General features: G+C 38.8%; 2 protein-coding genes across 8 annotated transcripts; both read right to left on the bottom strand.

The window, feature by feature from the left end:
* Positions 1-13,433: 13,433 nt before the first annotated feature.
* On the bottom strand, positions 13,434-94,029 carry LOC136380480 (zinc finger protein 569). Its single transcript, XM_066348269.1, has 5 exons — positions 93,896-94,029; positions 69,582-69,639; positions 44,087-44,213; positions 43,678-43,773; positions 13,434-23,290 (listed from the first exon to the last, which is right to left on the bottom strand). Exons 2-5 carry the CDS (start codon positions 69,594-69,596, stop codon positions 21,471-21,473), a joined length of 2,058 nt encoding a protein of 685 aa, XP_066204366.1. The 5' UTR covers positions 69,597-69,639; positions 93,896-94,029; the 3' UTR covers positions 13,434-21,470.
* Positions 94,030-105,261: 11,232 nt separating this feature from the next.
* On the bottom strand, positions 105,262-138,600 carry LOC136380489 (zinc finger protein 383). Of its 7 annotated transcripts, none has more exons than XM_066348324.1 (6): positions 138,327-138,600; positions 137,611-137,638; positions 120,213-120,266; positions 111,091-111,217; positions 110,689-110,784; positions 105,262-107,486 (listed from the first exon to the last, which is right to left on the bottom strand). In XM_066348324.1, exons 3-6 carry the CDS (start codon positions 120,219-120,221, stop codon positions 106,294-106,296), a joined length of 1,425 nt encoding a protein of 474 aa, XP_066204421.1. In that variant the 5' UTR covers positions 120,222-120,266; positions 137,611-137,638; positions 138,327-138,600; the 3' UTR covers positions 105,262-106,293. The 7 variants fall into 7 exon arrangements, with proteins under 7 accessions (XP_066204421.1, XP_066204416.1, XP_066204417.1 ...); XM_066348319.1 differs by having other exon boundaries at positions 137,523-137,638; XM_066348320.1 differs by having other exon boundaries at positions 137,523-137,638; positions 138,286-138,334.
* Between the last annotated feature and the right edge of the window lie 5,579 nt (positions 138,601-144,179).

Here is a 144,179-nt window from a genome sequence, read left to right on the forward strand (position 1 = left end):
TGATTTACGAATATTGTACCAGCCTTGCCTCCCCAGAATAAATCCCACTTGATCATGGTGTATGATTTTTTCCATATATTGTTGTAATCCAGTTACATTTAAGGTTATTATTAATATGTACTTATTTATTGCTATTTTATTCTTTAAACCTATAATCCACTTTCTCTTTATTTATTTTTCCTTTCATCTTATTATAAGGCGTCATTTAACATTTCTTGAAATACTGGTTTGGTGGTAATGAACTCTTTTAGCCTTTTTTTTTCAGGAAAACTATTTCTCCTTCCATTTTAAATGATAGCTTTGCTGGATAGAGTAGATTTGGTTGTAGGTTCTTGTTTTGTGCCACTTTGAAAATTTCTTGCTCATCTCTTCTGGCCTGGGTGTTTCTGTTGAGAATCTGATGTCAGCCTAATGGGGGCTTCATTGTAGGTAATTAATTGCTTTTCTCTTGATGGTTTGAGGATTCTTTTTTTTTGTCTCTTGTCTTTAGCATTTTATTTTTTATTTTTACATATTAGTGTGAGAGAGGAAGGGAGAGAGATAAGAAGCATCAACTCATACTTGTGGCACTTTAGTTGATCATTAATTGCTTCTCATATGTGCCTTGATTACAGGGTGGGGGCCTCTAGCCAGGTTAGTGGCCCCTTACTCAAGCCAGTGATCATGTCGATGAACCCATGCAAAAGCTGATGAGCCTGCACTCAAGCCAGATGAGCCTGCACTCAAGCTGGTGACCTCAGGGTTTTTGACCTGGGACCTATGTCCCAGGTCGACTCTCCATCCACTGTGCCACCATCAGTCAGGCTGGCATTTTAATTATGATGTGTCTTCGTGTGGGCCTTTCTGGGTTCATTTTTAATGGGACTCTGTTTCTTGAACTTGTGTGACTTTTTCCTTCATCAACTTAGGGAAGTTTTCAGCTAGGATGTCCTGAAACAATTTCTCTATCCCTTGTTTGTTCTCTTTTCTTTCAGAAACCCCTGTGAGGTGGATGTTTCACTTCATGTTGTCTTCGGGGTCGATTAGAGTTTCCTCAGCCTTGAACCTCTTTTCTTTTTGCTGCTCTGCTTCTGTGTTTATGTTTATCTTGTACTCTAAATCACTGATTCAAGTCTCTACTTTATTCAACCTGCTGTTGATTCCTTCTAGTGCAGTTTCTGTTCCAGATGTTGTATTTGCCATTTCTGACTGGTTCTTTTTTATTTTTATGGTTTCAATGTCCTTTTCTTGAAATCTTTTTTTTTTAATTTTTTTATTTTTTTAGAGAGAGACAGAGAGAGAGAGTCAGAGAGAGGGATAGATAGGAATGAAGAGAGATGAGAAGCATCAATCATTAGTTTTTTGTTGTGACACTTTAGTTGTTCATTGATTGCTTTCTCATATGTGCCTTGACCGTGGGGCTACAGCAGACTGAGTAACCCCTTGCTCAAGCCAGCGACCTTGGGTCTAAGCTGGTGAGCCTTGCTCAAACCAGATGAGCTCACGCTCAAGCTGGCAACCTTGGGGTCTCGAACCTGGGTCCTCGGCATCCCAGTCTGACACTCTATCCACTGCACCACCACCTGGTCAGGCTCAATGTCCTTTTAATGCTTATTATCTCTTAGTTTAAGTTCTAATTTTGATCATTCATTCTTACTCTAGGATCCTTGAGCATCTTAGGAACCATTATTTTAAACTCTGTGTTTCGTAGTTTGGTTACTTCCAGTTTATTTCCTTCTTTTTCTGGGGATTTCTCTTGTTGATTCATTTGGGTCAAACTTCTTTGTCTGCTCATTTTTTCTGTGTATTAGGTAGCTCTGTTCTGACTCTTGAATTTGTTGTGATGTTTTTATGAAGAAGGCGAGTCCAGTGATACTAACCTTCAAGCAACTTGAACTTTTTGAGCCAGGAATGTTTCTTGAATATTTACCCTCCCATGGTACATGCATCTTGGATGCTGTTGGTCCTTTTGTGTGTGGAGTTAACCCTTTAGGCTGGCTGGATTTAAGGGTCAACCTTGATTACATTTATTAGATGCTGTGTAGTGTCTGTCCTCTGTGGTGTAGTTATTATCAGCAGGGTCTGGTGCCAGCTGAACTTCTCCTTTGGGTGTGCCACTTGTGTGGCCAGTTGAGTCAAGCTTTGATATGGTCTGCAACTCACTACTGGTTGTGTTAGTTCTGGGTCCTTTTTGGTGGGGTTCAGATATAGGTTGATATCAGATGCTGTTTGTAACCCACCATGGGCTCCCTGTCAGGAGATACCACTCTGTTTACTGTTTGTGTCTGCAATTTCTGTGCCTGCATGTGTGTGGGAAGAGCCAACCTGTGTATAAGGACTGACTTTGTCCAGCTTAGGGCTGACAGCAGCTTTATATAAGGGTTCAAGTTCTATAAGATTTGCCTCAGCTGCTCCACCTCCTTTTAAAGCTGCCTGGTATTTGCACAGAGTCTTCTGTACAAAGGCTGTAGAGTGGTCTCAGACTGACCTTACCCCACCAGGTCTCCTACAAGGTGCAAGTTAGGTGGTTTGGGGCAACTGAGGTTGGGACTTTCTACTTGGTCAGCTATTGCTGGATACTCCAACTCTATTTCTCCCCAGAGAGGTGAGCAGCAGATTCAGGTTGGGTAGGGTTGACTGTCCCCTCTGTCAAAGTTCTTTTACCTAAGGAGCCCCTGGTCATAGGGAGGAAGATTGAGAGAGTCTTTCACTGGGGCTGATTGTGACCCTTCCTCCAATGGTGGCTAAGCCCCTTATCCAGTCTCAACAATAAGGCTCCAAGTAACACACTTTCATTGTCTGAGATCTCAGCCTCTCTCCCTTCCTCCTGTGGAACTTAGCTTAGTGGGCAGGGTATCCAGGACTTTAGCCAGCTGTGAGGCTCTATCTCATTTGATTCAAATGAGCTGCTGTCCAGGTGCTGACCCCAGAAAGCAAAATTTGCCTCAGTTGGGTTTGATGCCTGACAAGCTCTCCCTTTGGATATGCTGCTAGTAATGCTCATTTGGGTTTTTATCTGATGTTGTCTGTAGCTGGCCACTAAATATGTTGATTCTGGGTCTTTTGGGAGGGAACCCCGAGCAGACCAATGTAAAACACTGCCACTGACGGGCCCTCAGCAGCCTTTTTGGAGCTATAAGCAATCCAGAGTTTGTGGCTGCCTCTGCTGGGCTTAGGTGCACATGGAAGGTCTAAGCTGCACACCTAGGCTGGCTTTTACCAGCCCTGGGCCTGGGGCAAGTCAGGAAAAGGCCCAAGGTTTCTAGATCCACCTCCTGTTGCCTCTCTGCTGGCTGCTTGGAGCTAAGCAGGAATTGGGAAAGGTGGTGAGTATACTGGTTCCCACTCTGGCACCCCAGTATCAGTCTGTGCTGAGTTTTTTCACTGACCTCAGTAGCAAACTTTTTTATAAAAACTATCCACTTTGCCCTGGCCAGTTGGCTCAGCGGTAGAGTGTCGGCCTGGCGTGCGGGGGACCGGGGTTCGATTCCCGGCCAGGGCACATAGGAGAAGCGCCCATTTGCTTCTCCACCCCCTCCCTCCTTCCTCTCTGTTTCTCTCTTCCCCTCCCGCAGCCAAGGCTCCATTGGAGCAAAGATGGCCCGGGTACTGGGGATGGCTCCTTGGCCTCTGCCCCAGGCGCTAGAGTGGCTCTGGTTGCGGCAGAGCGACGCCCCGGAGGGGCAGAGCATCGCCTCCTGGTGGGCAGAGCGTCGCCCCTGGTGGGCGTGCCGGGTGGATCCCGGTCGGGCACATGCGGGAGTCTGTCTGACTGTCTCTCCCCGTTTCCAGCTTCAGAAAAATACAAAAAAAAAAAAAAACTGTCCACTTTTGCAGTGCTGGTCAACCTGGTCCCTACCGCCCACTAGTGGGCATTCCAGCTTTCATGGTGGGCGGTAGCAGAGCAACCAAATGGCACCACGATTGGCCCACCATGAAAGCTGGAATGCCCACTAGTGGGCGGTAGGGACCAGGTTGACCAGCACAGCAAAAGTGGGCGGTTTTTATAAAAAGTTTGACGACCCCTGGTAGACATAAGGAATTCAGTGGGTATGGTTTTTGAAACCAAGAGTTTTGGTCTGCCCTCAGTCTGGACAGTTTCTACTGAGTCTTCCCTAGGGCAGAAGCACCAGTCATATTCTCAAGAATGTGAAGAAAAAAGCTCTGGCTTCAATGCCAGACAACTAAGTCAGTGTCACCCCCTGAGTCACATGATATCAATAGATGCAAATTTTTTTTTTTTTTTATAAAATCCAGCACCCATTTATGATAAAAACTCTCAGCTAAGTGGAAATACAGGGAACATACCTCAACATATTAAAGGCCACATATGACAAACCCACACCCAACATAATACTCAATGGACAAAAATTAAAAGCAATCCCCTTAGTATCAGGAACTTAAAAGGGGTGTCCCCTTTCACCACTCTTATTCAACATAGTACCGGAAGTCCTAGCCACAGCAATCAGAAAAGACATCCAAGTTGAAGAGGAAGAAGTAGAAGTGCCATCATTTGCTAACATGATGAAATGCATAGAGAACCCTAAGGTCTCTATTGAAAAACTACTAAACCTGATAAAAAAAATTAACAAAGTGTCAGGATATAAAATTACTATTCATAAATCAGTGACATTTTTATACACCAATAATGAATAGTCAGAAAGAGAAATTAAGGAAGCAATCCTATTTACTGTTGAAACAACAATAAAAATAATGTACCTCAGAATAAATTTAACCAAGGTGGTAAAAGTCTTGTACTCAAAAAATTATAAGACATTGAAAAAATAAATTAAGGAAGATAAAAACAAGTGAAAGGGGGTGTGAAGATAAGGTACGAGGGAGTAGGGAGGATGGAGGTGGAAAGAGACTTTGTATGGGGCATTGAGGGCATGATGCAGTGTGTAGAGGGAGTCACACTGAGTGGGACAGTTGAAACCATATTAACACAGTAAATTAAAAAATTAAAATTAGGCCCTGGCCGGTTGGCTCAGTGGTAGAGCGTTGGCCTGGCATGCAGAAGTCCCAGGTTCGATTCCCGGCCAGGGCACACAGGAGTAGCGCCCATCTGCTTCTCCACCCCTCCCCCTTCTCCTTCCTCTCTGTCTCTCTCTTCCCCTCCCACAGCCGAGGCTCCATTGGAGCAAAGATGGCCCAGGCACTGGGGACGGCTCCTTGGCCTCTGCCCCAGGTGCTAGAGTGGCTCTGGTCACAACAGAGCAATGCCCCGGAGGGGCAGAGCATCACCCCCTGGTGGGCAGAGCGTTGCCCCTAGTGGGCGTGCCGGGTGGATCCCGGTCGGGCGCATGCGGGAGTCTGTCTGACTGTCTCTCCCCATTTCCAGCTTCGGAAAAATACAAAAAAAAAAAAAAAAAAATTAAAATTAAAAAAATATAAAAAAATATCCTTAGCTATATATGCAAGGTTGTCACTAGTAAGTTCTACTTTCCTTGGGACCCTAGAAGATAGTTCAGCCAAGTTCTTTGTTACTTTTTAACAAGTATCATTTTTTTTCAGTTCCCAATAATATATTCATTATTTCCATGTGTGAGATGACCAGAATTATCTTTTTAACATCCAAATTTCTACCAACAGTCCCTTTAATGAAATCAAGGCTTTTTCTAACATGAATCAAAAAACTTTTCCAGACTTTACCCATTCATCACTTAATTCCAAAACTACTTCCACATTTTGGGGGTTTTATTTATTTATTTATTTTACAAAGCACTCTTATTTCACAATACTAAAATCTGTCCATAACAATTACTTTCCTGTTTAAATCTATTTTTGTTTTCCATTATCCATTGGATAATGCCTGGATTTCTCTGTATGATACACCAAAGGCTTCATTATCTCACTTCTGATTACTAAGCTTATCACTCCAAACTCTGTATGATTTTCTTGCAGTCTGCGTAATTCCTATTTATTGTGCCATTGCTATACAACTGCACATGATGTTCCCTTTACCTGTTATGAATATCTGTTACTTTATTCTCAGTTCACATGGGGTTTATTTAATCTGTTTATATTTACTCAGGGTGTGGGAAAATGGCTGGGAGATTAAACTGCAGCCTTGAGACAAGTCTTTCATGTGGACTTCGGGACGCCAAGTCCTGCGGGGGCAGAACACTGCTCTGGCAAGCACTACTATGATTGTTTATAAGAAGAAGCTGGTCCCTATAGCCATTTTCCCACATGCCTGGGGGGCACCAGTTGGTCTTCTTTCTCTGCACCTGAATCCACTGTAAACTAATTTGACCTGGGCTCTGCTAATTTGCTTGATGAGCAAAGACACCAATAAATACAATGAGGCTGCAGAAATCTGGGCTCTCAGTTCTAGAGGCCGGGAGTCTGCTGTACCCATCTTTTCTGTATGTTGTGTCTTGTGTGTTTTTCTTAAGTCCTGCAGTGCCTTCCTTTCATGTACACCCATGGCTGAGCTGGTCTCAGCAAGTGGTGTCCAAACAGGGACCTGCTGAACAGGGACCTGATTGGAAGAAGGATCGCCAGAGCAATAAAGGAAATAACGGCTGGACCCTAAGGGGAAACAGAGGCCTCAGTTCAGTCCATTACAGGTAAGTGGTAAGGACATCCTTGGGAAAATACAGGTAACAATGGGGAACGAGGACAGTGTTATGGAATGCCGTTCCTATATCTGCCTCTTAAAATAATTGTTGAAGGCTGGCGGGGCTAAAGCCAGTGAAGTGAAACTTTTAGAAAGCCTAAAATAAAAGGCCATAGACAAGGAATAGAGTATCCATTGCATCTTCTCTAGTGGCTACTGTTCACAAAAGCCTCCTCTCTAAACCCCAAGCAGTGCCTTTAAAATGGACAACAGATAAGCCTGTTTGGATTAAACAGTGACCATTAACTAAAGAAAAATTGAAGGCTCTTCAAGAATTAATATTAGAGCAATTAGAAAAAGGACATATAGAGGAATCATTTAGCCCGTAGAATTCTCCAGTGTTTACGATTAAGAAGAAATCAGGAAAGTGGAGGTTTTTGACAGATTTACATGCAGTAAATGCAGTAATTCAACCTACGGGAGCTTTACAACCAGGGTTACCAAATCCATCTTTAATACCTAAGGAATGGCCATTAGTAGTGATTGATTTAAAAGATTGTTTTTTCACTATACCTTTGGCACAGGAAGATCAAGAAAAATTTGCCTTTTCTGTACCTTCTCTTAATGCAGGGGTCGGGGATCTATGGCTCACAAGCCAGATGTGGCTCTTTTGATGGCTGCATCTGGCTCGCAGACAAATCTTGAATAAAAAAAAATGTTAAAAATATAAAACATTCTCATGTATTACAATCCATTCATTTCCTACTGCTCATGTTCATGGTTGCGGGTGGCTGGAGCCAATCACAGCTGTCCTCCGGGACAATACCAAATTTTTATTGGATAATGCATAATGTACACAGGTCGTTGTATGGCTCTCACGGAATTACATTTTAAAATATGTGGCGTTCATGGCTCTCTCATCCAAAAAGGTTCCTGACCTCTGCCTTAATGCTAAAGAGCCAATGAAAAGATTTCAGTGGAAGGTATTGCGACAAGGCAGGCTTAACAGCCCTACTATTTGTTGAAACTTTGTAGCTAAAGCCCTGGAACCTATTCGGTCACAATTTCCTCAGGGCTACATCATGATATTCTTGTAGCAGCAAGAAACCAAGAAGAATTAAGTCTATGCTGCTTGAGAGAAACAGGTGCAAATGGTTGGTTTATAAATGGCACCTGAAAAGATTCAACAGACTCCCAGTCTCTTATTTAGGCACTATCGTAGACTGCACTACAATACAACCCCAAAAAGTACAAATACACAGATAGCATTAAGACCTTAAATGATTTAAGGAAATTATTAGAAGATATTAATTGGCTTCACTCAAAAATGGAAATTATAAAGAAGAAATTCTCTTCTTTCTCTTTTGCATGGAGACCCTAGTGTGATTGAAACAGCTTTGTTAAAACTTTCTTTACCACAACCTCTTATTAATCATTTTTCTCAATTACAGCAAACTGACAATGCCACTTCCTTTTCTATATCACTCATTCATTCACTTACTAATCTTCTAGGACCCTTAGCTGCATGCAGTGCTACAGCTGCCCATCCCTACACTTTGGACTCCATCCATTGAAAAAATGCATTGGGAAGATTGTCGAGGGCCTAATAGTATTTTGCTACTTACTGGTTCCTATTAAACTGTGATGAACTGGTCCCCTAAGGGGTATGCACTTCGAGACTGTAGCAAGGAGAATGAGACTTGCAATTCCCGTGAAGCTTTACAATGGAGTGTGTCTAATTACAACCATACTACTATTCTGATGGTCTGCAATCTCTTAATCCTATTTCTTGGATAAAACAGTGGGTACTGGATTATTGGGAGGTCTCCTTGGGATATGTATTATTTTAATACGTTTTTCTTTAGTCCTCAGATGTTCGTAACAAACTCTCCGACAATTGGTGCAGAAGGAGGCTTGTAAAAACTGCTTATGTGGCTATACAAAAATAAAAAGAGGAATATGTGGGAAAATGGCTGAGAGATTGAACTGCAGCCTGGAAACAAGTCATCCGTGTGGACTTTGGGACTCCAAGTCCTGCGGGGGCAGAACGCTGCTCCGGCAAGCACTATGATTGTTTATAGGAAGCAGCTGATCCCTATAGCCATTTTCCCACATGCCTTGGGGGGCACCGGTTGGTCATCTTTCTCTGCACCTGAATCCACTGTAAACTAATTTGACCCGGGCTCTGCTAATTTGCTTGATGAGCAAAGAGACTAATAAATATGATGAGGCTGCAGAGATATGGGCTCTCAATCCTAGAGGCTGGGAGTCCTCTGTGCTCATCTTTTCTGTATGTTGTGTCTTGTGTGTTTTTCTTAAGTCCAGCAGCGCCTTCCTTTTGTGCACACCCACAGCTGAGCTAGTCTCTGCACAGGGAGATTCATGTCTTATCAAAAGCTAGGTCTGGTACTTCTGGTCTCTCAAAGCCTTATGTTGTATTTAAAACACTTGGCCCTGGCCAGTTGGCTCAGTGGTAGAGCATCGGCCTGGAGTGCGGAAGTCCCGGGCTTGATTCCCGGCCGGGGCACACAGGAGAGGCACCCATCTGCTTCTCCACCCCTCCCCCTCTCCTTCCTCTCTGTCTCTCTCTTCCCCTCCCGCAGCCGAGGCTCCATTGGAGCAAAGATGGCCCGGGCGCTGGGGATGGCTCCTTGGCCTCTGCCCCAGGCGCTAAGAGTGGCTCTGGTCACGGCAGAGCGACGCCCTGGATGGGCAGAGCATCGCCCCCTGGTGAGCGTGCCAGGTGGATCCCGGTCGGGCGCATGTGGGAGTCTGTCTGACTGCCTCCCCGTTTCCTTCAGAAAAATACAAAAAAAAAAAAAAATAAATAATAAAACACTTATTACAATGACTTTTTTACATTTAAAATCATTTCTTTGAAACTATACATGCTGTTTGTAACATATTAAAAACTACACAGATGTAGTTTTTATTAGAACTCAGGTGCACACAATTCTATTTTCTCCCCATTTCTAATCTCTCCAAACTCACTGTTCCTTAAGTTTGTCACAAAAATGCAAATGTCCTTGTTCTTTGTTGCTTTTATTTAATTTACATAAACAATATTGCACAACAGACATTTTGTAACTTCTTTCAGCACAAACTATGTCTAGTTCTTTTATTTGAATTGCTCTAATATTTTACTTCATTTTATTTACCCATTGCCTGAGTGATGAATATTAAATTGTCTTTAATACAAGTGTCAAACACGAGCCCTCTAACAACAGAAAAACTAGATTAGGATAAAAAAAATTTGTACATATATCATGGAAATGTGATATTATCTCTGGGTTCTGTACACAACAATGGAGTTGTGATATAATAGGTTTATACTTCATTTGACTGAGAACTGCTACACCACTTTTCAGAATAATTGTATATTCCTGTCAGGAGTGTGTAATAGTTTCTCTTTCTCCACACCATTGCTAACACTTGGCATTATCCAACTTTATAACTTTTCACAATCAGATATGTGTCTTGTTTACATTTTATGTATTAAACTATTAAAAAGTTTGAACATTGTTTCTTCAATTTGTTTAACTATCTCGTTTTTTCATTGTGTAAAATGACATCATATCCTTTTTTTAATTGAAAGTATTTACATTTTTCTTTTTGATTGGTATGGTTTAGTTGTATATTCTAGATCAGTGGTAGTCAACCTGGTCCCTACCTCCCACTAGTGGGCGTTCCAGCTTTCATGGTGGGCAGTAGCGGAGCAACCAAAGTATAAATAAAAAGATAGATTTAACTATAGTAAGTTGTTTTATAAAGATTTATTCTGCCAAACTTAGCAAAAATCTGACATAAAGTCCTTGGTAAGTAATTATTATTATATACTTTAACTTGCTGTAACTCTGCTTTATAAATTTTATAAAGTAAAGTTTTTACTTCCCTACTTTATAAATCACCATTACTGTGGAACTTGGTGGGCGGTTAGAAAATTTTACTACTAACAGAGATACAAAAGTGGGCGGTAGGTATAAAAGGTTGACTACCCCTGTTCTAGCTGATAGTCCAGTTAATACACTGCTCACAAAAATTAGGGGATATTTCAAAATGAATATGAAGTGATAAATCCCCTAACTTTTGTGAGCAGTATATTATGTATTAGTTCTAAATGTTGCAAATATCTCACAATGTCATTTTTTCCCTCATACCTTTGGGTTCCTTTGCTTATTAAACTACTTTTGGTAAAGTAAAAACCAATCTTTAAAATTATTTTTTTTACCTATAATTTGTGCTTTCTTGAATCTTGTTTTAAGGTCTCCCCAAGTCAGGTCAAAAAATATTCTGCAAGATTTTTTTCTTGTTAGCATTATCTTTCACAGGTTTCGACTCCACCTGGAATCCCTATTTGTATATGGCATAAGGTAGTAAACTTCTTTTATTTTTCTCATGTAATGGGCTAGTTTTCTAATATTATATTCTAATAGGTTTCCATAGTCTCACTGATAAAGTGTGTGTCTGTATGTTTTGCTATTCTGATACACTGGTATATGTAAAACTTAGCAACTATTAACTTATTAAAAAGAATCTACATGCCTGACCAGGCAGTGGCTCAGTGAGTAGAGCATCAGACTGGGATGAAGAGGACCCAGGTTTGAAATCCCAAGGTTGTCGGCCTGAGCATGGGCTCACCAGCTTGAGCGCAAGGTCGCTGGCTTGAGCGTGGGATCACAGACATGACCCCATGGTCGCTGGCTTAAGCCCAAAGATCACTGGCTTGACCCCAAGGTTGCTGGCTTAAGCAAGGGATCACTCGCTCTGCTGTAGCCCCCAGTCAAAGCACATATGAGAAAGCAAACAATGCACAACTAAGGTGCCACAACAAAGAATTGTTGCTTCTCATCTCTCTCCCTTCCTGTCTGTCCCTATTTGTCCCTCACCCTATCTCTCTCTCTGTCACACATACACACAGGGACACACGCACACAGTCCACTCAAATGTAACAAAAAATGATTTGACTTTGGGTGATTGGTATACAACATAATCAACAGTTATAATGCTATAAAAATGTTTACCTGAAACCTATGTACACTTATTGATCAATGTCACCATGTTAAATTCAATATTCTAAATAAAAGGTATCTTTTAAAAGTCCACACAAAATTGCCCTCACTTTAGACACCAACTGCAAATTTGAAGGGTTGTCAAAGCTACTTTTTTTTTTTAAACTTGATTTAGAAAATTAACCTTAATAGAGTGACACTGATCAGTAAGAGTACATAAGTTTTAGGTGAACATTACTCTAGCACAGGAGTCCCCAAACTACGGCCCGCAGGCCACATGTGGCCCCTTGAGGCCATTTATCCGGCCCCCGTCGCACTTCTGGAAGGGCACCTCTTTCATTGGTGGTCAGTGAGAGGAGCATAGTTCCCATTGAAATATTGGTCAGTTTGTTGATTTAAATTTACTTGTTCTTTATTTTAAATATTGTATTTGTTCCCATTTTGTTTTTTTACTTTAAAATATGTGCAGTGTGCATAGGAATTTGTTCATAGTTTTTTTTATAGTCCAGCCCTCCAACGGTCTGAGGGACAGTGAACTGGCCCCCTGTGTAAAAAGTTTGGGGACCCCTGCTCTAGCATTTGAACTGGTGATTATGTTGTATACCCATCACCCAAAGTTAAATCATTTTCTGTCACCTTATATTGGTCTTTCTTTACACACTTCCCCTACCCCCTACCCTTTTTCCATTCCCCCATGTCCTCTTCCCCCGGGTAACCACTTCACTTTTATCTATGTCCATAAGTCTCAGGGGGTATTTGTTTGTTTGTTTGTTTGTTTTAAGTCTTAGTTTTATATCCAACCTATGTGTGAAATCATGCAGTTCTTAGCTTTCTCTGATTTACTTATTTCATTCAGTATAATGTTCTCAGGGTCCATCCATGTTGTCATAAATGTCACTATGTCATCATTCCTTATGGCTGAGTAGTATTCCATCTTGTTTGTAGAGAACTTATGAATTTGACCCCAAGGGCAAAGGGAAAAAAGGTATAATTTCAATCTTTCTTAATTTGTTAATGTTAGTTTTGTGGCCCAACATATGGTCTATCGTTGCGAATGTTCCATGCAGACTGGAGAAGAATGTATAATCTGACATTTTGGCATGAAATATCCTATAAAGGTCTATTATGTCCACTTGGTCCAGAGTGTCATTTAAGGCCAATATTTCTGTATTGATTTTCTGTCTCAATGATCTAAAGCCATCAATGATGTGTTGAAATCTCCAAGTATGGGTGTGTTTTTGTCTGCTCCTAATTTTAGATCAGGTAGCAGATGCATATAGTATATATTAAGATGTGTTATGTCTTCTTGATACAATGTTCCATTTATCATTATGAAATGACCATCTTTGTCTCTGGTTACCTTTGTTGTCTTGAAGTCAGCATTGTCAGATATGAATTTGGCTACACCTGCTTTCCTTTGAATTTTATTTTATTGGAGAATCGTTTTCCAACCTTTCACTCTGAATCTACTTTTATCCTTGCAGCTTAGATGTGTCTCATGCAGGCAGCATATGGTTGGGTTTTGCTTTTTTTTTTTTTTTTTTTTGTATTTTTCCGAAGCTGGAAACAGGGAGGCAGTCAGACAGACTCTCGCATGCGCCCAACCGGGATCCACCCGGCATGCCCACCAGGGGGCGATGCTCTGCCCATCTTGGGGCGTCGCTCTGCCGCAATCAGAGCCATTCTAGCGCCTCAGGCAGAGGCCATAGAGCCATCCTCAGCGCCCAGGCAAACTTTGCTCCAGTGGAGCCTTGGCTATGGGAGGGGAAGAGAGAGACAGAGAGGAAGGAGAGGGGGAGGGGTGGAGAAGCAGATGGGCGCTTCTCCTGTGTGCCCTGGCTGGGAATTGAACCTGGGACTCCTGCATGCCAGGCCGACGCTCTACCACTGAGCCAACCAGCCAGGGCCAGGTTTTGCTTTTTGATCCAATCTGTTCTTCTGTGCCTCTTTATTGGTTAGTTCAGTCCATATACATTTAAGGTAATTATTGACATTGAGGATTTCCTATAGCCATTTTATGTTTTCTTTTCTGGTAGTTCTGTCTTGTTTGGTTTTTCTCTTTTGTGTTTCTGTCAGTTGCTTTTGTTTGGTGGTATTTCATACTTCTTTGTTTTTTTTCAAGTTTTTAGCTGTTTGTTTCAGTAGTGTCTTTTTTGTGTGTGGGTGGGTGGTTACCATTAAGTTATTAAGAGAAAAATGTTCATATGTACAAGTCCTTTGTCTTATGAGGGCTTCTGTGCTATACTCTTTGCTACTGCAGATCTTGATCCTCTCCCCTTTTATGCTATTGTTGTCACAGATTATCCTTGCTCTTACTATGATCTTGTTGGAGCTTTTACTTTTAATTTTGATTTGTTTTGTTCTTTGTGTCTGATTGAAGAACCCCCTTGAGTATTTCCTGCAGTGAGGTTTTCTGGTGATAAATTCCCACAGCCTCTATATTTCTGTAAGAGTTCTTATTTCTCCTTTATATTTGAAAGACAACTATGATGGATATAATATTCGTGGCTGGTAATTCCTCTCCTTCAGTACTTTGTTTGGGTCCATTTTCTCTGGCTTGTGGAGTTTCTACTGAGAAGTCTCATGATAACCTAATAAACTTTCCTTTATATGTTATGTTCTTCTTTCCCTAGTTGCCTTTTTAAATGATTTTGACAATTTTATTATAATGTGCCTTGGAGTAGGTCTGTTTGGTTTGCAGTAACTCAGCATTCTGTTTTCTTCTTGGATTCAAGGCTCTAATTCTTTCCATAGTCTTGGAAAATTCTTATCAATTATTTGTTTGAATAGGCTCTCAATTCCCTTTTCCCTCTCTTCTGAAATACCTATTATTCTTATATTGCGCTTTCTGATGGAGTCAGACAATTCTTGTAGAGTTCTTTAATTTGTGAGTCTCTCTCCTTTTTTCTGGGTAGCATCTCTTGTTGCCTGTCTTTGATGTCACTGATTTTTTTCCTCTATCTGACTTGTTCTATTAATTAAACTTACTACCTCAGTCGTCAATTCATGTATTGAGTTTTTCATCTGTTTTTAGTTTGTTTCATTGGTGAGGTATTCGTTTTGTTCAGTAATTTGTTTTCTGAGCTCATTAAGTTGCCTATTGGTGTCTTCTTGCATCTTGTTGAGTATTTTCAGGACTTCAATTTTGAATCCTCTATCATTTAACTCTAACGTTTCCATTTTATTGAGATATTTACTGGAGATTTTTCATTCTTTCTGAACTATATCTCTGTGTTGCGTAGCCATGGTATTCTTCCTTGATGGAATTTGAGAGTGGTATTGTTAAGAACCCTAACAAGAAAACAACTAAAGAAATCAAAAATTAAAATAAAAAATTAAATTAAAATATTAAAAATTAAAATTATGACAAGAAAAACCATGGAAAAAAAGATCAAAAGCAAACAAGAAAATGAAAAAACCACCCACAAAAGATAAGAATAAAAAATATAAAAATTAAAGAAAATGAAATTCAAAAGGGAAAAAGAGAAAGAATACGAAGAAGGAAAAAAGAAAAAATAAAATTTGGTTTGAGAGGTTTCTTCCAGTAGGTGTAGCTATATTACAAGTTTTAGCTCTGTGAAGTTCATGGGCTGTCTTCCGCTGAGATGTTGCTATAGCAATGATGTAGGTGGGGCTGCAGTTGTGTTAGTGGGTGAGGAATGTTTTGAGGACTTTATGACTTCTGCCTTATTGCTTTGGCTTTCTGGCTTCAACTCTCTGGCTTTATAGCTCTAGCAATGGCAATCTCAGGCCTCCAGGTTCTCCTTCCCATGTCTGAACAGATCTGGACACTGGATGTGGAGCACCTCTGTTCTTTAGGGGAGAGATTGGCTCTGGAAAGCTAGTTGTGGGGTTTGTCTTGCCACTCTCCCTATCGCAAGGTGAGGAAGGTAGGATCTGGGAGGCCACACTTTAGCTTTCTCTCTCTGCTCAGTGAGGGCTGCAGGCAGACCATGGGAACACTAGCTGTGACCCTTTGCTCTGGCCACTTTAGTGTATCTCCCCTTCTGCCCCTCTGTCTCACTGCTCTTCCCAAAAGAAGGAGACCCAGTCACTTCAGGTTTCTTTTGCCATATCCCTCAAAATTCAAAGAGCCCAAGCTTCCCTCCTCCCCATAGTCCATTAGAGAGAGAGAAAAAAAAGTCACTCCAGGTTTGTCTCCTCTCCTCTCCAAACCCCACCATGAATGTGTTTTATCTTCAGCTCCCTTTTCACCCCATCCCATCTTTAGTTCATTCGGTGCATGGATCTTTCAGGTGCTCCTAAGAGCCCAGCTTGGGTTTCTTCACTGCATTATAAGTTGTTCAGTTTGTTGAAATTTCAAGGGGAGAGATCAGGAGTATCTCTCATGTCACCATTACTCTGATGTAATCCGATTTTATATTTTTAATAAACTGCAGGTTCAACTAAGCTCCTCTTTGCTCTTTGTTGAATAAACTTTGAGTAAAGGAAATTTTAAATTGATCAACAATTTTTAAAAATCAAAAAGCTTTAGAGTATATCATGTTTAAGAGCATTTTATTGCCATTTAAAGAAATTTTAAAAACTAACCAAAATGTACAAGGCCAAAAGAATAATTCCTATAATTGTTTCTACTGAAAAACTTCAACGGTATAAAGAACTCTCATCTCATGCCCTGGCCAGATAGCTCAGTTGGTTAGAGCATCAACCTGGAGTGCAGGAGTTGCTGGTTCGATCCCTGGTCAGGACACATTACAGGAATAGATGTTCCCGTCTGTCTCTCTCTCCTACTCTCTCCTTTCCTTTCTCTAAAAAAAAATCAATTAAAACAAAACAACCTCTCATCTCAGGCCAAATGGTACTTAAAAGATACAGACCCTGTAGGTCAGTCCCTAAACCCAGTTTCCCTAAATTCAGTCATTTATACAAGTACATTAATTTCAGAGCTTCCTCTTTATATTGTATTTAATAGTACTATACACAGACTCAACTTCTTATAAAATTAAGTTTAAATGCCAGTTAAGTTCTATTTTAAATACAACTTAACTTTATATAAAAAATAAAAAGGTATAAAGGGGAGGTATAAAGGGGAGGATGTAAGGGTAGAGGGATGGGAGAAAAAGATAAAGGGAATTAAGAGGTACAAACTTCCAGTTATAAAATAAGTCATAGAAATATAATATACATCATAGGACATATAGTCAATATTATAATTTAGATTCATTGTGATCATTTCTTAAATTATATACATATATATACATATACATCTACATATATATATATCATATATATATTGAATCACTATGAGCTATGTGCCTGGGTTTCAACTTTTAACAAATCTGGTCCCTGCTCACAAAAACATAATCCAGCCTGAAGTGGCAGGCATATATCAGAATCACTTGAGGACTGGTTAAAACTCATTGCTGGAACCCACCACCACTTTCTGATCTGATAAGTAGGTTTGAGGTGGGACCAAGAACTTGCATTTCCAATAAGTTCCCAAGGAGCGCCAATAAGCTGGTCCAGCATTCCACTTTGAAAACCATTGCTCCAGAGGATACAGAAAGTGTCTGTGTTTTGCTGTGGACTGTTTGTGCCCCTCCCACAATACTTATGTTGAAATCTTAACCCCGTGTGATAGTATTAGAAGGATAGGGTCTTTGGCAGGTAATTAGGTTATGAGGATGGGAAACATGTTAGTGTCTCTGCTCTACACCTTTGTGATGATAAAAACTACAAGAGGGCCATCTATAAACCTGGAAAAGGGCTTTTACAGAAATTTATAATGTTGGCATTCTGAGCTTGGATTTCCAGCCTCCAGAACTGTGAGAAACAAATGTTTTTTGTGGAATGGCTAAAGGAAGTTCTTTAAGCAAAAGAGAAATGATAAACATGGGATATCAGAAATGAAGAACAACAAAGAGTAAAAAATATGGGCACATTTGAGATACCATCTCCTGCTGAGTTTCCTAAATTATGTTAGATGGTTTAAGCAAAAATGGCACTGGTATTTGTAGTTCATAAGGTACACAGAGAAATTATTTAAAACCATTATATAATGAAGTGGGGGAAATTAAAGGACATCAGTGTTTAAAAAAGGATTTGAACTGATTAAATGTTGACAAAAGTAGACTGTGATTAAGTTATGTATGTATAAGACCTCGAGCAACTACTAAAAAATCTGTACAAAGAGATATACTTAAGAACTCGATAAAAAAATCAAAGTAGAATTTAAAAAAATTCTCAAGTAACCAAGAGTAAAAACTAAAAAGTAAAACAGGAAAAGCAGGAAACACATGAAACAACCAATAAAATGGCGGACAAATGTTTATAGCAGTTTTATTTGTAATAATCCCAAGTTGAAAACCTAAATGTCATTCAATAGCTGAATAAAGAAACCATGGTATATTATCCATACCATAGGAAATTACTCAGAAAATACCACCCCACCCCCAGAGGAACAAATTATTGTGCCTGAAAAACTGAAATTGATCTCAAGGGAATATCTTGAGTGTAAAAAGCCAACTTCAAAATCTTGTATAGTGTATGATTCCATTTATAGAACTTTTTTTTTTTTAACTGAATAGAGGGGTGATAGACTCTTGCACGTGCTCTGGCCAGGATCCACCTGGCAACCCCCTTCAGGGGCCGATGTTCTGTCCATCTGGGGCCAGTGCTTGCAACTGAGCTATTTCTGGTGCCTGAGGTGGAAGCTCCATGGAGCTATCCTCAGTACCCAGGGCCGACACACTCAAATTAATCTACCATGGCTGTGGCAGGGGAAGAGAGAGCTAGAGAGAAGGGAAAGGGGAGGGGAGGAGAAGCAGATAGTTGCTTCTCTTGTGTGCCTGACCAGGAATCAAACCTGAGACATCCACATGCTGGATCAACACTCAACCATTGAAGCAATCAGCCAGGGCCATTTATAGAACACTCTTGATATGACAAAATTATAGAGAATGTCAGTTGTCACCAGGGAATAGAAGAAAGGATGAATGTGACTACAAAGTAGGATAGAACAAGGGATCTTCGTGGTTTTGGAATTTCTATATTTTGGTGGGGGGAGAGAGAAAGTGGAGTGAAGGGAGAGCAGAATGCATCAACTCATTGTAGTTGCTTCTCTTATGCTTCTTGACTGATCAAGACTGGGGTTTTGAACAGATGACCTCAGCATTCCAGGTCAACGCTATATCCACTGTGCCACTACAGGTCAGCCTGGAAGTTCTATATCTTGATTGTAGTGGTAGTTACACAAATTTACTTAGAAGATAAAATTATATAGAACTACACAGACACACATAAGTGCATGTAAAACTAGTGAAATATGATAAGGTCTGTGGGCAAAACCCATGTCAAATTTGATACTGCACTATAGTTATGCAAGATGTTACCATTAGGGAAAACGGGAGGTAGGGTATACCAACTAAATGGTACTATAGGTTATTATTTAAATTCCTACAAATTTATACTTATTTCTAAATAGAAACATTTTTAAAAGTCTCAATAGAAAAAGAAATATGAATGGGCTATTCACAAAAAAAAATTTGAGTAGCAAAAATATAAAACAGCTGTGGTATTGACCTTTGACATCCACTGGGTCCTTACCTGACATATAAAATCACCAGCATCTGCATCCTCATTTAAGGATTTAGAAACTAAAGAAAACTTTGTTGAGATACACTGAAATTGCTTCTGCTCTGATATGGGTAACTATCCTTGGGCTTGACGTGTTAGAACATTAACCACATTTTATAGTATGCATGGATGGTTGCTTCTTCTCAATCTGAAACAAAGCCAAATGCATTCCCCTCCCCCAAATGGAGTCAGTTATCGCAAATATTGAGTATTTCTTTTGCTGTTTTACTACTTCTAACTAGCAAAGAAATAGTGTCTAAAAAAATTAAAGAAATCTGGCCTCAAACAAATACTATATACTGCTGATTTTCATTATCCTAATTAACACTATGAGGACACAGTAAGCAAAGCATTATTTTAATTCAGCTTTGGTTTGTGTATTAGCAAAGAGAATTTGCTATAAATGTTAGTATCTGATGAAAAATAATCTATTCAAAAATTGTTTCTATAGGTCAGGTTTCCTGCACCAACTTGATTCTTTGTTGGAAAAATAAGTAATAAAGAAAGGCAAGAAAGAACCCAAAAAGTGCAACACAATTTTGACAACCAAATGTGTTACCACTATCATATTTGCTTTCACTCTTTAAAAAACAGTATAAGTAAATATACTCACTCCAAATCTTTTCCACTTCCTAAAAGTGGAATCCATGGTAATATATGGATCCATGGTCAATATACAATACTATTCTTTGCAGTATTTTATTAAATTTATACAAAATTATATTTACTGTTTTATATTTACTATATTATACTGTTTTATTATATACTTTGCTTTTTATTAAGATTATATATTGTGATCTATCCACGTAACAATGCCAAACTTGTATTCTCTAAATACTGTATTATCAGAGAAATAAATACTGTATTATCACATCAATCTGTCTCTCTACTAGTGATAATTTATGCCATGTCCTATTTATAACAAACCATGATACAGGGAACATATTTGCACATGTGTGGGTACCTCAATACACCAAAATAGAATTAATTGTACCATACTGACTTTTTTTAGAAATCCTGTTATTCTAAAGGAATATATGCTATTTTCACCATATAGCTTTAGAATTTTGCTTTTCATATTCTTAAACTACTTGGATTTTATTTTCACATATGGTATAAAGGAGAGAACTAATTTTTTTTTTTTTTTACACAGAGAGGGTCAGAGAGAAGGATAGCTAGGGACAGACAGGAACAGAGAGAGATGAGAAGCATCAATCATTGGTTTTTCGTTGTGGCACTTTAGTTGTTCACTGATTGCTTTCTCATATGTGCCTTGACTATGGGGCTACAGCAGACCGAGTAACCCCTTGCTCAAGCCAGCAACCTTGGGTCCAAGCTGGTGAGCTTTGCTCAAACCAGATGAGCTCGCGCTCAAGCTGGCAACCTCAGGGTCTCGAACCTGGGTCCTCCGCATCCCAGTCTGACACTCTATCCACTGCGCCACTGCCTGGTCAGGCAGAACTAATATTTCTTAATATGAACCTTCCACTTATTAAATAAGCCACCCTTTCCAATGATTTCCATAGTACTATCATACACAAATCCACATATTTGTTCCCTCCAATCCTTAATTTGTTTCCACTTATTTACTCATCAAGAACATATTGTTTAAATGACACCATTTTAAATAAAGTATATGAGATCTAGTAAACTGTATTCTTTTATTTTGTTTTTCCACATTTTTTTCAGCTATTTGTAGTCCTTTACATTCCAATATAAAACTTTGAATCAGTTTGTAAAATTCTTGAAGTATAACTAGTAATTTTGAGTGGAACACTTTTTAAGTACTTTAGAGATTTGTGAAAAAATATTTTTTTTACAATGCCAAGTCTTTTCAGTGTTATTTTTCTAAATTTCAAGGTGTTCTTTTATGCTCTTCAAAATGTTTTATATAATTATAAAACATAATTATGTGTGTTGTTGTAATTCATTGTTATATCTATTCTTATATATTTTATGCTTATACATTTTCTAATTATTTCTCATACAAAAGGTTATCTTAATAGTTTCTCTTTTAATCCACTCTTTTCTTGATAATACTCAAACATCATGTAGATAAGTTGATAGAAGATATCTTGTTTCAGATTCTAATGAGAATGATGAATAGATGTCTGCTACACGTTCTTGATGATCAGATTTTCATTATACAATTTGGAACCTTGGTAAGTATTCTCATGTTTCACAAATGTTTGACTTCAAACAAAACCTTCAAAAGGTTTTCCCATATTCATAGTTTTCTGTTCTAGAATTGATTATATTTATATAATATGCAAGGAGTTGCTAATCCTTCTGAGAGTTTTTTTCATATTCATGGAGTTTTATTTTTAATGAGTATGGATTCTCTGATGTCTAACAAGATGTGACTTTTGGCTGAAAGACTTACTACACTCATTACAATGATACGGCTTCTCACCTGTATGTTTTCTCATATGAAGTGTAAGAGATGAGATCTGAGAGAAGGCTTTTCCACATTTACTGCAGTCAAAGGGTTTCTCACCTGTATGACCTCGTATATGTATAGTAAGAGATGAGCTTTGGGAGAAGGCTTTTCCACATTTATTACATTCATAGGGTTTTTCTCCTGTATGGCCTCTCATGTGTACAATGAGAGAAGTTCGTTGAGAGAAAGCTTTTCCACATTCATTACATACATAGGGTTTCTCACCTGTATGACTTCTCATATGTAAATTAAGCAATGAACACTGAGAGAAAGATTTCCCACATTTATCACATTCATAAGGCTTTTCCCCTGTGTGACTTCTCAGATGAAGAGTAAGAGATGCAATTTGAGAGAATGCTTTACCACATTTATTACAGTCATAAGGTTTCTCTCCAGTGTGAACTTTCTGATGTGTAATAAAGTTTTGCTTTTGGCTGAAGGCTTTACCGCATTCATTACATTTATATGGTTTCTCTCCAGAATGAATTTTTTCATGCGCAATAAGATTTGATTTTTGGCTAAAGGCTTTGCCACATTCCTTACATATATAAGGTTTTTCTCCAGTGTGAATTCTCTGGTGTCTAACAAGATTTGACATCTGAATAAATGCTTTCCCACATTCGTTACATTCATAAGGTTTCTCTCTAGTATGAATCTTCTGGTGTGTAATGAAGTTTTTCTTGTGGCTGAAAGCTTTTCTACATTCCTTACATTCATAGGGTTTCTCACCAGTATGACTTCTCACATGTACAGTCAGAGCTGAACTTTGAGAGAAAGATTTTCCACATTCCTTACATTCATAGGGTTTCTCACCTGTATGAATTCTCACATGTATAATAAGCATTGAAAACTGAGAGAAAGCTTTTCCACATTTATCACATTTATAAGGTTTTTCTCCTGTATGACTTCTCATATGAAGAGCAAGGGATGCAATTCGAGGGAAGGCTTTACCACATTCAGTACAAGCATAAGGTTTATCCCCAGTATGAACTTTCTGGTGTGTGATGAGGCTTTGCTTCTGGCTGAATGTTTTTCTACACTCATCACATTCATAAGGTTTCTTGCCAGTATGAATTGTTTCATGATCAATGAGATTTGATTTCTGGCTAAAGGACTTCCCACATTCTTTACATGCATGAGGTCTCTCTCCAGTATGAATTTTTTGATGTCTAATGAGATTTGACACTTTAATGAAAATTTTCCCACATTCATTACATTCATAAGATTGTTCCCTACTGTGAATTTTATAATGTTTTAGGAGTTTTTCCTTATGGCTGAAGGTTTCTCTACATTTTTCACATTCATAGGGTTTTTCTCCAGTATGAATTTGCAGGTGTCTGATGAGATCCAAGGTTTGACTAAATCCTTTTCCACAATGGTTACACTTAAAGGGGGTTACTACAAGATGTGATAAGCTATTGCTAGATGATTTTAAAGGTTCATTATATTCACAGTATTCCTTTTTTATAAGGATTCTCTCATTATTATGACAGTCAAAAGTATGTTCTAAACACTCTCCAAATAAGTTATAGTCATTGAGGTTATAGCTAGAAGGAAAAAAGTCTGAGTTGGAAGAAAATGCATAAGAAATTTTCTTATGATATTCACCGATGCTTTCTCCATTCAATGTTTTTACAAACTTATCTTCAAGTGCCAAAAGTCTCTCCTGTATATTCTGCTGGTCATCAATTCTCCATATTTCTCCTAAAACAGATTGCAAATAAATATTACTTGTAAATTGTCCTAATATTAAGATTTTAAAAAATATGCCATTATATGATTGATCCTTGGCTAAAGGCCTTGTGGCCTACCAGTAAGCAAATTCCAGTTACATATACCTCCTACTTCCTAAACTTTAGAAAATTTAAGGTAAATAGGAGTACAGGCAGACATTTATTAATACAAACAGCCCTGATAGATTTTAAATAGGATCTGAAAAAAATGGATCAACTGTTGGGTAAATAAAAGAGAATAAAAACTTATGAATAAAGATGAAATAATGATAAAGAAAGAAAGACAAAGTCTTTTATGGTTTAGTAACCATAAAACTATTTTGCAGGACTTTATTGAAACACATTCTTACAAACTGTTTGACATTAATAATTTTTGAAAAATGAAATAAGATATAGAAAACTTATTAAACCAAGTGCCAAAAGTCTCTCCTGTATATTCTGCTGGTCATCAATTCTCCATATTTCTTTGTAGAAACAAAGTAAACAGGAAAACATGAAAAGAAATGCCCTAAAAAGAAAAAAATATAAAAAAGACCCAGAGAGACTCACATGGAATTTTAAGAAACATTCATGCTGTGTAAAATGTTACCAAAAAAAAGAGGAATTTCCATTGTGTGTGTGTGTGTGTGTAAAATAAACAATAATATCAAAACCTGACAAAGATGACAACCAAAAAATCAAATTATACACACATTTCAATTATAAATCTATCTAAAAATTCTAAATAAAATGTCAAAATAACCCCAAAGAAAAATAAAGGAACCCAGAAGCACATTAAATATACCATACCTGAGCAGATTTTTTACCAGGAATATATAAGTATGTTTCAATATTAGAAAAATTTATTTACTATAAGTAAACAGGTCAAAGTGAAAAATCAAGTAATCATTTCAAAGATATTAGAGACAATAAAACTTAGCAGTTATTTTCCATTAAAAAAAAAAAAAACTTTATATGAGTGATGTCAGACAAATGGCAGTGTGAGAGATACTCCTGATCACTTTCCTTGAAATTTCAACAAATTCCAACAAATTGACAACTATAATGCAGAGAACGAACCCCAGCTAGGCTCGCAGCAGTGTCTGAAAGATCCACGCACCAAAGGGACTAAAGGTAAGGTGGGTTTGAAAGGAGGGGCAGAAAATAAAATGTGCATTCGTGGTGGACTCTGGAAAGGAGAGAAGCCAGAGGACTGAATTTTTCTCTTTCCTTCCTGATCTGAGGGGAAAAGGCACTTTTAGCATAGGTTTTGTTTTGGAGCCGGGAGAAGTGGAGAGACTGAGGGGCAGAGGGGAAGGAGCTGAATTAAGGCCAAGTACAACCAAGAACAAGAAGATGGCCTGGGATCCTGTGGTCTGCCCGCATTGCTGGGTGCACACACACAGCCTGCAGCACTGCCTCAATCTGCTGTGCTTAGCCTGCGGAGTTCAGCCAATGCAGAGCTGGGGTGCGCTCAATCTACGTGAGCTTAGCCACAGAGTTCAGCCAGTGCAGTGCTCAATCTGTGAGTGCTCAGCCCACAGAGTTTGGCCAGCATGGTGCTGAGGCACACTCAATCTGTGTATGCTTAGCCCATGGAATGCAGTGTACATGGCATTTAGGCAAGACTGGCTTGCAGAGTACAGCCCCTGCTCTACTCATGGTCTGCACTTTGGGCAGTATCAGAGAGAGAACCAAGGTGCAGCACCCCAACCTCACAGGTCCCGCCTTGCTCCCCTTGCAGGACAAAGAGTGGCTGTGGCAGCTCACCTACAGCTGACGCTCTGGGACCCCAGAGACAGAGGTGCCCCATGTTTGATCCCCTGGTCTGTTGGGACGTGGAGAGGAGTATCCGGACACCTAAGACAGCCATTGCTAGAGCCATAAAACTGCAAAGTCATAAAGCTGAAACTATAAAGCCCTGACAACAAGCCCTACCCACCAACAGGACAGTAGCCCTGCCTATATCATAACAGCAATGCCTAAGCAGGGCTTTGCCCAAGAATCTCACAGAGCTAAAACTTATAGTCCAGCAACACCCACTGGAAAAATAAAAAAGTAACCTCTCAAAACTAAAAAAAAAGTTTTTTCTTTTCCTTTTCTTTTTCCCATTTAAATTTCATTATCCTTAATTTTTTATTTTTTAGTCTACATTTTTATGTTTTATTTTTGATACTTTTTCTTTTTTACTCCTTTTCCTCTTTTATCCTTTTCTTCTCATTTGAACTTTATTTTTCTTCAAATTATATTTTTACTCTTATTTTTTGTGGTGTCTTATTTTTTATTTCATTTTTTTCTTTATTTTCATTTTTTCTGTTCTTGCTCTTTGTTCTTTGTAGATTTTTCTACTTATTATTTTTATAACTTTCATTTTTTCACTGTATTTTTTCAATTCTTATTTTTCACTTTTTAGTTGTCTCTTATTACTTACTAACAAAATCACTCTTAAATTCCATGAAGGAAGAAAAAATCAAATATGAATACATAAGACAGAGATGTAGTTCAGAGAGATGATGGAAAACCTTCAGAAAAAGATCTCAATTACATGGAAATCTTGGAGTTAAATGACAGAGAATTGAAAATTAAAGTTCTGAAAACACTCAATGAGATACAAGAAAACACTGACAAGCAAATTAGTAAGCTCAAAAAAAAAGAATTAATGAAGCCCTGGCCGGTTGGTTCAGCGGTAGAGTGTCGGCCCGGCATGTGGTACTCCCGGGTTCAATTCCCAGCCAGAGCACACAGGAGAAGCGCCCATCTGCTTCTCCACCCTTCTTCCGCTCCTTTCTATCTCTCTCTTTCCCTCCTGCAGCCAAAGCTTCATTGGAGCAAAGTTGGCCCAGGTGCTGAGGATGGCTCCATGGCCTCCTCCTCAGACGCTAGAATGGCTGATTGCAGTAGAGCAACACCCCAGAGGGGCTGAGCATCACCTCCTGGTGGGCATGCCGGGTGGATCCCGGTAGGGCGATGCGGGAGTCTGTCTGTCTGCTTCCCCTGCCCTGCTTCACACTTCGGAAAAATACCAAAAAAAAATTAATAAACAAAATGAGTACTTCACCAAGAAGACTGAAACTATAAAAAAGAACCAAAGAAAAATGAACTCAATACATGAACTGAAAAATAAGGTAGGAAGCTTAGCCAATAGACTAGGCCAGATAAAGGAGAGAATTAGTGATATCAGACAGGCAACTAGAGATACTACAAAGAGAAGAGAGAAGCTCATGAATTAAAAAAAAAAAAAAAAGACAGCCCTACAAGAATTGTCTGTCTCCATCAGAAAGAGCAATATAAAAATAATGGGTATATCAGAAGGAGAAGAGTGAGAAAAGGGAATGGAGAGCCTATTATAACAAATAATTGATGAGAATTTCCCAATCCTGTGGAGTTAGACTCTCAAATCCAAGAAATAGAGCACCAAGATACCTCAACCCAAACAGACCCACTCCTAAGCAATCATAATAAAATTGTCACAAATAAATGACAAAGAAAGAATCTTCACAGCAGCCAGGGGAAAAAAAATATATAACATCGAGGAAGGCCCATTAGGTTATCATCAGATTTCTCAACAGATACACTACAAGCCAGAAGAAAGTAAACCCAAACATTTAAAGTACTGAAAGAGAGAATTACCAGCCAAGAGTACTATATCCATCAAAGCAATCCTTCAAATATGAAGGAGAAATAAAAACGTTTACAGACATAGAGAAATTGAGGTAATTTATCATCAGAAAATCCCTACTGCAAGAAATACTCAAGGGGGTTATATGAACAGATACAAAGAACAAGATGAATCTAAATTACAAGTAAAAGCTCCAACAAGGTTACAATAAAAACAGAGATATTTTGTGACAACTATGACATAAAAGTGGAGAAGATAAAGATCCTCAGTAGCAAAGGAGGAGGGAGTGCAGAAGCACTCATAAGACGAAGAGCCCTTATACATATGACAAATTTTCTCTTAATAACCTAATGGTAACCACCCACAAAAATGCCACAACTGAAACACATAAATTAAAAAAAAAAAAAAAAAGCAGGGAAATGAAGTATATAATACTCCCACACAAAAACAACTAGCATAGCCTGACCGGGCGGTAGCGCAGTGGATAGAGCGTCAGACTGGGATGCAGAGGACCGAGGTTCAAGACCCCGAGGTCGCCAGCTTGAGCGTGGGCTCATCTGAGATCCCTAAGCATCCTTACAATCATTATTTTGAACTCCACATCTGGAAGTTTGATTATTTCCATATCACTCAGTTCATCTTTTGAAGGTGTCTCTTGTGGTTTCATTTGGATTGTACTTCTTTGTCTTCTCATTGTCTGTTTTGGGGTTTTTTATTTGTAGAGTTGGTTGAGTCTAGGCTTGGTGTTGTCTGCCTCCAGTTTTCAGTTATTTCTAGGTCTTCTTGGGTTGGTATCAGCTGTTATTTGTAATCCACTTTCGGATTTGGGCAGCTTTGAAGTCTTGATTTGTTTGTTTTCTTAACAGGTGATAGTCTTTTTACTGATCTCAGCAGGGGGCTTCCTTGAAACTGTATCCAGGAATGCGGTGGGTGTAACCTGAGACTCTGAAGGCCTCTTTAGCCAGCTAATCTCACTGGGGGCAGGGTGTTTTCTCAGCTTCAGTAGGGGGAGATGTATCTCAGATCTCCATGGAGTTACTGCCCCTCCTCCCCACTTCTTGTTTTCAGCTGTGTCTTGTTGCGCTGATTGGAGCTGGTTAGATGTCCGGAGATCTCTGATCTGGAAGCAATTCAGCTCTGTTTTGTGAAAGGTTCAGTCCTTCCCCCAGCTATGGCCACCTCCAGCACGGATGAGTCAGCTTTTTTAGTTCATCTCCTGCATTCCTAGTCCCTCATAGTCTGTCCCTCTCCCTGTCCTTTCTACTTGGGAGATAAGCTGGTCTTTTCAACACACCTTGCTCTCTGGTCACCAGGCAAGTGGCTGTGACCAGTAGTTTCTGCCCTTTTCCCTTTTGTGAGATCCCCTCTGGGCTCTCAGCCTCACTCCCCCTCTCTGTTCCTGTAAGCAGGGGAGATTCAAGCGCTCCCTACCAGGTTTCTTGTGGCTTCTTCTTTGCTCCTTGGTTTTTGAGAGCTGTTCTTGTAGTTCAGAGTTGGTTTTCCATGCTGATTTTTCCTAAATTGATTTGTATTCCAGTTTGGTGATGAGAGCTGGGTGTCTGTGCGTCTGCCTACTCCACTGCCATCTTTTCAGTCCGAGCGCGGGCTCATCTGGTTTGAGCAAAGCTCACCAGCTTGGACCCAAGGTCCCTGGCTTGAGCAAGGGGTTACTCAGTCTGCGGCAGCCCCACGGTCAAAGCACATATGAGAAAGCTCTCAATGAACAACTAAGGTGTTGCAACGAAAAACTAATGATTGAAGCTTCTCATCTCTCTCTGTTCCTGTCTGTCTGTCCCTATCTATCCCTCTATCTTGATTCTCTATCACTATAAAAAAACCAAACAACTAGCATAAATACAAAAAAGGAGAACCAAAAGAAACACAAAGCTATGAGAAAACAAAACATAAAATGGCTATAGAAAATCCTCAAGTGTCAATAATTACTGTAAATCTCAATGACCTGAACTCATCAATAAAGAGGAACAGAGTAGCAAATTAAAAAGCAAAACCCAACAGTATGCTGCCTTCAAAAGAAACATCTAAGTTACTAGAACAATAGTAGATTTGACGTGAAAGGTTGGAAAATGATTATCCAAGAAAACGATACCTAGACAAAAGCAACTACAGCAATGCTAATATCTGACAATGTTGACTTCGAAACAACAAAGGTAACAAGACAAAAAGATGGACATTTTATAATGATAAATGGGACACTCTATCAAGAAGATATTACACTTCTTAACATACTGCAACAATGTAGGGAGAAGCAAAATATATCTACTCAATCAGTGGTCAGCAAATATCAACAGTACAATGATTGAAATTTCTTTAGAGAGCCAAAATTTTAAACTTAAACTATATAGGAAGGTATATTCCTTTATCAAGATAGCACCCGCACATGGTATTTTGTGGAAAAGCCACACTCAAGAGGCCAAAGAGCCGCATGTGGCTCGCGAGCCACAGTTTGCTGACCAGGGTAAACTGATCTAAAAATAGATACAGACAAAAACAAAATCATACTTGAAGAAATCAACACACTAGTGAATGGGGCTTTAGATAGATCATCCAAACAGAAAATCAATAAAGAAATTGGCCTTAATCAACACAGGGAAAAAATGAACATAATAGATATTTATAGGACATTACACCCCAAAACACTAGATTATACATTCTTCTCCACTGTGCATGGAATATTCTCAAGGATAGATCATATGTGGGGTCACAAAACTAACATCAACAAATTCAGGAAGATTGAAACTACACCTAGCATATTTTCTGACCATAAGGCTTTGAAATAAGAATTCAGCTGCAAAAAGAAAGTAAAGAAATTCACAAAAATGTGGTAATTAAGCAGCATACTTCTAAAAAATGAATGGGTCAAAGAAATAAAAACAGAGACCAAAAGATATATATAAACAAAAATGACAACACAACATATAAAAATTTCTGAGATGCAGCAAAAGCATAAATAAGAGGAAAGTTTATATCATTAAAGGCTTATATCAAAAAAACAAGAGAAATCCCAAGTAAATAACCTAACATTACATCTTAAGGAATTAAAAAAAAAGGAACAAATGCAACCCAAAGTCAGCAGAAGGAAGGAAATAGTAAAAATTAGAAGAACTAAATACAATAGAGAACAAAAAATATATAGAAAAAATAAATACAACAAAGAGCTGGTTCTTTGAGAAGATCAATAAAATCAACAAACCACTGGCTAAACCCAGTAAGGAAAAAAGAGGAAAGACTCATATAACAAAATCCAAAATGAAAAAGGAGAAAATACAGACATCATAGATATACAAAGGATCAAACTAGCATATTATGAAAGATTATGTCACCAAATTAAAAAACCTAAAGAAAAATTTAAAATTCCTAGCACTATACAATCTTCCTAGACTGAGTCAAAAAAAGTAAAAAACCTAAAAAGACCTATGAGAAGAAAGAAAATAGAAACAACTATCAAAAACCTCCCAAAAAACAAAAGTCCAGGACTAGATGGCTATACAAGTGAATTCTAACAAACATTCAAAGAAGATTTGGTACCTATTCTTCTCAAAGTCTTCCAAAAAACAGAAAAAGCAATATTCACACTCACTAACACATCTTATGAGACCAACATAACCGTGATACCAAAACCTGGCAAGGACAACGCAAAAAAAGAAAACTACAGACCAATATCTCTAATGAATATCTCTAATGAATAGATGCAATATCTCTAATGAATAGATGGAAAAACCAAATACAACAATACATTAAAAAAAATAATACATCATGATCAAATGGGATTTATTCCAGAAGCACAAGGATGGTTCAAAATATAAACCATCAACATAATACACCACATCAAGAAAACAAAGAACAAAAATCGTATGATCCTATCAACAGATGCAGAAAAGGCATTCCATACAATACAACATCCCTTTATGTTGAAAACACGCAATAACATTGAAATGGAAGGAAAGTACCTCAACATAATAAAGGCCATATATGACAAACCATCAGCCAATAGCATAGTAAATGGTGAAAAAAATGAGAACTTTTCCTCTAAAATTAGGAAGAAGACAAGGCTGCCCACTTTCTCTACTTTTATTCAACCATTGTTCTGGAAGTATTAACCCAAGTGATCAGGCAAGAGAATGAAACAAAAGACATCCATATCAGGAAAGAAGTAAAGATACCACTTTTTGCAGATGGCATGATCTTGTATATAGAAAACCCCTATGACTCCACCAAAAAAACTATTAGAAACAATAAATCAATACAGTATAGTCTTAGGATACAAAATCAATAAAAATCTAATGCCTTCCTATATGCCAGTGTTGAAATTTCAGAATATAAACTAAAAAAAAAAAACACAATTTCTTTTACAATTGCAACAAAAAAAGTTAAATACCTAAGAACAAACCTAACAAATGATGTGAAGGACCTATATACTGAAAACTACAAAACATTATTGAAAGAAATTAAAAAAGACACAATGAAATGGAAAAATACTCCATGTTCATGGATTGGAAGAATCAACATAGTTAAAATGGACATCTTACCTAAGGCAATATACAAATATAATACAATTTTCACCAAAATCCCAATGTCATTTAAAAAAAAATAGAACAAAAAATCACCAGGTTTGTATGGAACCATAAAAAACCTCGACTAGCCAAAGCAATCCTGAGGAAAAAGAATAAAGCTGGAGGTATCAAACTACCTGACTTCAAATTATACTATAGAGCAATGATAATCAAAATAGCATGGTATTGGCAGAAAAACATACATACAAATCAATGGGACAGAATCAAGAGTCCAGAAATAAATCCAAATATATGTGGAGAAATAATCTTCTACAAAGGAGCCAAAAACACATAATGAAGAAAAGAAAGCCTCTTTGATACATGATGCTGGATAAATTGGAAAGCTACATGCAAAAGAATGAAACTTGACTACAGTTTGGCCCTATGCACAAATATTAATTCAAAATGGATCAAAGACCTAAGTATAAGATCTGAAACAATAAATTACATAGAATAAAACATAGGTGCTAAACCCATAGACCTTGGCCATAGAGAACAATTTATAAATTTGACCCCAAAGGCAAGGGAAGTAAAGGCACAAATAAATGAATGGGACTATATCAAACTTAAAAGCTTCTGCACAGCAAAAGAAACTGATAACAAGACAAAAAGGCAACCAACTAAATGAGAGGTGACAGTTGCAAACAATAGCTCTGATAAACAGTTAATATCCAAAAGAACTCACAAAGCTCAGCAACAAACAAGCAAACAATCCAATTAAAAAATGGGGAGAGGATCTGAACAATTCTCCCAAGAAAACATACAAATGGCCAACAGATATATGAAAAGATGCTCATCTTCACTAGCTATTTGAGAAATGCAAATCAAAACTAAAATGGGATACCACCTCACAAATGTTAAATTGGCTATTATCAACAAGACAAGTAATAACAAGTGTTGGAGAAATAGGTGGGAATGCAAATTAGTACAACTATTATAGAAGAAAGTTTGGTGCTTCCTCAAAAAATTAAGAATAGAACTACCATATGACCCAGCAATCCTTCTACTGGGTATATACCCCCAAAACTCAAATACATTGGTGTATAAAGACACATGCACCCCCATGTTCATTGTAGCATTATTCACAGTGGTCAAGACATGAAAACAATCAAAGTTTCCTTTGACAGAAGACTGGATAAAGAATTGTGGTACATATATACAATGGAATACTACTCAGCCATAATAAATGATGGCATAGTGACATTTACAGCAATGTGGATGGACCTTAAGAACATTGAACTAAGTGAAATAAATAAATCTGGAAAAGCTAAGAAGTCTACATGATTTCTCATGTAAGTGGTATATAAAACTGAAAGTCATGGACATAGATAAAAGTGAAGTGGTTACCAAAGAGAGGGGTGGGCACTGGTGTGGGTCAGGAGAATAAAAAGGGACAAGTATGCAGTGACAGAGAGTGATTTGAGATTGGCTGATGGGTACACAACACAATCAACAGTTCAAATTCTATAGAGATGTTTACCTGAAACCTATGAACTCTTATTGATGAATGTACCCCATTAAATTCAATGTTTTAAATAAGAAAAAGTGATAAAAAGCAATGACTTACAACCAAGATTACTCTATCCAGCAAAACTATCATATAGAATCAAAGTATGTATAAAGAGCTTCTCAGACAAAAATCAAAAACAAAAACAAAAAATACAGGAGTTCGCACTGGCCGGTTGGCTCAGCGGTAGAGCGTCGGCCTAGCGTGTGGAGGACCCGGGTTCGATTCCCGGCCAGGGCACACAGGAGAAGCGCCCATTTGCTTCTCCACCCTTCCGCTGTGCTTTCCTCTCTGTCTCTCTCTTCCCCTCCCGCAGCCAAGGCTCCATTGGAGCAAAGATGGCCCGGGTGCTGGGGATGGCTCTGTGGCCTCTGCCTCAGGCGCTAGAGTGGCTCTGGTCACAACATGGCGATACCCAGGATGGGCAGAGCATCGCCCCATGGTGGGCGTGCCGGGTGGATCCCGGTTGGGCGCATGCGGGAGTCTGTCTGACTGTCTCTCCCTGTTTCCAGCTTCAGAAAAATGAAAAAAAATTAAAAAAATAAAAAATAAAATACAGGAGTTCATCACCACCAAACCAGTATTACATGAAATGCTAAAGGTTCTTCTTTAAGATGGAGAAGATAAAAAAATATATGAACATTAAAATGGTAATAAATACACATCTCTCAGCAATTGAATCTAAAAAAGTAATGAACAAGCAGAACAGATACAGACTCAGATACAGAGAACATTTTGACAGTTGTCAGATGGTAGGGGATTAGGAGCATGGGTGGAAAAGGTGAAGTAAGTACAGATTTGTATTAACAGAATAGTCACAGGGATATAAAGTACTACATAGGGAATATAGTCAACAATATTTTAATAACTGTGTAATGGTGTCAGATGGGTTCAAGATTTAGTGGGATGATTACCTGGTAAGATATATAATGTCTAATCATTGGGGTGTAGACCTGAAGTTAATATAATATTGTATGTCAAATATAATTGAAAAATTAAAAGTGATTTTTAAAATAAAGTAAAATACAAAAAATCTTTGTATCAATTTAATATTAACAGTACATACATAGATGTGTGTTATGTTTTTCCTATATCTTTGTGTTTAAAATAGTTTCAAATATTTTTAAATAAAAATGAAAACAAAAAAAAATCCCCAAGACATTTCTAAAAATACAAAATACCACTACTGAAAAAAAATCTTAATAAGTAGATAAGTTAAAAAGGTAAATATAGGCCCTGGCCGGTTGGCTCAGTGGTAGAGCGTCGGCCTGGCGTGCAGAAGTCCCGGGTTCGATTCCCAGCCAGGGCACACAGGGGAAGCACCCATCTGCTTCTCCACCCCTCCCCCTCTCCTTCCTCTCTGTCTCTCTCTTCCCCTCCCGCAGCGAGGCTCCATTGGAGCAAAGATGGCCCAGGCGCTGGGGATGGCTCCTTGGCCTCTGCCCCAGGCGCTGGAGTGGCTCTGGTCACAACAGAGCGACGCCCTGGAGGGGCAGAGCATCGCCCCCTGGTGGGCAGAGCGTCGCCCTCTGGTGGGCGTGCCGGGTGGATCCCGGTCGGGCGCATGCGGGAGTCTGTCTGACTGTCTCTCCCCATTTCCAGCTTCAGAAAAATACCAAAAAAAAAAAAGGTAAATATAAACAGTTGGAGAGAGAATCAGTAAACTGAAAGATATATCCAAACAACTGAGAAGGCAAGACAGACAGGGAAGTAGAAAATAGTAGTAGACAAAAAAATATATATGGAGAAAAAAAGAAAAGGTCTAGAATCTATCTAATAGGAGTCCCAAAGTAGAGTGTAGAGAGAATGAAGGAGAGCCAATATTTGATAATGCTGGCTAAGAAATCTGCAGAATTAATAGAAAACATAAATAAGAAGAAAACACTATCAGTAATTTTATAATAAACAGATTTGAAAATACAGATGAAATAAATGGTTAAATATAACATATCACCCTGGGACATCAATATGTTATAAGCTTTTATAGATACAGAGGAAACAAATATTTACAGAAATTATGTTGTTCAACTCTTAAAATTAATTTGAAAATCAGGATTAAATGGATAATTTTCTAGAAAAATATAATCTATTATCAAAAATGCCAAGAGATACAAGAGACAGAAAAACAAAACCCCATCTTATAGTTAAGCTACAGTGGAAAAAGCTGTCAAAGAACCTTCCCTCAATGATCCACAAGGTCCAAAGAGAGTTCAACAGGTAAGATAAACCAATGCTTAAAGCAGGGGTTGGGAACCTATGGCTCATAAGCCAGATGTGGCTCTTTTGATGGCTGCATCTGGCTCACAGACAAATCTTTAATTAAAAAAATAATAACATTAAAAATAAAAAACATTCTCATGTATTACAATCCATTCATTTCCTACTGTTCATGTTCATGGTTGCGGGTGGCTGGGGCCAATCACAGCTGTCCTCCGGGACAACACCAAATTTTTATTAGATAATGCGTAACATACACGGGTCATTGTATGGCTCTCACGGAATTACATTTTAAAATATGTGGCGTTCATGGCTCTCTCAGCCAAAAAGGTTCCCGACCCCTAACTTAAAGGGATATATATGCCAGACCCATTCCAAGTGTTCCAGAACATGAAGAAAAGCTCCCAAATTTTATTTATGAAACCAGTGTAAAACTGGCTTCGAAGACTGAAAAAGAACATTTCAATTCATAGCAAAAAATGGGAGGAGAAGTCATTACTAAAAATATTTATATATGTAAATATCATTTACCTATATACATAAAAGAAAAAAAATCAGATTATTATTTCCTGTAAGAAAAGATTATTATTTTAACTACATGAACCTTAAAAAACTCAAGGTAGGTAAAAGTATTTCAAAGAGGAATTGTACTTTAAATGACCTCTGTGAAAACATACTAGAAAAACATATGATAAAGGGTTCACATTAATATACGAGTTCATAAAAATTAAGAACTCAACAAGAAAAAGGGCACAAGATACAAACTGTTTTTAAAGAAATATTGACAGATTTTAAACATCAAAAGAGGTGTGCCTGCACTAATAATAAAGGAAATGCAAATTCAAACTATTATAAGTTTATTTTTCACCTATCAATTTAGAGAAGATTTTTAAAATGTCAGTAAAAATAAAAAAAATTAAAAAAATGTTAGTAGACTATGTTGGCAGAAATTGTTGCTAGAAGTATCAATTGTTAAAATCATCTTGGTGAGAAAAAAGACTTGATAAAAATCAATCAAATTAGAACAACATGTATGTATTTGTATGAATCTATATATGTGTATCCATGTATAGATATGTGTGTATACACCACACATATACACACAGAAATACAAACATATATAAACATGACAAATGTAGTAGAAAATGCAAGCTAACAAATGAAGCACTATCTTTAAAACATTTTTTGAAGTAAAAGGGTTGCAGACATTACTGAAGTATGGGAGCAAAAGCTAACAATATAGTGGATAGTATGATTATGGGTACAAAATATAATATTAAGGCATTTATAATGGAAGAAACAAAAGCAAATAGAAATTAAAGAACTATAACTATGGCCCTGGCTGGTTGGCTCAGCAGTAGAGCATTTAGCTCAGTGTGTGGAAGGGCCAGGTTTGATTCCTGGTCAAGGCACACAGGAGAAGTGAACATCTGCTTCTCCACCCTCTCTCTTCTCTCTCTCTCTCTTCTCCTCCTGCAGTCATTACTCAAATGGTTTGAGTAAGTTGACCCAGGTGGTGAGGATGTCTCCATGGCTTTGCCTCAGGCACTGAAATAGCTCAGTTGCTGAGCAACTAGCAGCAGCCCCAGATGGGCAGAGCATTGCCATGTAGGGGGCTTGCCGGGTGGATCCTGGTCAGGTGCATGCAGGAGTCTGTCTTTCTGCATCCCTGCCTCTCACTTATTATTATTAAAAAAAAAAGAAGGGGAGAGAAGATGGCAGCAGAGTAGGAGGATGCACAGACGCCCAGCTCTCAACACCAAACTGGAATACAAATCAATTTAGAAAAAATCAGCATGAAAAACCAACACTGAACTGCAAGAACAGCTCTCAAAAACCAAGGAGCAAAGAGGAAGCCACAATAATCCTGGTAAGGAGTGCCTGAATCTCCTCTGATTACAGGAACGGAAGGAGGGGGGTGAGGCTGAGAGCCCAGAGAGGATTTCACAGAGGAAAAAGAGCAGAAACTACTGCTCACAGCCACTTACCTGGCGACCAGGGAGCAAGGTGGGTTGAAAAGACCAGCTTATCTCCCAAGTGGAAAAGACAGGGAGAGGGACAGACTGTGAGGGGCTAAGGTATGCAAGAAACGAAATAAAAAAGCTGACTCATTCGTGCTGGAGGCGGCCATAGCTGGGGGAGGGACTGAACCTTTCACAAAACAGAGCTGAAGTGCTTCCGGATCAGAGATCTCCGGACATCTATCCAGCTCCAATCAGCACAACAAGACACAGCTGAAAACAAGAAGTGGGGAGGAGGGGCAGTAAATCAGGTCTCCATGGAGATCTGAGATACACCTCCCCCTACTGAAGCTGAGAAAAAACCCTGCCCCCAGTGAGATTAGTTGGTGGAAGAGACCTTCAGCGTCTCAGGTTACACCCACAGCATTCCTGGATACAGTTTCAAGGAAGCCCCCTGCTGAGATCAGTTAACAAGACTATCACCTGTTAAGAAAACAAACAAATCAAGACTTCAAAGCTGCCCAAATCCGAAAGTGGATTACAAATAATAGCTGATACCAACCCACGAAGACCTAAAAATAACACAACTGAAAACTGGAGGCAGACAACACCAAGCCTAGCCTCAACCAACTCTACAAATAAAAAAATTAAAAAAAAGAAGATGAGAAGACAAAGGAGTGCAATCCAAATGAAACCACAAGAGACACCTTCGAGAGATGAACTGAGTGATATGGAAATAATCAAACTTCCAGATGCGGAGTTCAAAATAATGATTGTAAGGATGCTTAGGGATCTTAGAACAACAATGGAGGGACAGTTTGAAAACCTAAATAAAGAAATAGCAAGTATAAAAAAGAATCAGTTGGAGACGACAAATACAATATCAGAAATAAAGACCACAATGGAAGGAATTAAAAACAGGATAGATAGAGCAGAGGATCGAATCAGTGAGTTAGAAGACAACTGGAATGAAGGCATGAAAGCAGAGAAGAAAAGAGAAAAAAGACTCAAAAAGTCAGAGGAAACTCTTAGAGAGCTCTGTGACAACATGAAGAGAAATAACATCCGCATCATAGGGGTTCCTGAAGAAGAAGAAAAGAACAAGGGATAGAGACTTTGTTCAATCATATCATAGCTGAAAACTTCCCTAAATTAATGCAAGAGAAACTCTCACAAATCCAAGAAGCACAGAGGACTCCATTAAAGAGAAACCCAAAGAAACCTACACCAAGACACATCATAATTAAAATACCAAAGCTAAGCGATAAAGAGAAAATATTAAAAGCTGCAAGAGAAAAAAAAGTTATCACCTACAAAGGAGCCCCCATAAGGATGACATCTGACTTCTCAACAGAAACACTTGAGGCCAGAAGGGAATGGCAAGAAATATTCAAAGTAATGCAGAACAAGAACCTACAACCAAGACTACTTTATCCAGCAAGGCTATCGTTTAAAATTGAAGGAGAAATAAAAAGCTTCCCAGACAAAAAACAACTCAAGGAAATCATTACAACCAAACCAATGCTGCAGGAAATATTAAGGGGCCTGGTGTAAACAGATAAAGTGGGAAAAGAATACAGAAAAAAAAAAGAAAAGGAATACACCTTTAAAGAAGAAAATGGCAATAAACAACTACATATCAATAATAACCTTAAATGTAAATGGATTAAATGATCCAATCAAAAGACACAGGGTAGCTGCGTGGATAAGAAAACAGGACCCATACATATGTTGTCTACAAGAGACACACCTTAGAACAAAAGACACAAACAGATTGAAGGTAAAAGGATGGAAAAAAACGTTTCATGCAAACGGAAATGAAAAAAAAGCTGGGGTAGCAATACTTATATCAGACAAATTGGACTTTAAAACAAAGGATATAATAAGAGATAAAGAAGGCCACTACATAATGATAAAGGGAGTAATCCAACAGGAAGATATAACTATTATAAATATCTATGCACCTAATATAGGAGCACCCAAATATATAAAACAGACTTTGATAGATTTAAAGGGTGAGATCAACAGCAATACTATAATAGTAGGGGATTTCAATACCCCACTAACATCACTAGATAGATCCTCAAGAAAGAAAATTAACAAAGAAACAGCAGACTTATTGGAAACACTAGATCAACTCGATTTAATAGATATCTTCAGAACCTTTCACCCTAAAGCAGCAGAATATACATTCTTTTCAAGTGCTCATGGTACATTCTCTAGGATAGACCACATGTTAGGGCACAAAAGGGCTCTCAACAAATTTAAGAAGACTGAAATCATATCAAGCACTTTCTCCGATCACAACGGCATAAAACTAGAAATGAATCACAGCAGAAAAGCTCAAAAATTCTCAAACACATGGAAACTAAATAGCAGGGTGTTAAATAATGAATGGATTAAGAATGAGATCAAAGAAGAAATAAAGAAATTCCTAGAAACGAATGACAATGAGCATACAACAACTCAAAATTATGGGACACAGCGAAAGCAGTGCTGAGAGGGAAGTTCATAGCACTACAGGCACACTTTCAGAAGCTAGAAAAAGCTCAAATAAACAACTTAACCCTGCATCTAAAAGAATTAGAAAAAGAACAGCAAGTAAAGCCCAAATGTAGTAGAAGGAAGGAAATAATAAAGTCAGAGCAGAAATAAATGACATAGAGGCTAAAGAAACAATACAGAGGATCAATGAAACTAGGAGCTGGTTCTTTGAAAAGGTAAACAAGATTGATGAACCTTTAAGTAGACTCACCAAGAAAAAGAGAGAGAGGACTCAAATAAATAAAATTAGAAATGAGAGAGGAGAAATAACAACTGACACAACAGAAATACAAAATATTGTAAGAAAATACTATGAAGAACTGTATGCCAAAAAACTAGACAACCTAGATGAAATGGACAAATTCCTTGAAACATACAATCTTCCAAAAATCAATCTGGAAGAATCAGAAAACTTAAACAGACCGATTACACCAAAGGAGATCGAAACAGTTATCAAAAAACTCCCAACAAAGAAAAGTCCGGGGCCCGATGGCTTCACAATGGAATTCTACCAAATATTCAAAGAAGAACTAACTCCTATCCTTCTCAAACTATTTCAAAAAATTCAAGAGGAAGGAAGACTTCCAAACTCCTTTTATGAGGCGAGCATAATTCTGATTCCAAAACCAGGCAAAGACAACACAAAGAAAGAAAATTATAGGCCAATATCTCTGATGAATATAGATGCTAAAATCCTCAACAAAATATTAGCAAACCGATCCAACAATATATGGAAAAAATCATACACCATGATCAAGTGGGATTTATTCTGGGGAGGCAAGGCTGGTACAATATTCGTAAATCAATCAATGTGATTCATCACATAAACAAAAAGAAGGAGAAAAACCATATGATAATTTCAATAGATGCAGAAAAAGCATTTGATAAAATCAGCACCCATTCATGATCAAAACTCTCAGCAAAGTGGGAATACAGGGAACATACCTCAACATGATAAAAGCCATCTATGACAAACCCACAGCCAACATCATACTCAATGGGAAAAAATTAAAAGCAATACCCTTAAGATCAGGAACAAGGCAGGGGTGCCCCCTTTCACCACTCTTATTCAACATAGTCCTGGAAGTCCTAGCCACAGCAATCAGACAAGAAGAAGAAATAAAAGGCATTCAAGTTGGAAAAGAAGAAGTAAAACTATCATTATTTGCAGATGATATGATATTGTATATAGAAAACCCTAAAGTCTCAGTCAAAAAACTACTGGACCTGATAAATAAATTCAGCAAAGTGGCAGGATATAAAATCAATACTCAGCCCTGGCCGGTTGGCTCAGCGGTAGAGCGTCGGCCTAGCGTGTGGAGGACCCGGGTTCGATTCCCGGCCAGGGCACACAGGAGAAGCGCCCATTTGCTTCTCCACCCCTCCGCCGCGCTTTCCTCTCTGTCTCTCTCTTCCCCTCCTGCAGCCAAGGCTCCATTGGAGCAAAGATGGCCCGGGCGCTGGGCATGGCTCTGTGGCCTCTGCCTCAGGCGCTAGAGTGGCTCTGGTCGCAACATGGCGACGCCCAGGATGGGCAGAGCATCGCCCCCTGGTGGGCAGAGCGTCGCCCCTGGTGGGCGTGCCGGGTGGATCCCGGTCGGGCACATGCAGGAGTCTGTCTGACTGTCTCTCCCTGTTTCCAGCTTCAGAAAAATGAAAAAAACAAACAAAAAAAATAAAAAATAAAATAAAATCAATACTCAGAAATCAGAAGCATTTTTATACACCAACAATGAACAGTCAGAAAGAGAAATTAAGGAAACAATCCCCTTCACAATTACAACCAAAAAAATAAAGTACCTAGGAGTAAACTTAACCAAGGAGACTAAAGACTTGTACTCGGAAAATTACAAAACATTGATAAAAGAAATCAAGGAAGATACAAACAAGTGGAAGCATATACCGTGCTCATGGTTAGGAAGAATAAACATCATTAAAATGTCTATATTACCCAAAGCAATTTATAAATTCAATGCAATACCAATTAAAATACCAATGACATACTTCAAAGATATAGAACACATATTCCAAAAATTTATATGGAACCAAAAAAGGACACGAATAGCCTCAGCAATCTTAAAAAAGAAGAATAAAGTGGGAGGTATCACACTTCCTGATATCAAGTTATACTACAAGGCCATTGTACTCAAAACAGCCTGGTACTGGCATAAGAACAGGCATATAGATCAATGGAACAGAACAGAGAACCCAGAAATAAACCCACAGTTCTATGGACAACTGATATTTGACAAAGGAGGTAAGGAAATACAATGGAGTAAAGACAGCCTCTTTAACAAATGGTGTTGGGAAAATTGGACAGCTACCTGCAAAAAAATGAAACTAGATCACCAGCTTACACCACTCACAAAAATAAACTCAAAATGGATAAAAGACTTGAATGTAGGCCGTGAAACCATAAGCATCTTAGAAGAAAACATAGGCAGTAAGCTCTCCGACATCTCTCGGAGCAATATATTTGCTGATTTATCTCCACGGGGAAGTGAAATAAAAGACAGGATAAACAAATGGGACTATATCAAACTAAAAAGCTTTTGCACAGCTAAAGACAACAAGAACAGAATAAAAAGACAAACTACACAATGGGAGAACATATTTGACAATACGTCTGATAAGGGGTTAATAACCAAAATTTATAAAGAACTTGTAAAACTCAACACCAGGAAGACAAACAACCCAATCCAAAAATGGGCAAAAGAGATGAATAGACACTTCTCCAAAGAGGACATACAGATGGCCAATAGGCATATGAAAAAATGCTCAACATCACTAATCATTAGAGAAATGCAAATTAAAACCACAATGAGATATCACCTTACACCAGTCAGAATGCGCTTATCAACAAAACAACACAGAATAAGTGCTGGCGAGGATGTGGAGAAAAGGGAACCCTCCTGCACTGCTGGTGGGAATGCAGACTGGTGCAGCCACTGTGGAAAACAGTATGGAGATTCCTCAAAAAACTGAAAATCGAACTGCCTTTTGACCCAGCTGTCCCACTTTTAGGAATATACCCCAAGGACACCATAGAACAGCTCGAAAAGGAGAAATGCACCCGTATGTTTGTGGCAGCATTGTTCACAATAGCGAAGATCTGGAAACAGCCCAAGTGTCCGTCAGAGGACGAGTGGATTAAAAAACTTTGGTACATATATACTATGGAATACTACTCAGCCATAAGAAATGATGACATCGGATCATTTACAATAACATGGATGGACCTTGATAACATTATACGGAGTGAAATAAGTAAATCAGAAAAAAAAACTGAGATGAATCCATACATATAAGGGACATAAAAATGAGACTCAGAGACATGAACAAGAATGTGATGGCAACAGGGGCGGGGGGTTGGGGGAGGGGGGATGGGGTGAAGAAGGAGAGAGGGGTTAGGGGAGGGGAGGGGCACAAAGAAAACCAGATAGAAGGTGACAGAAGACAATTTAACTTTGCGGGAGGGGTATACAGCACAATCAAATGTCAAAATAATCTAGAGATATTTTCTCTCAACATATGTACCCTGATTTATCAATGTCACTGCATTAAATTTAATAAATAAAAAAAAAAGAAGAAGTACAAATGTTAACATGTTTATTTGAATATCTGAAAAAAAAAAGTATTCTATGTGAAAAGGTAGGCAGACACTGAAGATGTCAAAAACAGAATGATTATCAAAGTAAAGCTGGAAATGAGTTAGGAAATACTGATGTTTAGTATACAGGGGAAAAGGCCAACTGGTTCTTAAAGTTTCTTGGAATGAAGTTAAAAATCTTATCTAGAAATAACTTAGGTTCATAAAGAATTTACAGCAATCCTCACTGTAAAAGTCTGGTCTTTAGGATAATACCTTTGAAGAACACTTCAGTGGAATCAACTGTTCACATAAGAATCAATAAAAAAGGCTGTGGCTCTTCTTCACCTGTCTGGTTCCCTCCCACTAACCTGGACAGTGTCTCCTTAACACTTCTTCCTCTGCCACCCATGGTTCTTTTTCTTGCTCCAACTTGAAAATCACATCAGGTTTGGTGAATGGACAGCCTGTCAAAGGGAAATAACATAAGATTTAAGCATAAACACTAGAACAAAAAAATCTTCCAAGAGTTTAGCCTGGCACAGGGAAACCAGGCTTTCTGAAGGACAAGAAAAGTGTGGTTTCTGGGGATGTTACCCCCTGAATCATAACCAAAAAGGACTTTTTGTTTTGAAAGATGCAGCATGCACGTTCACATAAGTAAAGGCTTCTAAAGTACAAACTCACTCTACCACCTAATGGTTCCACACACTTCAGAAAATTGGAAGGGAAAAGCAATTTAACTCCCAGAATTTGGGTTATACAGGAAACTACCCTTACCCACTGTGATTAAGTTGGTATAGTTTTCTAGCATCACATTCCGGTACAGGTTCCTTTGAGCAGGATCCAATTGCTGCCACTCTTCCTGGGTGAAGTCAATAGCCACATCTTTAAATGTCACTGTTCCCTGTAAAAACACACTCCTACTCAATCTGAAATCATCCATTTTAGATGATGTGGACAAAACATATTGAACTATGTTCTCATGGTATGCAGAGGTAAGAGATTATAAAAAATTATCTGTTTTTTATTTCTTTTTTTTTTTTTTAATCTTTTAAGTGAGAGGAGGGAAGATAGTGAGACAGATTCCCACATGTGCCCCAACCAGGATCCACCTGGCATCCCCCATTTTGGGTCAGTTCTCAAGTAATGAGCTATTTTTAACACCTGAGGCTGAAACGCTACAACAGAACTATCCTCATCACCCAGGGCCATGCTGGAACAAGTGAGCCACTGGCTGCAGGAGGGGAAAAGGAAGAGAAGGGGGAGGAGATGTAGATGGTCATTTCTCTTGTTTGCCCTGACTGGGAATTGAACCCAGGATGTCAATACATTGGGCCAATACTTAACTGGCCAGGGCCTGGTTTTTTAATTTCTAAAAGAAAAGATATCACATTAGCAACATCCTGTAAGTTTATGTTCATTTACCAAAATAGCAAGCACATATCTTTAATAACCACCATGAAGTTAAAGATGAGTGAATATAAAACTTATGTTAAGTTTGGGAACTCACTAGATGTCTGTGATTTAATGAAGCTGAAAAATAAAACACAGGATTTAGATGGAAACAGAAGCAGGGAGAGAAGGATATGCAAAATTCGTGATATAGTGGAGTGCATTTCTAGTTGGACATTGACATATCATTCACTAGACCAGGAAAAACCTACAATGAAATGAGGACTGTTCATTAGCCTATACTAGGTATCTGCAGCCATGACAATAAGCTATGATTGCTCAGAGTTCACAGACATTTAAAAAAGAGAGCTACAGATAGAATCATACAAATATCCCTAGACAATAAAAAAATCATTAATAAAGTTTTTCTAATGCTCTGAACTACAGTTAGAAGCAGAACTAAGAGAAAACATTATCAAAAAAGCTTTAGAATAAGTTTCAGAAATGAGCTGCTGATGACAAATTTCTTGAAAGCAATAATTTAGATATACTGCTCACAAAAATGAGGGGATATTTTATAGCTTCATATTCATTTTGAAATATCCCTTCATTTTTGTGAGCAGTATACTAGAAATCTAATGTACTTTTCCTAGTTAAAAATGAAGTGCCCAAAGGAACATAAACATAAAATACCTTCAACAGCACTAGAACAAAGGAAGCTGTACATACATATTTACTGCCCTCTAGGAATTTTTATAAGATGGGTAAGATAAAAAGAAATCACCAGGAACTAATTCACAATCACAGTTTCTAAGAATTTATTTCTGGGTCCTAAAAAGATCCTATGAACACAATTATCCACTAACAGTAAAGATTTGGAGCAGGTTGTAGAACTAACAGGAAATAATCTTTTGGGACCCTTTCCTGCTGAAAAACAAGACCTTTGAAATACAATTCAGAACCCAAAGGCAGTTTTGGCTGAGTAAGAGTCCCCTAATTTGTTGCCCCCTTTCCCACAAAAACAATTTGGCATCCATCTATAAACAAAAGTACCTTTGTGGGAGCTGTCAAACTCAGCACCATATACCAAGGGCCTCAGGAGGAGTCTCACCCACCCATGAGACCTTACTCCCAGCTGTGGATCCTGCAGTAGCTCATAAACCAACTATAGTCCCTTTTGCCATGGTCCAGGCAAAGAGGGTCTCTAGCAGAAAAGTTTCAGTGTACCACTGGAGCAAAAAATGAGTTTTGACTCATCAGAAATGGTAAGACAAACTTCTTGGCTTTACTCACATCACATTTCCCTCAAGAGGGCACAGACTAGGGCCATGAGAGATCTCATCCATAGGGGAAAATAAGACTGTGTGAGTAGAGCCTGACCTGTGGTGGCGCAGTGGATAAAGCGTCGACCTGGAAATGCTGAGGTCGCCGGTTCAAAACCCTGGGCTTGCCTGGTCAAGGCACATATGGGAGTTGATGCTTCCAGCTCCTCCCCACCTTCTCTCTCTGTCTCTCTCTCCTCTCTGTCTCTCTCTCCCCCTTTCTCTCTCCTCTCTAAAATGAATAAAAAAATTTTTGAAAAAAAAAAAAGACTGTGTGAGTAAGCATCTGACTTCCCAGCTATACAGAATAGTACCAAAGAGGCTTATTTCTCTCTTGCTCCATCCAGAATGATAAATTCTGAGCACCGGGGGAAGAGTCTGGGTAAGTGGTAAATAAAATCTTGTAGTACATTATAGAGACACAGATCCTCCTCACTGCCTGCAGACAATATCAAAAAGCCTGTCCACGAGTTTCTAGGTATGTATTGCCTACAGATTTTCCCAAATGCTACATGGGCAACCCAGAGCTCTGCAAGCATCACCCACACACATCCCCACCCTGTGTTTGGCTCCCTATGCATGCTCCCAATGGTGGTAGTGAGAGTGAGCTTTTGGCAGATGAGCATATGCAGCCAGCCAGCCTGACTCTGCATGCCAGGGAGATACCATGAACATGAACTTTAGCACTGTGTCTGGGAAAACAAGAGAGAAGCTTTCCTAAAGCACACTGCTGGTGTGTTGCAGGATCAAGAAAAGGCATACAAACACAGGAATTCTGCCACAGGAGGAAGCAAGGAGAGTAGAGTGGGTGTATGCACATAAGCTCAGAGAAAGCCTCCAGAATTGCTAGCAGAGCTGACAAAAGTTATTTCTCCCCTGAAAGTAGTGAAGACTGGAGAAGGTAACTATTACTTCAATGTAAGACTTTAAGGAACATGAAAAATCAAGGAAACAATATCACAAAAGGATTACAATAATCTTTGAATTACTGATACCAAAGACATGGAGATCTGTGATTTGACACACAAAAAAATTCAAACTAGTTGTTTTTAAATAAACTGAAAGAGCTATAAGAAAACACAGAAACATAAACAATATCAAGAAAACAATACATGGATAAAATAAGAAATCCAACAAAGGTATAAAACAAAGCAAACAAATACTGGAGCTGACGAATTCAATAAATGAAATTTAAAATTCCATGGTAAAATGCAACAGGAAAATCTATCAAGCAGAAGAAAGAATCTGTGAGTTAAAAGACAGGAAGTGTGAATCATCAAGTTAGAAGAAAAAGGAATGAAGAGAATGAAGATAACTCACATGAAGTATATAGGGCATTGCCAAATGAATGAATATTCACATTATGGGGATCTCAGAATGAGAAGAGAGAGGAAAGGGATACAAAGAATATTTAAAGAAATAATGCTTGAGATCTTCACAAATATGGGGAAATATTTTCATATACAAGTCCATAAAGCTCACAGGTTACCAAATAAACTCAATTTAAAGAAATCCTCTCTAAGGCACAATAAATAAAACTGTCAAAAATCAAATACAAAGAGAAAATCTTTTTTTAAAAAGCAAGAGAAAAGAAGTTTGTAAATTATAGATAACCCCCCTTTAGGCTAACAGATCTTTTAGCAAAAACCTACAGGCCAGGAAGAGTAGGGTGAGATATTCATAGTAATAAAAGAAAAAATAATTCACACCAGGAATACACTATCGATCAAAGTTGTTCTTCAGATAATGGAAACTTTCCCAACAAACAAGAGATGAGAAAGTTCATCACCTCAGATCTACCTTACAAAAAATGTTGCAAGAAGTTCTTCATACTGAATTGAAAGGATGTTAATTAGTAAGCTGAAAGCATAGAAATATACATACAGTGGGAAAGGTAAGTATATAGTCAAATTCAGAAAACTCTAATACTGTAATATGGTGGTGTGTTAAGCACTTGACTCTGATCTAAAGGTTAAATAATACGAGTAAAAAAATAACAATAGCTAAAATAATTTTTAATGATTCACAATAAAAAAAGAGGAAAACTGCAACATTAAACACATAAAAGAGGAAAGAGGGTAGAGTTTTTGAATGTGATCAAAGTTAAGTTATTACCAGTGTAAAATAAAATGTTATGTCTATAAAAATTTTTATGTAAGCCTCATGGTAACCACAAATCAAAACCAAAGAAGAAACACAGAAGATAGAAGGAAATCAGAAGATCACCCAGTCACAAAGGAAGGCAACGAAGAGAAACAAATAGACAAGGGAACAATAAAACAGCCAGAAAACAATGAATAAGATGGCATGAGTAAGTCCTTACCCATCAATAATTACTCTAAATGTAAATAGATTGAATTACCTAATCAAAAGACATAAAGTGGCACAATGGATTAAAAATAAAAAGTCCGATATATTCTCTCTACAAGAGATTTACTTTAGCTTAAAGGACACACATGGGCTGAAAGTGAAGGGATGGTAAAAGATATCCCCTGCAAGTGAAAAATAAATAAGAGTAGTGGTAGCTACTTGAAGACAAAAACTGTAACCAAGTGAGAAAGATAATTATAAAATGAAAAAGTGAGCAATCATTAAGATATAATAGTCATAAATATATATGCACCCAATATTGAAGCACCTAAATAACAAGCAAACATTAATAGGTTTGAAGGGAGTAGTGCTAGACAACAATAATAGGAGACTTTAACCATACTTTTAACCATGAATAGATCATGGGAACAGAAAACCAAAAAGAAGACATTAGATTTGAACTATATACCACTTGAACCTAACAGATACAATGAATATTCTGCCTGAAAGCACAAGAATCCATATTCTTTTAATTGTATACAGAACACTTGCTGTGTCACAAAACAACTCTTAGCAAATTGAAAACGACTAAAATCATACCAACTATCTTTTTCTGACCACAGTGGAATAAAACTAGAAACCAGTAACAGGTGCACAGATAGAAAATTCACAAATATGTGGAAATTAAACAATAAACTCAACAACTAATAGATCAAAAACACATCAAAAGGAAAATTAAAATATATCTTGAAACATACAACTGGAATCACAACATACCAAAACTTATAAGATGCAGCAAAAGTAGTACTGAGAGAAAAGGTAATAACATTAATGCCTATTTGGAAAAAAAAGAAAGACTTCAAACAGAAAACACTTTACACTTCAAGGAATTAGAAAAAAGAACTAAGTCTGAAGATAGCCAAAAAAAGGAAGTAACAAAGATCAAAGCAGAAATAAATAAAATACAGATCAGAAAAAAACATTGGAAAAGATCAACAAAATTTAACACATTGTGGACCAGTAGTTTTATTGCTAGTTTTATCTAGTGGCCAGATAAGTTTCTATTGAATGAGTATAAAAAACATTTACATAAATGTTAAAGACGCACTTTAAAATTAAATACTCATTGCATTTTGAATTAAGTATAGATGCTTCATCTTTCAAACATTTTGGCAAGCTTCTATTTGTTCAAATATTTCCACAAACTCTTGTTTTATGTAGTAATCAAGTTTCTGCAATTGAAACGCTATTGTAATAGTGATACTGGTATATGTGATGCCCCAATTCCAGATATGGCTGAAGTAGTGACTGAATAGAGTCATTCAATTTTTTATCCTTCACCTGTGTAAATTTCCATACTGCAAAAATACACAGTCTTGCTCTCAAATACCATTCTTACAAGTAAACAATATTTAATCATTGTAGCTGGGTTGTAAGTTCAAAATATAAGATGTCCCCTCCCCAGGGAATCATGCCTTCATCTAATGATAATTCTCGCATAGGTTTATATATTGTTTCAAATTTACTAATCAAGTGGTCAAGTACAAATTGAATTTTAAATAACCTGGATGAAGATTTAGTCATGTTTGCATTGTCACTGAAATGCCAATAAGACTAGATTTGTTCAAAACAATTTCAACTGATCGTCTGAGGAAATATTGGAACAGCTAGAACTGGATTTGTAGATCAATATTCTTCCCCAGTATCCTGTCAAGTACGCCCCATTAGCACTACTATTAGTCTTTAAAATATTTTCGTATCTGTTGGGGTTACAGAAGATCACTTTATTGCTTTTGAAATTTTGTGCTTTCCCAAATTTTGGTTATAATATATGTTCAATTGATAACAAAATAGTTCAAACAGATCATTGTAAAAAAAATGCAAAAATCAAGAATGTTCTTAGAATCAGACAGTATAACTGTAACCCCAGAATTACCTTCAAATTTTTCCAAATCAGGTTGAAAGTCCTCTTTTGTCTGATCATTATCTCAGTGACCAAGACACAAATTACACTCAAAATCGTGTGGAATTGTTCAAATTTTCAGGTTTGGAATCACTTAAAATTACTATTTTTCGCCTTTTTGAAGGAATAATTATATCACTGCCACTGTCAAAGCTTTCATCAGTTTCACTTGGAATACCTGATAAATTGTCAGGAAATATATCCAAAACTTTATCATGTTCTTTGTCACTGTCCATGGTTACCGAGCACTTTAAAAATATCAAAATGATATAAAAAACATTTTTATTACTAACAACAATCACTTTTAATTCCTTTTGTAATTTTCAACTTCAGTGAATGCAGTTTTCGTTACACTGTTTCTCTCTAACTGACAACAATGAAAAGCCAAGAATTGTCATGATTGGCCACAAGCCTTAGAACAGAAATCACAAGAATTCTTATAATCCATCCACAATGTGTTAAGGGCTGGTTTTAGAGAGATAATAAATCTTTGACCATACTAAGAAAAATAGAAGAGTTAAATGAATAAAATAAAAAATGAAAGGAGACATTATAATTGATACCACAGAAATACAAAAGAACATAAGAGACTACTATAGACAATTATATGCCAAAAAATTAGGTAACTTAGAGAAAATGAAAAATTTCCTATAAGTACACAAATTACCAACACTGAATCATGAAGAGAAAATCTGATCAGACCCAATAACAAAGAGATTGAAACATTAATCAAAAATCTCTGAACAGAGAAAAACTCAGGACTAGATGGTTTCCCTGATAAATTACACTGAATATATGAAGAGGAATGGATACTAATCTTTTTCAAACTCTTCCAAAAAAACAGTGTGGAAGGAACACTCCCACACGCATTTTGTGGCCAGATTTACCCTGATACAAAAATCAAATAAGGATACCAAAAGGAGAAAACTATAGAACAATCTCTACAAAAATTATAGATGATAATCTCAACCGAAGATTAGTAAACCAAATCAACAGCACATTAATACCCTTTGAATAGTGAGGGTTTTTTTCATCCTCGCTGACCTCTGGTAGTGAGTTGTTTTTTGTTTTTTTTTTTAATGAAATTAGTTCCAGTTCATTCTATTAACTTAAAATAATGTTTGTTTGATAACCAATTTATGGAAATAAGAACATACATTTGCCTTTCTTTTAATGTTGCCTTACACATGTCAAAAATAAAAATTTTTGTACAATCGTACTCTGGATGGTCAGGAGGCACAAGGTGTACATGTATGTTCTCACTACTCAAAGGGTTAAAAAGATCATAAATGACGATCACATGGGATTTATTCCTGAGATGAAGGATAGTTCAACATATGCACATACATAAATGTGAAATATCACATTATCAGAGTTTAGGATAAATCATATGGTTATCTCAATAGGTACAGAAAAAACACATGAAAAAATATCATGATTAAAAACCCTCAAGAAATTGAGTGTAGAAGGGGGGGAGTTCAGAGAAATGTCAGTGTGAGAGAAAACCCTAATCTCTCCCATTAAAATTTCAACAAATTTGGGCCTGTGGAAGCAAGGCTTGCAGCCCAAGACACTAGCCCGCTCATCCCGCATGGGTGGGAAGAAAGCCAAGAACAAGCGGAGTCCCGTGACTGAAAACAGCAGGCAGCCCCACCTGGCCAGCAGAGATGAGGTTTGCAGCCAACAGGAGCGAGCTTCTCCTGCGGGGGTGGGGCAAAAGCCCAGAACAGGTGAAGACCCATGACTGAGCGTGGATGCACAGCCCCAACCAACCCGTGGAGCCAAGCTCTGCAGCCCAACCAGGAGCAGGCTCCTCCTGCGGAGGAGGGGTGAAAACCTGAAGACAGGCAGAGACCCGCAGTTGAGCAAAGGTACTCACCCCTGTATGTGGTACCGAAGTTTGCGGCGTGGGCACCAGCACATAACCCCACCCGCGAGGATGGCCCAAAGACCAAGGCTGCCGAGGCTTCTAGACCCAGGCACATGATCACAGTTCCTCCCATGGAGGAGAGGCGGAAACCGCAGTGACAGCCCCAGCAGGCTGGCATCAGCAATGCCCATACCCAAACACCCTAGGCAGCAGAGCGGGTAGCGGACCTGCAGACAGACCACAGCTAGGGACCACAGAGGCCACACCCATTTGACTCCAGTGGCCACACCCTTCTTATACAAAGACAAAATGGGAAGGCAGAGAAATGCAACACAAATGAATCCAGAGAAACCCCCAGAAAAGGACCCGAATGAGTCAGATATAACCAAATTACTGGAAGCAGAGTTTAATATAACGATTGTTACGATGCTAAAGATCTTAGAACAATAAGAGATGGTCATTACAAACACCTAAATAGACATAGCAGATATAAAAAAGACATTAAAATAATAAAAAGGAATCAGTCAGAAATGACAAATACAATATCCGAAATAAAGACCACAATGGAAAAAATTAAAAGCAGGATGGATGAAGCTGAGGATCAAATCAGAAAGTTAGAGGACAAGAAAAATGAAGGCATGGAAGCAGAGCAGAAAAAGGAAAAGAGACTCAAAAAGTCTGAGGAAACTCTGAGAGCTCTGTGACAACATGAAGAGAAGTAACATCTGCATCATAGGGGTTCCTGAAGAAGAAGAGAAAGAACAAGGGATAGAGACTTTGTTCAACCATATCATAGCTGAAAACTTCCCTAAATTAATACAGGAAGATGTCTCATAAGTTCAAGAAGCACAGAGAAACCCAAAGAAATCTACATCAAGACACATCATAATTAAAATACCAAAGCTAAGTGATAAAGAGAAAATATTAAAAGCTGCTAGAGAAAAAAAGGTTATCACCTACAAAGGAGCCCCATAAGAATGATATCTGACTTCTCAACAGAAACACTTGAGGCCAGAAGAGAATGGCAAGAAATATTCAAAGTAATGCAGGACAAGAGCCTACAACCAAGACTACTTTATCCATCAAGGCTATCGTTTAAAATTGAAAGAGAAATAAAAAGCATCCCAGACAAAAAAAACTCAAGGAATTCACTACAACCAAACCAATGCTGCAAGAAATGCTAAGGAGCCTGATGTAAACAGATCAAAGGGGAAAAAGAGTATAGCAAAAGAGGAATACAGCTTTAAAGAGTAAAATGGCAATAAACAACTATATATCAATAATAACCTTAAATGTAAATGGATTAAATGATCCAATGAAAAGACATAGGGTAGTTTCCTGGATAAGAAAACAGGACCCATACATATGCTGTCTATGGGAAACACACCTTAAAACAAAAGATGCACATAGACTAAAGGTAAAAGGATGGAAAAAAAATATTTCATACAAATGGAAATGAAAAAAATCTGGGGTAGCAATATTTATATAAGACAAAATGGACTTTAAAACAAAGACTATAGTAAGAGATAAAGAAGTCACTACATAAAGAAAAAGGGAGCAATCTAACAGGAAGATATAACCATTATAAATATCTACGCATCTAATATAGGAGCACCTACATATATAAAGCAGACTTTGATGGATATAAAGGGTGAGATCAACAGCAATACTATAATAGTAGGGGATTTCAATATCCCACTAACATCACTAGATAGATCCCATCAAGGAACTAGGAAAGAACTATAACAAAGAAACAGCAGATGTAACAAGGATCCAAAATCTAGATCAACTTGATTTAAATACGATAATCTTCAGAACATTTCAAGCCGTAAAAGCAGAGCTAGGATATAGCATTCTTTTCAAGTTCTCCATAGGTACAATCTCTAGGATAAAACACATGTTAGGCGCACAACAAGGGGTCTAGGACAAGAATTTAAGACAGCACTGTAATATCATTCAAGGCATTATTTCTCTGATGACAATTGGCATGAAACTAGGACAATGAACCATCAAACAGAACAAACTAGCAAACTACTCAAACACTTGGAAACTAAATAGCATGTTACTAAAGAACAAATGGGTTAAAAATGAGATCAAAGAAGAAATTTTAAAATTCCTAGAAATTAATGATAATGAGCATACATCAACTCAAAATTTATGGAACACAGCATAAGCAGTCCTGAGAGGGAAGTTCATAGCATTACAGGCATACATTAAGAAGCTAGAAACAGCTCAAATAAAGAACTTGACCCTGCATCTAAAAGAACTAGAAAAAGAACAGCAAGTAAAGCCCAGAGGTAAAAGAAGGAAGGAAATAATAAAGATCAGAGTGGAAATAAATGACAGATTGGCTAAAGAAACAATACAGAGGATCAATGAAACTAGGAGCTGGTTCTTTGAAAACGTAAACAAGATCAATGAACCTTTCGCCAAACTCACCAAGAACAAAAGAGAGAGGACTCAAATAAAATTAGAAATAAGAGTGGAGAAATAACAACTGATACAACAGAAATACAAAATATTGTAAGAAAATACTATGAAGAAATGTATGCCAAGAAATTAGACAACCTAGATGAAATGGACAAATTCCTTGAAACATATAATCTTCCAAAAGTTAATCTGGAAGAATCAGAAAACCTAAACAGACTGATTACAACAAATGAGATTGAAACAGTTATCAAAAAAACTCCCAACAAAAAAGTCCTGGACCTGAAGGCTTCACAAGTGAATTCTACCAAATATTCAAAGAAGAACTAACTCCTATCCTTCTCAAGCTATTCCAAAAAATTCAAGAGGAAGGAAGACTTCCAAGCTCCTTTTATGAGGCAAGCATAATTCTGATTCCAAAACCAGGCAAAGACAAAGAAAAGAAAGAAGACAATAGGCTAATATCCCTGATGAATATAGATGCTAAAATCTTCAACAAAATATTAGCAAACCGGATCCAGCAATATATGAAAAAAATCATACATCATGATCAAGTGGGATTTCTTCTGGGGAGGAAAGGCTGGTATAATATTCTCAAATCAATCAATGAGATTCATCACATAAACAAAAGGAAGGAGAAAAACCATATGATAATTTCAATAGATGCAGAAGAAGCATTTGATAAAATCCAGCACCCATTCATGATCAAAACTCTCAGGAAAGTGGGAATACAGGGAACATACTTCAACATGATAAAGGCCATCTATGAAAACCCACAGCCAACATCATACTCTGGGTGAAAATTAAAAGCCCCTTAGAATACTACTCAGCCATAAGAAATGATGACATCAGATCATTTACACAACATGGATGGACATTGATAACATTGTACTGAATGAAATAAGTAAATCAGAAAAAAGGAAGAACTATATGATTCCATACACAGGTGGGACATAAAAATGAAACTCAGAGACATGGACAAGAGGGTGGCGGGCAGGGGAGGGGAAGATGGGGAGGGGAAGATGGGGAGGGGAGGGGCACAAAGAAAACCAGATAGAAGGTGACGGAAGACAATTTTACTTTGGGTGAGGGATATGCAACATAATCAAATGTCAAAATAACCTGGAGATGTTTTCTCTGAACATATATACCCTGATTTATCAATGTCACCCATTAAAATTAATAATAAATTTAAAATTTTTTTCAACACATTGAACTATAATGCAGTGAATTAATCCAATCTGCGCTTGCAACCGCACCTTAAAGATCTGCGCAGCAAATGGACTGAAGGTGGGATGGGTTGAAAAGGGAGGCAGATGATAAAATACATTAGCAGTGGGCACTAAAACGGAGAGAAGACAGAAAACTGGATTTTTCTTTTTCCTAGCTGAACTGAGGGAGGGAGGCTTGTTCAGCTTGTTTTATTTTGAGCCAGGAGAGGTGAGAGGTTGAGAGGCAGAGGGGAAGGTGCTGAACTAAGGCAGGTGCAACCAAGCACAGGGTCACAGCCTTGGTCTCTGTGGGCTGCCCATGTCACTCTGCTAGCAATTGGCTGGCACTCCGCGTGCATGTCACTTGGCCTGCAGCACAAGCTCAATCATCCGCATGATGGGCTCATGCAGCACTCTCTGACTGTGCTTGCTCAGAATGCATTAGCCCATGGAGTTTGGACCATGTGCCACTTGGTGCGTGCTTGGCTCACTGCACACTCAACGTGTGCTCAACCAGCAACCCACACAACCCACACTCTACCCACAGCCTACACTTAGCACAGTGTCAGAGAAGACCAAAGTGTGACTGCTCTGCAGTCTCCCAGATCCCGCCTCCCTCCCCTCCAGATATGAAGGGTGGCAGTGGGGGAGCCCCCACGGCTAACTCTCTGGGGCCACTCTCTCCCCTGAGAGGCAGAACTGCTCCACATCTGATGCCCTGGTCTCTTGAGATATGGGGAGGAGTGCCTGGAGACCTTAAACTGCCATTGCTAGAGCTATAAAAATGGCAAAGACATAAAGCCAAAACAGTAAATCCCTGACAACACAACACACCCACCAATGTGACAGCACTCTGCCTACATCATTTTGACAGCAACGTCTCAGCAAAGTCCTGCCCAACCTACTAAAAGAAAAAAAAGTAACCTCTCAAAACTGAAAAAGTGTTTTTCTTTTTCTCGTTTACTTTTTCTTCTTTATATTTTTCCCATTGAATTTTATTATCCTTAAGTTTTATATTTTTCTCTTACATTTTTGTATCTTTTATACTTCTTTGCTCTTTTTTCCTTCTTCCCTTTTCTTTTTTCTTGTCTCTTTTTCATATGAATTTCATTTTTCTTCAAATTTTTACATTTTAATCTTATTTTTGTTTTGTCTTTTTATTTTATTATTTCTCTTTTCCCTCCTTGCTTCTTGCTCTTTGTATTCTGTTCTTTTTCTAATTATCATTATTTTAAATTTTTTTCCTGTATTTTTTATTTTTAAGTTGTTTCTTGTTAGAGTTCTTAATAATTCCACTCTCGAATGCCATAAAGGAAGAATAAATGAAATACCATGAATACACAAGACAGAGACATAGTTCAAATAAATAATTAAATTTTTTCAGGAAAAAAATCTCAATTACATGGAAACCTTGGAGTTAAATGACAAAGAATTCAAAATTGAAGTTCTAAAAATACTCAGTGAAATGCAAAAAAAAATGCTGATAGGCAATTTACAGAGCTCAAATAACAAATTAATGAACAAAAAGAATACTTCACCAAGGAGATTGAAACTTTAAAGGAGAACCAAATAGAGATGAAGAACTCAATACATAAACTGAAAAATGAGGTAGCAAGTTTAGCTAATAGAAATGGCCAGAGACAGGAACGAATCAGTGACTTCAAAGACAGGAAATTAGAGATGCTACAAAGAGAATAGGTGAGAGATGCACAAATTTTAAAAAATACAAGATAACCTGGACATGTTTTCTTTGAACATATGTACCCTGATTTATTGATGTCACCCAGTAAAATTAATAAAAAATAAAAATAAATAAATAAAAAACAGAGAGCTTTTCAAGAATTGACTTCATCAGAAAGAGCAATATAAGAATAATAGGTATATCAGAAGAAGAGGAGAGGGAAAAGGGAATAGAGAACCTATATAAACAAATAATTGATGAGAACTTCCCAAGCCTATCAAAAGAGTTAGAGCCTCGAATCCAAGAAGCAAACAGAACACCTGTAGTACTCCAGCCTGCTGAGAACTACCAGGGTTGCATGGAAAAAAACTTCTCAAGACACAAACTGATGTCAAGATAAAGTGACCAATCGTTCTCCTTTATGGAGGTCAGTTCTTCTTTTTTTTGTATTTTTCTGAAGCTGGAAATGGGAGAGACAGTCAGACAGACTCCCGCATGCGCCTGACCAGGATCCACCCGGCACGCCCACCAGGGGGCGACGCTCTGCCCCTCCGGGGCATCGTTCTGCTGCGACCAGAGCCACTCTAGCGCCTGGGGCAGAGGCCAAGGAGCCATCCCCAGCGCCCGGGCCATCTTTGCTCCAATGAAGCCTCGCTGCGGGAGGGGAAGAGAGAGACAGAGAGGAAGGAGAGGGGGAGGGGTGGAGAAGCAGATGGGCGCTTCCCCTGTGTGCCCTGGCCAGGAATCGAACCCGGGACCCCTGTACGCCAGGCCGACGCTCTACCACTGAGCCAACTGGCCAGGGCCCAGTCCTTCTTTTGTAAGTTCCGTCCTCCTTCAAAAAGTGTCCTCCTACATGTCCTCCTTTTTGATATTGGAAGACTAATCTGTAAATAGTCATATTCAATCGATGCATGTGATGTGACATATTTGTATTTGACATGACGATTCATCAAGGATTAGTACAGTGCAGAAAGACGCAATTATGAGACTCATGCGCTCCGCATGGGAGACCTTGAGAGTGTGTGCAATATACTGAGTGCACAAATGGCTTTGTGTACTTCTTACTGAAATATGACACAACACATACGACATTGTAGACTCATGATTATTTCTTTCTCAGTGAATATTCAATCATAGGTAAGCACAATTCACGTTTTATTAATTTATTATCTATTTAATAATTCCCAAATATATATAATTTTATTTACAAGTATTTTCCCGAAATTAGAGTTTTAAAGTGGAAATCTAACCCTCAAACCATTATCTATTAATAATGCATTTTAATTAAATAGTTGCTGTTGTGCAGATAAAATATTTATATATTATGCTCACTTTGTTAAAGATGGTGCTGCTCACATGGAAGCCCATCACCCAGGTGATTGCTTGGGATGGACGTGATTGTATTAATGTGTGTTGGGGGAGGGCTTTCGCACCAAAAGAACTCCAGGCTAATTTCCTAAAAGGAAGAGAGATCACATTGTTCCAGGAGAAGAGGGATTACATTCTAGGAGGAGCCCATGCTGTAGGAGAACAGAGACACGTGGAGGAGAGGAGAGGCAACCAAGATGGAGGAATGCTGAAGAAGCCAGTTTGTGCAGAGAGAAGGAGATGGGGAACAGCTGTGATGGTGGCCGTGGCTACTGGCCTTACAGTTGCATAAAAGACGTTTTGAAATTAGAAAATGATAAATATACCCAAATATCACTCCAAATTAGTGATTTTGTTTGATATTTAGTTTCACTAAATGAGTACTTTTTTCTTACAATTATTATTAAAATTAATAGGCATGTAAGCATAATTACAATATAAAATATTACAAGTATTTTATTATGCATTTATCATATTATAGTGTATTATTGTTGCAATGAATAAAATGTTTCTTTTATTTACAATATTGTTTTCTTCAATTTATTTTTGTCCTCCTTTTCATTGTAAAAAAGTTGGTCACTTTAGTCAAGAGGAAGAGATACAAACTGATGTCAAAAGAAAGAGGAAGAGGAAGAGTGACAAAAACCTCCTGAATCTTCTTCTCCCTCAGCTTTTATTGATCAGAATCAGAAAATGGAGAAAGGGCTAATTTCAGTCATTACATTCTTTTTCTTTTGCTAATAACAAGCACAATGGAAGGAGCAATCTAGAACTCCAGGCTAATTTCCTAAAAGCCTGTTCACATGCATTCCTTTGTGTCTGCACAAAAGTCACTCACTCACAAAATTTCTTGGCCTTTGCATCCCAAAGACATTCACATAAGGGCTTTTTAACTAAAGTTCCCCAATCCAAGTCATAGAGGGTTCAAGGTTAGATGGGTGATTCCCTAGAGTTATCTCAACCAAAACAGACTTTCTCCAAGGCACAGCATAATAAAATTGTAATAAATCAATGAGAAAGAATCCTTAAAGCAGAGAGGGAAAAGTAGAACATAAAATATAAACAAAAATCATTAGGGTATTGTCAGACTTCAGAGCAGAAACTCTACAAGCCAGAAGAGAGTGGACCCAAATATGCAAAGTACTGAAAGAGAAAAATTACCATCCAAGAGTACAATATCCATCAAAGATATCCTTCAAATGTAAAGGAGAATTAAAAACTTTTATAGACATACAGAAGCACAGGGAAATTACCACCAGAAAACCCCAACTGCAGGAAATACTAAAGGGGGTTATCTAGCCAGATAAAAAGAACAAAACAAAACTCTAAGTAAAATCTCCAACAAAATCACAATAAAAACTAGGATAATATGTGACAAAAATAACATAAAAGAGGAGAGGATAAAGATCAGCAGTAGCAAAGAAGGATGGAGTGCAGAAACACTCATAAGATAATGAACTCTTGTAAATATGACTATTTTTCTCTTCATGACTTAATGGTAACCATCCACAAAATAGCCACTACTAAAATATGGAGCTTAAAACAATGAGAAACAAGGGGAGGAAGGAAGTGTTGTAAAGTACTACAATCCGCGGGTTACATAGAGACACCAAAGCAGGGCACAGAAGAAATTTTAAGAGGAGATTTATTAATAAGCTGGCTACATATGACTTACACGGGGTATAGCTAACCCAAATCGTGCAGACTCGAATATAGCTCTGAGGCTAGTTATATAGACATGATCACATACAGATTGGGGGGAAAGAGGGGGAGCATGATACAAGTCATTTACTGATAAGCTTACATTTATCTTTAGGATCTATTAAAAGGAAAAAACATTCCTATACATTAACTACAAAATAACACAGTAGTGATAAATGTTTTACATACCCAATACAGTAGTGGTAAACGTTGTTTTACATATTAAAGAAATTCCAAATCTTCAAGTGTCCACTCCCCCATCCCTGTAGATACAGTTTAGGATAAGGAGATTGCCTTTGATAAAAGTGTTGGGGCTAGCTTATTAGGAAAACCCAATAAGGTAGTCCCCTCTTGCTTTAGTTTACAAGTTTTATATATATAAAGAATTTCAAAAGGGATGATTATTAGAAAGAATATAAAATGTTACAGAATGCACGTTTTTCAAGCAAAGGGGAGTAGGCTCGTGATCTCTTTGTCTAGAGGTACACATCACTCTCAGGACTAATCAGTGTAGAATATGTAAACATTGTCTCCTAAAGGATCTTATTGAAGGGAAAGGAAGTTTTCAAATACTAACTTTTGCCCCTTTAATCTCTTTCTCTGGGGTTTTTTTTTCTATTCAGAAAGGAGGGGTAAGGGGGCCTGACTCTTCCTTTTAAAATACTAGTGTTAACAATTTTTTACAATTCTTTGGCACCTTATTACATATGGAATACCACCATACAAAAACAACTGACAGAAAACAAAAAAGAAAAACCAAGAGAGACACAGAGCTATTAGAAAGCAATACATAAAATGCCTTTGGGAAATCCTCATGTGTCAAAAATTACCCTCCATGTAAACAGACTGAACTCACCAATAAAGAGGCACAGAAGAGCATATTGGATCAAAAAGCAAAACCCAACTATAAACTGCCTTCAAGAAACACATCTAAAATACAAGGACAAGAGCAGATTCAATGTGAAAGATTGAAAACAATTCTCCAAACAAATATCCAAAGAAAATATCCAGGTGTAGCCATATTCGTATCTGACAGTGCTGACTTCAAGACAACAAAGTTAATCAGAGAAAAGGTGGACATTTCATAATAATAAAGAGGATATTATACCAAGAAGACATAACACTTCATAATATATATATATATATATGCACCAAACCAGGGAGCACCAAAATAGTATATAAGACATCTACAAACTGATTTAAAAATAGAAGCAGACAAAAACATAATCATACTTGGAGATGTCAATACACCATTGACAAATTTAGATAAATCATTCAAACAAAAATGGAATAAAAAAATCCAGCCTTAAATGACATTCTGAACCAAACAGACATAATAGACATTTCCTGCCCAAAAATTACATTGTATATTCTTCTCCAGTGTGCATGGAACATTCTCAAGGATAGACCATATGTTGGGTCACAAAACTAACATCAACAAATTCAGGAACATTGAAATTATACCAAGCATATTTTTTCACCATAAGGCCTTGAAACTAGAATTCAACTGCAAAAAAGAAGTAAGCAAACCCACAAAAATGTGAAAATTAAACAACATACTTCTAAAAAATGACAGAGTCAAAGAAGAAATAAAAGTAGAGATCAAAAGTTAAATACAGACAAATGAAAATGACAACACGATGTATCAAACTTTCTGGGATGCAGTGAAAGCAGTAATAAGAGGGAAGTTTATATCATTACAGACGTATATCCAGAAACAAGAGAGATCCCAAGTAAACAAGTTAACATCACATCTTAAGGAACTATAAAAAGAAAAGTAAAGGCAACCCAAAATCAGCAGAATGAAGGAAATAGTACAAATTAGAGCAGAAATAAATGAAAGAGAACAGAAGAACTAGAGAAAAAAGTAATTCAACAAAGAGCTGGTTCCTTGAAAAGATCAATAAAATTCATAAACCTCTGGCTAGACTCACTAAGGAAAAAAGAAAAAGGTCTCATATAAACAAAATCCAAAATGAAAGAGGTAAAATTACCACAGATAGCATAGATATACAAAGGATCATTGTAGAATAGTATGAAAAATTATATACCACCAAATTCAACAATCTAGAAGAAATGGATAAATTCCTAGAACTATACAATCTTCCTAGACTGAGTCACAAAGAAGAGGAAAGCCTAAATAGACCTTAAGTGAGGAGCCCTGAGGAGCCACTGCACCACCTCACCCACAGGTGTTGTAAAGTACCAAAAGCTACAGAATTAATATTAATATTTTAAGAGGCTTGAAGAACATTTTATTAATTTGGGTTAAGGTGTGCAGAGAAATTTTGAGAATAATCTCTGTACTGTGTGATTGGCATAAAACCAGGATGGCCCTTGGCATTGTATTGTAAATGCAAAGGGAAGGAAAACATGGATTCACTGACCTTCCAGCACACCTGTGGGAAAAGGGGTGAATGGCTAGCCAGGTGCAGGAAGAGAAAAGCCAAAATAAACCTTTTCTTATAGTAATGAGCCATTTTCAGGAAACTACCTCTCCCATGTGAATGCATGTGGTTAATGTGTGTGACTCTGGACAAAGAGATGGTGGATAAACATTAGAAAATATAGGAATGCCTCTTAATATGTAAAGAGACATCTTTCTACCATTGTGTTGACTTATTAATTTTTTTTTCTCCAAAATGATGTATGGCTTGCAAATTGAACATGGTCCTATCATGTTAAAGGGCATATGACTATAACCAATAGTGGTAAAGAGCACCTAACTGCAATTTTTGCTTCTGTACTTCCCACTTGCAAAACTATAAAAACTAGGTAGAACAAAGGGCCGGTGCGCTCTCCCTCAGATTTCTGTCAGAGTTGCCGCCACTTGGCCAAGCTAGACAATAAAGCTTTGGTGTGGAGTCGACGGATTTTGTTCGTGTCTTCAATGTTTCGAGTCCCTCTGAATTAGGCTTAACATTAAGCAGTGAGGAAATAGAAACAACTATCAACCCCCCCGCCAAAAAAATGTCCAGGACCATACAGCTACACTAGTGATTTCTACCAAACAGTCATAGAAGAGGTGTTCCTATTCTTCTGAAAGTCTTCCAAAAAATAAAGAAAAAGCACTACTTCCTAACATATTTTATGAGGCCAACATAACCCTCATAGCAAAACCTGGAAAAGACACAAGAAAATAAAACTACAGGCCCTGGCCAGTTGGCTCAGTGGTGGAGCGTCGGCCTGGCGTGCAGAGGTCCCGGGTTCGATTCCCAGCCAGGGCACACAGGAGAAGCACCCGTCTGCTTCTCCACCCCTTCCCCTCTCCTTCTTCTCTGTCTCTCTCTTCCCCTCTCACAGCGAGGCTCCATTGAAGCAAAGATGGCCTGGGCGCTGGGGATGGCTCCTTGGCCTCTGCCCCGAGCGCTAGAGTGGCTCTGGTTGCGACGGAGCGACGCCCCGGAGGGGCAGAGCGTCGCCACCTGGTGGGCATGCCGGGTGGATCCCGGTCGGGTGCGTGCGGGAGTCTGTCTGTCTATCCCCGTTTCCAGCTTCAGAAAAATACAAAAATACAAAAGAAAAAAAGAGCCCTGGCCGGTTGGCTCAGCGGTAGAGCGTCGGCCTAGCGTGCGGAGGACCCAGGTTCGATTCCCGGCCAGGGCACACAGGAGAAGCGCCCATTTGCTTCTCCACCCCTCTGCCGCGCCTTCCTCTCTGTCTCTCTCTTCCCCTCCCGCAGCCAAGGCTCCATTGGAGCAAAGATGGCCCGGGCGCTGGGGATGGCTCTGTGGCCTCTGCGTCAGGCGCTAGAGTGTCTCTGGTCGCAACATGGCGACGCCCAGGATGGGCAGAACATCGCCCCCTGGTGGGCACAGCGTCGCCCCATGGTGGGTGTGCCAGGTGGATCCCGGTCGGGCGCATGCGGCAGTCTGTCTGACTGTCTCTCCCTGTTTCCAGCTTCAGAAAAATGCAAAAAAAAAAAAAAAGAAAGAAAGAAAACTACATACTAATATCTCTAATGAATACAGAAGCAAAAATTCTAAATAAAATACTATCAAATACAGCAATGCATTAAAAAAAATAATATATCACGACTAAGTGGAATTTATTCCAGGAGCACAAGGATGGCTCAACATATGAAAATCGATACATTATACACCATATCAACAAAACAAAGAACAAAAGTCATATGATCATATCAATAGATGCAGAGAAGGCATTTGATAAGATATAGCATCCCTTTATGTTTAAAACACTCAATAAAATGGGTACATAAGGAAAATACCTCAATATAATAAAGGCCATAAATGACAATCCATAAGCTAACATCATACTAAATGGTGAAAAAATTAAAACTTTTCCTCTAAAATTAGGAACAAGACAAGGCTGCCTTATCTCTCCACTCTTATTGAACATAGTTCTAGAAGTCTTCTCCAGAGCAATCAGGCAAGAGAAAGAAATAAAAGGCATCCATATTGGAAAAGAAGTAAAAGTTTCACTTTTTGCAGATGACATGCTCCTGTATATAGAAAACCCCAAAGACTCCACAGAAAGACTATTAGAAACAATAAACCAGTACAGTGAAGTCACAGGATACAAATTCAAAAGTCTATTGCTTTCCTATATGACAATAATGAAACTTCAGAACACTAACTCAAAAAAATAATCCCTTTTACAGTTGCAAAGAAAAAAATACCTAAAAGAAATTTAACAAAGAATGTAAAGGATTTATACACTGAAAACTACAAAAAATTATTAAAGAAAATTTAAAAATATACAATGAGCCCTGGCCGGTTGGCTCAGCGGTAGAGCGTCGGCCTAGCGTGCGGAGGACCCGGGTTCGATTCCCGGCCAGGGCACACAGGAGAAGCGCCCATTTGCTTCTCCACCCCTCCGCCGCGCTTTCCTCTCTGTCTCTCTCTTCCCCTCCCGCAGCCAAGGCTCCATTGGAGCAAAAGATGGCCCGGGCGCTGGGGATGGCTCTGTGGCCTCTGCCCCAGGCGCTAGAGTGGCTCTGGTCGCAACATGGCGACGCCCAGGATGGGCAGAGCATCGCCCCCTGGTGGGCAGAGCGTCGCCCCCTGGTGGGCGTGCCGGGTGGATCCCGGTCGGGCGCATGCGGGAGTCTGTCTGACTGTCTCTCCCTGTTTCCAGCTTCAGAAAAATGAAAAAAAAAAAAATATATATACAATGAAATGAAAAAATATTCTATGTTCATGGATAGGAAGGTTCAACATAGTTAAAATGGTCATATTACCCAAAGCAATATACAAACTTAATGCAATTCCCATTAAAATTCCAATGTCATTTTATAGAGCAGGGGTTGGGAAGCTTTTTGGCTGAGAGAGCTATGAATGCCACATATTTTAAAATTTAATTCCATGAGAGTGATACAACGACCGGTGTACGTTAAGTATTATCCAATAAAAATTTGGTGTTGTCCCAGAGGACAGCTGTGATTGGCTCCAGCCACCCACAACCATGAACATGAGCGGTAGGAAATGAATGGATTGTAATACATGAGAATGTTTTATATTTTTAACGTTATTATTTTTTTCATTAAAGATTTGTCTGCGAGCCAGATGCAGCCATCAAAAGAGCTACATCTGGCTCACGAGCCATAGGTTCCCGACCCGTTATAGAGAAATGGAACAGAAAATCACTAGATTTGTATAGAACCATAAAAAAATCCAAATAGCCAAACCAATTCTGAGGAAAAGAATGAAGCCAGAGGTATCACACTACCTGACTTCAAATTATACTACAGAACCGTGATAATGAGAACAGCATGGTATTGACAGAAAAAACTGACACACAGACCCCTGGAATAAAATTGAGAGTCCAGAAATAAAACTATATATATATATATAAAATCATCTTCGACAAAGGAGCCCAAACCACACAATGCAGAAAAGAAAGCCCCTTCAATAAATAGTGCTTGAAAAACTGGAAAGTTACCTGACCAAGCAGTGGCACAGCAGATAGAGCATTAGGCTGGAATGTAGAGGACCCAGGTTCAAAACCCCAAGTTTGCCAGCTTGAGTGCAGACTCATCCAGATTGAACATGGAGTCACTGGCTTGAGCCTGGGATTGTAGACATGTAGACATGACCTCATGTTGCTGGTTTGAGCTCAAAGGTCGCTGGCTTGAAGCCCAAGGTCACTGTCGTGAGCCCAAAGTTGCTGGCTTGAGCAAGGGGTCACTTGCTCTGCTGTCGCCACTGCCCTCCCTCCCGCACCCAGTCAAGGCACATATGAAAAAGCAATCAATAAACAACTAAGGTGCCACAACCAAGAATTGGTGCTCCTCATCTCTCTCCCTTCTGTCTGTCTGTCTCTATCTGTCCCTTGCTGTGTCTATCTCTTTCAGACACACACACACATACACACAAAATTGAAAAGTCATGTGCAAAAGAATGAAACTTGACTACGGTTTGTCTTCCTGCATAAAAATTAATTTAAAATGGATCAAAGACCTAAATATAAGACCTGAAACAATAAATTACATAGAATAAAACATAGGCACTAAACTCATGGACTTTGGCTGTAGAAAATAATTTATGCATTTGGCCGGAAGTAAAGGGACAAATAAATGAATGGGAGTATATCAAACTAAAAAGCTTCTGCACAGCAAAAGAAACTGGCAACAAAACAAATAGCCAACAAAATGGGAGATGATATTTGCAAACAACAGATCTGATTAGGAGTTAACATCCAAAATATATAAAGAACTTACAAAGCTCAGATACATACAAGCAAACAATCCAATTAAAAAATGGGGAGAGGACCTTAACAGACACTTCTCCCATGAAGACATACAAATGGCCAACAGATATATGAAGAGATGCTCATCCTCACTCGTTATTAAAGAAATGCAAATCAAAACTACAGTGAGAAACCACCTCACACCAGTTCCCTATGAGCAATAAGGCAAGTAACAACAAGTGTTGGAGAGGCTATGGATAAAAAGGAATCCTCATTCACTGTTGGTGGGAATGTAAATTAGTACAACCATTGTAGAAGAAAGTATGGTGGTTCCTCAAAAAATTAAGAACAGAATGACCATATGACCCAGCAATCCCTCTACTAGGTATCTACCCCAAAACCTCGAAAACATTAGTAGTATGTAAAGACACATGCACCCCCATGTTCATCATAGCATTATTTAAAGCAGCCAAGACATGGAAATACTCGGTGTTCTTCGATAGAGAATTAAGGAAGGAAGATGTCGAACATATATACAATGGAATACTACTCAGCCATAATAAATGATGACATGTTGCCATTTACGACAACATGGATGGACCTTGAGAACATTATCCTGAGTAAATAAGTAAATTGGAAAAAGCTAAAAACTACGATTTAACACACAGATGAGATATAAAACTCATGGACATAGATAAAAGTTAACAGGGTTAGGGAGGTTGGAGGGGAGGGGAGTGAAAGGGGAAAAATACACGATGACAAAAAAATGATTTGACTTTGGGTGATGGTCACACAATATAATCCACAGTTTAAAAGCTATAAAAATATTTACCTGAAACCTATTTATTCTTATTGATCAATGTCACCCCATTAAATTTAGTTTTCTAAATAAAAAATTTTTTAAAAGATAGTCTAGTTTTCTTTTTTATAATAAGGTATGACATGCATAAAATAATGTGATACAATGCACTAATCTTAAGTGATACATTTTTTTTCTTTTTCACAGTGAGAAAAGGGGAGCTAGAGAGACAGACTTCTGCATGCGCCCTGACCAGGATCCATCCAGCAACCCCCATTTGGGGCCGATGCTCTGCCCATCTTGGGCCATGCTCCCAACTGAGCTACTTTTAGCATTGGAGGCAAAGGCTCCATAGAGCCATCCTCAGCACAGAGGGCTCATGCACTCGAACCAATCAAGGCTGGGGGGGGGGGGGTATGAGAAAGAAAGAGAAAGAGAGAGAGAAAGAAAGAGAGAGAAGGGGGAAGGGTGGAGAAGCAGATGAGCACTTCTCCTGTGTGCCCTGATCAGGAATAGAACCCAGGACACCCAAGCTGATGCTCTACTACTAAGCCAACTGGCCAGGATCACAATCTGATATTTATATTATATATATTTGTGTACCCACCATCAGGTCAAAATATAGAATATTTTAGTACTCCAGAAGATTCCTCATGCCCTTTCCCAGTAAATACCCCCTTCAAGGGTAATCACTACTCTCGTTTCTATAACGAGTTTCGTTTTACAACTTTTCAAACTTCACATAAATGAAACCTTATAGAATATACTCTTATTTCTGGCTTCTCTTACTGCACATTTTTGTGAGATTTAACTACTATATGTTGTTTTGAGTAGCAGTAATCTTCTATTTGTTTTATTATTGTGTAGTTTTCCATTACATGCAATACTATAATTTACCCTTTTTTCTGGTAATCTTCATTTCTGTTTTTTCCAATGTTGGGCTATTTTAACATATATTCTTCATTTTATCATTGATAAAAACACCATTCAAAAAAGCTGGGTTTAGCCCTGGCCATGTGGCTAAGTGGATGGAGTGTCATCCTTGCATGCCGAGGTCACAGGTTCAATGCCTGGTCAGGGCACAAGAAGCAACAAATGGATTCACAACTAAATGAAACAACTAAGTGGAACAAGTTGACTCTTCTCACTCTCTCCCTCTTTCCTTTCCCGTCTTTCAAATAAATAGAAAAAGTTTTTTTTTAAAAGCTGGGTTTATCAACTACAAGAGGTCATACTATAATGTACTCATTGACCTAGGTACCAATGGAAAGCTTACTTCTACTTGGAAATGTTCTTTTTATCCTTATGTACAATGCAAATTATGTAATGAATTTGTTCTGGTTTGTTTTACCTCTAATAATGTAATTCAAAATTGAAGCCCAACTTTAATCTCTCTGAATGAACATTTTTCTGCATAACCATATTTTAACTTTTTCCTGGTTTTAATCTTCCAACTCTATTTCCTCTGAAAATATGTTTTATCTATGTAAGATTTTCCAATTTAGTATATAGATTGCTGCAATCCTCATTAACTACACTATAAAGCAGGGGAAAAAAATATACTATTTAAAATTTACCTGGGACTCAGTCATTTCCTCTTCTTTCTGGGAATGGACAGAACCTAAGAAGGCAAAGCTGGAGAACAGAATAAAAGCCATTAGACCAGGATTGCTTTGTGGTTTCAGAAACATGCACCCACAAAAAATTAAGGTAACGCTGTAGCAAAATGATATTTGGGTCCATCGGGAAGGCCAAGAATATTCATATGACAGAGGTGCTAATAAGGACAAGGATGAGTGATATGATCATGTGGAGCTTAAGTATGAGGTGAAAATGAATAAGAGTACATACATGGAATAAGAGATGCAAAGGAATGGAAATGAACTGGAGCTGCCCCATGAATTTATCCATAGTTCTGTATCAGAGAATAACCAGTTCACATGGACCTAGCTAGCTTCATAAAAACATAACCAAGAAAATAACAAAACTAACAAAACCCTAAGGGATTTTATTGCATTGACACATTTAAAAAGAAATATTAAAGTACCAGTTAAATGGGAATTTAACCAAAATGGCGACATAATTATCTTTCTAGAAAGGAGTGGAAAGTTTGTATATGAGAGTGAAGTGTGTCAGAGATATTGGTAGTGGCAAGTTATTATTTTCTACAGTTAAATAAAAAATACAAATCTAAAAAATGTTATAAAATAGCAGGGTAAACTAATAATTTAGAAAAATGGAGTAAAAATGAGGAGTTACACTTACAAAGTTTTCTCTCTGGGAATAGAAATTAGGAATGGGGAGAAAAGGAACAGGGTATAGTTTTATAAGTCTAGTAGCACTATTTGATTTTTAAAAACAAATTCACATATTATTTTCCCAAAATACAAATTTAATTGATAAAACATACACCACTGCAATAGATTCAAGCAATACTAGTGGATAAGGAACTCTGTGGATGTCCTCCCCCACCCCCATGCACAGGTTTCCCAGTTTTCATTTGAGGATAATTTATCTGTTATTTTACTATCCTGCTTTGTTTTTACTTTTTCTTTGGTTGTTTTTGGCTTGTTTTAATTGATTTTGTTATTCATTTGGGGTTTTTTCCTAAAGGATCTTTTAGAAAAAACTTTAGGCCAGGTGAATTATAGTGAGAAAGAATAGCAATCTGGGAGCAAAGAGATTTGCTTTCTAGTCTTCTCTGCCACTAATAAGCACTGTGACTCTGGGAACCCCACTTTCCTAGAACCATTATAATCAACTTTTAAGAGGACAGCAGAGTAAGATGGTATCTCAGTAATTCCCCTACACCAGCATTGTGAAATTCTGTAAAAAATATATATATATTGATACCTTGCTAAAGATGAAGAACCAGCATATTCCTAAAGGCCAGATGTGGCAGATATGACGACTACCTAAAAATGACCATTGTCCTCACTTTATTCTTTGAAAACGAGACCTCAATTTATCACGGTGGCAACATACCTTCTCCAAGCAATAAATGAGTCATGATCTAGGTCACTGAAGGCAATCCTATTCCCCTTTGCCAGTTACTCACTTTCCCAGCACCCCCTCACAGCTAAGAGTGGCTATGTGACACAGTACTGGCCAGTACAAGTTAACATAATGCTTATGGGGGAGGAGGAGTATGGAAAATTTTCTGTTTCCTGGCTTAGTAAAAGAGTAAGAGATGTCCAACTACAGAAACAAGATTCAGATAATTCCTAAGATATATTTATAAGTTAAAGATGCAATACAAGTCCTCTATTGGGGGGAGGGGTTATATTTTACAAAATTACCTGGGTTTCGTTCACATCACCTTCAGTGAAGTTATGTCATACATTTGCAGTACAATTAAATGTATTTCTCATATTCTGCATTCTATTTTTGTTCCACCTCCATTCTCATTAATAGCTACAAAAAAAGATTGCTATGAATTTGATTAGGATTATGTTTAATCTATCAATCAAATTGAAGAGAAATGAAAACAAGTCTTCCAATCCATGAATGTAATGTATTTTCTATTTATTTTTTCTTTCATCACAGTTCTTTTTCCCATTAGCTCACAGCACCTACACATATTTTGTGAAATTTATTTTTAAGTATTTAATATGGGGCAATGCTAAAAAATGACATTTTAAATTTTATTTCAAATTCCAATTGTTCATTGCTGGAATATAAAAATGATTGATAGTTCTAAGAGATTTTTGTAGATTCTTTGGGGTTTTCTACTTAATTATGTTGTCTAGAAATAGACATTTTTTTCTTCTAATTTGTATGCTTTTTATGTCTCTCTCTTGCTTTATTGCATTGGCTAGTACTTCTAATACAATGGTGAATAATGCTGGTATCAGAGGACAACTTAGCCTTGTTCCCAGTCTTAGAAGTAAAGCATTCATTATCTCCCCTTTAACAACAATGTAATGTGAGCTCTATGGTTTTGTTGATGTTGTTTTGGCTTTGCTTGTTTGTTTTGTTTTTTGTGGGTTTTTTTGTTTTTTTTTATTTTTCTGAAGCTGGAAACGGGGAGAGACAGTCAGACAGACCCCCGCATGCGCCCGACTGGGATCCACCCGGCCCGCCCACCAGGGGTGACGCTCTGCCCACCAGGGGGCGATGCTCTGCCCCTCCGGGGTGCGCTCTGCCGCTACCAGAGCCACTCTAGCCCCTGGGGCAGAGGCCAAGGAGCCATCCCCAGCGCCCGGGCCATCTTTGCTCCAATGGAGCCTTGGCTGCAGGAGGGGAAGAGAGAGACAGAGAGGAAGGAGGGGGGGTGGAGAAGCAAATGGGCGCTTCTCCTATGTGCCCTGGCTGGGAATCGAACCCGGGTCCCCCGCACGCCAGGCCGACGCTCTACCGCTGAGCCAAGCGGCCAAGGCTTGTTTATTTTTAAGATGGCCTTTATTAAAGGATGTCCCCTTTTACTTCTAGCTTGTGAGAACTATTTTTTATGAATAAATGTTGAATTTTTTCAGGTGATTTTTTTGCATCTAGTGTGATGACAATGTGATTATTCTCTACTCTCCGAATATGGTGAATTACAGTAACTGATTTTCCAATAATAAACTTTAAATTTATTTTGTATTCCCAAGATGAACCCATTTGGTTATAACATATTATGTTTTGTATATTGCTCAATTCAAATTTTTAAGATTTATTGACTTTAGAGGAGATAGAGAGAAAGGCAGTAGGGGAGGAGCAGGTATGTGCCTTGACTGGGCAAGCCCAGGGTGTCAAGCCCAGGGTGTCAACCTCAGCATTCCAGGTTTAAAGCTGTATCCACTGTGCAAACATAGGTCAGGCACAGATTCAATTTTTAAGTCAATGTTGAGAATTTTTGGTTCTACGTGCATAATAAATATTGGTTTGTAGGTTTCTTTTCTTATGAAGTCTTTGTCTAGTTTTGGTATCAGGGTAAAGCTGGCTTCATAAAAGGAGGAAAGTGTTCCTCCTTTTCTATTTTCAGGAAGAGCTTATAAGGAATTTCTGTCATTCTTCCTTAGATGGTTGCTGTTTAAACTGTGAAATTATCTGGGCATGAAGTTTCCTTTCCAGAAAGCTTTCTTTTTTAGAATTTAGATATCACTAACATATAACATTATATTAGTTTAGGTACACAACATGATCAGATATTTGTATATACATTGGGAAGTAATCTAGTTAACATTCATCACCTTAGATAGTTGCAAAATTTCTTTTTTTGTAATGAGATTTTTCTAAGTTCTCTCTTAGCAACTTCCAAATATGCAATATAGTATTATTAACTATAGTTGCCATGCTGTACAATACATCTCCATGACTTACTTATTTTATAACAAAGTTTGTACCTTTTGACCCACTTCATCCATTTCTCTCTTACATACGCATCACCGCTGGCAACTACCAATCTGTTCTCTGTATCACTGAACTTGATATTTTTGTGGGGCATTTTTGCTTTTTTAGGGGGGCGGATTTCACATATAAGTGAGATCATATAGTACTTGTCTTTCTCTGAGTTATTTCACTTAGTTTAATGCCCTCAAGGTTCACCTATGTGATTGCAAATGGCAAGATTGTTTTTTATGGATAAATAAAATCACATTGTATAAATATACCACATTTTAAAAACCCACTCATCCATCAGTGGACACATAAGATTGTTTTCATCCTGGCAACTGTAAATAATGCTGCAGTAAACATGAGCTGCAAATATCTTTTGGAGTTACTATTATATGTATTTTCATTTCCTTTGGATAGCCAGAAGTGGAATTGCTGGATCACGTAGTAGTTCTATTTTTAATTTGTTGAGGAATCTCCATACTGTTTTCCATAGTGGCTTAACCAATTTACATTTCTACCAACAGTGCACAAGGATTCCCCTTTCTCCACATTTTCGCTAACATTCGTTATTTCTTGTGTTTCTGATAATAGTCATTCTAAGGGGTGTAAGGTGGTATCTCATTGTGGTTTTCATTTCCATTTCCTGATGATTACTGATGGTGAGCACCCTTTTGTGTACTTGCTCACCAACTGTTTGTCTTCAAAAAAATGTCTATTTAGATTTCCTGACCATTTTTAAATTGGATTGTTTTTTGCTATTGAGCTGTATGAGTTTTTTATATATTTTGGATATTAACTCATCAGATTTGCAAATGTTTTCTCCCATTTAGTCAGTTGCCTTTTCATTTTGTTGATGGTTTCCTTTGCTATGCAGCTTTTTTTTAGTTTGATATACTCCAATTTGGGGTTTTTTTTTTCTTTTGGTGTCATAGGTTTTAACCAAAATTTCATTTATAGATATATAACTATTCAGGTTATATCTTATTGAGTAAATTTTGGTAGTTTGTGTCTTTCAAAAATTTAGTCCCTTCATCTCAGCTATAGAATACATGGGCATAGAGTTATATGTAGTATTCCTTTATTATCCTTTTAAGATCTGTTGAGTGAGTGTGATGCCCCATCTTCCAACCGTAATATTGGCAATTTGTGGCTTATCTCTTTTTTTCCAAGGTCAGTCTGTCTAGAGCAGGGGTCTCAAACTCGCAGCCCGCCGAACAATTTTGTGCGGCCCGCAGACTAATCCACGAAGTTCAAAATATTTTGGATAAAATTAAGTAAACCTAGGGGCCTACTTGTATTTTTCATTTCTCTAGCATCCTAGCTAGATATTAGCTTAGTTAACAGCAGTTGTGATGCGAACTACAGTTTCTGGTCGTTTTGTGACACTGAGTAAACTGTATGTACGATTGTGCTTGTTGTACTGATTTTTTTTTTGTTTTCAACTGCAGTGAGAAAAGTGTTGCGTAACAGTTGCCTTTTGTAGACCTAGTGCGGCCCGCCGAACAGCTGTGATCTTGCTCTGCGGCCCACATGCTGAGTTGAGTTTGAGACCCCTGGTCTAGAGGCTCAAAATTTCATTGATCTTTACCAAAAACCAGTTTTTGGCTCACCCATTTTTCTCTGTCATTGTTATGATCTTCAATTTTATTGAATTCTGCATTAATCTTTAATATCCTCTTCTTTTTGTTTTCTTTGGGTTTAATATGCTTTTTTTCTCTAGTTTCTTAAAGCAGAAGTTAGAACTAAGTCAAGCTTTTTAGTTTATATTTATAGCATTTAGTGCTGTGAATTTCCTTCTATGTACTGATTTAGCTGGATCCCACATATTGTGATGTTGCATTTTCAATAAAAGTTGTTTTAATTTCCTGTGAGATTTCCTCTTGACCCAAGGGCTTTAGAAGTGTGTTATTTAATTTCCATGTATTTGAAGACTACCCAGATATCTTTCATTTTTTGGTTTCTAGTTTTATTCTACTATGTCTGAGAATATACTTTAAATAACATGTATTGCTTTGAAATTACTAACATTTGTTTTATGATTCAAAGTATGATCTATCTCGATGAATGTTCGTTGGCACTGCTGTTGTAAGGTAGATTGTTCTATAAATGTCATTAACTTTTTTTTTTTAGGTTGAGAGTAGGGGAGATAGTGAGGCAGACTCCTGCATGTGCCCTCATAGAGATCCACCTGGCAACCCAATCTGGGGCCAATACTTGAGTATGGAGCAATTTTAGCACCTGAGGCTGATGTGCTGCAACAGAGCTATCCTCAGTGCCCGGGGTCACACTCAAACCAATCAAGCCACTGGCTGCAGGAGGGGAAGAGGGAGAAAAGGGGGAGAAATGAGGGGAAAGCAGATAGCTGCTTCTCCTGTGTGCCATGACCAGGAATCGAACCAATAACGTCCAAATGCTGGGCCAAAGTTCTACCCACTAAGCCACCAGCCAGGGCTATCATTAACATTTAAACTCTGAAAAACTGACATTGAGCATTTAAATGTTGGTTAAATGTTTTTCAGGTGTTCGATAATCTTACTGATTTTCTACCTCCTTTTTTTGATTACTGAGAAGCTTTGAAGTCCCCAGCTATAATTGTGTATTTGTCTATTTCCCTTTCAACTTTATCAATTTTTGCTTCATATATTTTGGAGCTCTGTTGTTCGCCACAAGCACATTTAGAAATAATTATTTCTTATGATTAAGAATCATCCCTTAAAGAGTCCACCCCTTTATCATTATATAATGTGTCTCTTCACCCCTAAAATATTCCTTGTTCTATTGTCTACTTGTCTAATATTAAAATTGCAACCATATTTGTTTTGGTATTTCTGTGATATATTTTTCTCCATCATTTATTTTTAGTGTATTATAATATTTAAAATAGGCTTTTTGTAAATAGCATTTAGGGAATCTTATTCAATGTGATAAACTCCATTTTTATCTTTTAATTGGTGTGTTTAAATCAATCACATTTAAAATAATTATTGATATAGTTGGACTAACATCTTTTGTCTTCTTAGCTGTTTTCTATCTGCTCCATTTGTTCTGTTTTTTCACCTGTCCCCTTGGCTTAGTTAATTGGACAATTTTTATTATTTGTTTTATCTCTATTGATTTCTTATTTAGATTTCTGAATAGGTTAGTGGTTTCCCTAGATTTTACAGAATCCATTTTCCCTCATCTAAGTCTAGCTTTAAATAATTTTTGTAGTACAGAAACTTACTACAATATATTCCAAATCCCTCCCTCCAATACTTTGTACTATAGTTGTCATATACTTTACTTTTAGTTATGCCATAAACATACAATATTTACTTTAGACAATCATTTTCCTTTTAGAGAAATTAAAAATAAATGAATTTTATTTTACCTTTATTTATTCCAATTCCAATGTTCTTCATTTCTTTGTGCAGATCCAACTTTGAGTAATATCATATTCCTTCTCCCTACAGAATTTCCTTTAGCATTTCCTGCAGAAGAGGTCTGCTAGTGATGATTTCTGTCTGAAAAAGTCTTTATTCTTCATTTTTGAAGACTATTTTTGCATGGTATAGAATCCTGGATTGACACCATTTTTTCTTTCATAGTACTTTAAAAAATTGTCTCGATTGTCTTCTTGCTTGCATAGTATCTGATAAGAAGTCTGCTGTGTATGATTTTTATCCTTGTTCTTCAGTAGGTAATGTTTATTTTCTTGTTTTCCAAGAATTTTTTCCTTATCTTTGTTTTTCAGCAGCTTATATCTGATATGCCTAAATGTAGTTTTTGTTTTTGTTTGCATTTATCTTGCTTGGTGGTCTCTCAGATTTTTGGATCTGTGGTTTGATGTCATTAATTTTGGAAGAGTATCAGCCACTATTTACTTAAACATATTTTCTTCCTCATTCTCTCTTCTCTGGGATTCCACTTAATACAGAGAAGAGACTTTTGATATTGCCCATACCTCTTGGATGCTCTATTCTGGTATTTCTCACCCTTTCTTTTTGCCATTGTGTTTCAGTATACCTAATTTCTATTGATCTATAGAAAATTATTTCCCCAGCTGTCCAATCTACTAATGAGTCTGTTATACAAATTCTTCATCTGTTACTCTGATTTTGATTTCTATCATTTTTTATTCTTTTGTATATTTTCCATATCTCTCCTGAAATTACCCATCTGATCCATTATCGTTGTTAAATTTCTATTGAGTTGTTCCGATGTCTACATCATATCTAAGTCTGGTTCTGATGATTGTTTTATCTCTTTAAAGTGCTTTTTCTTTTTTTTAATTTTTGTACTATTCATTGGTTTTAGTGAGAGAAGGGGAGGGAGAGAGAGAGAGAGAGGGAGAGAGAGGAACACCGATCTGTTCCTGCATGTGCCCTGACCAGGGACTGAACTGGCAAACTCTGCACGTTGGGATGATGCTCTGACCAACTGAGCTATTTAGCCAGGGCCTAAGTGGTTTTATTCCTTGCCTTCCCATATACTTCATAATTTTCGTTGAAAGCTGGACATTGTGGGTAGTACCTCAGATATAAAGTTAAATACTTATGTTTAGCAATGAGCATGCCTTTACTTCTGCTAGGTTTTTAATGTAGGGGGTTATGCTAATACAGTCAGCAGTTAGGTGAGTTTTGAGGTTTGTTTTGTCATTGCTATAGTTACTCTGGGTGCATCAAAAATTTCAAATTCTTCTAAAGATACCTATGTTTAAGGTATGGGTTGGTTTGCCATCCTTCTTTACTCAAAGTATATTTCTCCCTTGGCTTTGGTTATTCCACTTATGCTGCCTGAGAGAGACTCTCTCTTGCAGGACTCCCAGGTATATTACACTGTTATTTTAATTTAATACATGTCTGTCTAATGGGGTAGGGTAGGTATAGAAAAGTGGTCTCTCTGTTCTTACTAAGCCTAAACCTTTCGCAGGCACTATGTCCCTGTAGTGTTAGTCCTTCCCAATTCCCAAAGGTACTGCTTTTTTTCAGATCCCTTTTCTAAACAGCAATAAGTTTCCACCAGTGCCCTGAAGCAACAATTTTTGTTGTTTTTCATTGTGTCAATTAAAGTTTTTGTTCTGTAGGGAAGATGGGTCTGGTCTATTGTTCCCTTTTGCCAGCCAGCACCATAAGGAAGATATCTCAGGATTCTCCCCCAACTTCTCTATGAGCTCCTAGTGAAATTCCTGAAGGAAAAACCTAAAAGGGATGAAAAATTCCCCAAATTTGCAACTCCCTCAGTGGTTCTACACTCTTCCTAGCCAACTTTTGATCTTTGATAATTTTTTTAAAAAGTTTAGCTTTATCTTCTTACTGGCTTATATGGCATCTGAAGTGTCCATCCCAATTGAGTCAAAGGCTCAAGTGCTGCTACACCCAAAGGCATCTGCTTTTCCTCACATTTTAGATTACTTGGTAGCCCTGTGACCTAATTTCTCTGATGGATCAAAAAAAAAGTGTTAATTTGTAGCTTGTCTAGTTTTTTCCTTTTAATAATGGATGCAATGCTTTTTGTAGCTCTCTAGGTCCCTGAGTAGTAACCCAAAGTCCCTCCATTGCAATAAACTTTTGAGAAGTAGTATGCTTAGAAAGCACAAAACAAAAGTCCCTCAGCTTATTTTGGAATGGAGCTCAAAAATACCTCCCACATGAAGTTAGGATTAAGATTCTATCTTAAAGTTAAGTAAATTAGCTATGTTGGAATAAAAAGAAGTGGAGAGGTGTTATAGGCAAATCAGAAGCAACTGGAAAGTCTTCAGGGGAAAAAATAATATACTAGAATAATTGAAAGTTAAACAAACTGGGGGAAAACTTTAGAAATAAATTCTCAGACTAGATGTTCTGTCCAAAGCAAATGTTATTTTTCATCCCCCTTTACAAAGAACTTACTGTGAGGTATATTAATTTGTTGTTTCTAAACTACTATTTATAATATCCTCCTGAAATGAGCTATGATACAGTTCAAATGTACCTAACAACTTGTGCACTACTTCTTCATCAATCATCATCATCATCATTACCATCACTTCTGCTGGTTTTAATCTAAATTTTTCCCAACACCCTGAAATCACTAACATCCCTACTCCTGGATGCATTTTCCAAAGCAATTCTCTAGATAGCCAGAGCTAACATATACACTGGTAATATGGTTCCATGGTGGATACTGAATATTTTCTTTCCACCACCACCCCAACTCTTCCTTAGTCTCTTCTCCACTATTCCCATGTATCTCTGGATTCCAGGCTCTACCACCCCATTTGGAAACATACGTTTAAATCACAGGGTCAGGGGAAGGGGGCACATTTATAACTGTGTGCCTTTCTTAAAAGACAGAGCACTTGCTACCTTAAAAGTCACTGCATATTATTTTCCCCTACTTGGAAACTATCTCCCGATAACTGACCAGCTCTTTCATTAGACCAATATCATCTTATTCTTGAGGAGATAAAATTACTTTAATCTTTGATTGGGATATCCCCCTAGCTGGATCTATCATACTTCCATATACATAAGCGTAAGTTACCCAACTTGTGGCATTTATCACTCTGCCATAGTTTATGTTTATTTGTTGTCTCCCTAGGACTGTGAACCACTTATGGCAGGCACTGCTCAGATGGCTTCTTTATGGCCTGGCACAATAACTTAAACAGAAAAAGGTGCAGTAGAATATAAAGTAACTAAGATTAATATGTTGAGGGCTCTAATGGAAAAAGTAGGAGAATTAAAAGTGAAATGTAAGTGGAAAGAATCAAAAGAAATGCTAGCAATCCAAAAAACATTAACAGGAATGAAGAATGCCTTCAGTGACCTCATTGGTAGACTCAACATGGTTGTGGAAACAATCAGTGAACTTGAAGATAGATCAATAGTGACTTCCCAAACCAAAATGCAAAAAAAAGAAAAAACAATAGAAAGCAAAATATGGGGGCAGGGTGGGAGGAGGCTGGGCAAGGGAGGTGGCAGTATAGAGCAAAAAAGAACAACAACAACAACAAAAAAAAAAACCCAGGGACACAGACAACAGTGTGGTGACTGCCAGGAGGGAGGCTGGTGAAGGAGGGTATGGAGGCATAAAGAGTGATGGATGAAGATTTGACTGGGGGAGGGAGGATAGACACACAATACCATATATAAAGATGTGTTGTAGAATTGGGTATCTGAAACTGGTATAATTATGTTAACAAGTGTTGCCCTAATAAAGTCAATAAAATTTTTAAAGTAAAATAGAACATCCAAACTATGAGACAATATAATATATCCACAACTATCGATATAATACCAAAAGAACAAAGCAAGACCAGAAGAAATATTTTAAGTAACAAGGGCTATGAATCTTCTAAATTAATGACAAACATCAGATCATACATCCATCGTGTTCAAAGAACACCAAGCAAAATAAATCACAAATAAAAACTACATAAAGGCATTCCATACTAAAACTGAAGATTAATACAAAGAAGAGAAAAACCTTCAAAGAAACAAGAGAAAAATAACACCTTACCTATAAAGCAACAAGGATAAGAATTACAGCAGAATTTTCATCAAAAACTATATAAACAAGGAGAGAATGAATGGTGTGATATATTGAGAGTGTGAAAAAAATAAGAAACCTACCAATCAAGGAATATCTATCCAAGCCTGACAAGGTGGTGGTGCAGTGGATAGAGTGTCAACTTGGGACACTGAGAATCCAGGTTCAAAACCCCAAGGTTTCTGGCATGAGCACAGGCTCATCCAGCTTGAGCACAGCCTCACCAGTGTGAGCATAGGGTTGCCGGCTTGAGCGTGGGATCCTAGACATAACCCCATCATCGCTGGCTTGAAGCCCAAGGTCACTAGCTTGAGCCCAAAGTTGCAAGGGGTCACTGGCTCAGCTGGAGTTCCCTAGTCAAGGCTCATATGAGAAACAATCAATGAACAACTAAAGTGACGCTACTACGAGTTGATGCTTCTCATCCCTCTTCCTTCCTGTCTCTCTCTCTCTCTCTCTCTCTCCTTCTCTCTCTCCCATGCTTAAAAAAAAATTATCTAGGAAAATGAACCTTCAAAAGTAAAGAAGTAAAGACGTTTTCAAATGAACAAGAACTGAGGGAACTCATCACCAGTAGACTTACCTTGCAAGAAATGTTAAAAGAGAAGAAAATTATATAGGTCAGAAACTTGAATTTACATAAAGAAAAGAAGAGCATCAGAGAAATAATAATTAAAGTAAAATCCTCTTGTTCAAACGAAACCCATGTAAGAGTCTAATCAAGAAAATTCATTCAATTTATTGAAAGTCCTAAAACTGATTCTAAATAAATACTATACTTAAAAATAAAAAAGTCAGCATGGTCAAGGTGCTATTTTCCCAATATTATCTATAAAATTAATAAAATTCCACAGTTCTCAACAGGTTTTTTAATCAACTTGTCAAGTCAATCTTCATATTTACTTAAATGAATGAGCTGAAAAAAAGTGAGAGAAAAACGACATGAATAGTAAACTATAACTTAAACTTATCTAAAAGAGGTGACATGAATATATAAACACAAAAAATATTTTATATTTAAAAAATAGAGTATAACCCCCAAAGCTAAAAAAAAAAGTTAAAAGTTACTAATAGAAGCAGAGAAGAAACAAGGTGGTAGATATACAATAGACTAAAAACATTATTTCATTTTGTTTTGTATATACTTTAATATACTTGTTCTACATATTTGACCTTCCGACCATCTAAATGTTTTACATAATTATAAAAAAATTAAAAAATATAAAAACAAAAGCTAAACCTAAAAATCAAAAGTAAAATAAAACAAATGAACCTAATCATATATCACATTTATGGCTTAACCACACAGAGAAATTAGTTCTTGTTACTTTAAAACAAAATAATTGGACTGTAATTCTATAGAGGGATATACCCTAAGGACAAACAGATCTATAAAGAAATATAAAATTATTTGAAGTAGAAATATTGTAAATATTGATAATATTGAAACTGCCTTATTTAGATCTATAGGTGAACGGATGGATAGATGAGCAAACAAAAAACAAAAATAAAACCAAAGCAAAAGTTTTATAATTTTAAATTTTTTAATGGAAATAGCAGTTTGAATTCATAAAGCCTATTTGGGTTAAGAATATATTTCCTGCTACAACATTAATGAATCCTGAAAATATCAAATGAAAGAAGTCAGTCAACAAAAGACTACATATTCTATGATTTCACCTATACGAAATGTCTGGCCCTGGCTGGATGGCTCAGTTGGTTAGACCATAGTTCCAAAGCACAGAGGTTGCCGGTTCAATCATAATCAGGGCACATACAGGAACTGATGGATGATAGGAGACTACAAGTAGCAAAGCTCTTGTAGCTTGAGGCTTAGCAAAAGGCTAAATTCTCCCCCCCAAGCCTACATATCAGCATTGAAGCTGAGTATTTACACTCATCCCATCCCCCCACTTCACTTGCTTGCCTAAGTTGCTAGAAGCAATTTACATGCTCTTCCTCTACCCCTTGTTTGTTCTGATGTTTGGTTAATTTCAGTTATGCAGGGTGGAGGGTTTCTGCACTTGGGCGAATTCTTGGGTTGCCTTGGAGATTTATGACTTTGTATTGAAGACTTCCTTATTAGCATATGACTATATAATAAAGCAAACTAGGGGCTGTTTTGTTCTATTTTGCCATCAGCTTGCAGAGGCGTCAGGATTCCATCCTATTTCTCTTTAAGTTTATTGTCCTCATTCTGCATCGTTCTCCCTCAGGACCTGGAATTACTGGTTGCGTTGGTTCATGGAAAGTGGCACCCAAACAGGGACCTGGAAACGAGAAAACTAAACTAAAGTCAGGTGACGGAACTCTCCAAGTGTGCACAATGAGTAAAGTTTCTGGAGAGAGCATAGTCAGGAATAAGAAATTATGGGACAGTTAGGGTCAATAGAAAGGGGCCTTTTCTTTTTCAACAAATATTTTCATTTAAGAAGACCTTGGAGTCTGAGGATGACTTGGGAGATAATGAGGGTGTCACAGCTACGGCCGCCTTAACCTTGATGCCTCCTACACCCTCTGCTCCTTCTTATGCTCAACTTTCTGCTCTTCCTTGCCCTTATCAGGTTGCTCCCAGGGTCTCTGTCTCAGACCTTTGGAGATTCCTGTTCCAACAAGCTTTAGATCAGGCTTGAGATATAGGGGATTACATCAGGATATGCACTGATATTGGGCTTTCATACATGCAAGGTCTGGCTATTGCCTCAGTGATTCAGGGGAGGACTCCAGGACAATACTTTGATATATGGCAGAACAAACAAAAGGAGGACGGTCAGGGAAGTACTTCTGCCAGTGGATCTTGTTTCCAATGTGGGGGTTTAGGACATTTTGCTAGAAATTGCCATACTCCCCCCAGATATCAGTCTCAGCCTCCCTTCAAGGGCAGCCAGCTCCTAAAGCTTCTGACCTCTGCCCACGCTGTAGGGAAGGGAAACACTGGGCAAATGAATGTAGATCTAAGTATACATATATTGTCCAGGGGCAGGCAATTCAGGGAAATTGACAACAGGGCCCTGCCCAGCCCCATCAAATTAGTTTGGTACTCAGCTAATACTGAGGTAGAGAAATCTCAGCATAGTCAACCTGAGGTTAACAGAAGCTATACAATTTGAGAATGGATAGGAGACTTGGGTATTAGAAAAGTTACAGCTTTTCCTGTTATGATCTGATTTTCTTTAATGTTTTAGCTACAGTCCTCTATACTGTCATTTTGTTTCTTTCCTATTCTTTGCCTGGAATTTAGAGGGGGGACTCCTGATGGATCTGGTAACAGAATTTCCCAGCAGTTGCCGAGGTTTTTTTATTCAGGGAAGTTTTTTTTAGTCCCATCCATTGTCAGTCCCTCTATCAGAAAATGCCCTGAGATCAGGCAGGTATCTTTCTAGTCTGGTTGTGCTCTGAAATCCCAGGTTTCTCTCTGGTTTGTCTGGTTCTTGTTTCTGTTTAGTTTTTGTCTGATGTTCTCTAAAATGTGATTTTTTAAGGCCTGAATTAAGTTCTTGCACAGAAAAATTGGAAATGCCGGCTCTAATATTGAGAAAAAATAAAATAAGTATCATCCCTATATTTTTTTCCTTTAAAATTGGAATTTGTAAAGAGCGCTCATTTAAATTTAAATAGAATGGAATGTGGATCCTAAAGACTTGCTAATTTGGTTGGTGCTTTATAAGGGGTATTAGGATTAATCAAAGTTATGTGTTATACTTGTATTTCTGTGCTGTAAATTGTCTTGTGTGTAAAGCTGTACTTAAGTAGATGAAACAAAGGAATTAAGCAAAATTAAGCAGGGCCCTGATAAGTCATTTCAACAATTTGTCTCAAGCTGCTTCAGGAAGTTGGCTGTTTGTCAAGCAACATCCTGCAAAAGGAGCCCCAAGGAAATTGGGAATTTGGCACCTCAGATGCCCTGAAATAGACTTACCAATACAAAAGACTTTTAGATACGGGAGCTGATATATCTGTTATTGCTGAGCAACACTGACCTTCTTCCTAGCCCACTTATGCAGCAGTCACCCAGCTAGGAGGCTTAGGGCAAAGTAAATATCCTTAACAAAGCTCTAAGTCAGGGGTCCCCAAACTACGGCCCGCGGGCCACATGCGGCCCCCTGAGGCCATTTATCCGGCCCCCACCGCACTTCCAGAAGGGGCACCTCTTTCATTGGTGGTCAGTGAGAGGAGCATAGTTCCCATTGAAATACTGGTCAGTTTGTTGATTTAAATTTACTTGTTCTTTATTTTAAATGTTATATTTGTTCCCGTTTTGTTTTTTTACTTTAAAATAAGATATGTGCAGTGTGCATAGGGATTTGTTCATAGTTTTTTTATAGTCCGGCCCTCCAACAGTCTGAGGGACAGTGAACTGGCCCCCTGTGTAAAAAGTTTGGGGACCCCTGCTCTAAGTTTTGGGGGGAGGTTTACAATGGGAAGATAACAAAAGTCATACTGGATTTTTTCAGCCTTATGTGCTCTCTAGATTGCCTTTTGGTCAACAGAAATGTTTTGAAAGGTATGGGAGCGTTACTTATAAAAGCATTTACTATATTTTGTCAGACTTTTGGAATTGACCTAAGGACAAGTATTCCTTGCAATTCTCAGGGCCAAGATATTGTAAAGCATGCCCAGCAAACACTTAAAGGTCAATTATAAAAAATAAAAAAGGGGGAGTCATACCCTGGAATTCCTGCAAATCTTCTTTATCATTCTTTCTACTTAAAAACATTTTTTTGGAATATTGATGTACAGGGCCATTCAGTGGCTGAGAGACTCTGGAATACAACAAGGAAAGCCTTCCTTGAAGTACAATGGAAGGACCTGCTCACAGGAATGAGGCAAAGGCCAGACCCTGTTCTCCTGTGGGGCAGAGGATATGTGTGTTTTTCCTAGGTGTACTAAGGCTCCCTGGTGGGTTCCTGAAAGTTTGGTAAGACACCATGAATCAGGAAGAGAGACTCACCCATAAGAGCAATTATATAAGATTTATTCTACTTTAAAATTTTTTTGAATATTTCCTCCTCAGGACTTGTGGCAAATGAAAGGCATTTTATACCAGCCGAGCATTGGCCTAAGTCTCTCATGTTATACTGGGATATATTAACTGGCCCTAAGCAGCAAAATTCAATCAAATTACTGACTTGGGGGCAAGGGTATGTTCCAGCTTTGTCATCAACAGGTCCTCTTTGAATGCCAGCAAGGAACAAGTAACGTGAAACTTCATCATAGATTGACATCAATCAGCCCCTAGCAAGCAATCTGGTTCAAGAGATCCAGAATGTCCATTAAGCTTAAAGCAAAAGTTTAATGTGCTGGAAGCAGTGGTCATGGGACCTGAAACCCAGTTACAGAGAGTGAGAATGTGACAACAGTTCCAGTGCCATGAGGACTTTTCCTGAGTGTGACTCCTGCTCCTTGTGACAGTTCTCAATGGGACTGAACTGGGGTTGGGTTGTATCTACAGGAACTGTGGAACTGTGATGGTGTCAGCATGGACTTGCATTAACATATTAAGGACATTCAAAAGAGCAAAGACTCTATTATAAATCCTGCTGTATTCACTAAGAATTTCTTGATAATCTAAAAGGCTTTAATCCCTTTAATGTATTAGGACACTTGTTTGGAAATCTGTTAGCATGGGCAGTATTAATTTTGTATTTATTCTGCATTTTTCCAGACTGCCTCCAAATTGGAATCTGGGAAACTGGGAAATCAGATGAGTGAAAATCTCAGCACACAAATTAAAAATAAAAAAGAAAAGGAGGATATGTGGGAGACTACAAGTAGCAAAGCTCTTGTAGTTCCAGGCTTAGGAAAAGGCTGTTCTCCCCCCACACACACTCCTACATATTGGCATTGAAGCTGAGTATTTGCACTCATCCCATCCCCCCACTTCACTTGCTTAAGTTGCTAGAAGCAATTTACATGCCCTTCCTCTCACCCCTTGTTTGTTCTGATATTGGTTAATTTCAGTGGAGGGTTTCTGCACTTGGGAGAATTCTTGGGTTGCCTTAGAGATTTATGACTTTGTATCGAAGACTTCCTTATTTGCATATGGCTACATAATAAAGCAAACCTGGGCTGTTTTGCTCTGTCTTGCCATCAGCTTGCAGAGGCCTCAGGATTCCATCCTATTTCTCTTTAAATTTATTTTCTTCATTCCACATTGTTCTCCCTCAGGACCTGAAATTACTAGCAGTGCTGATTTGCCACAATCAATGTTCTTGTTTCTTTCTCTCTTTTGCCCTTCCTTTCTGTCTAAACTCAATAAAGTAAACATTTTTTAAAAAGCCTTTCCTTATTTAAAAAATGTCTAGAATAGACAAATTTATAGAGACAGAAAGCAGATTAGTGGTTGATTAAACAGGAACAAGGAAGGAGCATATATGAGTTTGACTGCTAATGGGTATATTTCTTTTAGGGGGCGCAAAAATGCTCTAAAATTACATTATAGTAATGGGTGCACAAACTTGTAAGTATATTTATTTTAAAGAAACATTGACTTGTACACTTTAATGGGTAAAATGTATAGTATGTAAATTATATTTCAATGAAGCTATTAAAAAAATTTTAAAAATATATTTCCTAGCTCTGTCAACTCCCCCCCCCCCCAATAAAAGGTCTAGAAACAATGACCATTTCATGACAATAAGCACTGTAACTGTGGTCTCAAAATACCATTTCCCAATAAAAAGGATTCAGGTCACCATATCGAGATGCCTGATTCCATGCCTAGGGACAGAAATGTTTGAAATGATTCTGAAATAACCTGTCATACCAGAAATGTAGTATACTATCAAAGACTTCTAGGGATGTGTTATAAATTACTCAGAAGCCATCTTGAAGAGATAACCAAAGATGAGAATATTTGAGCTTCAAAAAGAAACTAATTACAATGGTTTGAAACATACCAAATGTGTTAAGATCCGTGTGTAATAACAGTAATAATAGTAAGAACAAACTCTTGGGAGATTCTAGAGAACCAATTCAATACCCTGAAAACCTAAAGAAAAGAATAAATTTATTCTGCCTTTCCTATACAAACTGTACTTCCAGTTAACCAAACTTGAGGGAAATTCTTTCTTTAGAAAAGATTCCAGATAGTAAATGAAGAAGGAATGATAGAATTCACATATTACCATTTAGTAACCACTACTGCAATATAGCTAATAATCAACCATGTTTTCTAAAACCAGTATGGTGGTAAAAATAGAGACTGTCCTATTTTAAATATATTTGATGTCTGAAGGGGAAAATATCCTTCACCTCACTTCCTCTAGTACTTCAACCCAACAGTCTTTCAACCCCATCAGGAAATTCCATTACTTCATTCTACCAATTTTTCACTGTTCAGTCAGTCGACATGATCAAATCTTGTTACCTCAGACTCCCTTGCCTCTTTCTCACATTATTCATACCTCATGAAACCGACACTGCTTACATCCAAATTCCTTCCTACCCACTCTCAGCAGGCATCCCACCAGAGCAGGAACCAACAAGCCCCTTAGTGTTAGCATGTTGTTAACTGTTAACTATCTTATTCCTGCCTATGTAAAAGAAGTTTCAGTATATTCATTTTACTCACCAATCCATTTCATGTAATCCCTTTATGGCTTCCCCTTTGATTCTAATGCATAAAATAAGTGGTAAAATCACCACTTTCTAGAGCAGGGGTCTCAAACTCAACTCAGCATGTGGGCCGCAGAGCAAGATCACAGCCGTTTGGCGGGCCGCACTAGGTCTACAAAAGGCAACTGTTACGCAACACTTTTCAGTGTCACAAAATGACCAGAAACTGTAGTTCGTGGATTAGTCTGCGGGCCGCAAAAAATTGTTCAGCGGGCGGCATGCGGCCCGCAGGCCACGAGTTTGAGACCTCTGTTCTAGAGCATTTTTTGAATCCATTGAGACTTTGCCTACTAGCAGTTGTCGACAATTTGGCTCAAATAAACTCATAAAAAATTCTTACAGATGTCCTGGCTGGATGGCTCACTTGGCTGGAGCATTGTCTTGCAATGCAGAGGTGACTGGTTCAGTCCTTGGCTGGGACACATACAGAAACAGATTAATGCTTCTGTCTCCCCCTTACTCCCTTCCTCTCTCTGTATTCAATAAAAATAAAAATAAATTAAAATAGAAAAAAATAAAGACAAAAAATGCAACAGAGAATAATTAAAAAAAAAAAAAAATTCTTACAGATTTGAAAATTTCTTGACAATTACTTCTCATCATTTTCGCTTCTCTGGCCCAGGTCATCAACATTTTCTCCCTAGATTATGCAATAGTTTCTGAACTGGTCTCTCTGCTTCTGCCCTTTCTCCATTCTTCCTTCCAGTCCTCTAATTAGAGCAGCCAAAGCAATCAGTATATACAGTGTGTCCGTAAAATCATGGTGCACTTTAGACCGGTCACAGGAAAGCAACAAAAGACGATAGAAATGTGAAATCTGCACCAAAAAAAAGGAAAACTCTCCCAGTTTCACACCTATTCAGTGCAGTTCGATGTGGGCTCACGCACAGATTTTTTAGGGCTCCTTAGGTACCTATCCCGTATAGCCTGCAGGCATCCCCAAACTATGGCCCACGGGCCCCATGCAGCCCCCTGAGGCCATTTATCCGGCCCCCCATCGCACTTCCGGAAGAGCCACCTCTTTCATTGGTGGTCAGTGAGAGGAGCACTGTATGTGGCGGCCCTCCAATGGTCTGAGAGACAGTGAACTGGCCCTCGGTGTAAAAAGTTTGGGGACCCCTGCTACAGGCTCGTCACTGACTGATGGCCTACCAGAATGGGATTTCTCCACCAAACTGCCGGTTTCCTTCAACTGCTTATCCCACCGAGTAATGTTATTCCTATGTGGTGGCGCTTCATTATTAAACACGCCGATATTCACGTTGCACTTTGGTCACGGATTCGAATTTAGCGAGCCACAAAACACACTGAACTTTCCTCTCTACTGTCCACATCTCGACTGGCATAGCCTTGGGCTGCTCCGCTGTATACACGGTGCTACATCATCATCTGCGCATGCCCACATGCTGCCACATCATCCTACAGAAACTGGGAGGGTTTTCCTTTTATTTGGTGCAGATTTCACATTTCTATTGTCTTTTGTTGCTTTTCTGTGACCAGTCAAAAGTGCACCATGACTTTATGGACACACTGTATATACACTGAATACTACTCAGCCATAAGAAATGACAACATAGTATCATTTATGACAATATGGATGAACCTTGAGAACATTAAACCGAGTGAAATAAGTAAATCAGAAAAAACTAAAAACTGTATGATTTTACACATAGGTGGGATACAAAACTGAGACTCATGGACACAGGTAAGAGTGCAGTGGTCACCAGGGGGAGGAAAATGCAAGGGAGGGGGAAGGGGTCTTAGGGGAAGTGTGTAAAGAGGGATAAATATAAGGGATGGAAAATGATCTGATTTTGGGTGATGGATATACAACATAATTGACTATTCAAATGATGTAGTGATGTTTAATTGAAATCTATGTACACCTGTTGATCAATATCACCTTATTAAATTTAATTTTCTAAATAAAATAAAAGTTAGCCTGACCGGGCGGTGGCGCAGTGGATAGAGCCTCGAACTGGGATGCAGAGGACTCAGGTTCGAGACTCCAAGGTCGCCAGCTTGAGCGCAGGCTCATCCGGTTTGAGTAAAGCTCACCAGCTTGGACCCAAGGTCGCTGGCTCAAGCAAGGGGTTACTAGATCTGCTGCAGCCCCACGGTCAAGGCACATATGAGAAAGCAATCAATGAATAACTAAAGTGTCGCAACGAAAAACTGATGATTGATGCTTCTCATCTCTCTCCGTTCCTGTCTGTCTGTCCCTATCTATCCCTCTCTCTGACTCTCTCTCTGTGTCTCTGTAAAAAAAAAAAAAAAAAGTTATATGCAGATAATATCACTTCCATCAAAGTCTCTAACACAGCGGTTCTCAATCTGTGGGTTGCGACCTCAGCAGGGGTTGATGGACCAAAACACAGGGGTCGCCTCAAGCCATCGGAAATACATCTTTTATTTAAAAATGTATCGTATAATAAATATGTATTTTCCGATGGCTTGAGGCGACCCCTGTGTTTTGGTCGTTCGACCCCCACCGGCGTCGCAACCCACAGGTTGAGAACTGCTGCTCTAACAGGTTCCTATCTTATTTAGAGTAAAAGCCACGATATTAACATGAGGCCCAACTTGATCTATCCACCCTCACTCCCTCCACTAATCATTTTTCTCTCATCTTTCACCACTCACCCTATCATTTGCACTATTTCAGCCACCCCAGTCTTCACTGTAACTGGCATCTTACCACCTCAGAGCTTTATGACTGTTACCTCTGCCTTGAATAACCTTCCCCCGATTATATACATAACTAGCTCCTTTATTTCCGTCATATCTTTATTTTTACATTTTAGGATTCCTTCCCTGGCTACCCCATCTAAAACTCCAACTCCCATTCCTAATTCTATTTTATTTTCCTGCTTTATTTTTTTCTCTTGGCATTTTTCACTATTTAATGTATATTATATTTAAATTACCTCATTTATTATCTGGCCCCCAACAATGTAAGTACCATGATAGCAGGCAGTCTGTCTCTTTTGTTCAATGCTATATCCCAAGCATTTAGAATTATTCCTGACCCACAGACAGTGGTGGGATCCAGCCGGTTCACATCAGTTTGGCAAAACCGATACCTAATTTTTGTTGAGTTAGGCTAACCGGTTGTTAAAATGGCACTTGTAATCAGGGTTCTCTCTAAGGTGGGTGCCTGAGCAGCCGTTCAATGTGGAAATCACAAATTTGTATTCCTTACTCTTTTTTAATGTCCATCCGCACAACAGCATATTTTAAGCGCCCGTAGTAATGTTCATTCTGTCCAAAGGTGGAAAAAAATGCAAATGAGGATGCCAATCAAGAAACAATATGGAAATATCTTAAATAACAATTTTATTGTTTTTTGTCAGGTATTACTTAATATTTTTAATTAATATTTTAAAACTTTCTTATAACTTAATCTAGTTTTGTGTACCTCTTTTATTGTTCTTAAGTATTAAATGAATGAAACAATAAACTACCTTTCAGTATATCGTTTTTTTATACTTAAAACGGTCACTGGGGCAGAGAACTGGTAGTTAAATTATCTGAATCCCACCACTGCCCACAGACAGCATTCAATAAATGTTAGAGTAAATGAATGAATGAATCCTTAATACATGAAGAACTCTGGAAAAGAAATTTGAGAATAAAACACCACTTTAGAAAACACAAAAGTTATAAAAATATTTTTTAAATGCTTGCCTTCAGTAGTAATCAAATAACTGCAAATTAAAGAAATTATTTTACATCTATAAGGTTAACAAAGATTATTAATATTTGTATCGGGGGCCTTTAGCCTGCATATTTGTAACAGGTGCTAGAATTTGACATTTGGTTTGACTTATCCATAATTTTGGAGACTATAAACTAAGAAAGCATATGAAATATTATGCGTTATCTTTTTATGTGGAAAAATACTTAACAGATATATGGGTAGAGTAAAAATAGGTTTAAATAAAACTCTTTTTACTTTAGGTTTGAAAAGGCTTGAGATATTTTTCTAATGGTTCTCAGCAGGCTGCTTTTAGTCTAGGAGGCTAAGAGGAATATCATAAAAACCTGTTCTTGTAAGATGTTAAGGCTGAAACAAATTTGAGTAAGAAGTGTTTATGGAAAGCCTGTTCTCTCAGAGTGTCCCTCCTGGTTCTTCATTCCAGAAAGCTTCCTCCACACCCAAATCGGTATCTGAAATTTCAGTGATTTTTCCATTTATTACTCAGACTATTCAATGAAAATAGGCAAGTGGATCTAGCATGTCAATAAAGACTAGTGACACTGCCGTTCTAATTTGCTTCTGATGCTACTGTCTGGATCAAGTCAACATGGTATTGTCATTATGTAGAGCTGATCTTTGATACTTAAAACTTAGGGATACTGCAAATATTTCATGGCCCTCTCACCAATGCAGACCCTCTGCACTACAGTACACTCTGAGCTGTGAGAGCAGGACCACTTCCTGCCTTGTTCTCTACTGTATCCCCAGGGCCCCCCAAAATGCCTGTCACGTGCAATGTGGTAAAATGCCTTAGCTACCTGAATGACAAGCACACAATCACTGTCTGTGGCATCCAATTTTGAGAACTCAAAACCCAAACCAGACTCTAGGAAGCCTAAACCCAGAATTTACTGTATCATGCATGCTTCCAGCATTTATTCAATTTTTATTAAGATTGCTGATATTAATGATAGTCATTGTTTTCAAGGGTGTATGAATACCTTACACAATGCCAATAATACTGCAGGTTATTGGAATCTTAGAGAAGAATAACTGGATAGATTTAGGAAGCCTTTAATGAGAGCATACATTTTGACCCATTAGTTACACATCTAGAGCCTGTACCACCCCCACAACCCCAGAATTAGCAAAGTGCACTATTATCAGCCAGCAGCTTTCTGTATATTCATTGTAATTGAGGGCGGAGAGTGGGGAACGGGAGAATAAAGTTAGCATGCCACAAAACAACATAGCTAATAAACGAAAATAAAATTTTAAATAAACAAACATTAAAGTGTTAAGGCTATTGACATCTCACATGAAAACATATTTCCATACCATAACCGAAGGGTTGAAACACTGCTACAGTCTCACAAATCTACACACACAACTGTACTCTACCTTTCATCTACGAAATTTCTCATTCACTCACGATCACACAAGCAGGAACGCTCGTTCGCACGTTCATATTGAAACATAAAAGGAAAAAGCATATCCACAAAAATCGCTTAAACACACGATCCCACGGCCACACTCAGTCACAAACCGTTGTCTTGCAAATACAGTAACATCACGCCACATGCTATCTTTAACACGCCACTCTCGCGACCTTAGGGAGCCACCCGTACAGGGACAGCCCGGCCGGGCGTCCTGCCCCAGCAACACAGGCTCGGGTCCGCAGGCCCCACTCCCACCCAGCACAAAGAGTCCGGGACCCAGAGCTCGCAGGCTCCCCAGACTCACCACCGAGACCGTGGACACAGGCCCCAATTCCACGTCTCAACGCCGCCCAAGTGGCACAACGGGTGAGGGCTGAGGTAGGAACATCATTAGGGTCACTGCGGTCGGAGACTGAGTGCAGCACAAGCCTAGGGCCCTCAGACACAGGACAACACTTCCCAGAGACCCCCGCGGCTCACCCGGGCGGTACTGTTCTTCCTGCTTGCAAATAGTGTTGGTAATTAGCCCTGGCGTTTAAGGGGCCCAGATTTGCGGGAGAGGCTCAGTTTAAGTTTTACCGACACGGCTTCCCTTGATCCCAGCAGGCGGAGTCCGTGGGAGTGCAACTTGGTGTTGAGAAGAATCTGAAAGGGTTCGTAGCCTTTCTGCAGCGGACTACATTTCCCAGAGACCTCCGCGGCCCAACCACATTTCTGCAGAAAAGTGACTTTAGCTAGGTTTCGGATTCCTGGGGTTATGGTTCCTGGTCCAGTAGGGAAGCAGCGCTCCCTCACTTTAGTTCTGTCAAGTGTGAGCTCCACCCTGACCTAGTCTTCAGCGGGATGGTGATGGGGAAAAAGTCAGGCACGCTGGCTAAAGGAGGTCGGTCAGTCTGAGTCTCGAGCTACAGGCAGCAATCAGAAAAGGGAGGTAGCTGCTTTGTGCAACTGTGTTGGAAATTTTGGCCATGGATCTTGTGGTAGGAAGGCTGTGGGGTCGAGAGATTATGAGATCTAGTGAATTTGAGGGTCTTGCGAATTTACAACCATTCGTGTGACCATCGTTGAGTAGTTTCTTGTGACCCTTTGATTCTGACCCTGCAGTTTTGTGAAAGTGTATTGTGTCAATTCATTGCGTTTCTGGCCGTCCCTTGTTATAATATTGAAACTTACAATTTTAAGTGAGTAAACCAGAGTCACCAAAATATTATATGGGAAAAATTATAGAGATTTGTGATTCTGTATTAACGAAACACCCATGTTACCTTCAGTGTGTGTTATAGGGACGAAGGTGATACAGGTAATTTAGAAACTGAAATGGGAAAAATGACCCTCAGGTCTGGATGTCTGTCGCTATGAAAACCAGTTACATGACAGGTGCTGGTGAGAAGGAAAGAGGTTTATTTAAGTGCCAACCTCTTGAGAGAGGATGGAGGAACTCGTCCTCAAAAAGCCACCTCTCCCTTCTGGGGCAGGCAGGGGTTTATACTGGAAGGAGAAGGGGACAGGAGATAAGTAAAACTAGAACAAAGGCATCAAAAGGAGGGTTTGAGAGCTCTTTGCTGAAAGGCATTAGCACAGTTTGTTCAGGAAAGTGGACGAAGATCCCATATCTCTTGGAACTGGCATATCTGAAGCCAGAATTTGTCTCTTTGGTTGTCATAGGACTGAAGCTAGTGAGTAACTTATAAACTTAGGATTTTTGTTTCATGTAACAAGTGTCCACAGATTCCCACGGTCAGGTTGGCTTTTTGGTTGAGCAAGAATCAGAATTGCAAGCCTCAGTGTGGTGGGAATAAGAAGGGTGAGAAGTTATTCTTATGCTTCTTACTTGAATGTTAACCTTTGATGCACATCAGCCAGAGAAGAGCAGGCCTTTTAAATGTGATAAGAGCTTGGCCAGAAATGAAAATACAGGATTGATTATATACATTTGATTTGTTACAGAATGCATAACTATGATTACTAAACTAATAATATTGGATCAAGGTTATGAGAGCAACAAACCATATTTAACATTTTACAAAAATCTTTTAAGCTTACTTTGTTGGTACATTCCTATTTAGCTCTATTTTATGGTTAGTCAAACTAATATCAGTAAGTCAGTAATAAAGCATATGTATTCCCAGTTACAAGAGGCCTTGTTGAAGAAGTTAATGACAGTGAATTATCAAATGAAAGTTTATGTCAAGAATTCATAGTCTTATCAACAGGATTGTAAAGTGTAAGTGGGCTACTAGAGAGGTAACCAAGAGCAAAAACCTAAGAATCTAGCAAACCAGCCTATATGTCACACCAGCCCTAAAGACCTGATTCTTTTTTCAGCATTTCATATGGGTTCCACTCTGACTTCAGACTAAAAAGAAACAATTGACAATGAAAGTTGAAGACTTACCAGAATAATTTTAAAGTAGACACTAAAATGGAGAAAGTATCTGTGAAAACACTAGTCTACCTTTTATAATATGTTGACAAAGACAATAACATATTAGAGACTACTGTGGACAATTTCCACCAGGGGTGAGGACAACGGAGATGCAGAGACCCAACTCCAGGGACCAGGTTCAGTGATGCAGATCCGCTTTATTCAGGAAGTAAGCTAGCTTATATACATGGGTTCAGCCTATAAGGTGTTACAGCATGTCTTTCATAGCCAATGGCTGAAAAGATCGAGGAGCTGCGTGGTTGGCACTGAGTCACTTCCTTATAGTGGGCGAGCTCCCTCCTGGGTGGTGCCTAGGAGGGTTTCAGGTGCTGGAGTGTTCTCACAGCATTGCATCAGCCACAGCTGTTAGGAATGCACTCTGCGCTCTACCTACAGACTTCAGTATGCTAAACATCAAGAACTTGTAGTCCTTGAAGGTTATCAGAGACTTCTGGCTCATAAGCTTACTTTGTGGCTACACAAAGCCCAAAAGACTATGTTATATCTAGAATGAAATAGAAGTCTTTCTTTCACTAGATGATAATCAGCACTGTTTCTTTTTTTTTTTTTTTTTTTTAATTTTTTTTAATTTATTCATTTTTAGAGAGGAGAGAGAGAGGGAGAGAGAGAGAAGGAGGAGGAGCTGGAAGCTTCAACTCCTATATGTGCCTTGACCAGGCAAGTGCAGGGTTTCGAACCGGCGACCTCAGCATTTCCAGGTCGACGCTTTTATCCACTGCACCACCACAGGTCAGGCCATTCAGCACTGTTTCAATGTGAATCTTGTCCCAGTGAAACACTATGTAGAGAGAACAATCCTCCAAATAATTTTTGCTTATTTATGTCTTATTTCATTTACATATGTTTACCAACAGTAAACATTTTTCTGTCTATTGTAAGAATTCTTTTCTAATTGTTTTGTAATAGATGAGAAAAGAACAATTGTTTGTTCTATGTCTCTCTAGTTTCCTGATTTTATTTTTTACACTTGTAAAATTGATTTTCTTCTTTTATTTTTGGTAAGCTTTGCTTTATGTATTTTGAAGCTTTTATTGGATGATACAGTTTTAGAGTTGTAATAGCTCCCTGTTGGATTGATCTAACAGGAAATTATGAAATTTACTCTTTATTTATACTATTGCTTTTTAAAATTTTTTATTAATTTTAATTTATTGTGTTAACATGGATTCAAGTGTCCCACTCAATATAACATCCCCCACCCCTGTGTCCCCCTTTACACCCGTTTACCCCCCACACCCTAACTCCCTCCCCACCTTTCATCTGGGAGTTGCTGGTGCCTGTTATCTGTATCTCTGTGTTATGTATATATAATTTCACTAATCTCTTCACCTTCTCTGATCCCATTCCCTGCTCCCCCTTCCCTATGACAGCTCTCTGCTCCCACCTCTGCCTCTATTCCATTCCTTATTTCACTTTGTTCATTAGATTCCACATATAAGTGAGATCATATTGTATTTGTCTTTCTCGGCCTGGCTTACTTCACTTAGCAAAATAATCTCCAGGTCCATCCATGCCATCACAAAAGGTAAGATTTCCTTCTTTTTCATGGCCGCATAGTATTCCATCATGTATATGTACCACAGCTTTTTAATCTACTCGTCCACTGATATACGCTTGGGCTGTTTCCAGATCTTGGATATTGCAAACAATGCTAAAATAAACATGAGAATGCATAACTTCTTGTGAATCAGTGATTTTGTATTCTTAGGATACATTCCTAAATGTGTGATAGCTGGGTCAAAAGGCAGTCCCATTTTAAATTTTTTGAGGAAACTCCATACTGTTTAACACAGTGGTGGCACAAGATTGCATTCCCACCAGCAGTGCAGAAGAGTTCCCTTTTCTCCACACCCTTGCCAGCACTTATTGTGTGTTGTTTTATTAATGAGCGCCATTCTGACAGGTGTGAGGTGGTATCTCATTGTGGATTTAATTTGCATTTCTCTGATGATTAGTGACGTTGAACATTTTTTCATATGCCTATTAGCCATCTGTATGTCCTCTTTGGAGAAGAGCCTATTCAAGCCCTTTGCCCATTTTTAAATTGGATTGTTTACCTTCCTGGAGTTGAGTTTTAGAAGTTCTTTATAAATTTTGGTTATTAACCCCTTATCAGATGTATTGGAGAATATGTTCTCCCGTTGTGTCGGTTGTCTTTTTATTTTCTTAATGGTGTCTTTTGTTGTGCAAAAGGTTTTTAGTTTGATATAATCTCATTGTTTATTTGGTCCTTTATTTCACTTGCCCATGGAGATAAATTGGCAAAAATATTGCTACCAGAGATATCAGAGAGTTTACTGCCTATGTTTTCTTCCAAGATGTTTATGGTTCCATGACTTACATTTAAGTCTTTTATCCATTTTGAGTTTACTTTTGTGAATGGTGTAAGGTGATGGTCTACTTTCATTTTTTTTTGCATGTACCTTTCCAATTTTTACCCAACACCATTTATTAAAGAGACTGTCTTTACTCCACTGTATGCTCTTATGTCCTTTGTCAAATATCAATTGACCATAAAGGCGTGAGTATATTTCTGACTTCTCTGTTCTGTTCCATTGATCTATATACCTGTTCTTATGCCAGTACCAAGATGTTTTGATTACTATGGCCATGTAGTATAACTTGATATCAGGAATTGTGACACCTCCCACTTTATTTCATGTTCAAGATTGCTGAGGCTATTCGTGTTCTTTTTTGGTTACATATAAATTTTTGGAATATTTGTTCTATATCTTTGAAGTATGCCTTTGGTATTTTAATAGGAATTGCATTGAATCTATAGATTGCTTTGTGTAATATAGACATAATAATGATGTTTATTCTTCCTATCCATGAACACAGTATATGCTTTCAATTGATTGTGTCTTCCTTGATTTCTTTGTTCAATGTCATAATTTTCTGAGTACAAGACTTTTACCTCCTTGGTTAAATTTACTGCTAGGTACTTTATTTTATTTTGTTACAATAGTGAAGGTGATTGTTTCCTTAATTTCTCTTTCAGACAGTTTATTGTTGATATATAAAAAATGCCACTGATTTCTGAATATTAATTCTATATTCTGCCATTTGCTGAATTCAATTATCAGGCCTAGTAGTTTTTTGACTGAGACTTTAGGGTTTTCTATGTACAATGTCCTGTCATCAGCAAATAATGATAGTTTTACTTCTTTTCCAATTTGGATGAGTTTTATTTCTTCTTTCTGTCTGATTGCTGTGGCTAGGACTTCCAGAACTATGTTAAATAAGAGTGGTGAAAGGGGGCACCTCTGCCTTGTTCCTGATCTCAAGGGGATTGCTTTTAATTTTTCTCCATTGAGTATGATGTTGGCTGTCGGTGTGTCATAGATGGCCTTTATTATGTTGAGGTATGTTCCTTCTATTCCAACTTTGCTGAGAGTTTTGACCATAAATGGGTGCTGGATTTTATCAAATGCTTTTTCTGCATCTATTGATATAATCATGTGATTTTTGTCCTTCCTTTTATGTGATGAATCACATTGATTGATTTATAAATATTGTACCGGCCTTGCCTCCCAAGAATAAATCCCACTTAATTGTGATGTATGACTTTTTTAATGTTACTGGATATGGTTTGCTACTATTTTGTTGAAAATTTTAGCATCTATGTTCATAAGGGTTTCGGTCTATAGTTTTCTTTCTTTGTAGTGTATTTACCTGATTTTGTAATGAGGATAATTCTTGCCTCATAAAAGGAGCTTGGAAGTCTTCCCTCCTCTTGAATTTGTTGAAATAGCTTGAGAAGGACAGGTGTTAGTTCGTCTTTGAATATTTGGTAAAATTCGCCTGTGAAGCCATCTGGTCCAGGACTTTTGTTTGTTAGGAATTCTTTGATCAGTGTTACAATTTCATTTGTTGTGATTGGTCTGTTTAGGTTTTCTGATTCTTCCAGATTGAGTCTTGAAAGACTGTATGTTTCTAGGAATTTATCCATTTCATGTAAATTGCCCAATTTTTTGGCATATAGATCTTCATAGTATTTTCTTAAAATGCTATTTCTGCAATGTCAGTTGTTATTTCTCCATTTTCATTTTTAATTTTATTTATTTGAGTCCTCTCTTTTCTTCTTGATGAGTCTGGGTAAAGGTTTGTCAATCTTGTTTACCTTTTCAAAGAACCAGCTGTTGGTTTCATTGATCATTTGTATTGCTTTTTTAGCTTCTATGTCATTTATTTCCACTCTGATCTTTATTATTTCCTTCTTTCTACTTCCTCTGGGCTTTATTTGTTGTTCTTTTTCTAGTTCTTTTAGATGCAGGGTTGTTGTTTATTTGAGCTTTTTATTGCTTCTTAAGGTATGCCTGTAATGCTATGAACTTCCCTCTGACTGGTTTCGCTGTGTCTTATAAATCTTGAGTTGTTGTATATTCATTTTCATTTGTTTCAAGGAAGTTTTTTATTTCTTCCTTGAACTCGTTGTTAACCCATTTGTTATTTAATAACATGCTCTTTAGCTTCCAAGTATTTGAATATTTTTCAGTTTTTCTATTGTAGTGATTTCTAGTTTCATGCCATTGTCATCAGAGAAGATGCTTGATATGATTTCAGTATTCTTAAATTTATTGAGACTTGTTTTGTGTCCTAACATGTGGTCTATCCTAGAGAATGTACCATGAGCACTTGAAAAGAATGTGTATTCTGCTGCTTTCAGTGAAAGGTTCTGAATATATCTATTAAATCTGGTTGATCTAGTTTGTCATTTAAAGCCGCTGTTTCTTTGTTAATTTTCTGTCTAGAGGATCCATCCATTGATTTTAGTGGGGTCTTAAAATCTCCTACTATTATAGTATTGCTGTTGATCTCACCCTTTATATCCATCAAAATCTGCTTTATATATTTAGGTGCTCCTATTTACAATGGTTATATCCCCCTATTGGATTGCTCCCTTTATCATTATGTAGTGACCTTTTCAGTTTTTCTATATAGCCTTTGTTTAAAGGCTATTTTGTCAGATATAAGTATTGCTACCCCAGCTTTTTTTTTTTTTTTTTTTCATTTCCATTTACATGAAATACTTTTTTTCATCCCTTTACTTTCAGTCTATGTTATCTTTTGTTCTGAGGTGGCTATCTTGTAGACAACATATGTACGGGTCCTGTTTTTTTATCCATGCAGCTACCCTATATCTTTTGATTGAAGCATTTAATCCATTAAATTTAAGATTATTATTGATATGTATTTATTTATTGCCATCTTATACTTTAAATCTACAGTCCTCTTTTTCTAGATTTTTTTTCCTTTGCTCTTTTTACAGCAGGCCCCTTAACATTTATTGCAGTACTAGTTTGGTTGTAATGAATTCCTTGAGCTATTTGTTTTGTTTTGTTTTGTTTTGTTTTGGGGGGGGTGGTCTGAGAAGCTTTTTATTTCTCCTTTGATTTTAAACAATAGCCTTGCTGGATAAAGAAGTTTTGGTTGTAGGGTTTTTTTTTTTTTTTGCATCACTTTGAATATTTCTTGCCAATCCCTTCTTGCCTCAAGTGTTTCTGTTGAGAAGTCAGATGTCATCCTTATGGGGGCTCTTCTGTAGGTAATTAACTGCTTTTCTCTTACAGCTTTTAGTATTCTTTCTTTGTCTCTTAACTTTGGCACTTTAATTATGTTGTATCTTGGCCTCCTTGGGTTCCTCTTTAGTGGGACTCTATGCTTCTTGAACTTGTGTGACTTTTTCCTTCATCAATTTATGTAAGTTTTCAGCTATGATTTCTTCAAACAGGTTCTCTATCCCTTGTTCATTCTCTTCTTTCAGGAACCGTATGATTGGCATGTTGTTTCTCTCCATGTTGTCACTGAGCTCTCTTTAGTTAGCTCAGTCTTTTTGAGTCTCTTTTCTTTCTGCTGCAATTCAAATTTATAAAATATATCCATTTCTTTCAGATATTGCAAAGAAAAAAGACTGCCTCTAGAAGATATTAGAACTTGATAACGTATTTTCACTTGTAGTGCTTTAGTTGTTGTTTTTTTTTAACTATTTTTATTAAGTGAGAGGCAGGGAGGCAGAGAGGCAGACTCTCTCATGTGCCTCAACTGGGACCCACCACGCAAGTCCACTACAGGTGATGGGGCAACCACACTATTTTAGCACCTGAGGCAAATCCATAGTGTCATCCTCAGCATCCAAGGCTAACTTTGCTTCAACCATTCAAGCCACGGCTACAGGACAGGGGAAGAGAGTCGGGGGGGGGCGGATTGGAGAAGCAGATAGTTGCTTCTCCTGTGTTCCCTGACCAGGAACCAAACCCAGGACTTCTACATGCCAGGCCAACACTACCACTGAGCCAACTGGCCAGGGCTGTTGCTTTAGTTATTTGAACTCTAGAAATTCCTTTTGAATTATCTGCCTTGTGTTGTATTCCAACAATCCTTCCTTCAAAATCTATTTGGTTTCTGAATTCTGATACTAAAAAATACTGTTACGTAAATCAATTTGATTTCCAAGATGCAGAAAGTAGCAAGTTTGAATAAATATCCATAACATTTGTCCCTAAATTTAGATTATGGTATACATTTTCTTTTAGTACTAGATTTGATTTGGTAATTTATAACATTACATTTTCCCAAATGATTCTAGACATACAGTTGACCATTAAATAAGGCTGGGATTAGGGGCCCCAACATTCCTGCAGTCAGAAAGCTTCATATAACTTTTGACCTCCTCCCCAAATGTAACTACATTTGGCCCTTCAAATCTGCAGATTCTCCCAACTGTGGATCACAAATCTATTGGGAATTCTCAACCAGCTGTTAGGATTCCACAGTTGTGAATGCAAAAACACTGTTTTCAACCCACAGTTGGCTGAATCTGCAGGTTCAAAAACTATGGATACAAAGCATTGACTGTATTTATTGAAAACAATCTGCATATATAAGTGAACCCACACAGTTCAAACCTGTGTTGTTCAAAGGTCAACTGTATTATCCTTTCTTGTGTGTTCTCCAAGAAAGTTTTAACATTGGAATTAGGATAAATTCATAAAAATAGGTAACTTGCTATCTCATATCTCAGTCTGTGTCCTGGAAGAGTTCCTACAACACTTCATAGATTTTACCTATAAATATATGTAGTCTTGGCCCTGGCCGGCTGGCTCAGCGGTAGAGCGTCGGCCTGGCGTGCGGGGGACCCGGGTTCGATTCCCGGCCAGGGCACATAGGAGAAGTGCCCATTTGCTTCTCCACCCCCCACCCCTTCCTCTCTGTCTCTCTCTTCCCCTCCCGCAGCCAAGGCTCCATTGGAGCAAAGATGGCCCGGGCGCTGGGGATAGCTCCTTGGCTTCTGCCCCAGGCACTAGAGTGGCTCTGGTCGCGGCAGAGCGACGCCCCGGAGAGGCAGAGCATCACCCCCTGGTGGGCAGAGCGTCGCCCCTGGTGGGCGTGCCGGGTGGATCCCGGTCAGGCGCATGCGGGAGTCTGTCTGACTGTCTCTCCCCGTTTCCAGCTTAAGAAAAAAAAAAAAAAAAAAAAAAAAAAAAAAAAAATATATATATATATATATATATATATATATATGTAGTCTTCTTTAGGAGCTATGAGACATTAATGTATTTTTTGGTCTAATTTTTTTTTTTAATTTCTATTTATTCATTTTAGAGAGAAGAGGAAGAGACAGAGAGGAGAGGAGAGACAGAAGTGGGGGAGGAGCTGGAAGCTTCAACTCCCATATGTGCCTTGACCAGGAAAGCCCAGGGTTTTGAACCGGTGACCTAAGCATTTCCAGGTCAACGCTTTATCCACTGTGCCACCACAGGTCAGGCTTTTGGTCTAATTCTAAAACACTCTTTTGAAGGGAAATATTAAGATTTTACAATTGTCAATTTAATTTCTTTATAAAAACACACTTTGCTCAGATTTTCAGATATATTATAAAAATGTCTATAGTACTTTTAAGTTTTTTAATTGAAATGATTTTTATTATATCCACCCTTTTAAAATATGCTGTTCAGTAGTTTTTAGTATATTCAGTTATGCAACCTACAACACTAATCCCAAACACTTTCATCATTAAAAAAGATACACATCTTTTAAATTTGTGTTATTTCAATTTCTCACTCATACTGTTTGTCATCCTTACTTCCCCACATGAATCAGTCAAGTTTGTCTTTTATTTTCAGTCAAATAATAAAATTTTCTATTTTAGATTACTTATTTCACTTTTTCTCGATTTTATAAGTAACAATGCCTTTCTCTACCCATGTTTTAGATCTTATTTTTGCTTGTTTTAGCTCCTTGGGTCTATATTGATTTTATTTATTAATGACCTTTCTAGTATTTGAATATATGTATGCATATTGGGTTATAAAACTTTCAATAGAACTTTGCCACTCACAGGTTTTTCATTAGGGTTCTCATATGCATTCACATTTAACTAATGTGTACATGAAGGACTTAGTTCCTTATTGATCAAAGGGGGCACTCAATTAATATTGATATTTGATAGCTTTTTTTTTTCTGAATTGAGAAGCAGGGAGGCAGAGAGACAGACTCCCACATGTGCCCAACTGGGATCCCCTGGCAAGCCCACCAGGGGACAAGGCTCCATTGCAACCGGAGCCATTCTAGCACCTGAAGTGAAGGCCATGGAGCCATTGTCAGCATCCGGGCCAACTAGCTCCAGTGGAGCCTTAGCTTCAGGAAGGGAAGAGATAGAGAGAAAAGAGAAAGGGAAAAATGGAGAAGCAGATGGGTGCTTCTCCTGTGTACTCTGGCCAGGAATCAAATGCGGGAGATCCACATGCTGGGCTGACGCTCTACCACTGAGCTAACCTACCAGGGCCCATTTGATGGCTATCTTACTGTCAACTCTGGTCAAATGATTTCGCCTGTACATATTCTGCTTTGGGAGGAACTAATTACTGGAAATATTCTCATCTCATCCTAATTCTTAACAGCTGTGCTTTCAAATACTCATCATTATACCCACAGGGTTTCTGATTGTACAGCAAGCATAAAGGATGAAATATGAATAAATACTACTCATACATACTTTTTTTTCCTTCTAAAATTCCATGCTTTAGTAAGGCATAATGAGTAAAACTTTCTTATCTACATTATTCTCACTTCTCTTTTTTCATTACAAATTCTTTGAGTTATACAAAGGTAAATAACATGGTTAAAATTCTTCCCACAAATAATAAGATAATTACAAAAATTAGTTTATCAATGATAATAATGGAAAACTTTTACTATGTGATAGAAATGGTTCCAATACTTGAAATTTATTCATTAATTGAATCCTCACAACAAACCAATACATACAACATAATTATATTTACTATGTACAAAATAAAACACCACTAACATTTAAAAGTAAAAAAAAAAAAAGAATAACCTAGAAGGATAGAGAAAACTTTGATATTATGGTTAATTGCTTTCCTAGTATAAGATTGGTATTAAGGACAATAAAAAAGAACATAACAGTTTACAAGGAAGAGATATGGATAATTTCAGTAATTAAAATACATGTTTAAAAGAAAAAGCAAGCATACAAAGATCAATTTTGAATCATATTAATCAAGGCAGATTTTACAACTGTGAACAATTTATATGCAACCATAACATGAAAAATAAAGTAATTTTGAAAAACTTCATTAAATATGTCATTAAAAATAATAAAAATCTACATTTACTGAAATGGAATCATATTCTTTGGCATGATAAAAGCGGGTAAAGATACAATATGCATACCATGACTACCCTTTCTTTAAAGACAAAGTCTGGTAGGATGTGTTCTACAAACTTGAAAGTAGTCATCTACAGTTAGTACGATCACAAATATTTGCCTTTTAGTTCCTGGTTTTCTGTTTTATAAGAAAATATAAATTTGTGAAACAAAATGATTATACTGTGTTAATCAGTATACTTTCTATAGAAAATTTTAAAAATACAAGGTCACACAATTTAAACTGTGATATTGATGTAAGCACAAATATGTAGATCAAAAATGAAAAAATAGCTCTAAAATACAAGCAAATATAAAAAAATAAAACATTAACATTAAGAAGGTAGAACAAAATAATGGGAAAGAAAATAACTACTGAACATCTGTAATTAATATAATATTGGGGAGGGCAGGTGGGTAAATGTCAATTTAGAATCTGAATTCGTAACATAAGGTGAAATACATTTGGATTAAATACATATATATAATAAAAAACAAAAATAGCAAAAGATGATAACTTTCAAACATTATTAATTTTTGTTTAAAATATTAGTAAGGTGACAAGAGTTTTTAACTTTTATTATTAATCAGTATGAATTCCCTGATGACGAATGAGATCTGACCCACTAATAAATGCCTTCCCACATTCTCTACAGTTAAAGGGCTTTTCACCAGTATGAATTCTCAGATGTCGAGTAAGGTTTGAGCACTTATTAAAGGCCTTTCCACATTCATTACACTCATATGGCTTTTCATCTGTATGAATCCTCTGATGTTGAAAAAGTTGTGAGTTCTGAGTAAAGGCTTTCCCACATTCAAGACATTCAAAGGGCTTCTCACCAGCATGAATCCTCTGATGTTGACGAAGTTGCGAGCTCTGAGTAAAAGCCTTCCCACATTCCTTACAATCATATGGTTTCTCCCCTGTGTGAATTCTCTGATGATTGGTAAGTGCTGAGCCACTACTGAAGGCCTTCCCACATTCCTTGCACTCATAGGGTTTCTCACCAGTATGAATTCTCTGATGCTGAACAAGCTTTGAGCTCTGTGTAAAAGCTTTGCCACATTCCTTACATTCATAGGGTTTCTCACCTGTATGAATTCTTGCATGTTGAAAAAGTTGTGAGCTCTTAGTAAAGGCTTTCCTACATACTTTACATTCATATGGTTTTTCACCAGTGTGAATTCTCTGATGGTCAATAAGATTTGAGCAATAACTAAAGGCCTTCCCACATTCCTTACATTCATAGGGTTTCTTACCAGTATGAATTCTCTGATGCTGAGAAAGGTATGAGCTACAACTGAAGGCCTTTCCACATTCGTTACATTCAAAGGGTTTTTCACCAGTATGAATTTTCAAATGTCGAGTAACATGCGAGCCACAACTAAAGAATTTCCCACACTCCTTACATTCGTAAGATTTTTCACCATTATGAATTCTCTGATGTTGAATAAATTGTGAATTCTGACTAAAGACTTTTCCACATTTCTTACATTCATAGGGTTTCTCTTCATTATTAATTACTTGATGGAGAGTAAAGAATGTCTGTTGAATAAATGTAGGCATGTATCCATGAGTAAATATTTCTTGACCGAAATGTCCATTTTGATATCCCAGTTGTCTTTCAAGGTGGCTTCCATATTCCAAAATATCTCTAAAATTGGAGTACTCAAGGCCATACTTTCTAAGTCCCATTATCTCCCTCTGGCATGATTCTATTTCATAAACTTCCTTCTTTAGAGATAGTAACTTGGTTTCACACATTGACTCCAGATCTGAAAGAAAATAAAATGGTAAATGTTCTTTCCACCCCATTTGTGAAAAGTAAAACTTTTATGATAAAAATGGAAAAATTAAAGTGAAAATATCTGGTAGTAAATGACATATAGTTCTCAAGTATATCTGTGTAATATGAAAGAAATGTATAGAAAGTAGTGAGGTACAAGCATGTACCCCATAATGACATTTTAGTCAACTACGGACCACAAATTCAATGGTGGTCTGTGCTATAAGTATATAATGGAACAGAAAAATTCCTGTTGCCTAGTGATGTCCTGGCTGTTCTAAGGTTGTAGTGCAACAACATATCACTCACATGTTCTAGATAAAGCTGGTGGTATAAACAAACCTACTGCACTGCCAGCTGTATAAAAGTATAGCTCACACAATTACAGTAGTAAGCTATGCCATCTGGGTTTGTGTAAATATACTCTCTATGATGTTCAGATGGCAATGAAATGACCCAATGATGACTTTCTCAGATATATCCCTATTGTTAAGTGGTGCATGATTGTATAATGCAGAAAGCAGAAGAGACTATGGAAATAGAAAACCACAATCATTCTCAGACTGTAGATCAGAATCATCTGAAAAAGTTGGTAAATATACAATGCTCGAGCATATGAAAAAATGACTAGTTCTATATACATCAATATAAGCATGCATGTATGTACATGTAAGAAACAGTGTATATGATTATACTATATATATTACAAATAGTGGATAATTCTCTGAACTCCATTAAAGGCCTGCTCAGAGGAATAACACTGGGTAGTTACTGTCACAATTAAACTGCAGCATACTCAATTGGGGTAGAAACCAAATAGGCTCCATAATAAAGAATATACTGGATGAAATATAAAAGCGACTACAGAGGGTAAGCCACACAGGGGAATAGCCCAAGATAAGTCTAAGTTATAGAACTATATTTTACTTTAATGTGAATAGCAGATAGGGAAGACTCAAAATATATTATGTGCTGGGGATTAAGTGAAAATATTGTTTGCCTTGGAATTCTGTGATGCTAACCTTAGAAGAGAGACACTTACTTGCTCATGTCCCGCTACAATGACTGAGAGGAGTGGCCGCTAAGTTTAAGACACAGAAAAAAACAAAGTGCAAAATACTACAATGGAAAGATGATAGGAACTAGAAGTGGACTGATGAGCTGAGTCCCGACTCTGTAACTCATATGTTCCTAAGCAACTATTTAACCATTCTAAATCCCCATTTCTTTAGCTGTGGAAGGGAGGTGACCATTAACTCATAATTACTGGAAGGGTGAGGAAAAATGTTTGTAATTATCTTTGAACAAGTATTCAGTATTTGACAGATATCATTATGAAATAATTTCTTACCAAAAAAAGAAATTTTAAGCAAATTAAATGGTTTGATGATGTCAAAGTGGGGCCTATTATGACAATTTCTAGCCAAAAACAGAGAATTCATTCTAGCATAATCTTTTTTTCTCCTACCTCTATCTTTCAGATACTTTCATCTACTTAAGCCTCTGAGTAACTTTTAAAACTGTCCCCCCTTCTATCTCCAGCCCTTCTATCTCCATGACAATGCCCTCTTCCAAACCAGAATCATCTCTTATTCAGACCACTAAAGTAGCCTCCTAACCCAGTCCTCCCACCAAGTCTCACATTCTTTAATCTATTCAGGAACCAAAATGACATTTGGCTTGCCTTCTACCACACAAAATCCGTACTCCTCATAATGACCGGCAAAGGCTGAATAATGTGGTTCCTGCTTGTCTCCCCAACCTGGACTCACATTCCACTCTCACTTGCTCATGGGGTGCAACAACGTCGGCTTTTTTTTCAGTACTTCAAACACAACAAGCTTTCTCCTCCTAGAAGGGCCTTCAAAGGGCTTCTTTCCTCTGCCTCTTTATTAAAACATTAAACAGTAAGACCTAGCAGTGAGCCTAGCAGTACAGTAGTAATTATAGTGATGAGGATAAATCATAATTCAATGTCGATTTCCATTAATGTCAAAGTCACAGAACGAACATTACTGTGGTCTGCTGCATACACCATAATTGGAAGAAATGCTAAATTTCACTTAGCGGTTACTAAATATAAAGATGCATATTTTCCCCTTCTCATCCAAGTTCATGAACTCCTTAAATTCTATTCCAAGAAATCAAAAATTAGAGTGATCCTTTAAAAATATGATGTCACTCCTCTGCTCAAATAATCTCATTCAGAATAAAATGTTTTTTAAACCTACCTCATTCAGAATAGAATTCAAAGTCCATACCTAGGTCTACAAGCCCTCGATCACCTGCAGGCACACTCTCCCTTCCACCTGCACCTAGCACACAAACACTCAAATCCTGCTAGCTTGCTGATCTCCTCTCACACGATTTCCTCTTTGCTCATTCTGCTCCATCTACAATGTCAGGAGCCCAAATGCCGGCAGCTATAATGAAGCTACTGGGAAGGGAGAAGCAGTGTAGATACATGCATGTGTACACATACATGTATCTTACTTGGGGAGTAGTAACAGAAAACATTTAGATGAGTCTAAGGGAAAGGATAGCTAGTAAGGAACTGAATTTTAAATATGGATAATAGTTTTCTTAGGAGGGGAAGTGAAGGGCACCTTCTACTTGAAATTAAGTGGTATAATGAAGGGTAATAAGAGTAGTAAGTGAGGGAAGGAAAGAGATCATTTGTGAACTCATGCTAAAAGAACTTAAGTTTTTCTCACAGAACTAGGGTTTTGATAGTAAGTTTCAAGATAATATTTTTATTTATTTTTTATTTTTAGGTGAGAGGAGGGGAGATAGTGAGGCAGACTCACTCCTCTGCCCCAAACAGGATCTATCTAGCAACCCCATCTGAAGCCGATGCTTGAGTACTAAGCTATTTTTAGTGCCTGAGGCTGACATGCTCCAACTGAGCTATCCTCAGTGTCCAGGGCCTCACTTGAACCAATCAAGCCCCTGGCTATGGGAGGGGAAGAGGGAGAGGGAGGGGAAGAGGGAGGGGAGGGAGGAACAGATGGCCACTTCTCCTGTGTGCCCTAACCAGGAATTGAACCCAGGACATCCATATGCTGGACCAACACTCTATCCACTGAGCCACCAGCCAGGGCCAAGATAACACCTTGATGATACTGTTTCTTCACTGATTAGCTGAGTTATTACCTGTAAAGCCCTGCTTTGTTTAATCGTTTCTCACTCACCTGAACACAGGCCTCTTGTCAGCTCTCTGCCAACCATCCAGGGCTCTTTCCCTTGTTCCAATAAAGAGATAACTTGAGGCTTAGGTATGTAAAGTCCTGTTCATAAGAAAATATATATCACATAGTTATGCTTGGGTAAATCAGATCCATAAATAAGATCCAGTCCCTTGATGATCAAAAAAGAGATGCCAGAAACAGCCAAAGAAAGAAGATGAAGCTTCAGCCATAGCCAATTGGAGCTTCACGTTTCACACTCTTCCTCTTCATTTCAGCTCCAACCATTTATTTGGGAACACGGAGCAGAAATTCAGCTGGTAACTCAAAAAGCAGCTGAGAAATTCACTATGGAAGAAAAAGACATTCCAGAGAAGAATTCTAAATTACTGGTATAGATGACCTTACCCATCGACAGCAGATTGCTATAGTTCTCCAGCATCACATCTCTGTATAAGTCCCTCTGATCTGGGTCCAGGCATTCCCACTCCTCCTGAGAGAAATCTATAGCCACATCCCTGAACATCACTGATTCCTGAAACAATAAACATATGTGTTCTTGTGCAATAAAAGAAATACTTCAGACTATTGTGCTTGTATTGTAGAGTGAAGCAAATGAGCAATTAGAATGGTGTCACTAACAACCAGAATCTTTGGATCTCAAAAATAGAAGCAAAAGTAGTAAGTTTATTTTACTTTTATCAAAAACAAAGAAACAAAGCACATAAAAATTACAACAAATTACAGGACAGCCATCATCAGAACTGCCTGAAACCTAGCTGAATTGAAGTCCTGTAACTAGGAATTTAAAGCAGCTACACTGAGACTGGTAAAAGGGGTGGAGACCAGTAACAAATAGGTCTGACACCCATGTGAGTGGATAAAAATCAGAGTTGATATCTCAGCTACAGAAGTCCCCCTGAGTAGCAAGGGGTCCCAGCCCCACACCAGGCCCCCCAGCTCAGGGTCCAGTACCAGGAAGACAAGTCCTCATAAATTCTGGCTGTAAAAACCAGTGCAGAATGTAGCTGAGTGAGACAGAGGGCTGCTAGAGTCCCAGGCAGTTGCTCTTAAATGGCCTGCCAATGGTCTTACTCTGGTTCACTCGCTCTGTGCTCCAGCATCTTGAAAGCCACCAGGGACTTATAGGGAGGAACTGAATTGTTTGGAATCAAGACAAAAGCTGCAGGGGTAACTTACTACCAGAAAGAAGTGCTGACAGAAGTCATTGTTCCTTTTCTGAGCCCTGGCCCAACAAAGCAAGCATGTGGGCACCATTTCCGAATCTCTATCAACCTGACTCACACTGTTTGCCCTGCCCTGCTGATTCCCTGAGGCCCTGTCCCACTCACTTGCAGTCCCAACCAAGCTGTTTCCAGTGCCTTTTCCATACAAATGACCAGTCTTGGCTCACACTTCAGAATTCCCTAAAATCTCTCCAACAAGCAGCATCTGGCTTTAGCATGCCCTGTACCTCCTGCTAAGTGGCCCCAGACCTGGCACTAGCAGCAGCCAGGTTTGATTCCCAGCTTGGCCTCACCTGCGTACCTCCAAGCCCAGCATAGCAGCAGCCGCTCAGAGACTGCTTTGTAGCTCATGCCAGGTAGCCCAGGGCAGAATATAGGTAAGGTAGTAGCTAACCTTGGTCTGCACCGCCCAGGAGGCCCAGAGCCAGCACACCCAGTGGATAGCTACAGGCCATGTTGAAGCACCATCCAACCACCTCCTGAAGCGACACACTCAAGGGGCAGAGTCCGTGGGCACCAGAGCTCCGCTACAGTCCTGCTCTCTGGGGTGGGCCCTTGCACAGCTGACTGTACACAGTGGTTGTGGTTGCAGCCAGTCCTTGCAGCCAATCAGCCTGGGAGTTGATGTGTAACAGCAATCAAGGGTCATCAGGGTGTGCACAGCCCACGGGGGTGGAGGAAAAGGAGTGGGTGTACCTGGAATGCCCAGTTTGGGTAAATGGGGAGGCTGGGCCATTGGACCCCATAGGATACTTACTTTATTAGGCCATTCTGCCAAGCACAGGAGATACAGGAACCTACCTAATATATACCATGTTTCCATGAAAGTAATACAGTGTCTTTTATTAATTTTTGCTCCTAAAGACACGCTAGGTCTTACTTTCAGGGGAGGCCTTATATTTCCATGAACAAGAATTCACATTTATTGTTGAACAAAAAATCAACATTTATTAATATACTGTAGTCATGTCATCACAAACATCAGCATAACCAGCCAAACTGAATTCCATCAAGAATTTCTTGTGACTCTATTTCCATGTACAACAAACTACCCTGTTTCCTGAAAATAAGACAGTGTCTTATATTAATTTTTGCTCCAAAAGACGTGCTAGGTCTTATTTTCAGGGGAGGCCTTATATTTCTAAGCTTGAAAAAAATTGCACTAGGTCTTATTTTCATGGAAACAGGACAGAAACAAACACAGGAAGGCTACCAAAATGAGAAGACAAAGAAACATGTCCCAAATGAAAAAACAGAACAAAATTCAAGAAAAAATAAAGAGCCTGATCGGTGGTGACACAGTGGATAAAAGCATCAACCTGGAATGCTGAGGCTGTCGATTCAAAACCCTGGGCTTGCCTGGTCAAGGCACATATGGGAGTTGATGCTTCCTGCTCTCCCCCCCCTTCTCTCTCTCTCTCTCTCTCTCTCTCTCTCTTTCTATCCTAAGAAATGAATTAAAAAATATCTTAAAAAAGGAAAAATAAGTAAATAAAATGAATACAAGCAATCAGCTAGATGCAGAGTCCAAAGCACTGGTTGTAAGATGCTCAATGAATTTAATGAATACAACCCATAAAAAAAGTAAGAAATGAAGGATACATTAATTGAAATGAAGAAGAATTTACAGGGACTCAACAGTAGAGAGATTAAGCTAAGAATCAAATCATCAATTTGGAATATAAGGAAGCAGAATACACCCACTCCGAACAGCAAAAAGAAAAAAAAAAATCCAAAAAAATGAAGGTGGTAAAAAGGAGCCTCTGGAACAACTTCAAATGTAGCAACATTCGCATAATTGGGCATGCCAGGAGAAGAGAGAGCAAGAAGCTGAAAACCTATTGAAAAAAGTGACGGAAAACTTCCCTAACCTGGTGAAGGAAGATAAATCCAGGAAGTGCAGAAAAAATGAACCCTAAGAGGCCCACACAAAGACACATCATAATTAAAATTCAAAAGGTTAAAGATAAAGAGAGAATCTTAGAAGCAGCAAGAGAAAAGCAGTTAGTTACTTACAAGGGAGCTCCCATAAGACTGTCAACTGATTTCCCAACAGAAACTTTTCAGGTCAGAAAGGATAGGCATGGAATATTTAAAGTGATAAAAAGCAAGATCCCACAACCAAGATTACTCTACCCAGCAAAGCTATAATTTAGAATCAAAGGACATATAGAGAGCTTCCCAGACAAGAAAAAGCTAAAGGAGTTCATTACGATCAGACCAGTCTTACATGAAATGTTAAAGCATCTTTCTTAAAAAGAAGAACAAAAAGATAAAAAATATGAAAAAGAAAATGTAAATAACTACATTTATCTATCAACAATTGAATCTAAGAAATAAAAGAAATGAACAAGTAGAACAGAAATACTCATAGATGCAGAGAACATTTTGATGGTTTTCCAGAAGGGAGGGTTGTTGGGGATGGAAGGAGAAGTGTTAGGAGGTATTGGGGGGATGAGAGGAAGGGTGAAAAGGGTGAAGGAATTAAGAAGTACAAATTGGTTGTTACAAAACAGTCATGGGGATGGATGTAAAGTACACCATAGAAAATATAGTTAATAATATTCTAGTAACTATTTATAGTGTCAGATGGTTATAAGATTTATTGGGGCCCTGGCCGGTTGGCTCAGTGGTAGAGCGTCGGCCTGGCATGCGGGGGACCCGGGTTCGATTCCCGGCCAGGGCACACAGGAGAAGCGCCCATTTGCTTCTCCACCCCCCCTCCTCTCTGTCTCTCTCTTCCCCTCCCGCAGCCAAGGCTCCATTGGAGCAAAGATGGCCCCGGCACTGGGGATGGCTCCTTGGCCTCTGCCCCAGGCGCCAGAGTGGCTCTGGTCACGGCAGAGCGACGTCCCGGAGGGGCAGAGCATTGCCCCCTGGTGGGCAGAGTGTCGCCCCTGGTGGGCGTGCCGGGTGGATCCCGGTCGGGCACATGCGGGAGTCTGTCTGACTGTATCTCCCCGTTTCCAGCTTCAGAAAAATACAAAAGATTTATTGGGATGATCACTTATTAAGTTATATTATGTCTAGTCACTACAGCATACACCTGAAACTAATACTATAATATTGTATGTCAAGTGTAATTGAAAATTAAAAAATGATTTAAATAAAAAAATTAAAAGAAACCAACTGGTCGTGCTTCAGCACTTTTTAATGACCCTTGTTTGTCACATTTCCATACATTTTAAAAGGCAGGCAAAAGCAAACCTCTTTGGATAGATTTGTATTCAAAAGTCCTGCAAGAGAAAGTGCCGAAAGTGCAGCCAAAAAAGGCAAAAACAGCTGCTGATTAAATGAAAAATACGTAATGTTAAGCTTAGGTTAAGTTTAAAGTTAAGAAAATGCATTTTTTTACAATTAAGTTTTTGTGGCTTCATTTTAAGTAAAGAAAGTGCAGTTTTAGTTTTTGTTTAAAGTAAAGAAAATGCAGTTTTAGTTTACATTTAGTGTTAAGAAAGTGCAGTTTTAGTTTACGTGTCTACAGTGCCTGCATCCCTTCCTCCCTCCCTCCTCCTCCACCATTCACCTCCGTTAGCCGCACTTGTCTGTCTCCAAGGTAAGAATACAGTACTAAATAACACTTTTTTCTTTTATTTCATATATTTTGTTATGCATTGGTAAAGTCTACATTTGTGTTTCTTAATTAAAAACATGTCTTTTTTCATTATTTAGGATGGTTTGGGAATGTTTCACAGGGCTGGAACGGATTAAATCTGTTTCAGTTATTTTAAATAGGAGAGATTTGTTTGATATACGAGTTGACTGGCTTATGAGCTCGGTTAAAGAACAAATTAAACTCATATCTCAAGGTACCACTGTATCATACAACCCAGTAACTCCACTTCTGGGTATTCATCAAAAGAAACCAAAAACATTAATTTGAAAAGATATATGTGGCCCCTGTGCTCACTGTAATATTATGTACAATAGCCAAGATTTGGAGACAACTTCCACTGATAGATGGAGAAAGGTGATGTGGTGTATGTGTGTACACACACACACACACACACACACACACACACACACACTGGAACATTACACAGCACTAAAAAAAGAATGAACTCTTGCCATTGGTGATAACATGGATGGATCCAGAGAGTATTATGCTAAGTGAAATAGGTCAGGCATAGAAAGACAGATACAGGTTTCACTTATAAGTGGAATCTAAGAACAGACAAACAAAGCAAAAACAGACTCACAGAAACAGAGACCAAAGGGATGGTTACAGTAAGGAAGGGGACAAGGGGATGGGAGAAAAGTAGAAGAGGAATATGGTCAATGATATTGTGATAAATTTAGATGGTGACAGATAATTACTGGAATTAGTGGGCTGTTCACATGCTAAGAGGTATAAAAATGTTGAATCACTCCATTTATATATGGAACTAATATTACCAATATAGATTATATACAAACTATACTTAATTTTAAAAAAGGTCTAGACACTAGCAATAAGCATTGCTAATGTCTAGACTGTAGTCTTTTTTTTTCTTTTCCAAGTGAGAGGAGGGGAGATAGACAGATTCCTTGCCACATGCACTGTGATGGGGATCCACCCAGTAACCCCATGTGGCATCAATGCTCTGCCCATCTGATGCCATGCTTGCAACAGAACTATTTTTAGCACCTGAGGAGGAGGCTCCATGGAACTGTTCTCAGTGCCCTGGCTGATGTACTCAAACCATTTGAGCCATGGCTGTTGGAGGAGAAAAGAGAGAAAGATAGATAGATAGATAGAGAGAGAGAGAGAGAGAGAGAGAGAGAGAGAAAGGGGAGGGGGAGGGTTGGAGAAGCAGACAATCGTTTCTCCTGTGTGCCCTGACCAGGAATTAAACCCAGGACATCCACATGTGGGGCCGATGCTCTACTACTGAGCCAACCAGCCAGGGCCTAGAATGTAGTCTTTAAGTATCAGATTTAAATAAAGGCAACCAAGTTTCTTTGGGAAAAGAGATGATTACAGGATTGACCTAGAAATAAAAAGATAAGTTTGAATGTTCTGCTCTATCAGAAAGCAAGAGAGATGTCAAAGTCTATTAGAAGCAGGTTTAAAGGACTCGGAAGTCAATCTGAAGAGCCTCCTACTGGCCAAAAACTGATAGAACTTGGGTATCAAATGTAATGGACTGATCAGATCAAAAATGTTTAAATCCGCCTGACCAGGCAGTGGCGCAATGGATAGAGTGTCGGACTGGGATGCGGAGGACCCAGGTTTGAGACCCCGAGGTGGCAAGCTTGAGTGCGGGCTCATCTGGTTTGAGCAAAGCTCACTAGCTTGGACCCAAGGTCGCTGGCTCGAGCAAGGGGTTACTCAGTCTGCTGAAGGTCCCTGGTCAAGGCACATATGAGAAAGCAGTCAATGAACAACTAAGGTGTCGCAACGAAAAACTAATGATGGATGCTTCTCATCTATCTCCGTTCCTGTCTGTCTGTCCCTATCTATCCCTCTCTCTGACTCTCTCTCTCTGTCTCTGTAAAAATAAAAAAGTTTAAATCCATGAGCTCACCAACAATACTAAACAGAAAAAGGAGGTCACTTTTGCAGGATTCTAAGAAATAAACTCATTAAAAGAAACTGATAAAAAAGGGAAAGAATCAAATGTTTCCTATATGAACTGTCTTCAGGGTAACCAAACAGTTGATAAGGAGTTTATTTTACAGATAGTATTCCACCTAAGCTATGAAAAGGAATGACAAAATTAAAATCATTTTGCAACCTTCAACAAATTAAGGATTGTAGACAATAATTTTCCATGGTTGGCTAATATTACAAAAGGAAAGAGAAGCAGTTATAATGTGCTTCCTAATGAAACCATACATCGCTACCCATGAAATATTCTTCACAAAAAATTCAACTGAATCTGATGAAGCTTCAAGACCTAACAACCAATTTATAGAAAACATTTAAATGATACCACAGAAATGCAATCAGTAGAGTAGACAAATAAATCAATTTTTTTTCTTTTCAAACAACAAAATTAAAAATAAACTGCACAGGAAGAAAAGAGATGAAAAGGGTACCCTACAAATAAAAGACATAAGAAACAATCAACCACTATGCACAGTCCTTATCTATATTCTAATTTAAATAAATGATTTAAAAATTAGAGAATGGAAATTTGAACACTGACTATCGATATTAATAAATTATTTTTAACTTTTTTAGATGCAATATGGCATAATGGTTCTTTTTTAAAACAATAATCTTTATCTTTTAGAGATATTGTATATATAGTAATTTGTATTTGCTTCAAAATGATCTTGTGTGTGGGCGTGAAGGTAGGGGAGTTTGCGTAGAAGAAACAGGTAGTGGTAGATATGAAACAAGATTGAATCTGAGTTGATAATCATTGAAGCTGAATGGAGAATAAATGGTAGTTCATAAGACAGCTTTTCTGTGCCTAGACTTTATTATAATAAAAGTTTTTAAAGGCTAGATAGTAGAGAGTGGTGACAATAGAATGTTTTTAAGGTCCTAATCAAGTAAAGCATTGATTTAAACAAAATTGTGATATAATGCTGTTGTGTGGAAAGGAAGCAGAGAGTCTGATATGACAAATCTAAATTCACACATACCTTAGAAAGAAAAAACTAGAAAATGTTTAAATATTTATTAATTAAGAAATACCAGTTTAGCGATATTAACTTAAAATATGGACAAATTCCACTGGAATCAGCTAAAAGAGATGAGGGTGTCTCCCTTTAGGGAGTAAGATGAAATAATTGGTCAGAGCACTACTATTTTTTTCTAAGCAAGAGAGAGAAAGAGGGGGGGGAACAGACAGGGAGGGAGAGAAATAAGAAGCATCAACTCATAGTTACAACACCTTAGTTGTTCACTGACTGCTTTCTCACATGTGCCTTGACCAGGGGCTCCAGCCTAACCAGTGACCCCTTGCTCAAGCCAGCAACCTTGAGCTCAAGCCAGTGACCAAGGGGTCATGTCTATAATCCCACGCTCAAGCCAGTGACCCTGCGCTCAAGCTGGATAAGCCCATGCTCAAGCCAGTGACCTCAGGGTTTTGAACCTGGGTCCTCAGCGTCCGTAGCCAATGCTCTATCCATTGCATCACTGCCTGATCAGGCAAGAGGTCCACTCTTAACACTCCCTAAATTTTTTCCCTGGCCAGACAGATCATTGGTTAGAGCATCATCCTGAAGCACAGAGGTTGCCCATTTGACCCCTGGTCAGGGCACATACAGGAATAGATAGATGTTCCTCTCTTTCTCATCCTCTTGTGTTAAAATCAGTAAATAAAAATTAAAGAAAATACTCCTTGAATTTCTAACATGTAAAATTTTGACAAATACATTTTTTTTAATATTTAAATTTTTTATTTATTTATTTGAGTGAGAGAGAAAGAAAGAGGGGGGGGGACATCAATCCGCTCCTGTATGTGCCCTGACCAGGGCTCAAACGAGCAACCTCTGTGCTTCGGGACGACACTCCAACTAACTGAGCTACCCAGCCAGGGTGACAAATACCTATTAAAACAGTAATATCTCTAAAACAGCATCTGACAAGTTTCTCATAAACTCTAGCTCACAATTGTGCCTTACTATAAAAATAACTTCCTATTAAAACAAATTCTTTAATAATTATTTTTCTGATGGTATGGTCTCAACAATTCATAAATTGGCTGAACGCCCTATAATCATCTATCACCCCTATATTTATTTCTGAGATAAAGAAAACTGGTTCATAGAACTTTTATTCATATAAAAATGCCTTGCAACCCACAATTCCCTTTCAACCTTACATTGGACTTTTCTCCTCTGTGTTCTAAAGATTTGCAGAACTCTTGTCATCAGCTACTAATTCCATAATCCCCCAAAGCCTCTAAATCAGGAGAGCTTTCACCAATCTACCATCTTCCATCCTATCTTACTGGAGCATACTGATCTGTAGAGATAATCTTTTCCATGCTTGTTCCCAGCAATTCATACTTCCACCTGAAACAAATCACCGTCCGGACAGGACAAGTTCATTCTACAAACCTCCTCTTGTTTCCTTTAATAGAGTGCACTTCCTCTCCATCACAGTCCCTGGGAGAGGGCTGAGAAAAGGATGCTCAATTATTTACTGAATCAAAATATCAATCCTGGGTGAAAAGAAGAGGGGCACTTAGGAATGGTATAGGATTATGTGGCTAGAATGAAAGGAAATGGGGACCAGGATCCTGAAGGAGGACCCTGAAGGAAAGCAAATGCTCGCATGCCCTTAAATTATTTTAAAGACTTCTTTAAAAGAACACTGTCAAGAAGGTAAGAAAAATAACTCACCTGGGCCATGGCTTTCAGTATTGCAGATTATCGGTCCTCCTCAGAGCCATTCTCCTGAAAAAGAATAGTGTTCTGAGAAGGCAGGCCTGGAGAAGCAAAGAAATACTCTGTAAACCATATGGGCCTTACAACTCTCAGAATGAACAGATAGAACTATATCTACTTCCCTTGGTCTTATGATACTGTTACGATAGACAGTCAGGGAGCATGAGGGAGTCTCCCCCACTGACCAAGATGGTTGCAGTGATAGATTCTTATACTCGAAGTGCCAAAAGCTAGAAAGATGAATGGACAGGGTTCAAGTGTGCCATAAGCTAGCAACATGAATGAAAAGGGCCTGTGTACTCCAAAATCTAGAAACATAAATGGATAGGGCCAGAGCACCTCCGAACTAGCAAGATAATTGGATAGGAAAAAGCCCTCCCCTCTCTATTCATGTAAGAGCCATGAGCTGGAGCAGGACAGCGAGATGGTCTTTAAGATGGGAGTCCACCATTCTCCCAGGTCATGGCACCTAAATAACCTCTTTCCTTTTGCACCAACGCCTGTCGTGATTTTGACTTTGTTGTAGTAGGAAGAAGAACCTGCATTTGTGTGTTTGGTTACAGTTTTGGTGACTCCTCCAGGACAGTGTAAACCTTGCTAGGTCCTGGAGAGCTCAGGCTGAGGTCGCAGCTGCCTATGGCTGGCCAACCCAAGGAGAGTAACTGTAGGGGCTTATTAGCAATGCCAGCAGCTTTTCTCCAGGAATTTCCCTGTACTCCTTCTCAAGGCATCAGCCACCTAAAAGGCTTGGCTGGTGAAATGAACTGGGTTTCTGGGGAACAGAGAGACTACAGGACTGGGTAGGTCCTCTATCCATGCCCTTTGGGTTTTGTGCCATATAGGCATCATGCAGCTTGGACTTTGTATCACTTGGGTCCACTTAGGACCATGTGTGGTACCAGTTGGCAGGCTATCCCTGCCACTTGAGCTTTGTACCAGTTGGGTCTGGTTAGGACCACTGTGGTACCAGTTGGTAGGCAATCCCTACAACTTGGGCTTCATGCCACTTGGGGTTTGTACCATTTGGGTCTGGTTAAGACCACTTGCAGTATCAGTTAAAAGGAAATAAGATGCTAAGACTAATGGAATGATGGATCCAAGTTTTGTTCATATATTCCCACTTCGTCTGGGCTCTTCCTGTGGTTATGGTTTGGGGTTTGTAATTTTATGCCATCAAGGGTCATTCTGTTTCAATTCCTGAAGGGAGTCCATTGGGCTGAATTTTAAAAGAAGCAGTATTTTCCTAACATATTTTATGAGGCCCACATAACCCTCATATCAAAACTTGGCAAGGACAACACAGAAAAAGAAAAGTACAGACCAATATCTCTGATGAATACAGATGCAAAAATTCAAAACAAAATACTAGCAAATCAATTACAACAACACATTAAAAAAATAATACATCATGATCAAGTGGGATTCATTCCAGGAGCACAAGGATGGTTCAACATACGGAAATCGATCAATGTAATACACCACTTCAACAAAACAAACAAAAATCATATGATCCTGCTATCAACAGATGTAGAAAAGACATTTGATAAGATACAACACCCCATTATGTTTAAAACACTCAATAAAATGGGTAGAGAAGGAAAGTAGTTCACCATAATAAAGGCCATATATGATAAACCATCAGTTAATATCCTAATTGGTGAAAAACTGAAAGCTTTTCCTCTAAAATCAGGAACCAGACAGGGCTGCCCACTCTCTTCACTCTTATTCAACATAGTGCTGGAAGTTTTAGCCAGAGCAATCAGGCAAAAGAAAGAAATAAAAAGCATTATTATTGGGAAAGAAGTAGAGGTATCACTTTTTGCAGATGACATGATTCTATATAGAGAAAACCCCAAAGACTCCACCGAAAAACTATCAGAAACAATAAATCAATACAGTAAAGTCTCAGCATACAAAATCAATATCCAAAAGTCTATTGCTTTTCTATACGCCAATGATGAAACTTCAAAAAATAAACTAAAAAAAAAAAAATTCGTTTTACAATTGCAACAAAAAAATAAATAAAATACCTAGGAATGAAGTTAACAAATGATGTGAAGGACCTATATACTGAAAACTACAAACCATCATTGAAAGAAATTGAAAAAGACACAATGAAATGAAAAAATATTCCATGTTCAGAGATTGGAAATATCAACATAGTTAAAATTGCCAGAGCAATATACAAATTTAATGCAATCCCCATCAAAATCTCAATGTCATTTCTTAAAGAAATAGAACAAAAAAATCATCAGATTCATATGGAACCATGAAAAACCTCAAATAGCCAAAGCAATCCTGAGAAAAAAGAATGAAGATGGAGGTATCACACTGACTACAGAGCCATGATAATCAAAACAGGATGATATTAGCAGAAAATCAGACATACAGAACTATGGAACAGAACAAAGAGCCCAGAAATAAAACCACATACATATGGACAAATCATCTAAGACAAAGGAGCCAAAAATACACAATGGAGAAAAGAAAACCTCTTCAGTAAATGGTGCTGAGAAAACTGGAAAGCCACAGGCAAACAGATGAAACTTGACTACAGTTGTCCCCCTGCACAAAAAGAAACTCAAATGGATCAAAGACCTAAATACAGTGTGTCCATAAAGTCATGGTGCTCTTTTGACCGGTCACAGGAAAGCAACAAAAGACGATAGAAATGTGAAATCTGCACCAAATAAAAGGAAAACTCTCCCAGTTTCATACCTATTCAGTGCAGTTCGATGTGGTCTTACACACAGATTTTTTAGGGCTCCTTAGGTAGCTATCCCACATAGCCTCTACAGACTCGGTCACTGACTGATGGCCTACCAGAACGGGGTTTCTCCACCAAACTGTCGGTTTCCTTCAACTGCTTATCCCACCAAGTAATGTTATTCCTATGTGATGGCGCTTCGTTATAAACGCGCCGATATTCACGTTGCACTTTGGTCACGGATTTGAATTTAGCGAGCCACAGAACACACTGAACTTTCCTCTGTACTGTCCACATCTTGATTGGCATGGCCGTGGGCTGCTCCGCTGTATACACGGTGTTACGTCATCATCTGCTCATGTGCAGTTGCTGCCACATCATCCTACAGAAACTGGGAGGGTTTTCCTTTTATTTGGTGCAGATTTCACATTTTTATCGTCTTTTGTTGCTTTCCTGTGACTGGTCAAATGTGCACCATGACTTTATGGACACACTGTATAAGATCTGAAAGAATAAATTGCATAGAAGAAAACATAAGATACTGAAACTGTGGACCTTGGCCATAGAGAACAACTTATGCATTTCACTCCAAAGGCAAGGGAAGTAAAGGGACAAATAAACGAATGGGACTATATCAAACTAAAAAGCTGCTGCACAGAAAAGAAAAGAAAAAAAGACAACAAAACAAATAGCCAACTAAATGGGAGATGATATTTGCAAACAACAGCTCAGATAAAGGGTTCATATCCAAAATATATAAAGTATTCACAAAGCTCAGCAACAAACAAGCAAGAATTCCAACTAAAAAATGGGGAGAGGACCTGAACAGATGCTACTCCCAAGAAAACATATAAATAGCCAACAAATATATGAAATAATGCAAATCTTCACTAGGAATTTGAGAAATGCTAATCCAAACTACAATGAGATACCACCTCACACCAATTAGATGGGCTATTATCAAGACAGGTGATAAGTGTTGGAGAGGCTGTGGAGAAAAAGGAACCCACATTCACTGCTGGTGGGAATGTATGGTACATAAAGACACATGCACCCCATATTCATTGCAGCACTGTTCACAGTGGCCAAGCACGGAAACAACCAAAGTGTCCTTCAATAGAGGACTGAGAAAATAAGATGAGGTTCATATAAACAATGGTATGCCACTCAGCCCTAACAAATGATGACATATTGCCATTTACAACAACATGGATGGACCTTAAGAACATTATACTGAGTGAAATAAGTAAATCAGAAAAAGCTAAGAACTGTATGATTTCACAGATAGGTGGGATATAAAATTAAGACTCATATACATGTATAAAAATGGAGTGGTTACCAGGAAAAGGGACAGTGGGGGATAGTGGGGGAGGATTAGGGAGTAAAGAGGGACAAATATATGGTGATGGAAAATCATTTGATTTTGGGTGGTGGGTAAACAATATAATCAACAGTTCAAATACCACAAAAATATTTACCTGAAAACTATGTTCTCGTATTAATCAATGTCACCCTGTTAAATTTAATTTTTTAAGTAAAATTTAAAAAAAAAGAACTTACATGTCCAATGAAGTATAAAAAGGGATTCAGCATAATGATTACCAGCTAAAGTTGTAATGATCTTATATTGTGCAATTAAGTCCCAGCTACCAACCAAGAACTCATTGAGAACTCATCCTGAAAGGTAGTTATCAGCATTTTTTTTCTCAAATTAAAAGTTGGTATTTTGCATTCTATGTCCTTTTTTTCCTCTAAATTTTTCTACAGGTTTATCCATTTTATTAATCACCAAAATAAACTTCAGGCTTTGTTAATTTATTTCCTCTGGCTTTGTTAATTTTCTCTACTGTACATTCACTTTATCTTCTAATATACATAAATATTTATTTGAGCTCTTATTTTCTATTTTTTTATTTTTGGAGTTTGAGTCCACTTTTCAACTACTTGAAATGAAAACATAGATCAATTTTTCAGCATTCTTCTTTACCAACTAATGCATTTACATCTACATATTTTCTTCAGTGCCAGCTTTAGCAACACTTTGATATTTTTATTATTGCTCAGTTAAAAATATTTTTATTTTCCACTACAATTTCTTCTTTGATTCACGATATTTATAAATACATTGCTTAAATCCAAAATATTGGAATAGTTCTAATTATGTTTTTGTTACTGACTTCTAGCTGAATTTCACTGTGATAAAAAAAAAAACAACATATAGTATTATTTCAACCCTCTGAAATTCCCTTTATGGTTTGAATATAATTAATTTGGATAAATGCCTCATGTGCACCTGAAAATAATATATACTGCAGTTGCAAAGAACACAGTTTTATGTATATCAGTGGGTCAAGTCTGTCAATCACATTGTTCCAATATTATATATTTTACTGGGTTTATATTGATTTTTTTATCAGTTATTGAGAAAAGTGCTAAAAATTTCCCACTACAATTGTGATTTGTCTACTACTTCTTTTAGTTCTGTCAAATATATTTGAAGTCAATGAAGGTACATATATTTAGAACTGTTATATCTTGCTGGTGGACTAACCTTTGTATTATGAATGATTGTTCTTTACTCTAGTAAAGCTTCTTGTAAAGTTTATTGCTCTACAATGAAGTCAGAAGTGTAAGTTCATACAACCATTTAGGAAAATTTTTAGTATATATTAAAGCTAACCTATGACACAGAATTTCACTCTTAAATAGTTACCCAAAATGCATTCATACGTGCACTGAAAGACATGTACAAGTATGTTCATAGCAACCTGTTCATTATAGCCCCAATCTGAAAACAACCCAATGCCAATCAATAATGGAATGAATAAATAAAGTATGGTATGTTCATGCAAGAAAAAATTTAAATAATAATAGGAGACCTATAACTAGGTGAAGCAACATAGATGAATCTCACATAGTCACACTATGTAATATTGTTGCATAGTACATACATGTTGCATGTTAAATTTAATGTTAAACAAAAGAGATATTGTGTGATTCTATTTACATAAAATTCAAGTACAGGTAAAATTAATCTCTGGCTATAGAAGACAGAATAGTTATCTTTGGGAGACGTAGGTATTAAGGATAGAATAAGAATCAGGCTTCTGGAATGCTGGTAGTGTTCTATTACCTGATGTAATTTGAGCTCTGGTTAAATGAAGATGTTCATTTTATAAAATTCATCAGACTTATAATTTGATTTCTGTACTTTGGGGAATGTACTGTATGTTATACATTTTTTTTTAAAGTACAAAGAGTGAAACAGACTCCCACATGTGCCCCAGCCAGGATTCACCCGGCAACCCCTGTCTGGGACCAATGCTTGAATAAACTGAGCTATCCTCAGAGCCTGAGGCCAACACTCAGACCAACCAAGCTATTCTTAGTGCTTGGGGCTGACGCTCAAACCAATCGAGCCACTGACTGTGAGAGGAGACGGGAGAGAGAAAGGGGAGAGGGAAGGGAAGAGAAGCGGATGGTCGCTTCTCATGTGTGCCCTGACTGGGGATTGAACCTGGGACTTACATACCACACTGAGCTGATGCTCTATCCACTGAGCAAACTGGCCAGGGCCTGTTAGACTTTTTAAAACTGTACATGGTTTTAAAACCATATAATACCATAATGGTATCATTATCTCTGCAGATTCATCATTATTAAAATACCAAGTAACCAAATATTGAAAGAATACAGGATGACTATGTTTATAAAAGCTGCTGGTAGGATTTTAACTGGTACAAGCATATTGAAATCAGTTTGGCAATATTCAGAAAATTTAGATACACCCATATCGTAATGACCAGCAATTCCAATTCCATTCATATCTTTATGCCCTAGGAAAGGATACTTATAAATACAGTGTGTCCATAAAGTCATGGTGCACTTTTGACCAGTCACAGGAAAGCAACAAAAGACTATAGAAATGTGAAATCTGCACCAAATAAAAGGAAAACTCTCCCAATTTCATACCTATTCAGTACAGTTCGATGTGGGCTCATGCACAGATTTTTTAGGGCTCCTTAGGTAGCTATCCCGTATAGCCTCTACAGACTCGTCACTGACTGATGGCCTACCAGAACGGGGTTTATCCGCCAAACTGCCAATTTCCTTCAACTGCTTATCCCACCAATGTTATTTCTATGTGATGGTGCTTCGTTATAAACGCGCCGATATTCACGTTGCATTTTGGTCATGGATTCGAATTTAGCGAGCCACAAAACACACTGAACTTTCCTCTATACTGTCTATATCTCAACTGGCATGGCCGTGGGCTGCTCCACTGTATACACGGTGTTACATCATCATCTGCATATGTGCACATGCTGCTACATCATCCTACAGAAACTGGGAGGGTTTTCCTTTTATTTGGTGCAGATTTCACATTTCTATCGTCTTTTGTTGCTTTCCTGTGACCAGTCAGAAGTGCACCATGACTTTACGGACACACTATATATGTTCAGATCAGTTTTTGGTTCCTTTCAAAGGAACCAAAAACATATATATACTTTTTTTTTTTTTTTTTTAGAAAGGGACGTGGAGGGGAGAGAGAGAGAGAGAGAGAGAGAGAGAGAGAGACATCAATCTGTGTTCCAACCACTAATGCATTCATTGGTTGATTCTTGTATGTGCCCTGTCTGAGGATCAAACCTGTAACCTTGGTGTATCAGGATGACATTCTAACCACTTAGCTACCCAGCGAGGACCAACCAAAATATAGCTATATTTAACAACTCACAATAAGAGTGATCCTAAGTGACGTCACGGAAATGGCGCCGTGAGCAGCGCGTCCGACAGATCTCCCCAAAATCACAACAAATTTATCAACTAGAAACAGAAAAATTTATCCTCGGAGCATTCCGGAGTTCCACACAAACTGAAAGCGAAAGGACTGTTATCATTTGAATCTGAGAGACGAGGGTGTGGAGGAAGCTACCGCAGGGACGTTCATTCAAGCCGCGAGGAAGTGCGCCTGTGGTGAGTCAGCCCACACTCGGGAGCCGCGAGCAGCAGCCGCGAGCAGCAGCCGCGAGCAGCCGCAGGCGCGCGCCCGGTTCGGTTGCAGAGCGAGCACCGCTCACACTCCGGAGTGGCGAGCAGCCGCTGGCGCGCCCGGTCCGGTTGCAGAGCGAGCACCGCTAACGCTCCCAGCGGCCCGCGCACTGCGAGTGAGAGTCGCCAGCCACCGGTGCCTGGAGCACCCCATTCGCGCGTGTACCCTGGGCATTCCATGCGCCCAGAGCGCCCTGCTGGCCCGCACACCCAGGGTGCCCCATCATCCTGCGCCCGGTGCGCCCCAGCCACCAGCAGCGGGGGGAGCGGGAGAGGCCCCAGGGCGGTATTCCCTACTTGGGAGATTCTCTCCGCGGGCGGGGCACCTCACCCAGCCATTCAAGCTAACAATCAAGCGTTGGGGGAGGGGCGCGCAGGCAGCCTGAAATACCTTCGGGAGCACAGCTGCGACCCAATCACTGAAATTAGCTTAACCCGTGAAATCTGCGCACCCTCGGTTCTAATTGATAAGATCTCTCTCAGTTCAGCGACCCAAGACAAGAGGCGTGATATTTTTTTTTTTTCCATTTTTTTTTTTTTTTTTCTTAAGCTGGAAACAGGGAGAGACAGTCAGACAGACTCCCGCATGCGCCCGACCGGGATCCACCCGGCACGCCCACCAGGGGCGACGCTCTGCCCACCAGGGGGCGATGCTCTGCCCATCCTGGGCGTCGCCATATTGCGACCAGAGCCACTGTAGCGCCTGAGGCAGAGGCCACAGAGCCATCCCCAGCGCCCGGGCCATCTTTGCTCCAATGGAGCCTTGGCTGCGGGAGGGGAAGAGAGACAGAGAGGAAAGCGCGGCGGAGGGGTGGAGAAGCAAATGGGCGCTTCTCCTGTGTGCCCTGGCCAGGAATCGAACCCGGGTCCTCCGCACGCTAGGCCGACGCTCTACCGCTGAGCCAACCGGCCAGGGCGAGGCGTGATATTTTTTTAGTGCCTCTCGCTAAAGGGGCGGGGGCAACTTCTGATTGATAGAGCCTCCATATTCAGGGATAAACGCTAACAAGAAGGACTTGGCAGATAATAAGATCTATACTACACTAGTCGCAAGCAGAGACTAGTGCCTCTTCTTCCCAGCCGAAACAGGCTACAAAGTGTGGAAAGCCTGGGTTGAGAGGTCCAACTGAATGCTAGGCGCTGAACAGTCACCTTGACAACAATTGACTCCCACCCCCGCCTGATTACACTGGAGGCCCTGACTGCCAGAGCCTTTCCCAAAGCCTTGCACTGAGTGGGGATAGAGTGGGGATTTCCCAGCTCTTTGAGCCTCTTACTCCCCAGGCAGAAGCAGTTGCAGCCTTATAGCTGGATCACCAGGCTGCTAATTCAGGAAGGGGGGACTAGGAGAGAGAATCCAGGAAAGCAAACTCTCTCATCGTTGGACCCTGCAAATGCCAACAAGCCTTGACTACCAGCAAGACTAAAGCCAATTATATGACATTGCCATAGAATCCCATCAACTGCAAATCCCTACCTAAGTGTGACACAGGGGCAGAGCCTGGGGTAGAGTCACCGACCAGGAAGAGGGAGAGAAAAGAAAAAGGAAGAAGTTAACATCTCAAAATCAAGAAAAATCCACAGACTTTACAACTTGTTCCACTAATTTTTTTTTGTTGTTGTTGTTGTTTGTTTCTTCTATCTTATTGCTTTTATTTCCTCCACCTCGGACCTTCTATTCTCTGCCCATCTTATGCTTCCCTTTTCTTGAACTACACTACCCATAAGTGTTACATTTTATTTCTCTTCTTCATCCTCACCCTCCTTTAAGGTTATACTTCAAAACACTTAACTCTCACTCTCTCCTCTTTTGTTTTATTTTGTTTTGCTTTATCTTGTTTTTTTTCTCTTCCTTCGTTTTTCTCTTTTTCTTATTTTTTCCTTTCTATTCGTTTTTTTCTTTTCTCGTTTTACTTTCATCCCATTTAATCCTCAATCACGAACAAATTAGTTAATTTGGGACTCAAGGCTTTTTTTGGCTTTATTTTTCTTTTTCGCTTTTGTTTTTGTTTTTTTCTTGTTTGTTTATTTTTGTGGCATTTTGGGTCCTCTCAACCCAAGGTCTCCATTGTATTTAGTCTTCGCTCCACTTAATACAACAGATTTTTACTTATCATTTTTATTTTTTTCTCCTTTATTATTCTTTTTTTTGTCCTTTTTTTCTGGTTCCCTCTTATCCCTCTCATTATATCTCTTAGTTGACCATCACTCACAAGCGAATCATCTTATGCTTGTCTAAGATTTTCTTCCTTTTTTTTTTTTTTTTTTTTTTTTTGCATTTAGTAGGTCCCTACTCCCCTTTTTTTGCCCCTTGAACTCTTCACCCCAAATCAGGCCCTCCATTATAGGCACGATATTTCCCTGAGGAGGGGAGAGGAGGGAAAGAGAAGAAAGAAAAAAAGGGGGAAATAATAAATTATTACTGTTTTTTTTTTGTGGGGTGTTTTACCTTTTTTTTTTTTTTTTTTTTTTTTTTTTTTACTTTTTACTCTTTATTAATTCTAATTAGTGCTATCAACAAGACCACCCTCAGATGCCAATAAGAAAGAGGAAATCGAATATTATGGATACAAAAGAAAGAGAGGTAACACAAATAGATGTGGAAAAATCTATGGAGAAAAGACTTAACATATTGGAAGCCTTGGAGCTAAATGACAGAGAATTTAAAATAGAAATCTTAAAAATACTCAGAGATATACAAGAAAACACAGAAAGGCAATATAGGGAGATCAGAAAACAACTCAATGAACACAAAGAATATATTACCAAGGAAATTGAAACTATAAAAACAAATCAAACAGAAATGAAAAACTCAATTCACGAGCTGAAAAACGAGGTAACAAGCTTAGCTAGCAGAACAGCCCAGACTGAAGATAGGATTAGTGAAATAGAAGACAAACAACTTGAGGCACAACAGAGAGAAGAAGAAAGAGACTCAAAAATAATAAAAAACGAGAAAGCCCTACAGGAATTGTCTGACTCCATCAGAAAGAATAACATAAGAATAATAGGTATATCAGAGGGAGAAGAGAAAGAAAATGGAATGGAGAATATACTCAAACAAATAATAGACGAGAACTTCCCAAGCCTGTGGAAAGAACTAAAGCCTCAAATTCAAGAAGCAAACAGAACACCGAGTTTTCTTAACCCCAACAAACCCACTCCAAGGCACATCATAATAAAGATGACACAAACCAATGACAAAGAAAAAATTCTCAAGGCAGCCAGGGAAAAGAAGAGTACAACATATAAAGGAAGGCCTATTAGATTATCATCAGATTTCTCAGCAGAAACTCTACAAGCTAGAAGAGAGTGAACCCCAATATTTAAAGCCCTGAAAGAGAGGAACTTTCAGCCACGAATACTATACCCATCAAAGCTATCCTTCAAGTATGAAGGAGATATAAAAACATTCACAAATTCAGAAAAGATGAGAGAATTTATCAACAGAAAGCCCCCACTCCAGGAAATACTAAAGGGGGTTTTCCAACCAGATTCAAAGAACAAAAGAAAACAACACCACAAGTAACAGCTCCACCAAGAACACAATAAAACCAAACTTAAACTGTGACAACAAAGGAAAAAAAGGGGGGAGAGGATGAAGATTAACAGTAGCAAAGGACGATGAAGTGCAGAAATACTTATAAGATAGGGTACTACAATGAATATGGTGGTACCCTTTTCATTACTTAATGGTAACCACCCTAGAAAAAACCACCACAAAAACACTTGACTTAAAAAAGGTAGCAACAGAGGAAAGAAGTATGGAACACAAACAAACAAAAACAAATGATAGAAAAACAAAAGAGAAGAATCAAACTAGATACAAAACTAACAGAAAGCAATTTATAAAATGGCAGTAGGGAACCCACAAGTGTCAATAATTACACTAAATGTAAATGGATTAAACTTACCAATAAAAAGACACAGAGTAGCAGAATGGATTAAAAAAGAAAATCCAACTATATGCTGCCTACAAGAAACACATCTAAGCAACAAGGATAAAAACAAATTCAAAGTGAAAGGCTGGAAAACAATACTCCAAGCAAACAACACCCAAAAAAAAGCAGGTGTAGCAATATTCATATCTGATAATGCTGACTATAAGACAGAAAAAGTACTCAGAGACAAAAATGGTCATTTCATAATGATTAAGGGGACACTGAATCAAGAAGACATAACAATCCTTAATATATATGCACCAAACCAAGGAGTACCAAACTATATAAGACAGCTACTTATTGACCTTAAAACAAAAACTAACAAAAATACAATCATACTTGGAGACCTCAATACTCCGCTGACGGCTCTAGATCGGTCATCCAAACAGAGAATCAATAAAGAGATAGTGGCCTTAAACGAAATACTAGAACACCTGGATATGATAGACATCTACAGGACACTTCATCCCAAAGCGACAGAGTATACATTTTTCTCTAGTGTACATGGAACATTCTCAAGAATTGACCATATGTTGGGCCACAAAGACAATATCAGCAAATTTAGAACAATTGAAATTGTACCAAGCATATTTTCTGATCATAAAGCCTTGAAACTAGAATTCAACTGCAAAAAAGAGGGGGAAAAACCCACAAAAATGTGGAAACTAAACAACATACTTCTAAAAAATGAATAGGTCAAAGAAGAAATAAGCGCAGAGATCAAAAGATATATACAGACAAATGAAAATGAAAATACGATATATCAGAATCTCTGGGATGCAGCAAAAGCAGTAATAAGAGGAAAGTTCATATCACTTCAGGCCTATATGAACAAACAAGAGAGAGCCGAAGTAAACCACTTAACTTCACACCTTAAGGAACTAGAAAAAGAAGAACAAAGACAACCCAAAACCAGCCAAAGAAAGGAGATAATAAAAATCAGAGCAGAAATAAATGAAATAGAGAACAGAAAAACTATAGAAAAAATCAATAAAACAAGGAGCTGGTTCTTTGAAAAGATCAACAAAATTGACAAACCCTTGGCAAGACTCACCAAGGAAAAAAGGCACAGGACTCAAATAAATAAAATCCAAAATGAAAGAGGAGAGATCACCACAGACATCATAGATATACAAAGAATTATTGTAGAATACTATGAAAAATTATATGCCACCAAATACAACAATCTAGAAGGAATGGATAAATTCCTAGAACAATACAACCTTCCTAGACTGAGTCATGAAGAAGCAGAAAGCCTAAACAGACCAATCAGCAGGGAGGAAATAGAAAAAACTATTAAAAACCTCCCCAAAAATAAAAGTCCAGGCCCAGACGGTTATACTAGTGAATTCTATCAAACATTCAAAGAAGACTTGGTTCCTATTCTACTCAAAGTCTTCCAAAAAATTGAAGAAGAAGCAATACTTCCAAACACATTTTATGAGGCCAACATAACCCTCATACCAAAACCTGGCAAGGATGGCACAAAGAAAGAAAACTACAGACCAATATCTCTAATGATTACAGATGCTAAAATTCTAAACAAAATACTGGCAAACCGAATACAACAACATATTAAAAAAATAATACATCATGATCAAGTGGGATTCATCTCAGAATCTCAAGGATGGTTCAACATACGCAAAACGGTTAACGTAATACACCATATCAACAAAACAAAGAACAAAAACCACATGATCTTATCAATAGATGCAGAAAAGGCTTTTGATAAAATACAACACAATTTTATGTTTAAGACTCTCAACAAAATGGGTATAGAAGGAAAATATCTCAACATGATAAAGGCCATATATGATAAACCATCAGCCAACATCATTTTAAACGGCATAAAACTGAGGACTTTCTACCTTAAATCAGGAACAAGACAGGGTTGTCCACTCTCTCCACTCCTATTTAATGTGGTGCTAGAAGTTCTGGCCAGAGCAATCAGACAAGACAAAGAAATAAAAGGCATCCATATCGGAAAAGAAGAAGTAAAGGTATCACTTTTTGCTGATGATATGATCCTATACATCGAAAACCCGAAGGACTCCACAAAAAGATTATTAGAAACAATAAACCAATACAGTAAGGTCGCAGGATACAAAATTAACATACAGAAGTCCATAGCCTTTCTCTATGCCAACAATGAAATATTAGAAAACGAACTCAAAAAAATAATCCCCTTCACGATTGCAACAAAAAAAAATAAAATACCTAGGAATAAACATAACAAAGAATGTAAAGGACCTATATAATGAAAATTACAAAGCATTGTTAAGGGAAATCGAAAAAGATACAATGAGATGGAAAAATATTCCTTGTTCTTGGATAGGAAGAATAAATATAATCAAAATGGCCATATTACCCAAAGCAATATACAAATTTAATGCAATTCCCATCAAAATCCCTATGAGATTTTTTTAAAGAAATGAAACAAAAAATCATCAGATTTATATGGAACTATAAAAAACCCCGAATAGCCAAAACAATCCTAAGGAAAAAGAATGAAGCTGGGGGCATTACAATACCTGACTTTAAACTATATTATAGGGCCACGATAATCAAAACAGCATGGTATTGGCAGAAAAATAGACACTCAGACCAATGGAACAGAATAGAAAGCCCAGAAATAAAACCACATATATATGGTCAAATAATCTTTGATAAAGGGGCCAAGAACATACAATGGAGAAAAGAAAGCCTCTTCAACAAATGGTGTTGGGAAAACTGGAAAGCCACATGCAAAAGAATGAAACTCGACTACAGCCTGTCCCCGTGTACTAAAATTAATTCAAAATGGATCAAAGACCTAAATATAAGACCTGAAACAATAAAGTACATAGAAGAAGACATAGGTACTAAACTCATGGACCTGGGTTTTAAAGAACATTTTATGAACTTGACTCCAATGGCAAGAGAAGTGAAGGCAAAGATAAATGAATGGGACTACATCAGAATAAAAAGTTTTTGCTCAGCAAGAGAAACTGATATAAAAATAAACAGACAGCCAACTAAATGGGAAATGATATTTTCAAACAACAGCTAAGGGCCTAATATCCAAAATTTACAAAGAACTCATAAAACTCAACAACAAACAAACAAACAATCCAATAAAAAAATGGGAAGAGGACATGAATAGACACTTCTCCCAGGAAGAGATACAAATGGCCAACAGATATATGAAAAGATGCTCAGCTTCATTAGTTATTAGAGAAATGCAAATCAAAACTACAATGAGATACCACCTCACCCCTGTTAGATTAGCTATTATCAACAAGACGGGTAATAGCAAATGTTGGAGAGGCTGCGGAGAAAAGGGAACTCTCATCCACTGTTGGTGGAACTGTAAAGTAGTACAACCATTATGGAGGAAAGTATGGTGGTTCCTCAAAAAACTGCAAATAGAACTACCTTATGACCCAGCAATCCCTCTACTGGGTATATACCCCAAAACCTCAGAAACATTGATACGTGAAGACACATGTAGCCCCATGTTCATTGCAGCACTGTTCACAGTGGCCAAGACATGGAAACAACCAAAAAGCCCTTCAATAGAAGACTGGATAAAGAAGATGTGGCACATATACACTATGGAATACTACTCAGCCATAAGAAATGATGACATCGGATCATTTACAGCAAAATGGTGGGATCTTGATAACATTATACGGAGTGAAATAAGTAAATCAGAAAAAAACAAGAACTACATGATTCCATACATTGGTGGAACATAAAAATGAGACTAAGAGACATGGACAAGAGTGTGGTGGTTACCAGGAGTGGGGGGAGGGAGGACAGGGGGAGAGTTAGGGGGAGGGGGAGGGGCACAGAGAACTAGATAGAGGATGGCGAAGGACAATCTGACTTTGGGCGAGGGGTATGCAACATAATCTAATGACAAAATAACCTAGACATGTTTTCTTTGAATATATGTACCCTGATTTATTAATGTCATCCCATTACCATTAATAAAAATTCACTTAAAAAAAATAAAATAAAAATAAAAAATAAAAGTTAAGAGTGATCCTAAAGAAAGAGTGTTGTATAAGAAAAGCAAGACTCAAAACATTATATAGCACAATTTCATTTCTACAAAGCTAAATGTCAAAACTAAACTATATCTCTTAAGAATGTGTAAATGTGTAGTAAACTATTTTTAAAAAAGCAAAAAAAAAAAACCAAACAAACAATAAAACAAGGCCCTGGCAGCTGGCTTAGCAGCAGAGTGTAGGCCAGGCATGTGGAAGTTCTGGGTTTGATTCCTGGTCAGGGCACACAGGAGAAGCAACCATCTGCTTCTCCACCCTTCCCCCTCACCTCCCTCTCTCTCTCTCTTTCACTCTCTCTCTCTCTCTCTCCTCCCCTCCTGCAGCTATGGCTTGAAAGGTTCGAGAAAGTTAGCCCTGGGCTCTGAGGATGGCTCCATGGCCTCACCTCAGGCACTAAAATTGCAAGGTTGCCAAGCAATGGCGCAGCAGCCTCAGATGGGCAGAGCATCGCCCAGTAGGGAGATTGCCGGGTGGATTGTCTCTCCCTTAAAATAAAAATTGCTTTATAAAACAAACAAAACAAATTACCACCTTAAAATCAGGATAAGGATTACCTAAAGAGGTAACAAGAATAAGTTTTTTTCTGTGTGTAGGACTATCTGGAGTTTCTGAAGTGCTGATGCAAGTTTTTGTCATACAGTTTCCCTCTATAGTTACTTCTTAAACTATTTGCTTATATTTTAAGTACTTTTGTGTATGTATGTAGGATTCAGGAATTTTGTGTGTGTGTGTGTGAGAAAGAGAGAGAGAGAGGGACAGACAGGAAGGGAGAGAGATAAGAAGCATCAACTCATAGTTGCGGCACCTTTGTTCTTCATTGATTGCTTTCTCATATGTGCCTTGACCAGGGGGCCCAGGTGAGCCAATGACTAGCTCAAGCCGGCAACCTTGGGCTTCAAGCCAGTGACCATGTCTATGATTCTACCCTCAAGCCAGTGGTGCTTAAGCTGGTAAGCCTGTGGTCAAGCCAGTGACCTCAGGGTTTTGAATATGGGTCCTCAGCATCCCAGGCCAATGCTCTATCCACCATGCCACTGCCTGGTCAAGCAGGAATTAAAAAAAAAAAAGAAACTATATAACAGATACAGATAATTTTTAATGAAAACATAAGCTATGAAGTGGTAAATGCTGTAAGATTCCAATCTTGAAATAATGTATACTATATATGCATAGGGAACTTATTAGAAGGAAATAGGTCAAAATATTGGCTGGCTATTCTGTTTGTAACTTCTTATTTTCCAAATTCTTTAAAATAATCGTGTGTGTGTGTGTGTGTGTGTGTGTGTGTGTGTGTACACGTGTTTAAAAAGCAAAAACTTAGCACACAGGAGTAACTGAGATATTTTCTAAATTAACATATGAATATTGTGTAGAAGGAAATGAGGGTGTATACTGGGATCTGTGTCGTCCCCCCCCCCCCCCAGGCCTATAAAACAAGACCATCCAGGAGAAATAGAATAAAAAGGAAACCTCAGGAGACCTTGTATCTGGCTTGGTCAACAAATATTCCTACCTTCTTCTGAGGATCTCTCTGAGTAGCGGAGCTGAGGAAGTAGAAAGAAATCAAGAGACGCCAGGTTTTTCTTCTGACTCAGACTCACCAGATCAGAGGTAGCTCTGGACCCACACCTACCACCATGGAGAGAGGTCAGAGGAGACTGAGAGGTCTTGGTGTTGAATGGGAAAATCAGTTACCAACACCCAATTTGTCCTGATCGCACACATCAACACACTGTCACCCTGACACAATTACAGGCACCCTTCAACTGCACACAGAGTGCCACAGTTACATGATCATACACATCCTCAAAGACACAGACATCCAGTACACTTAACGCTGCTAACATTCATACAGCCACAATCACAAACATGCAACCCTCAGAAAAAAGTCACAGCCACATGATCACAGATCCTCTACACTCCCGCACCACACACACACACATAATGTCACACAAAGTTATAGGAACACACACAATCCCAGTCCTACCATGGGGACACAGTCGTACCTCCTACACACACAGCGCCACACACTGTCACGATCACTCACCTACAAGGATCTCCACAGTGACACCAAACAGAGTTCCGAGTATGGTCACAATTACAATGATACACCTACCACAGTACATACAATTACAACCGAGACACAACGCCGCACAGTCACATAAGGTCGCAAGCGTACAGATGGAATCCCCCGCTTCTCCCCAGCCCGATCAACTCACACAGGCCCGAGGCTCCAGAACCGCCCGCACCGTCCCTTCAAATCCTCAGGGACACACCTGAGCATCCTAGTTGAGCCCCCAAGACCAAGGCCGCTCACCTTGCACTCCACTTTCCCGGGAGGCCTAGAGTCCAACAGGCGAGTGGAGGGGTGGACCAGTCTCCGCGGGGCCTCTGGGAAATGTAGTTCCGAGCCCGATCCGTTTGGTCAATATGGTCTCTCCGCTTTTGTGCTAGCTCACGTTCTGGGCCAAACCGAGCGCCCTGCTCCCCTCTCCAAATCGCTGCCAGGAGTCTGAGATCCAGACACAGGCTCGGAGTGAGGCTCCCATACGAGGCAGATCCCATAGCCTGGCGACAAGCTTCCTTCCTAGACCCAGCCAATCCCAGGGAGTCATTTGTTCCCGGCGAAACAGAAAAAGGTCGATTCACACCGGAAGTTAATTAGGGCCGCAAGGACTTCTGGTAAATGCAGTACAAAGCCGGGAAAGGAGAGGCGCCCACGACATAGAAGATTGTCCTGAGTGTGCAGTGAGCTCTTCCATAGGGATGAGTGGAGTTGCGCCTCAACTGAATCGCCATTTTGGCCTACATCAGTGGGCGAGCACTGGCGGGGAACCGGCACTGCTTAGAGAGCAGAAATCTGGAAGTCTCCAGGAAATTATCCCTGGAGCCCAGTGGGGCTGAAAGGGATGGGTTGTCCAGAGCGTCAAGTAATGTGTGTGTTGGGGATGGTAGAGGTGACTCAGGATGGCGGTAATGTGTGTAAGGCCATCGGTAAAATTGGAAGTTATTTCCGTTTTTCACCTGGAAAACAATGATACTGGGGGTGTTACCTGTAGGGCCCATGCTGGACATGGCCTTTCCCCCTCCCCAGTCACATGGCACTGTGGTCAGGATCCTGACCATGGACCATGAGATAAGGGGTAGTAAAACTGTAACTTAGGTTTTACTAACAACAATGGAACTGAGTCACCAGATATGTATCAAGGAGGTATAATACAAAATAGCACACACCCTTTCCCTAACCCCTGCTTACCTACTTCCTTGCACATAGATAAAAAGTTTTGCTTTCATAAACCCAGGCCTTAGCTATTTAGTGTGTGTGTGTGTGTGTGTGTGACAGAGACAGAGAGAGGGGGACACATAAGGACAAACAGGAAGGGAGAGAGATGAGAAGCATCAATTCTTTGTTTTGACTCTTTAGTTGATCATTGATTGCTTTCTCATATGTGCTTTGACGAGGGGGCTACAACAGAGCGAGTGACCCCTTGCTCAAGCCAGAGATCTTGGGCTCAAGGTCATAGACATGAACATGGAGTCATGTTTATGATCCCACATTCAAGCCAGTGACCCTGTGCTCAAGCTGGTAAGCCTGTACTCAAGCCGGATGAGCCCATGCTGAAGCCAAAGACTTCGGAGTTTAGAACTTGAGTCCTCTGCATCCCATAATGATGCTCTATCTACTGTGCCACTGCCTGGTCAGGCCCCAGGTCTTAGCTATTTAAATTGCAACCCCACCAAGCAGGGTGCAGAACTTTCACTGACCAGCCACCATCGGTGCTGCCCTTTATGTAAGAAATAAAGGTTATGACTTCTCCATCTGGTCTTCCTTGTGATTTTTGGGGGATCATATGGCAACCCCAGATCCATTTTCCAGGTCTAGACTTCCTGCGCTATAATTGGTGTAGCCAACAAGATTGTGCAATCCCAAGGAACCCCACACACACTAAGTTGAGTTGAAGTGATATGCCAAGTGGGGGAATGCCAAGGGGGAATACCAGGCTGGCCAGCTAGCTGCATATGGCATGACATTGCCATGTTGATAGACTTGGGGTCTGCTGAGGGACTGGGTGGGTGTGGTAGGCAGACAAGCAGAACAGGACTATAGGTCAGGCATGGAAGCCACCAGGGCAGAAAGTCCTGAGTGCCTAGCAATGGGAAAAACTTGGAAAATAAGGAAGAAAAAGTGCCTTTTCTTCCCTTAGCTCAGCGGTTCTCAACCTGTGGGTCGCGACCCCTGCGGGGGTCGAACAACCAAAACATATGTAATTTCCAATGGCTTTAGGCGACCCCTGTGTTTTGGTCGTTCGACCCCCGCCGGGGTCGCGACCCATAGGTTGAGAACCGCTGCCTTAGCTGGTCATACAGTTTAGACTCCCTGATTTCATATCACTGGTCATGAAATTTGGACCCTCCCCTGCCCTTTCCTCCCATGGCATATCACAAGTCATGTGGTTTTAGACTCCCTTAGAGGAGAAACAAATGAGAAAACTGAAAAATAGCACTTAAGCATTAACCCCTAGAGATAATATCTAGGCCTCAATTATGTTTCAGCTCTAGGCCCAGAAAAGCAGCAAAACCAGACAAAGGAAAGCCATGGTTGACCTCAGGACTAGCTGCGTTGACTAATGAATCCTTGCCTTGGCACCAACCCATCAGTAGAGAACACAACCCTGAAAGAACACACCTGGAGAACTAATGAATACTCTATTAAGATCCTCCCCTGGGAATGTCCTCCTCCTCCTTCAGTTCCCCTAGGAAGCAGGCCGAGGAATCCGAGTGCAGGAAACTGCTTTGAACTGAAGGCCACATGTGGACATGTGGTACTAGCCGTCGAGTGATCCCCATGAAATGTCCACTTGGTATTGGCCCTTGTGGACACTGGGGCTGAGTATATACTATATATGGCAACACTGAATGCTTCAGGGGGCCTTTATTCATTGCTGATGGCCGCAGATGGCCCACTATCTGTGTGTGAGCCATTACTCTCACCCTTGGAGTGGGACGGCTCCCCCCTCACCCTGTTCTAAGTGTACATCTCCCCACTTCCTGAGTATATTATTGGAATTGATGTACTAGTGGGCATGTGACTGCAAAATGCCATTGGGAATTTCACTTAAGAGTAAGGGTAGTAAAGGCTGTCCTACAGGAGCACGCTCAGCACACCCCTGTGCAGCTACCATCCCCTTGATGAGTAGTAAATGTCCACCAGTCCTGCCTGCCAGGGGGGCATGCTGAGATAGTATCAACCATACAAGAATTGACCAAAGTAAATATAATTTGTCCAGCTCATAGTCCCTACAACATGCCCATGTAGCCCATCTACAAGCCTGATGGCAACTGTCACATGACCATGGACAATAGTTAAATAAGTAGCACGCCCCCTTGCATGCAAAAGTTCCCAATATCACAGACTTGCTAGATGCTTTGAGTTGCCAGCTTGCGACATATCATCATATTTTTCTTTTTTCTTTCCTTTTTTTTTTTTTTTTGTATTTTCTGAAGTTAGAAACGGGGAGGGAGGCAGTCAGACAGACTCCCGCATGCGCCCGACCGGAATCCACCAGCATGCCCACTAGGGAGCGATGCTCTGCCCATCCAGGGCATTGCTCTGTTGCAACCAGAGCCATTCTAGTGCCTGAGGCAGAGGCCATGGAGCCATCCTCAGTGCCCAGGCCAACTTTGCTCCAATGGAGCCTTGGCTGCGGGAGGGGAAGAGAGAGGCAGAGAGGAAGGAGAGGGGGAGGGGTGGGGAAGCAGATGGGCGCTTCTCCTGTGTGCCCTGGCCAGGAATCGAACCCAGGACTCCCGTACACCAGGCCGACGCTCTACCACTGATCCAACCAGCCAGGGCCTCTTCATATTTTTTACCTAGCTAATGTCTTCTTTTCTGTAGCTATTACTGAAGATAGTCAAGACCAATTTGATTTTACTTGGGAGGGGCGACAACAGACTGTGCAGCAAATGGCATATCTGAACAACCTTACTATCTGCATGGGCTCATGGCAACTGATTTGTCGGCCTGGTCCTGGCCAGCAGAAGTGCTATTGTGTCATTACATTGACAATGTCATGCTAACCTTTGACTATCTTCCCATCTTAGAGAATGCAGCTCCCTCTTCACTAACCAACCTCTGAAATTGAGGGTGAGAGGTCAATGAAAGCAAAGTGCAAGGCCTTGGCTTCTCTGTCAAATTCTTGGGGGTTGTATGGTCAGGTGAGACAAAGATGATTCTGGCCATGGTCAAGGAAAAGGATAGGCCTATCTGTAAACTACTACAGTGGGCCAAACAATTATAGGAATTTTTAGGTTTGTTAGGCAATTCAAGGTCTTCATTCTTCATTTAGTCTGACTTATATGGCCCTTTTATACACTACTGAAGAAAGGGGATACTTGGGATTGGGCAGAGCACCACACAGCAGCTTTTCAGGCTACTATAGAGCCTAGCCACTGTCCAGGATCTGGGCATAGGCAACCAGAGCCAACCGTGTGAACTAGATGTTCATGTAACACCTGAGGAATATGATTGGGGGCTATGGCAATGTCAAGATAGGGTGAGGACACCACTAGGGTTCTGGTCCCAAATATAGCATGGGGCTAAGGGCCAATATAGTCCCATTGAACAATAAGTTAACGCAGTGTACCAAGCCCTGTTGGCAATAGAAGCCATAACAGGACTGTCCCCAGTCAAAGTCTTTACCATGCCAGCTGGGTGCACTTGGTCATGCAATAGCCCCAGAGTATGGTGACACAGACATCCACCTTAACCAAGAGAGAAGCTGCCTTTCCACTAGTCCATTAAACAAAGAACTGCAGGCCATTCTAGAGCCAGTAACGTATCAGGATGCTGGACAACCAAAGTCCAAGCTTGAGACACTGCTACCATCACTTGTCCAAGAGGGGAAACCACCTGTTCCTGAAGAAGTATGGTACATGGTCAGCTCCTGCCAGGGTACCCCACCTCATGGCACACTGTTGCATATGAACCTGTGACCAAGAACATCTGGCTAAAAGATAGGGAAACACAAAGCAGCGAACGGTTTGAACTTCAAGTGGTATGGATCAGCATCACGTGGACCACTAACCTGACAGATGGGCAGTATACTGAGAACTGACACTTTGGCTCCCAGCCTGAGAACATGCAGGATGGACAATACACCAGAAACCTCTTTGGGGCAGGCCATGTGGGCTAACCTGTGGCCCACATGCCAGAGGTCACCAACCCTTGAAGAGTCCAGGCAACAATAAAGCAGATATCTTGGCACAAGTTAGCTGGCTAGAAGATGCTCCAGTGGCAGACGCCACTGAGTAGGTACAACAGAAACTATGTCCAGTGGTCGAAGAACCATGTGGGAAACTGTTAAGACCTGGGGCCTCCCACCGCAATATACATAAGTGGTGACTACATGTCAGCAGTGCCCCGTGTGCTGAAAGACAACCATGTCCTCTCCCCCATGACAGCAGGAAGATATGACAGGGTAGGACATAAATGGCCCATGGCAGGTTCACTACTTTGGTCGCTGGCCATGCAGTGAGGGGTCCCAGTTTGCCTTAACCTGTGTAGATACCACCACAGGTATTCTACAGGCATACCCGAGTGGAAAGGCTAACCCAAGAGCAACCATTTGGGGGCTCAAGCAAGTGTGTGCTTCATATGGCACCCCTGAAGTCATTGAGAGTGATCAGGACTCTCACTTAACTGGACACAGTACAAGAATGGGTGGAAGCCCTCAACATTGACTGGCATTTGCACCTCCTGTACAACCTGGAGGGGGGCTGGACTGAGAATGATACAATGGCCTCTTAAAGAATTCCTTACAGCAGGGGTCAGGAACCTTTTTGGCTGAGAGAGCCATGAACGCCACATATTTTAAAACGTAATTCCAGGCCCTGACCGGTTGGCTCAGTGGTAGAGCGTCGGCCTGGCGTGCAGAGGTCCCGGGTTAGATTCCCGGACAGGGCACACAGGAGAAGCGCCCATCTGCTTCTCCACCCCTCCCCCTCTCCTTCCTCTCTGTCTCTCTCTTCCCCTCCCGCGGGCGAGGCTCCATTGGAGCAAGGATGGCCGGGCGCTGGGGATGGCTCCTTGGCCTCTGCCCCAGGCGCTAGAGTGGCTCTGGTCGCGACAGAGCTACGCCCCAGAGGGGCAGAGCATCGCCCCCTGGTGGGC

The sequence above is a fragment of the Saccopteryx leptura genome, chromosome 9, assembly GCF_036850995.1.
Source record: "Saccopteryx leptura isolate mSacLep1 chromosome 9, mSacLep1_pri_phased_curated, whole genome shotgun sequence".
Classification (NCBI taxonomy): domain Eukaryota; kingdom Metazoa; phylum Chordata; class Mammalia; order Chiroptera; family Emballonuridae; genus Saccopteryx; species Saccopteryx leptura.

Excerpts from the sequence above, each read along its gene's own strand:
- LOC136380489 (XM_066348322.1), bottom strand. Across the intron at positions 110,785-111,090 it reads TAGCAATCTGCTGTCGATGG|GACTTTACATACCTAAGCCT; the intron begins GTAAGGTCATCT and ends TCTTATGAACAG. Across the intron at positions 107,487-110,688 it reads GACAAGAGGCCTGTGTTCAG|ATCTGGAGTCAATGTGTGAA; the intron begins GTGAGTGAGAAA and ends ATTTTCTTTCAG.
- LOC136380480 (XM_066348269.1), bottom strand. Across the intron at positions 43,774-44,086 it reads TACCAACTTAATCACAGTGG|GCTGTCCATTCACCAAACCT; the intron begins GTAAGGGTAGTT and ends TCCCTTTGACAG. Across the intron at positions 23,291-43,677 it reads GTTAAGGAGACACTGTCCAG|GAGAAATATGGAGAATTGAT; the intron begins GTTAGTGGGAGG and ends AATCTGTTTTAG.